The sequence below is a fragment of the Micromys minutus genome, assembly GCF_963924665.1.
Source record: "Micromys minutus genome assembly, chromosome: 2".
Classification (NCBI taxonomy): domain Eukaryota; kingdom Metazoa; phylum Chordata; class Mammalia; order Rodentia; family Muridae; genus Micromys; species Micromys minutus.
Window position 1 is genome coordinate 73,793,692 of NC_137971.1, and position 144,179 is coordinate 73,937,870.

Below are 144,179 nucleotides of genomic sequence, written 5' to 3' on the forward strand. Positions count from 1 at the left end.
TCTGTTTTTAAAACAAACTCTTTAAAACCTACGTGACTGGGACTGGAGACATGACTCAACAGCTAGGAGCACTGACTGTTCTTGCAGAGGACCTGGGTTCAATCCCCAACTCCCACATGGAGGTTCATAATTACATGTAACTCCAGTTTCAGGGGTTCCAACACTCTCTCCTAGCCTCCACAGGCACGGCACAAATACACAGGCAAAATACCCATGCACACAAAATTCTCTCACTGCCCTAAGTGCCACTTCCCGTGGCCTTCCTGCCTGTGGATTGGCTCCCCTATCCCAAGTAAGACATCCTGGGCTTGGGCAGGCCTGCAAGCTCAAGGTTGTCAGCCCTAGACAGTAAGCTGTAAATCATTCCTTGTAATCTGGCAAGCATTTTCTACCACATCCACCCCTGCCCCATCTTTTTGACAGGGTTAATTGCTCTGTAGACCAAGGTGGCCTCAATTCAGAGATTCCCCTGCCTCTGCCTCCACTGGGATTAAAGGCATGTACCATTATATGCTATGGTCAGCTTCTTCAAGGGGGGCCTGTGGGTTCTGGCAGAGACACTGTCCAAGAGACAGTGAATTGTGAGCATAGGTGGAGGGCAGTGGATACATCCAATGTTTTCCTCAGGCAGGGGTGTGTGCACCACACATAGACATAAGGAAATAAAAGCTAGGGACTGGAGAGATGGCTCAGGGGTTAAGAGCACTGACTGTTCTTCCAGAGGTCTTGAGTTCAATTCCTAGCACCCACATGGGGGCTCACAACCATCTGTAATGGGATCCGGTATCCTCTTCTAGTGTGTCTGAAGAGAGCAACAGTGTACTCATATACATAAAATAAATCTTTTAAAAAATGTAAATAAAAGCTTAACAACTATCTGTGGAACTAGGATCCCACCCAAGAACACAGCTGGAGGACTGGAGCCAGAAAGTGGCTCACACTCTTCTTCCTCTAACTGGAGAGAATATCAGCAAGACTTTGGTTCTGCAGCAAGCAGAGGTGAGAGGGACCTGCTGTGCTGAGTGGCCCTGTCTGAAGACAAGATAGGAAGGTCTGCCATGGAGGAAAGAGAGACTACAGGGGCACACGGCACTAGGCCCGAGTCACTGGAGGTCTGTCAGACTCGGGCCTGTGGGAAGGGACGACTGAGAACGAGGTATTGATGGTTGGGAGGGATTTGGAGACTCAACAGTGATAAGGAAGCAGCAGTTATAAAGAATAAGGCAAATATCAAAACCACTTAAAAATATTTTTTTAAATCAAACACTTTATTTCCACATAACAAGCGCAAAAAAACTCCCAAACACTTTTAACAATACAATTAACGAAGTCATGAAGTCAGTTATATACTACTCAAAGCCCCTAACGGTCACTCAGCTTAATGTTCCAAACATCTCCACACATGGTTTTTCAAAGCTACCTTTGGTTTTTGGAAAAACCAGTATGGACGTCAACACACACCGAACGCATTAAACATTTGTTTAGGTTACGGTGTCCAACATTAGCTTACACCTGGCAAGAGGAGCGTGATACAGGTTCTGTGCCCAGGGCTCCTGTGGTGAGGAGGGGCGAAGGGCACGGGGAAGAGAGGCCAGTCCAGGTGGTGGCATCCCCACTGTGTGAGGTATGAGAGGTTAACGCTAGGATGCTGTCAAGTCAGTAAGCTTCGTGTTCCGAATGGTCCCGCTGAGGCTTGAGATGGGCACAGATGGTGGGGAAGGTGAAGCCAGAGAAGAGCTTTGAGCAAAAAGCTCCCAAGGATGCTCAGGGGAGGAGGGAGCAAGCTACAGTTTCCACTGTTCTCACATTATCTCAGGGTGATTGTGGAGAAGTTCAGGTAAAACGTTCAAATATTTGCTTAGATTTTTAATCTGCTGCTCTATGAGAAGAACTCTCACATGCAGCAACTTTGTAACTTTCATTATAAAAGAGCCTACAAATAAATTCACAAAAAAAGAGACAATTAATGTTGAGCAGCCAAAAAGTCATGGTTTATTATCTGAAGATTTCATAATTCAAACACAACCAAAGTGTACATTTACAATCACATCCTATTTGTAAACAGTTAAAAGCCACTGACCTCTTTTGCGTCTTAGGACACAAACAGTTAGAATCAAGGCAATGAAATGACGGCATACTCTGTACTGTTAAAACTTTACCCTTGTTTAGTCTATCTGACTAAGCAAGCATTATAATACCATTTGTGGGCAGAACAACAGGGGCTAGGGAGGAAAGAAATTTTAAAATGGTGTAACTCGTTAGTTTGCAACAACATTTAAAATTTTTTATACAACAAACAACTCTGTAAGCCCAATGTCTTGGTTACAGTATGCATAGTTACTGATCTCGGCTTTAAGGTACAACAGTTAAACATGAACACAGTCACAAGAGAGCAGAGACATGAGAGCCACTGATGGGGTTACAAAAGTCACCTAGCGATTAGCAAACCATCATCACTCACTACTAAAGGACAGGATCTGAAGCAGACGGCAACTCCAGCTTGAAGCGCGTTTTTTTTCTTTTCTTTTCTTTTTTTTTTTTTTTTTTTGTTTTTTTCCTTTTTTTGGCAGAGAAAATCTTGAACAGAGCAATACGTAGTATCAGTGCTAAAAGTTGGGTTTTCATCTTTCCTATAAGAAACTACAAGATTTTTTTGACCGGGGAACTGGTTTCCTGAGAACCATGCTCTTTGATTTAGGACAGGAATAGAAAACAGAAGAACATGGCCAAATGCTGCTCTTTTTCCCAGAGATAGAAAGCGTCTTTTAAACCACCCTCCTTTTTTTTTTTTTTTTTGTCTTTTAATTTTTTTTTTAAATGATGGAAGAGTAAACATTTTTTTTTCTCAAAAAACAAACAAAAAATCTGTAAACAAGAAGGTTCACTGTGGGAACCTTCAAAACAACATGGAAAGCCTGTTCAAAGTGCAGGGCCCGTCCTGGGCAGCAGGCGGGCTGCAGGTCACAGCGGTGGCCACAGTTTCTCAAACTGTAGAGCGAAATTCTTTAGTTTTACAACATGAAAAAACTGGTGCAATACTTTCATTAAGAATTCTACGTCAGTATCTTAACTTGATCTTTTAAACTCCACGATACCACACTAAGGTAGGCAACATGAGGCATAGTAGAGAGCGCACGCCTTTAAGAACATCCTTGAGTAAACATTTACACTGGAACAGCTGCCCCCCCCATATTGCCGATTAGACGGAGAGAACATCACTCAGTGCAAAGGTAAAAGCTCATACATCAGCCCAAAAACGGTTTTGCAAAAAAATACAAATAAAAATAAAAGGTGGGGATGGGGATGGAAATGAAGGAAAGAAGGAATCCGAAGGCTAAACATGATGAATACACCAGTGAGCTCGTTCCACACGGTTAGCTGTATGGCGCTATTTGGGAGTGTAAATAGATAGATATCCTTTCACATTATAATATTGGCCTGCATGATTCAAGTATTCAAACTGATATGTTTTGGGAAAAACAAAGTGGAAAATGTGCAGAAAAAAGCTGTTCCCACAGGTGGCCCTGGCTGCAGGCGGCGAGCCCAACTTAGTGCTCCTTTCCTTCTCTTCTTGAGGTCACAGTTTACGTCTATACCTATGCAATTACATGGACTCTCCACCCCCACCCAGGTGGTCAACAGAAAGAAAAGCATTAATGGGGGATGGGCTGCTAATTCCCCGGGGGTCACTGCTGCTTGGGGGACCCCACAGGCTTGTGGAATAATGTGGGGTCCCCCAGAGGGAAGTGCCGTGAAGGTCTCCACAGTTAGTTCCCGACAGCCCAGCACCATTCCAGTGATTGAGATCAGTCCGGCTGGAGAATGAGTGGGAACAGTCGAGGGAGCCCAGCCGGCTCTGGCTGGACCCGAGAGACTGCCAGCCAGGAGAAGGGGTCAGAGACTGACTTTGTGCAAAGAAGCGACTGATCTCCTCTTCACTGGCAAACTCAGCGAGAATAGTAGTGTTCCCCAGCACACACCTAGAGGAGAGGGCACAACATGAGGTCTTCTAGCTACATGGCTTCACAAGCTCAACTAGCAGTGGGACCTACTCTGAGAGAAAACCAAGGAGGTGCAGAAGGAGCCTGACCTGCTCCATGCCCATGGTGAGTGTCCCAGAAGGGGTCATGGGGTATCTAGACTAGGTCTGCTTCCCACATGCAATGCAAGGGCTTCTCCAGGATCTAAGGTCTTGTTATATTTCCTGAAGTAGCCTTCAACTCCTAGGCTCAAGTGATCCCTCTGCCTAAGTCTCTCCAGGTCCACACTAACTCAGTCTGGTCTTAGGTTGGGCTTTTACTCACAGTTCCCCCAGTTCCTCCCCATCAGGGGTCTTGGTGCAACTTACATGTGCAGAGACTTTTGTGCCTTCACTACCTCTTCTTTTGAACTGTAACGGACCAGAGCATTTCCATGTGGGAGGTTCAGATGGAATGTAATCAGTGGGCCATGCTGCATGCACAGGGTGCGCAGAGTTGAGCCATCAATCTAGAGAGAGCAGGCTGCAGTTAGGGGTTCCATTATAAGAGCCACTGGAAGGTACATGGCAGGTTCAGTGCCCCTTCCTTATGTGCAGTGGGCGTAGAGTTAGGCAATGAGTCAATCACCCTAGGTCTGCCCCCGACCCCCGTCCCTTTCCTCATGACCCTCCCCCCAAGATGCTGCTCTCTAAGAGTGGTAGAGTAGCCCAGGGGCTAAGAAAATGCTCAGATGGAAAGAATAGGCCATGGAGCAATATAATCCCACAGAGACACCTGCATAGCCCAGCACTGAGTACTGGGTGAGACATAGGTGTTTGCATTATTGTGCTGCTGTAAATACAACAGCATGAGAACCACTGGAGTGGAGGCAGCTGAGTGCCACCCTCTGCCTAGCCTTGATGGCCAATGACAGACCAGTCTGGAACGATAAGCACTGCAGGCCCACTGTGTGGCCCTCCTTACCTGAGGTGTGAGGTTCTTCAGAACAAGCCAATTGGTTATTCTCCCTGAGCTGCTCTCACCCCAGCTGGAGCCTGAACAAAGAAAAGAGACTCAGCATTCTACAGTTCTGCATGAGTGACTGTTTAAGACAAATACAGCCCATCAAATGACAGTAAATTTTAGTCAGCAGGAATTTGGACTTCTTTCTCTTTTGCCTACTTTCCCCCCTTGTGTAACCAAAGACCTGTGATATCAGCTTGCTCCAGTTTAGACCAGGTGCTGACCCCTACCTTCAGGTGCCTCTGTTCCGTGTCGTCTTTTCATCTAGGGCAAACTATATCCAAATAGTGCCCCTAAGGGCAGGCTTCAGGTAAACCTCTCTGCATGTGTCCCTAAGACAAGAACCTTTAAGAACAGTTTGGCATCACCTAGACATCTTTTGTCTGGGTGAGTGAGTTCCCCATTGAGTCTTTCCTGCATGAAACCAAAGCAATCCCTTTCCTTCTAGTAAGTAACATTTAAACAAAATTAAGAACCACCTGTCATGACTCCTTTCAAGCATTTCACAGTATGTGACCATAGGCCTATGTCTGCTTGACCTTAAGGGTCAAAAGCACCCACTTCCACTCTCAAATGTCTGCTTAAATGTTAAGCCTCATGGTCTTCCTTTGGATAGGCCAAGTTATTATCCAAACAAGCCCAATCTCTATAAACCCTCTCCAGCTCAATGTTCTATATAACAGTCTTACTGTGCAAGCCAGCCATAAGTTAGGAAACCAACAGATCTTTTAAGATGCATTCCCTCAGGGCTGAGGGGGTGCACACTCTCAGCACTTGGGAGGTAGAGGCAGGTGGATCTCAGTGAGTTTCATACCAGCCTGGTCTACAGAGTGAGTTCTAAGACCCACCAGAGCTACACAGAGAAACCCTTTCTCCAAACCCAAACCAAACCCAAACAAGCAAACAACAAAAGAACAAAAACAGACAACAAAGAAAAAAGCAAGCATTCCCAAGGAGCTTTGGAGAAAAGATTGCCACCCCACTAGCACTGTTTTGGGTAAGCACTCTTTTTTTTTCTTTTATAATATTTGTTTATTTATTTTATACATGAGTGCACTGTAGCTATCTTCAGAAAGTCCAGAAGAGGGCATCAAATCTCATTACAGGTGGTTGTGAGCCACCATGTGGTTGCTGGGAATTGAACTCAGGACCACTGGAAGAACAGTCAGTGCTCTTAACTGATGAGCCATCTCTCCAGCCCCCTTGGGTAAGCATCCTTATTTATTTAGACAGGGTCTCCAGGGTCTTATGTACAGATGACACCACTGTACTCAGATTACTGTTTCTGCCCTCACTCTCTCTGCTAGGATTTCAGGCATGCACCACCACACAGGTTTGGTTAAACATTCTTAAGAAAATTAGTCAAGATTCCTAAAGAGAAGAAAATTGTAAATGGTAGTGATGAACTAGGAATTCTGTTCCTTTACAGAGTTGTGATGCTGTAGCTAACAGTGTTGGTCCATGTTAAACTGGAGAGCTGATACTAACCAGTATTCAACAAATAGCCCGTAATCAAGCAACACAGTCTCGGTGTCCTACCTGGGGTATATCTGGCGTCAGAATTTCCCCATCCTCCACCTACACGAAGGGGAGAATTATCCCACGTAGACAAGGGTGGCTTCTGACCAGTCAGCCCCGGAGGTGGGCGGGACGGAGCAGTGATGTTTTTAGGTGGCAAAGGGACTTTCCACAGCTCATGAGCCAGAGAGGTGTTTGTAACTGAACCAGGAGACCACGTCAATTTGGAATCACTATTTCTGGCTACTCAAAGGAGAAGGGGAAAATATAAAATAAAATAAATTGAAGATGGGATAATGTTAGAAAGAGAAAATTCACACAACAGCATTCACTTTCCCATAAAAAGTGAGTCAAATAAAACTATCAGAAGTCCTAAATCCAGTTAAAGACCTACAAGGAGAAAAACAAACTGCCCCAAACTGGCAATCCTCCCCCAGGACCTGGGCCTTAATCTGTTACTGTCCTGAGACTATGCAAGCAGAAAACTGCTCTGACTCCTGGCCAGTTGGTCCACTCAAGAGAGACAGGCGACAGATACATCTTAAGCACATCATTTACTTATAGGAGAAAGGCTGTAGCAGTTCCTCCAAGTTAGCAAGGTGTGATGGCAAATGCTCACTGGGAGAGAGACAACTATGTCAAACATAGTGCTAAGACAGGGAGAGAAAGAAGTGGGAAGCTCTTCAGCAACTCTTGAGCATTCAGACCTGAGTTATTACAAAGTACATGGCCGTTAAGCCAAGGCTCCTCCAAGTGTGGCTGTAGGAAGCCTGGCCACAGCAGTACTTGAGCTGCAGCAGATACACACTGAAAACCCAGGACTGCTGCCATCTAGCTCACTGCAGAGGCTTAACTTTCCAGGACACTCATTCTTACAGTACCTCCAAATTCCTACTTCCCATATTGTATATAATTATCAGTCTGTGAAGGATTAAAAATAAATAACAAATACAAATGGTTTTCAGAAGGCTTTGAATTAAATGATGCTTTATCACAGGGCTGAAGTGGCTTAGATGGCAGAGAGCCATGTGGTAGATGTAGACTGTTTTTCAAAGGGGAGAAACGATGTTTGCAACACTTAGATAGGATCATAAACCCTCCCGACAACCTGAGAAGACAGCAGAGAAAAGCCACAGGTAGGCAGTTTCTGAGAGGGCCTACCTGAAGTGCTTTGTGCTGTACTGCTGAGGGGAACATTGTAGTTGGAGGCACGAATGGATGACCAGGCACTAGTTGAAGGCAGCGTGGTGTTCAAGGATGAGGATGACCCTGCAGAAGAAAGTTCAATTATTAGAGCAGGTCATGGTGCCTGGGAAGGTGCAGGGTCACAGCATACCCCAAGATAGACATTGAGAGCCTTTGAATTAAAGATGGGGCCCAAGACAGCAGCTTCCTTCCTGTTGATTGTTTCTGCCTTGGCTTAGAGTAGGCATTTCCTTCTTGATTGCTGACAGTATGCAGTGGCTAGGTGAGCCAGGCTCTCCTCCCAGCATTGGGCACTGGAGAGGGACTCTTGCTGTTCCTAGCCTGTTCTTGACTCTGGACTGTAGTGACTTCGTACTGGCCAGCCAGGTCATCAAGGCAGCCCGTCACAGGCAAGTACCCAGGAGCCAGGCTTCCAGCCCTCTCCATATTTGGGCTCTGTAGTTAACATTCTCTTCCTTTAGCTCTGGCCTAGACCTGAGCATCACCTGGGCACCATCTCAGTCCCTCCATCCATTCTGCACCATATTTAGATACACTAACCTTGCCATGCAAAACTTTTAGTCGTACCTCTTTTTTTTTTAATAGTTAATCTTTTGATTTTCAGAACATGTTTCCCTCAAAGAAATAATTTCTATAAGCAACTAATTCTTCTATAATTCCCTTTAAGCCTGGCCTTGTGCTTTACTATTTTCTGACCTTTACACAGCTTTTTGGTAGATCCTGTCATTTCAGAATGACAGGATTCTTGACTTAGCCCTATGATACGATAAACAGTTGCTACCGTAATAAAAACTATGTATTAGTAAAGACTGTTAGCTCTTTTATATACTTTGTAAATTACTAAAAGGGATAGAAAGGAGAATATGTTTTACACCAAAAAAATTTAATTATTTTAATATTTCTGTAACTTTTCATTAATCTTTCTTCTAGGACAAAACAATGGATAGAATATTTACATATGCCTATGGTGAAAAGCAGCCCATGGTAGTCATAGGGTTATTTCACCCAACAACCCTTTAGAAAATACATGTAAGTTTCACTGTTAGAAGCCTTGTGTCCTGAGGAAAGCACACATCAACATTCAAGTATAAATGAACTATACAGCTGGCAGTGGCTGACGGCTCTATTGGAAAGTAAATGTTTGTATTTCCTTGGTGTTCACTGACTGAATCCACAAATCCAAATCATCTTAAAAGTAGCCAGTTAATGTGCTTTCATGTCACAGCTCTCGTGGGTGTAAGGGAAAGAATCCTGCCTAAGGACTCCTGAGAGACCCTGACCTGTTATCATCCTATGGTGCTGCACAACATCCCGACACCAACTCAAGCCCCTACATACCACTGTTCCTGTCCCTGAGGTGGTCAACTTCCCGCACAGTATTAATTGAAAGACTGTTTATGACACTGCCAGGAGTGACGTAAGGGTCAGTTTCAGGGTCAATGTTTGGATAACCTTTCCATGGCTCACCAGGGCGAAATTCTGCAAATACAAATTCAAAATTAGTATACAGCTTTAAAATCCAAATTAAATATCCAAACATTCATTACTAAATTCTGTGTGACAATACCCTAAAAGGCCAGACTGGTACCACACCCTAATATTACATACCCCTAATCCTAACTTGCTTATTTACACAACTGGAATAAGTTCTCTTGAGTTTCTATCTTTACAGCACTGCAACTCAAGCAGGCCAGAAGATCACCTCTAGTGATCTTCAGTGTCAAATGAGTCTTTTGACACAGTCAGAGAAGAACCACCAACTAGAAGTTCTCAAGAGACTCCTCCCACCAGTTGGTGGGTCCATCCACCATCACTGCTTGGAGCAGAACACTGGAGAATGCAGTCAATGACTCAAGTTCAGGCTTGCCTCTCGACTGCATTACAACCAGCAATTCTCATCACAGAACAAGGTTAAGCCACGAACAAGAACAGACATGGAGAGGCTGTAAGCATCTTACCTGGTGGCCAGTTAACACTGCTAGAGCCGTTAGGCGATTTGGCACGTGGCCAGCCATCTCCTATTGAACCTGGAGGACTGGCTGGTGAAGTACTGCTATTCATAAAGTCATAGGGAACAAATGGAGACTCTTCCAGCCTAAAACCACTTGAAATAGCACCTACAAAGAACAATACGATAGTGAAATGTGAGCAAGCTACACCATCACAGTCTACAGTAAAGCTTCTAATCGGGGAAATGGATGCCAAACTGTCCAGTGCTACATCTTTTTTTCTTTTTTTCTTTTTTTACTCAGAAACATGTTTTAATTATACAAAATTAAAATTATATAAAATTGTGTTTAGTGTGGTCTTGTATATTCTGGTTCCTTGGAAGAATTGTAGGGCTTTGAACTGGAAAGGGCTGGTCTGTGGGGTTGGCCCTGGATGTCCCTGCCAGTTAAAGGTGGGTTACTGGCATGGGGTACCAGCAAGGGAAGTATTATATGGTGTGGGAGAGCCTGGGGATGGGGGGGGGGTTAGCTTCGCCTGGAGCCTAGGATCACTCTGAGGGAAGATGCCTGGTGAGGGGGCCTCCGGTCTGCAATGGGAAGAGGTATAACTATCAGGCAGGTAGGCTGTTGAATAGTTGGGGGCTGGTAACCAAAGCCTGTGCTCCCTTGGGTAGTTGTGTATCCCGGCCCCACTGTGTGCCACCACATGCTGGGCCACCTCCTTCCTGGCTGAAGTGTACAGACCCGGTTCCCAGGTTTTTACTTTTACGCCAGGATTGGTAGTCGAGGAGGTGGCGGGCACAAAGGTGCTTAGCCTCCTCCACAAAGGATCGCTTCTCTTCATTGTTCAGCAGCTTCCACTGAGCTATGTGCTACATCTCAAGAGTACTTAATATACTACTGTACCATGGGTGTCCACATTTACCTCTGCTAACAAAAGAGCTTCTCTAGGGTACATGTGTGCAGAAACATTTATAACATTTGAAGACAAATAGGCAATAATCCAAGCTAAATATGATATTTTTTTAAAAAATAAAAATAGCTGCTGAAAAGATAATTATTAAATCTATGACTTGTGTGTGTGTGTGTGTGTGTGTGTGTGTGTGTGAGTGTGATGCCAGATACATTAATATCTACTTATAATCCCAGCACCCGGGAGGCCAAGGTAGGAAGATTGTGAGTTCAAAACCACCCTGGGCTACATAGTAAAATCAAACAGAAAATTGCTGTAAATTTAATGCCATACAACTAACAATCCAAGTTAAATTCAGAGAATGTTAAAAAATGAAATATAAGGACAATAAAAATCACTTGGTTACCTCCTAAACAACCTTCAAGAGTGGAATTAATGGTAGGTGCATACAGGACAGCAGGTCTAAAGAGCTAGCTAGACCTTGTGTGTACTGGGGGATGGAGACTTGAGACTATTATTCTGGAAATTAATACTGAAATAAATCGACTCCTAATGACATATACCCATAGATCAGTGTATCGTTCAGCCTTTTTGCAGTAGCTAGTGATTAACATAAGAGTCCATGACTGGTCAATGTGCCAAAAGGAAGACACACCTGAGTGCACATCCAGCCCTCTAGGATGTCTATATTGCATCCTTTACCTCAAGGCTCAGAATAAATGCAGAAGGGGTGGAAAGACTTTAAATGATATTTTCTAAATACAACAGGGCAGAGGCACATGAACTTACAGAGATCATGAAAGCCTGCACAAGACCTGTGTAAATTCAAGCCAGACAAATCTCAGCATTTGGAAAGGGACAGAAACACAAAGTCTCACTCCTAGATGAGGAGCTATTGACACTGACTGTGGCTGGGAGGGAAAAGTTAGTTTTCCTCAATGGAGTAACATTAAGGACAGGTCACAGGGCCAGAAGACAACATAAACTGGCTTCTATAGTTGTTGTAGATGATTTAAAAAAAAACACCCACAAATACACACACATGTTATATGACTATATATAGTCAATGAATAAATAAATACATTATTTAAAGAGAGAAAATGGGATGTTAAAAAAAATTAGTACATCCTCAGATTGCTCCTATGTCTCTCTCTGTAACACAGCATAATTGAAATCAATTTGTTTTCTACTTGGAAGTTTCTGGAAAAGCAGTAAGTGCTCTTAACTCCTGAGCCATCTCCTCAGTTCTTGTTTTGTTTTTCAAATTGCAGTGTGTGTACAGTGTATGTGAAAGTCAGAGGGCAAGTTGGGGAGGGAGCTCTGTCTTCATATCATGTGGGTCTTAAACATGTAACTCTGGTTGTCCAGCTTGGTAGCAGAAACTCCAGTTAAGCATACCCACCCGCATTTGTTCCCAGACAAGTTTAAGACTATAATTGATACCATGTTTGCTGGAGTTTTGATCCAAAGACGTGTTCACAGACATGCTGTCCACTGTTGTCCACTTCCTTAGTCGTGACTGTGGCTCTTTAATACTGTTCATATCCATATTTACATTCAAGTTTGAGTTCAAGCCTTGAAAACACAATTTAAATCTTACAAACCAGCATATTTTCCTTCCATTGCCAAACATCTCCCTACTGTTTTTAACCCTGCAATGTGCAGTGAGGTCACAGGTGCCTGGCTTGTAGCTACTCTAGTGTACCACGGTACTATTTATAAACCACAAAGGTAGTGAGTGCTGTCACAGGTGGAAAACTACTCTTTCACACGAGCTTGATCATTTAAAAACTTCCCAAAAGAGTAAAAAAAAAAAAAAAAAAAAAAAAAGTTTTACGGAAACCAAGTAAAATTTGTCACTTCACTCTGACTTTAACTATTTCCCCAGAACTCCATATATAATATATGATCACTCTCAATTGTAATTCCTTGATTGCAAACTGATGAATTTCCAGATGGCTTACTAGCCAAAGAATGCTAGTTAAAAGTACAGCTCCTAGTTCCAACAGTAACATCTGAGAAAAAGATTCAAGTATCTAAAGGTACAATTTTTTTAGAAATTCAGTGGTTTCAAATTCTGATATTAGACTTTTAGTATGAATTCTCTGAAGTCATTCCAAGTTCTATTTCTGCAGAAAGCAATCAAATTTGTGCTGGTTAGGGTTATGGGTTAGGGGTTAGGGGTATGGGTACTGTCTAGCACAGTTGTAACTGACATGGAAACTGTTTCTGCTAACCATCCCAAGGACTTAAGTCCTAGCTGAGAATCTATTATGCAATACCAAAAGAACCAAATAAGAAACCTCCCAATCAGAAAATCACCAGCAGAAGCATATACTCCAAACACTGTGTATAGCCCAAAATATGCTAGGAGAACTAATGGTCTTCAACAAAACTGGGGGAGTAATCAACTACTCATGAGTAACAACTCATTTAATAAAACTGTTGTTCAGGTGGGGGAGGGATAAAAGATGAAAGAGGTGTGGTTAACCAAGAATCAAAACATAATCAGGAACTTGAGAAAGAGAAATCACAAAAGCCTTAAATTGCCTCACTGAATAAAAAGCCTGGTTAAACAATGGAGAAAATGAAAGACAATTTCTTTTCATACCTGTTCTCCTAAGACAAGTGACAACATAATGGGACTATCTGTAGTATTTTCAGCAGAGCAGTGCCTGCATACCACCTTTCTTCCTAATAACACTGTCATGAGTCTTCCTGCCCCTGCACATCCTACAGTTGGAATCTGAAAATGAATGTGCCCTGTTCCTCCCAATAGGCAGAGCATTCTGAAATATTGTGATACCACCTCTGAAATATGAAGATGAGCTTAATCTAGAAGTATGTTACTCTCTAATAAGTGGCGTCTAAGCCCAGACTCTGCTGAAGGACAGAACTTCAAAGGCAGTGGAGTTACCTGTGTATTGTAGTCGGGTAGGAACTCACCTATAGGAAAGTTGCTGAAAGCATTTACTGGCGATGGCCCTTTCTGCAGCTCGGGTGTAGTGTGGGGCATGACATTGTCAAGGAAGGACTTCATGGCTGGCTGATGGAGCGGCTGCTGAGAAGGCGGAGTCTGCTGCTTCACCAGCAGGCTTGGATCAAGTTGACGAGACTGTTGCATCATCTGCTGCTGCACACTAAGAGGTCGACCCTTCAAACAACAACAATACGGGAAAATTGTGGGGGTGTATCTTTATAGGGACACACTCTTCACTTCTGAACTCACTTCCGTCTCAGGAGGAAGGTCACCAATTAAAGTTCTATAGCTACTATGACTTCTGAATAAAGAGCAGACTAAGAAGCACACTTGGTTTTATTTTAATAAAATTCCTTCAATAACAAGTGGAAAGGGTTGATCTACCTGCTGGTCTTGCTGCTGTCGGTTAGCAGAAGGCACGCTTCTCTGACTCTGTGCCCTCTGCTGCTGCGCTAACAATCGCTGAAAAAAAGAAAAAGGGCTGTCACCGTTCAGCTGTTACTACTAATTAGAACTTTTTAAAAACATATTTATTTATTTATTTATTTATTTATTTATTTATTTATTTATTTATTTATTTATTTATTTATTATATAAGTACACTGTCACTGTCTTCAGACACCCCAGGAGAGGGCATCAGATTCCATTACAGGTAGTTGTGAGCCACCATGTGGTTGCTGGGAATTGAACTCAGGACCTTTGGAAGAGCAGCCAGTGCTCTTAACCGATGAGCATCTCTCCAGCCCCTAACTAGAACATTTAAGGATGACTATGATACATACCCAAGCCCCATCTCACACAGTAACATCCTTCCATGGAATATCTCTACTAGATTTCAGAAATGAAAAAACAAACACAACAACACTTTTACAGTACTGTGAACAGAACCAAGGGCTTTACATATGTCAAACTACACCAATAAAGCACCCCTTCACCCCAGCTCACACTTTCACAGGATTGTTTTTTTATTCCTGTATCTCCTCTGAAAACATCTTGCACTTCATGTAGGTTCATGGTTCATCTTTTCTGACATATGGTCAGCTCTACGTGGGCTATGATTGTGCTACCTCTGTCTACTGCAGTGCCTGATACAGAACTCCCACTGCATACCAAGCAGACAGTAAGCACTCACCTGTAACTGGGAGATCTGAGAAAGCTGGTTTAGTTGGGATAGCTGGTTCAGCATGGCTACCTGTTGAGGGCCAAAGAGCGGATTCAGGCCACCGTTGTTTGGTGCATACTTCAGCAATGAAACTGGAACCTTGGGATCACAATGTTAAGTTAATAATGTTGCTGTAATACCCAGACTAACTAAATGTACTGTGCAACTTAATTATCAACAGGGCAGTTAAAGTAGTGGCCATTCCGTAAACGTTACAGTCATTCAAAGTGTGTTCTCACACATATTCTTTCTCATAGTTACTAAAAATGACAAGGTAACTCCTGACCTATTTGACCTTGCTGTTGCTTTCCCTGCAATGTTTTACAATGAAAATGGTACAATTTAAAATAACCATTACTTTTCCTTATCCTTTACTCACACTTTTTCAATAACAGCTAATCGGCACTTGCAGAACGCCAAAGACATCAAAAATTATTACGAGGCCCAGTGCTCATCTCAAACATAAACTTTTAAATTTAACTTATTTTTATGTGAATGGATGTTTTGCTTCCATGTATGCCAGTGAATGACATGCATTCCTGATACCCAAAGAGGCTAGGGGGCCTCAAGTACCCCAGGAGTAGAGCTGCAGACAGTTGGGAGCTGCCATGAGGATGGGAATCAAACTGGATCCTCTAGAAAAACAGTTAGGGCTCTTAATGCTGAGCCATCACTCTAGCCCCTAAACAATAACTCATTCAAAGATCTTCCCAGGAAATCGGAGGAGAGGACCAGAAGCTTGTTCACCTGAGGGGAGAGTAATGGAGGAGGCACTTGAGCACGAAGATTAGGCTGAGATGAACTAAGAGGTTGTGCTGGAGGCTGCTGCATGCCCCGGGGTTGTGCTGCTGTGTTTCCAACACCAAACATACTGGGATTGCCATTCTAGAAAATAAAGGACAAAACAACAAAGTGATTCTTCAGGAAAAGACATTCATTACCGTACGATACTACTGTTTAAACACAATAAACATACAAGAGAGACGTTACTACTAAGACAGTTCATTCAAGAGAAAGCCTATAATGCACATCTGGACTTACCTGTCTAACAGAATTCAAGTTTTGCGTACCCAGCCCTGCTATGGAGCCAAGGGCCTGGTTAGGTAGTGCATTATTTGAAGGGGGAAGCTTCATGCTTTGACTGGACATAAATTGCATGTTTTGGGATTCATCTGCTACAATGCCATCCTGATTGGACAGACAGAAAGATGTGTAACACCAGCCAAGCAAACAAGTAGAAGGGAGAAATCATTGCAGGAACAGAGGAGAGGTCACATGACATTCCAGCACCAACAGGAAACAGGTAGAAAACAGAAGAGATCAGATTAGTGTTAATTCTAGAGCACATAAAAAGAGCCAAACACATATTTCATGGGATTAAGAAGAAAATATAAACACAAGGTCTATGCTAAACTAAGATATAAATGAAACAATAAACTACAACTCCATTAATAAGACAGTTACCTGACTATACTTTTTATATTATATGCATTTTCCTTATATTTTATACTATTAAGGGTATAGTTTTTATTCTCAAATTTAAAAAGATAGATTGTACCTTATCAAAATAAGGATTGCGCTCCATGGAAGACTCTTTGGAAATCTGAGGCCGAGACCCAGGGCCTTTCCCGACCGTTCGATTGTAATCACCAATATTCAGGCTATGTTTATCAATCTCCATCCGCTTGTCTTGTAACATTCCTAATAAATGCAAAAGACTATCACCAGTAGGAAGAGGACCAATTTATTTCATTAAAAACAAAGTGCTCACTTTCTAAAATGAAACAATTCCTACTTTAACAGGAATGTGTAAGAACTGCATTTCCATTACGTAAGTTCTGCATTTCACAGGTAACATTCAGCTCTTAAGTCCGCACATTTTCTCAGCCCTAAAATCTAACCCATTTATTCATTGTAAATGTTCTGAGATGTCTATCATCATCAAAATACCAACAAAAAGGAAAAAAATCTATTTAAACAGAAACTTTTAAAAATGACATTAATTTCTTAAGATATATCAAGTATCTGAACCTTCTGGCACCTAAAAAGCCCTCCCCAGATCATCAATAATCTCCAACAACACCCCTCCTCAGTTCTTTCCTACAGAGACATGTGAGGAGCTGAGCAAGAGTTCTGTCCACCAGTGAGGCATTAGGAAGCGTGTTAGCCCTTCTGAAGCCATGCTCCACTCCCTCACTGTTTTAGGACCATCTTCTGTGCTGAGTGGCAAAATACTAGATATGTCTACATAGAACAGTCCAAAAAGGTGACTTTAGCATGAAGAGACAGTAAGTGGCTGGTCATTGCTAACAGTGCTATAATCATAGCAAGACAAGGAAAGAGTCCAAGGTATCTTTCTGCCTTGAGAGTAAGAGTTCCTGTGTGGATGTTGCTCAAAGTATTGGTTTTGGATTCTAGATGTTCAACTGGTGCTTTGTGCAAATTCAAAATTCAGCATTTGAAACGCTTCTGGTACTACCTAAAACCACCTACAGTGTATATCTCCTTTCGTCTAGATGTTAAATTTGCGTTCATTTGCATGGGTCAATCATTTGATCTTTCCCACGTTGCCTTATTCAAAAGTTAACTCTAATTTAGTCCTTAGGGAAGAAACTGGCTGAACTGGGGGTCATTTCCTAAGTGACACAATGGGGACTGCACTCCATCGTCCTCATAAAAAAGCAAGTTGCTGTGTCCTGAGTCAAGCGTGAGTATGGAGTCACTTCATCACTGCTCAATTTCAAGTGTGCACAGCAGAATGCCTATGGAAGGTGAGCTGTCAAAGGTTAGGGTATACCGTACTTTTTCTTTTGTTTTCCTCTCAGAGCAGAGGATCGAACCCAGCGATTTATGCTTGCTAGGAAAGTGTTCTACTACTGAGCAAAATCTCCAACCCCATAGGATACACAGTACTAATTACTATCTTATTGCATCTCAGAATCCACCCCTCACAATCGACATTTTGGGCAGGCACTTTGTTAGTTGGCAACAAAGCTGTGTGGGTAAAGAGTGCAAGAGAGACGCTGTGAGAAAGGCCCGGACTCCCAGTTCTGATATGCTTTCTTCTGTAGCCCTCAGGCTGCAGGGTTTACCTCATCAGAAGCCACAGCATACCTGTCTGGTACTGGGCCAGGATATCTCAATACATGGTACAGCTGCCCTTTCTGGACACTATCTCGGTCTCTCTGCTTTTTTTAAAATAGGCAATCCATTAATACTCTAATTTCTTGTTAGTAAATAATTTCTCATTTATGATCATCTCTCCTTTTCCATTCTGTTGTACTCTAGCTCCTGATTGCACTACTGTCTAATAAGCTATGAAGGGCAACCTGACTCACATATCATCATACGATCTTCTATGCCTTCTGTAGCCAACGTTTATAGTAGTAATAACGAACCAACTTCTTTTGAACATGACCCTACTCTCCACTGAATTAATAAAGTCATCTCATTTTCTGTTTTAGTTTGGAGTTTTGAAAATATCAACTAGTTATTGTAACAAGTCTCTGTCGCGCCCCCCCCCCCGCCTGCTGTATCATCTGGCCTATTCTCTGCTGTGTGCATGAGTATGTGCGTTGCGTTGAGTGTGTGCATGCATGTGAGTTTGTATGTGTGTGGAAAGGACCACCAGGGAGGGTTAAAAAAACAAAAAGGAAATGATATTTATTGAAAACACATCCATAACCCACCACCACCACAAAAACCCTTTAATCCCCGATTTCGGAATGACCAGCCCCCACCTAGTTATCGAGCACTGTCACTTGGGCCAGGCTGTACCACCTACTCCAGCCCTGCCCTCCTTCAACACTCTCAGACTTCTTGCCTCAGTCATGGACTGCTTGGCATTTCTGACTATGGTTTGAGACGTCTCTGTCATTTACCAAAGTCTTTATTATGCAGTCCTCTGACCCAGACGGCTACACCTTGCACTTTAATAACCCCCTCTTGATGGGGCTTTGAGACAAGAGACTGACACTAGCAATACCTGCGATGTGCACAGTGATGTGTCCCTTAAAGGACTGTCACAACTTACTTTACCTAACAGTGCTCACACAGTGCAGCATCAAGTAGTCTGTAGTTAAGAGCCAAGGCTGCTCTCTTGCACTGAGTGAGGGCTCTTTCAGACAGACCACAACACAAGTAAGACTTGATAAATACAGATCAGAATAACTGACTTTTCTCTCACCTCCAGAAAGATCCATTTTATTGCTCTGTACATTTTCTTCTGGTGAGTCTCTCTGAAGTAGGAAAAAAGTAATGTATTAGCAGACTTTACCAATCAAAACAAAAAGTGAAGAACGTTCCTTATTTCCTCATCTAAAATACATGCAGATCATGAAGTTTCTCTTTTTTAAATTTGTCTGTATTTATGTGTACTTGGCACAGATGTGCACGTGCACGCAGAGGCCAGAACAGACCTTCAAACACCCTGGAGCTAGAGTGAACATGGGTGTGAATCCCCTCCCAAGTACTGGGGACAGACCCTGCTCCTTTGAAGAGGAGCAAGTCCTCTCAACCATGGAACTGACTCTCCAGCCCTTTTTTAAAAAATTATTATATTTTAATGTATTTTTAAGATGGGCTCAAAATTTATAAAATTTAAGAATTAAGTCTTGTTGGCTAATTTTATTCTAATCAACTCATATTTTAAAAACTTAAAAATGAGAAATAATTTTTTAAAAGATGTATTATTTGTTTTATGTAAGCACACTGTAGCTCTCTTCAGACACACCAGAAGATGGCATCAGATCCCATTACAGATGGTTGTGAGCCACCATGTGGTTGCTGAGAATTGAACTCAGGACCTCTGGAAGAGCAGTCAGTGCTCTTAATCACTAAGCCATCTCTCCAGCCTGAGAAATAATTTTTAATAAAAATAAAATGGGGATATATTATGAACCACTACTGAAAAGAGAATTATTGGCTGCTAAAGAAAATATACTTACTGAAAAACTGATATTTGAAAACTGCTTAACAAATGGGTTTATCCACGCGTCCTCTTGCTTGTTTCCGCCTTTCATCATTCCCTTTGTGAATAAAAGAGTAGAGAAGATGCCATGGCCGTCTCTAATTATCTGGCTATTGTGATGGATTAGTAAAACTTCAAGACAATTCCCAACTCTCATTTTTAGCCAATATTTTTTTCCTTCAATTAACAGAGGTGTTAACAATAAATAAACTCATTTATTTTCAACTTCCTTTGCTCCAGGCCTCTGGTATAGCTGTAATGTACAGAGAGATCTCTAAAGGCAGGCAGTCAGAAGGAAAAGACAAAAGCAATGGAGGACCATGGGACATTCCCGCCTCACAGATGGACTGTGCTCCCTGACATGTATCATCATTTGGGTTTTTGGAATTCTCATACCAAAGTAAAAAATTAGTACGTAGATTCTAAGCTCAGTCCTAACAAACCAATTTAATCCATATTTTAATCATGATATAGAAGAACACTTGAATAAAAAATCCAGACACCCACTAAATATTTCCACATGATAGTGTCTTTAAAGGTTTCCATTTGTGTTGCTAAGAACACAGTAGCCTGAGCAGCAGCTGAGCTGCTGTGGTGGGCTGAGCAGTACAGATATTACACTGAGAACTGGCAGCAGTCACAGAGCGAGGCTGGAAGCCACACAGACCTAGGCCTCACACTGACGTGATGACCATAGGGCCATCTCAGTGTATTAATGTCCTTTCCCAATGCAATTACCTGTTCCTTCTGACTGTGAAATAGCACAGCTTAACTTCCCACAAAGGCAGATATCTAAAGCAAGCGCCTAACCCTCTTCAAAGATTCTGAAGGTGCCTCTGATTCTTGTTTCCCCTTTCTATTTCCTCCCATAGTCTGAACAACTGCCAGCCTCTGCCCCTTCTATTCTTAAATGCATTTCTGTTTTTCCTTTCCACTTGGAATGATGTATCAGCCTCCTGAGATCCCTACCTCTGGTTTTTCTCTACTCCAACTGGTATTTCACACCAACATTAGATAGCTCTTTGAACTTTTTAAAAAAGCTATCGAAGTTGCCTTCTTATAAATTTCACTGGCTCCATACTTTGTCAATAATAAAGTTCCTATTTATCCTTCCTCTAACTAAGAGCCAGCTTTCTTTGCCACTTTTTAGAAATCTTTCAGTTCTACCAGGCCACCCCAGGCATCTTCTCCATCCCATCACACTTGTGCTTGCCTGACACCCCACCAGAGACTAGGAGCCCCTGAAGGGGCTGCTCTTCAGTTTATTCGAACCCCAGCACCAAGCACAGTACCTGGCACACAGCAGAAGCTAAATAAGAGTTTGCAGTTGCTCTCTAAAGATTTTTACTAGTAGAATAACAAAGGAGAAAGAGTAAAAAGGCTACACACCCTTTCCCTTCTCCTTTTTTTGCCACTCAGACCCTGTAAGGAAAGACAAAGTCACAAAACAGCATGGTCCAGTGGGAAGAACAAGGTGTTGAATCGCAAGACCTAAGCTGAGTCCTTGCTCTGTCACTTACTATTTATACAACTTTGGGCCAGTCACCACCTTTTCCAGTCTCAACTTCTTCCTCAGTATCCTATCTCAGAAGGTTATGAGGCTCAAATGATTCATGTAAAACATGTACAAGCATGTCATAAAGCTACATGGCCAGGCATCAATAGGCAAATCCAGCCAAATGAACAAATTATAAAATGAAAATGGCAGGTCCTAGACTTTGAATCCCAGGATTAAAACGGACCAACCTTGGCCTTGAGCTAGGCCAGGGACCCACCAAATATATGACTTTTCAAGGTCCTCAAAAGGTAATCATTCTCAAATAGGGTGATAAGGACATTTTAGAATCACTTGTGAGACTGGGCACCTATTTTGAAAGATGTCCCCAGAAGAATCTACCTCCAGCCCCAGCCCCCAATACTACTACTTTCCAAGGACTTGGTGGTTCCTAAACCTGGCTCAACATCAGACATATTTGTCGAGCTGGTGCAATTTCCAAAACTTGAAAAAACCTCAGGGTATAGCAGACTATGTTTTGAACAAATGCAACCCAATTCTCATGTAAAGCCAGGTATGGAAGTCCTTCCTAGGGATTTTCATCACAGGACCTTGGGATGAGAAAGGTACAATGATGGTTAGTGAATAAACAGAATGATGACTCTGGGTAAGGGGAAAGCTGGGACTCTGGGTGAGGAGGTTAATGGAGATGGAGATGAACTGGCAATGGAATGGGGAGTCAACATGGATTTGCCCTTCTCTTCATCCTCACCACTGCTGGTACCACAGGGGCTTATTGCCCCAGGCAGTACTGGTGGAGCTGAGGAGGAGAGAAATCCTGAGCTGTAGCAGTGGGGAGAAAGGAAGTTCCCATGGTCTTATGTTTTTCTAGGTAGCTGCCCATTCAAGAGGCTACACCTAAGTTGGGGGCTGCCTGGACTGTACTGAATGCCATAAATGGGCAGATAGATTAATTTTTCTGTGGGTAAACTACCTTTGAAATTTAAAGTTTCAAGAGCAAAGCTCTTGAAATGTTTACCTTTGATGACATTTTCTTGGTATATGGTGGCCAATTTAAAGATGAGTTAAGCTCTTGAGATGAGTTACTGTTCCACATTCCAATCTCTACATCCTCCTCCTCTTCCCAGCCAGTGGGGCGACTTCCAGGCAATGGCATGTCATCACCACACCAGCCTTCTTGCATAGATTTGGGCCCTGATTTATAGATTTATGATACAAAGACAAACAGAATTTAAGAAAAAAATTCTCTAAGAACTTAAACCTGTTTCAAAGTACAGAAACAGGGGAGCTGAACCAAACATACCTTTATTTCTCAAATACATGTGATAGAAAAGATATATTTTGACTACATTGAAAGTCACTCAAAAGAAGTTATTTTTATTAAAATATCCAGTGAAACTTTTCCATATCTTCACAGATCTTAGGGTTTCTAATCATGAGCAATAGTGGTTTCTTATGCATACCTATTTGGTCTTTAAAATGATACAAAGAACAGAGGGCGAAAGAGATGGAAAAGACAATTGTCTATACTCTATTCTCTACAAGGCTGATCAAAAGTTACTGAAGCCCACAATAGAGCAAACACACAGCTCTTGGGGCTCTTACAACGTGTCCAGAGCCCAACACAGTAGAGGAACAATATTCAAGTGTATTCCAGGGTCCTTCCAATTCAGATTTGATGGTTTGGACATGTGTCTCACATTATACTATCTCATCTCTCAAGCTGAATGGCGTGAAAGCTGCTAAATTCAGTTTTAAATAATCAAACAAGAAAAAGAATTTAGATTTGGTGGAGGATATGTAAATCATTAGAACTGCTTTTGAGAAATATATGAATAGTGACAATTTAGGAGCACTAGCCCATTATTTAAATTATTCATTCATGAGTTTATTCAGCACTACAAATGGCTGCAAAAGATCACAGGTGACTTACCAGATTTGCTTAATGATTGTGGACCAACAGAGCTGGAGCCCCACGTGGATGAATTGGATGCTGCAGTAATGGGTTCTCCCCAGCTGGGACCACTGTCTATGGGCTTGCCCCAGGCTGAAGTACCATTATCCACAGTTGTGGCTGGAGTAGAAGGCTCTGCCCAAGGCTCACCCCAGCCTTTAGAAAGCATGGAAAAAGAAGTCATCAGCATAGATATTAGGAAGCACCTCAAATAAAGGGCAAGGAAGAGGACTTGGGAAACAAGATGAAGAATTTCATATTATATACTGAAAAATCATGCTGTGACAAGCAAGAGGCATAGTTTGTGAAGAACACAAATTATTCTGCATTAATATAACTGTATAATGTTCTAACCTTTTCTTTCAAAACTGCCTTCTGGTGTTAGGGCAGACTCTTTTGAATAATTTAATTATAGCAAATCATTTTCCTAAATTGTCAGGTTCTTCTGAACCAAAGCTTGAGAACTGAGGCAGGTGTGGTGTAAAGTTACACTAACTATACTTTACTGAAAGGACACTCTTCCAACAGCACTATGGTGGAGAACAACTGACTAGATGACTACCATCAGATAAGCAGCCAGCCTATCTTATACACACTGAAAGACAGTCTACACTCTCCCTAAAGAGTGAAACACAAATCAATAGATGAGGCTTATTATTTTAAAACAAAACAAAAAACCCACATAATTAGGCACCAAAAGAATTCATGAAAACATTACTGGCTCTCTAACCAATGGAGCATTACTCAAAAAAAAAAAAAAAAAAAAAAATCCCATTAACCAAGGCAATGTAGGCCTGTCACACTTGGAAAATGTTGCCCTATCAATTTACAGAGAAGACTTTGGTCAGTGCAGGAAAGGTTGAAGTATACTAGAAAGCAGTGCAATGCTTCAGATGCAAATACTGTATCCAGTTATCTGAGATGCTGACTTCATGCCTCATTTAGAAAATCCCCTAAGGTCAAATGTAATACCAAATATCCAAAGTACTGTACTCAGGCACTTGGCTTTATTGTACTTCAATAGCGAAACCCCATCATTAAAGCTTAACTAAGAATACCTTAATAAGTACATAACATTGCCACTTAATCCCTTCTACTACATCCCTAACAGAACAGAGCAACACTCAAGACAGCTGTTGCCTGGTCAACATCACCTCTAGGTCACAGCTAAAAAACCTCAATGTGCATATCCAAGAGCTGTGTTAACCAAATCTTATGACAGCATGTCAACACAAAGCTTGCTTCCACAATACCACTGTACTCCTCTCCTCATAGAAATGCTTACCAGAGCCACTGCTGGTCTCCTTGCTTGAGACGGCACTTGCAGCCGGCAATAGCCGGTGCATCTGTGCTTGCTGGTCTGAGCGGCTGCTGCCTTCCGGGATGTTTTTATTCCACATGTTCACATTTTTGTAGTTGTATTTGCTTGGATCTCCCCAAGCTGAAGTTCCATCATCAATCTCCATTTTTCGACGTATAGATTCTGGGGATGGTTCCTCCCAGCCTGTGGGTTCTTCCTCCTTCGTTGGAGCAGGGATAGGTCCCCCAAGCCAGCCTGTACCAGGAGGCTTGCTGGTGGCTGGTGGGATTCCCCATGACCCAACAATGTCTTGTTGCTTGTTCCAATCTGGAGAACTAACTGGTTTTGATGAATCTCCCCAACCTAGAGACTGATTACACTTTGGAGGGTCTCCCCATCCCTGGGAAGAATTAGGTTTAGAAGATTCATCCCATCCTGATGAGTTATTTGGATTTATATTATTTCCCCAAGTAAAAGAACTGGTTTTACCAAGTTCATTCCAACCAGAAATGGACCTGTCACTGTCACTGCCTCCTGAGCTGGATTTCTTATTAGCCTCACCCCAATGGTTACTCCTAGAAGATTCTCCCCAGTTATCACTGGCAGAAACGGACCAACCTTGGCTTGACTTTTGTCCATCACCCCAGCCTTGTTTGTTCTTTTGCGAATCATTCCATGCAGACTTGTCTTCTTTGCAATTCCCCCACTGATTGCTCTTGATCATTCCTGTAGCAGCAGAATCATCTTCCCACCCCCCCTGGCAGTTTGAGCCTTTGGAATCTCCCCACCTCAGAGTAGGTTTGGGATCACCCCACCCTGATACAGATGAGGTATCATTACTATTAGGGCTAGTCTTATCTGTACATGCCCCTGAGTTAAAAGTCTGTGTTGCAGAGCTTCCCCAGGCCTCTGTTCCATTGTCAGTCTTTCTTTCCCCTCTTGGTGATGTCTCTGTATCCCAGGCAGTATTCTGCTTAATAGGAGTCTGTCCCCACCCAGAGTTGGATAGGACACGTGGATCTAAGTCAGTTCTGTTTACAATGCTTTGGAGTAATGTGTGCTGATCAATTTTTCTTCTATCTCTACTCTGGCTTTCCCCGGTCACTTTTTCTTCAAGGCGTCCAGTGCTCTCTGCACTACCATCACTTTCTACTGTGCCTCCTGCTTTGGCCCACACATTGTTTTGCTCATTCGTCTGAGACGTGGCAGAACCCTGATCGTCTTCCTCAGTAGATTTCCATCCATTTGTAAGTTTCTTACCATTGCCATTTGCACTGTCATTGGAATGCTGGTTGCTAGGCAGTTTGTTCCACTCAACACTGGATAGACTAGTGCCAGTGTTCTGTGCAGGACTTCCCCATCCTCTTCGACTTCCTCCAGAATTTGCACCATTTCCACTTCCCCATGGTGAACTCTGGGAATTCACTGTCCCAGGCTCCCATACACCTCCCCCTTTATTTGTATTAACTTGAAAGTTAGTGCCCATAGGCCCATTTATGCCAGGCTGCATTAGAGTTGCATTCACAGTGTCACCATTGGCTTGGCCATTAGGGCCCGCACATTTGTCGCCAGAGTAATTAGAACCATAGGCACCCCATGTAGTACCGTAGGAGCCTCCAGTTTTTGACTCTCCATTACTAAGATGAGAAAGGGAAGTGCCATTCATAACTGACGGAGCCTGTATCTGAGGATGATTCATTGTGCTCACACGCCAGGCCCCTGGATTACTAGTAGGCAGTTCATTATTTTGTACTGAACCGGAGTTTGGTAAACTAGAGGTCATAAAGTTAGTAGTGTTATTTGGTCCAGTCGTTTCAGTGGTGATATTCTGAGGTTGACCACTGAATGAAACCTTCTGTGTACCACTTACTTCAGGCTCACAAGTTTCCTGAAGGCTACCCCAGGTACCATGGGTAGAAGAGCCACTGACTTTAGAGTTGATACTCTGATTGTTAGGCATCTGGCCTATGGTACTACACTGGATATTGATGCCAGAACTCCCACTCCCTACAGGCCCTTTTAGGGCAAGTCCATTGTTTTCTAATACTGGCCAGGCACCATGGTTGCTAGCTGAATTCAAAGTGCTTGGATTTAACCCTCCATTTGATGAAGAACTTACAGTGCCCCAAGCATTCATCCTATTGTTACTACTTTCTGGTTTGCTTTCAGGAGCATCCACAGAGACCTGACATGTGCTTATTATGGCTCCATGGGGAAAGCCCCATGGCCCAGTACTACTTCCATGGCCCACATTATTGCTGCTGCTACCAACCACAAATTTGCTTTGAGAACTGAGTCCAGTGCTGTTCCGAAGGCCATCTTTCTCACTACCTGTGTTCCCTGAAGCCATGACAGTGATGTTTCTCTCTGACTCAGAATTGGAGGCAGAATCAGCATCTATACATTCTGAAGTCAACTCAGGGTCACTGCCAGGGGCTGAGGGCCATGCTTCTTTTCCCGACAAGTCGTTCACAGCAGTCTTAGAGCTTGTGCTGCTGTCACTTGTAGAAGACACAGGTCCCCGCTGGCAATTTTCATAATGGGATCCTGAAGTATTATGATTTATATCTAGAATAAAGCAGAAGTATATCTATTTATAAGTGTTAACAATTTCCAAAATGATATTATGTAGGCTGAGTAAAATGATGATCCATTACAAATACACATAGCTCCTCAACATTAGCAAGATGCTCCACAGAATGGCTTTGAGGCACTAATTATCTTTCAGCCACCAATTCTCCATGTTCAGTAATTTCACAGGCAGAATTCTGCTGCTTTATTCAATACCCTACAGTACAGCATGGAACAGAAAGTCCCACAGCGATATCTGCTAAATATATGAATGAATAACATCAAACAAATACAAGAATTCTGGAACAAAGAAGACTGGGTAGTAATGATGAATTAGGATGATCCAGGCTTAGGACTTGACATGAGAGAAAACAGACTGGGATGCAGAAAGGTAAGTAAGTACAAGTAGCCCAAAATGATTCTGTTTCCTAAAATAACTTCCAACACAACTCCTTTGGGTTAAAACAATTCTGTAAGAATCCCAAAGCTTTTGCACTATATTTTTATTAGTATATACATTTAAATACCATGCTATATACAAGGAAGAACATTAACAGTAAACAATTTTCTAATTTACTTTCATAGCAATGCTTAGTAAGAGACTATCGGGAAAATTTGGTATGTTGAAAATCACCAAATCATGATCAGTAATTCAGCAGCTGATATTGAAGGCCGTAAGAGACCAATCATATGACCAAGTAAGTCTTAAGACTGCCATCTAACTACCATCTGCTTTTATTTATTTCTGTTCTTTCCCACAGACAGCATCACTAAGTATTTTTGTTAGTTTCTCAGTTTATCTCATTTAAGGGTTTAGTGGAGAGAAATTCATCTGCAACATTAGTTGCATTATGTTGTCTTGAAGGGTGGTTTACACTACAGTTCCCAGGATGAAAGTCTAAAAATAAATCAAAGTCACATTAGTGTGATTTGCTAGTATGGAAAAATGATGCTGCTTGTACCATTTTCTCTCAAGTACAAATGCTTTAAAAAACAAATGATGAAGAGCCGTAAGAATGGCAAGAAAAGCAACTAGAGATCGACCTGTAATGTGTCCAGTGAACATAATTTAAGTGCTGCAAAGTGCACCAACTACTGCTTCCTTTACAATTACTTCATCACAGTGTGAGAGTAGCTGGTTATGGTCACACCGTTAATCCAAGCCCTCAGGAGGCAGATCTGTGATTCAGAGGTAGGCAAAAACTAATTAGTAGAACCCTGTCCATCTGTCCATCCATCCCCACCAAAAGTAGTCAATGGTATTTGTCTTCTCTACTGCACATGTAGAATCCATATGATAAAAGGAACCAAAGTCAGTCTTCCTGGAAGAAATAGTTCTATACTACAACCCATGGGGGCAGTATCAACCCATGGCCAGCACTCACTGCCACACAGCAGCAGGTCTGCAAACTTTTGCACCAAGTGCCTGGGACAATTACAGAATACAAGTATTACTCTTACTTTGTATGTGAGAAACAAAGAAACAGTTAACTTGGAGAGCCTGACTGAGAGAAGCAAGATGTGCTGGACAGTTTTAAGTTAACTTCAAATGAGCTAAAGTCGCGAGAGGAGGGAACCTCAATTAAGAAATTGTCTCCAAGCTATACAAGAGACAGATCCCTGAGTTTGAGGCCAGTGTGGTCTATAGAACAAGTTCCAGGATAGCCAGGACTGCACAGAGAGACCCTGTAAAAAGCAAAACTAAACCCAAGCCAAAGCCAAAACAAAAACCAATCAAAACAAAACAAAAAACAAACCCAATCAGGCTGTTGGCAAGCCTATAGGGCATTTTCTTGATTAATGATTGATGGGGGAGTCCCAGCCCACTGTGGGTGGTGCCAACCCTGGGCAAGTGGTCCTGGGTTCTGTAAGAAAGCAGGCTGGGTAAGCATCACTCCTCCTGCTTCCAGGTTCCTGCCCTATTTAAGTTCCCACACTGACTTCCTTTGATGATAAACAGTGACATGGAACTAACTACAAGCCAAATAAACCCTTCCCTTCCACAGCTGTATTTTGGTCATGGTGTTTCATCACAGCAACAGGACACACAAGATACACAAGATAATTACAGTCTCCCATACACCAAAGTAGCTTTAAAAAAAAAGAAAAAAGGACTGACACACTAGCAACAGGCCTTAAGCTTGGGTCCTTCATAGATGCTAGAGGACAAGAACCTGTGAAATGAGGTCATTATTTTCATCTGGGGGGTCAGGAGTGCTAGGAACTGAACCCTTTACATGCTTGGCAAGTATTTTAACACTACACTCTATCCCTGGTCCTTTGATTTTTGAGATGGTGTCTCTCTGTAGCCCAGGCTGGGTTTTTTTGTGAACAATCTTTCGACATTAGTCACGGGAATGTTGAGATTATAATTACAACCATGTGCTACTATATCCAGCAAAAAAAGGGGCAGGAAGAACCTTTTAATAAACTTGGTTGTTCAACTAACATTAACTACCTAAGAAAAGCATTTAGTAACTGCTGTCAGTAGGTGAAAATTCCATGAGAGGTCAGGCATGAGGGAGCATGCCTTTAATCCCAATACTTGGGAAGCAGGAGCAGATAGATTTCTGTGGGTTCTAGACCAGCCTAGTCTACACACTGAGTTCTAGAACAGCCAAGGCCATGTAGAGAGACCCTGTCTCAAAACAAAAACAAACCAAGAGACATTTTATACCACTTACACAGTCTCTGAGACCAAAGGCAAGACCTTCTCTCTTTGCCTTAGTTTCCTTGTCTAGATAGCAGGGACTACTGTCATATGACTGCTACAGGAATTGAACTAATTAAAGGAGCTATATCTGATCCAGGTAAGACACCAATAAATGGCACGACCATCATCAACGAATGCACACCCATGATCATCATTCTACTCCATCTCCCAAATGTTTTCACTTTTCTCCTCACCCACATGAGGAACATCACAGCTAGTGTAACATAGCTGCTTTACTGTTGTAAACACAGTGCCAGCTACTCATACGCCTCCTAGAAAAGTGGGGTGAAGCATAAAACTTCTTCCTTAAAATTTTTCCATAAAAATGTTCCTTAACTCAGTATTTTTCCTATTTTTTAAAAAAAATTATTTTTATTTACACATATATCTTTATGTGTGCCTGTCCCATATGTCTGTATGTGTGTATTCCTGAAAGCCAGATAAGGTCACTGGATTCTCTATAGTTGGGGTCACAAGCACTTTCAAGCCATATGATGTGGACGTTGGGAAAGACACTTGGTCTTTTTAAAAAGCTTAAGACTTCTAGCCATGTTGTTTTCTAAGACCCAAGCCTTAGCCTTTATTCTTCCTGTATACAATAAAGCAAAAGCACCTCCTTCCCTCCATATCTGAGGGAGCCCAGTTTTCATTACCATTGCTCACCTTGGATTACTGCTTGTGTCTCTGCATGCATGTGTTGACAATTCCATAAGGCAGGGATAAAAAAAACCAAAACAAATCAAAAACAAAAACAAAAACAAAACCATTGGGCATCTACATCTACAACTAAACTATTCATATTGAAAATAATAAAGTATAACTATGAATAACACAAAGTACTCCCACTGCAACATGAAAAGGACAGGAATACATATCAATAAACCAACTCAATCCTGTGCTGAAAGGACTGACTGATAAATTATAACTCACAAATAAGAAAAATTACAAGGACACAAAATGATCAATATTAAAAAAAACAAAAAAATATATGGTTACTTATACAGTTTAGCCAGTGGAGTGCTTGTTTGCCTAACATACACAAAAACCTGAATTCAGTCCCCAGAACTGCAGAAACTGGGTATGGTAATATGTCTAAGATCCTAGTGGTTAACGAAGGAGGTAGAGAGAGGAGGACCAAGGTCATACTCAGCTACATATGAGCTAGAGGCCAGACTGACTATACAACATGCAGGCAGAACACTATGTATATAATAAATAAGTGAATCTTTAAAAAAAAAAAAAAAAAGCTAGAGAAGAGATGATCCCTAGTCTCAGAGCATTAAACATTAAGTGCCATGAGGTTCAACACCTCACTTTCAAATGGCTTAACTATAATGACTGTGTGCACATATGTGTATGCATGTGTGGTAGGAATAAAAAACCAGTGAATCAACTAAGAATGCTTTAGGCCTTGGGCTGGAAAGGTAGGACATTCACCATTCTAGTCTTTAAGTGTACTTCATAGACTGTGTCACGTGGATAAAGAAGAGACGAGAGCATTTTGGCCATGACAGTACTCTGTCAGGGCTGAGTATAATTACCTCCACCAGAGTCTCCTAACTCAGGCTATTTAAGCAAGAGCAGGATCTATCCTGGCTTTAGAGTCAAGTACAAAGAATCAGTCTGAAACTCTGTGTGTTTACTATTTCTACTATATACTCTCACTCTCTCTCTCTCTCTCTCTCTCTCTCTCTCTCTCTCTCTCTCTCTCTCTCTCTCTCTCTGTGTGTGTGTGTGTGTGTGTGTGTGTGTGTGTGTGTGTGTGTGTACTTGAGTGCCAGAAATCAGACAACTCTGTTGTCTCAGTTTTTGAGACTGAACTCAGGCCATTAGGCTTGCACACATGGTACACACATGTATACACTTACACACATACACAGTCATGCAAGATCACAAGTACACATATTTTTAAAAAGTTTAAAAAATAAAGATATAAAGACCAAACTTGCTCCTCAGAGTGTTTCAGTTTCATAGACTACATTCCTAATGGCTCTGGGATTTATTGTCTCCCAAACAGGCAGAAGGATCTTCTTCCTCACTTTCTTGGGAGACTTTTGCCTATGTTCATACCTGAGAACTTCTCATCGGAAGGCACATCTATAAAACTTCCTTCTTCGCCACCAGAAACAATGACTTAACCAAATTCTTAAGAAAATGGCTGCATCTAGAGAATATCATCCTGAGTGAGATAACCCAGTCACAAAAGAACAGACATAATATGCAGTCACTGATAGTGGGATGCTAACCCCAGAGGCTTGCACTCCCCCAGAAACAACTCACAGACTGTATGAAGTCCAAGAAATAAAGAAAACAAAAAAAATATATATACATATATTTACAAACAAGAAGACTTTGACTGTTTCCATGTTTTGTTTTGTTTTGCATGTACTTTACGCTTATTGTAACTATTGGGTTTTCAATGCGTACTGTTGGGCCCTTGAAAAAAATCAAGTACTGACTAAAAAAAAAATATATTCACATGGTTTTATGTGAAAAATTATTTTAATGTCTGAAAAAACAGTACTGACAAAAAAGTATAATTTCAAGCAAAAAATGTTTAAAATCTGTACATTTATCTTTGTTTTGTAAAATAAAGTCGTTTAAAAAAAATAAATAAAAAAAATAAACAGTATCTTCTAGTTAAAAAAAAAAAAAAAAACTTCCTTCTTCTGACCCACATTTATTCTGTGTATGTGTACATAATTGTTCATGTATGTGAAGGACAGAGGCTGATGCTGGGTGTCTTCATTCTTGGTTTTTTGGTTTTGTTTTTTTCCATAGACTGGCTTGCGAACAAGTCCCAAGGATCCTCCCTTAGCTTATCTTCCCAGTGCTAAGATTACAAATAAACATCACTGTCTTTGACCATTTTTTTAAAATGGGGGTGCTGAACGTCTGAACTTGGCCCTCATGCTTACATAGTAGGCAATTTACTGAGCGAGCCATCTCTCCTGTCCCATACTTATTTTTGAGATACATAACTCTTATAACACTACTGTTGTTTCCATTTGAAAAATGGCTTTGTTCACTCCTTTCCCAAATGGAAGAGATAAATAAAATTTCATAAATAAATATACCATCGGGCCTGGATCACCATAGGTATTCATGCATTTGATGGATAATACTCTCCTAAGACTTTACTAAAAAATTGCTTATGATGCTAAGCAATATTGTCTTCCAACCTGGCTTCCCAAATGAAATTCAACTTCTTAATTACCTATATCCTGGCCTATGTACAATGTTAAACTCATTTTGAAAAATGTAGGTCTTTGTGTAAATGTTAGTGTGTGTTGGCTAGTCTCATGTCAACTTGACACAACTAAGTTATCCGACAGGAGGAAACCTTAATTGAGAAAATGGTTCTATAAGATCCAGCTAAAGGGCATTTTCTTAAATAGTGATTGATGGGAGAGGGCCATCCCTAGGCAAGTGGTCCTGGGTTCCATAAGAAAGCAGGCTAAGCAAGCCATAAGGAGCAAGTCAGTAAGCAGCACCCCTCCATGGCCTCAGCATCAGCTTCTGCCTCCAGGTTCCTGCCCTGACTTCCTTTGATGATGCAGCAATATGGAAGTATAAGCACCCTCCCTCAAACCCCCCAAAACAACAACAACAACAAGCCAAACCCTTCACCCTTCCTCCAACTTGCTTTTTGGTATTTCATTGCCACAATAGCAAACCTAACTAACAGGTTAGGGATAAGAAAGTTTATTCACCATTTAAACATCAGGCACTGAGCTGACTGTTGTAATGTCTCATACAATTTAAACTTCAAAGCACCCTTATAAGGTTGGACCCTGGTATCTATATTATAAATTAAGAAAGAAGGTCACTGATAGGTATGGAGGCATACAATTTTTAATCCCAGCACTTGAGGCAAATTGATTTCTCAGAGTTCAAGGCCACCTAGATTTCCTAGGTGAGATTCTTAAAACAGTCACAAGCCAAAAGAAAGGTCTCATGAATTAATTTCTTGATCAATCTCACACAAGTATTAAGTGATTTAGGAGCACAGGAAGTACATCTATGTCCTTCTAATAATATGCTGCTCTAGAGACCAAGCTTAGAAATGTCTTCCTGTCCCTTTCCTATCACATCCAATGTACTGCCAGAGAGCACCATGGTGTTTATGAGCAGGGCTCTAGAGTCAGATTTGTGGACTCAAATCAAAAATGTGCTATTTACTAGCTGTGAAACATCATACTATATCTTAAGACAGACAGTAGTACCTGGTAAACATAAAAAAGCATTTAGGCAGCAAGTGACTAGTTACCAGGGATGGTCAGGAATAAAGAAGATAGCTACCCTTGTGTAGGGTGGCTGAGGCTTGATTTTAACTACAAACTTCTTAAAGTATGGGACCTGAAAGAAGACAAAAGCAATCACCATATCCATTTTTAAAGTAAGACAGGTATGTACCTGACAGTAAGGGATTCTCCATGCAAGCTCCCTATTCAGGATTCTAAAATCAAAGCTCAACTCTTGCTACATGAAACATATCACCGAAAACTATAGATTATAACATTCCTATACTGCCAATGATTTCTATAAGAAATGTCCTCACTCACCTGACTGGCTTTTGCTGTTCTGCACCTCTCCGTTATTTTGTGGCTGTTGATTTGTTACAGCACTGCTTTCTGATTGGCTGCTTAACACCTTAACTGCAGATCCCAAGTTTGCTGCTATGACAGGAAAATGCTGACCCCTCTTTAGAAGCTGTTTGTGTTCCTGGTGGCGAAATCGTGGAGGTACTTCACGAGGATATCGAGGCAAGGCTTGTGGCTGCTGCTGCTCTTGCTGCTGCTGCTGTTGCTGCTGCTGCTGCTGCTGCTGCTGCGGCGGCGGCGGCGGCTGCTGATTGCTGGCTGTAGCTCGCTTGGCATTATTATTAGTGCTGGTTGCTGTGGAAGTGCCGTTATCAGAGTTGGCAGGCTGAGGCTGGCTTACACTGGGCTTTATCTGTTCTGGCACTAATCCAACAAAAGAAAAGAGTTGAAAAAAGATTAGCCAGTGAAGTATACTTTACCTTCAAACTCAAAGGCACTAAAAAAACAACCTTTATAGAAGCTTTAGGCTTCAGAACACCCTCATTCAGAGGTGCAAGTTTCTGAAGAGATACCACTACCTAAAGTCAAACTTCCCAAACAAGCTATTCAAGTGTCCACAATGGTGGCCATTCTTGACCAGGATGATGCTCATGGTCATCTCTCTTTACCATATTACACTTGGCCAGAGAGCAAATTATTTGTTACTTAAAATATACAACAAAAGAAAAAATGAGGTAATTGACTGATGGCCTAAAGGGGTTCTCACCTGTGGGCTGCCTATCATATATGGACATTATGATTAATAACAGTAGCAAAATTACAGTTATGAAGTAGCAACAAAATAATTTTATGGTTGGGGGTCACCACAACATGAGGAACTGTATTAAAGGGTCAGAGCATCAGGAAGGTTAAAAATCACTATCCTAAAGGAACCTTTAATCCTCCACTAACTGCTCTGTTCCACCTTATTTTTATATTCTTAATTTTAAAAAAAGGTAAGAATTTGTATGGGTGTTCTGCCTCCAAATGTATCCTCTGTATACTACATGTATACAGTGCCAGTAGAACCCAGAGGCATTTGATCACCTGGGGCTAGAGTTACAGAGGGCTATGAGCCACCACCAGGGTGCTGGGAATCTAACCCAGGTCTCCAGATGAATCAGTTGCTTTGTTTTCTATTTTATCATCTGAGACATGATGTCACTGTGTAACCTGGGTTGCTCCAATAATCCATTATGTAACTCAGGTTGCCTCAAACATGTAATCCTTCTCCCTCATCTCCCTAAATACAAAACTTTTTAATGGATACAGCCTTGTTGGGCTTAATCCCTATTCTAAGTTTTTAGAAAATACAGGTGAAAAACCCTTCGTTTTCACATAAAAGGCAGTGTTAACAGTTTTCTACTGGTAAATGTAATGTCTAAGCAAAGAACAGCTTAAAATAGCAAACAAATAAATACAAGTGACAGGCTAGAACCAGTGCGCCTGCCAAGAAAGAGGAATTACCTGGACATCACCTTAGACAAATCTAAGAAACTACCTATCTGGTGTATGTGTAACTGGAAAGCGACAGGTGAAAATGACTGTGGACATCTGTAAATAACCCAATGAAAGTATCTTACAGCACCAAGAATAGACCTCATCTCTGAAACAACTGGCATGCTGCCTGAGAACTGGCTCCAACTCCAGCCCAATCCTGCTGTCTCTTCTGTTAAGACTCCTAGTGTCAAAGAACTTAGTTCTTACTGAGCACAGAGCATGTGCCTGTTTAAGTGCTGGCAGCTCTTATCTGCAACAGGCCAATAGCCCAACAGTTCACTACAGAGCAAAACAGAACTCTGGTACTAAAGAGAATAATACTTGAGAGCATCACTCAGCACACTGCAACCACAATAAGTATATGCTATTGTTGTAACAAGAGAGCTATTTATCAGGTGCTATAAGATGCTGCGACTAAGGCTTTGGACACTGTGTTTTTAGAGTACTCAACCCAGCTTCCTCCTACATGGTCAGCTCCAGGCTGCCTGTCACTCAGCAATGAAAACCAATCTTCCTTCTATATACATTTTCTGAGTTATCTCTCACATTAGTATTTCCTATATAAAATCCTGGTTTTTACTCCAGTGTGATTTCATTTCTTTTTAACAGTACTCAGCAAACTGTAGTCAAGAGAACTTACAGTGAAAACATTCTCTCATCTTTTATTGTTACTGTATCTATTTTCTGCGTGTGTTGATTAATTTTATATCAACTTGACACAAGCTAGAATCAAAACAGAGAAAGCCTTGAGAAAATATGAAACTGGGCTGTGGGCTGATGGGAGAAGGTCCAGGCCATTGTGGGTGGGGCCATTCCTGATCTAGATGTCCTGGGTTTTCTAAAAAATTAAGCTGGGCAAGCCATGGGAATCAAGCCAGGAAGCAGCCCTTTTTCATGGCACCTCTGATTCAGCTCCCACCTCCAGGTTCCTGGCCCACTTAAGTTCCTACCCTTACTACTTTTGATGATAATAAACTGTGAGTAAAATAAACCCTTTCCTTCTCAAGTTGCCTTTGGTCTCGGTGTTTCATTAGAGCAACAACAACTCTAAGACAGTGTGCTTGTATGTAGGAGCGCCTGTTGGGCCAGAGGACAACTTTCAGAGTCAGATCCAGGTGACTGTGGGTCTTGAGGACCAACCAACCCTATTAGCCTGTCAGGTTTGGCCAGAAGCCATCTCACTGACCCCATTACTTTCATCCTTTAAAAAATGTTTTTTTTTTGTTTTATATGTTTAAGTGTTTATCAGCATGCATATATGAGTGTTTGAGTTAGACTCCCTGAAACTTGAATTACAGATGGTTGTGAGCTGCTTTCTGAGTGCTGCAAACTAAACCAGGTTTCGGTCCCTCAGTAAAAGTGCTCTTAACTATGGAGCCATTTCTCTAGGCCCATCCTTTTCTTTTAGTAATAATTTGGGCTAAGCTTTTTGTCTCTTAATATAATGCTCCCAATAGGCAACAACAACGTATATTTCTTTGTGAATCTCACATAATAATAAGGAAAGGCTGTGATTTGAAATGCATTTTATGAATATCCAGGGTGAAAGACACTTCATATTAATACAAGAAAATTTATGCAAAACTAAAATTTTTCATAAGCTGAACATCACAGTATCAAAACATATACAAAATGAAAAAAGCAAAAAATAACATTGAAAATAGATGATAGGCAGTAGAGCTTTAAGGTGCAGAATGGTGCTGTAAAATCCTGTCCTCTGGACATGGCATGGCTACCACAACCATGAACTCACAGCAATTGTCACTACCACACAAAACCTTCATTTAAAAAAAAAAAGAAAAACATTGCATCATATAGGAACTAGATGATAGAGCTCCAGGTCCCAGCCCTAACTGAGGAAGAACTGGACTTAGTTATAAAAACAAGAAGACATGATGTTCAGATGTATGTTGGGGGTCAACATAGGGGGAGTTATAGGGAAAGGGGGTTAGTTGATATATTCACATTTTATTATATACATGTATAAAATAAACAGAAAATTTTTTTAAATCTTAAAATGCAATTGTTCAATGAGGCCTAATTTAAGAGAATATTGGCCATAAGCACATGTTTGATTCTGTGTTTCCCTCTGAGCATATATTTCTCTTTTCTGGGTATGTGTACCCATGGGGCCTGGTGCTCCTAATCCCAACCTGTGGAATGACTTCAAACATGGCTTAGTTCTTGATACAGAGTATCAAAACTTATCAGACTACAAATCTTTATAGTGTAGGAATTACAACAAATACCAACTAGACAACAATAAGCATATACAGCTAGCTCATTTGAATTACTAACAAAAACTCAAAGCAAACAAGAATGGGCAGATCCTCAATAACCAGCTCAGTAAGTATTAGTAAAAATGAGAAATCTCCAATTTTAACCTACCAATCTTAAAACATTTAGTCTTTTACTTTGTGTTTGTATGTATGTGATGCATGGCCCCAAAGGCCAGTAGAGGATATCAGATCGGGAAGCTGGAGTTGCAGGCAGTATGGGTACTGGAAAATGAATTCCAGACCTCTGCAAGAGCAGTCAGCATTCTTATCCTTGATAGCCAGCCACCTTGATACTCCCATCCAAGTTTCAAAGATGATACACTTATATCTTAAGGTAGACACAATGTACTGTTATTTCCCCTTTACTACATTGGTTTCTATTTTAATGGAAGGATAAAGCAAATCACTACCTGGAAGAGGAGACCCTGAAGCTCTGTAGAAACTCCTAGCATGGCCAGGATATTGAAAAAACCAGAGTGGTAGAAATGTAAACATAAATATCATGTTTCAACTGGATGCCAGGCAATGTGCATGCTATCTTTATTTCATAATTCTATACCACTGACGTATCACCATTTTACAGATAAAGTGACAGAGACACAGAAGAAAGTTGGCTCACACAGAGCATCTAGTAAACAGCAGACCTAGAAGGTAAAATCAGTGCGATCTCAAAACAAATGTCCTTCACAGTGTAAATATGAAATTAAGAGTAAAAACCTCTCTAACAGTAGGGGAATGGTTAATAATGATGAAAAACTTTAAAAAGTATTTATGCCTGTTAGAGTAAGATACGAATGAATGAAAAAATGAAAGAAAATAAACCAAGCTCTGTGTTCACTTCTGACAGGAACAGGTATAGCTGTAGATTTTTGTCCTAAGTTCTCGTTCTCTCTCTCTCTCTCTCTCTCTCTCTCTCTCTCTCTGTGAAAACTCAAATTTTCTACCCACATACTTCAGTACACAATACCTACCCAACATTCTGCCTGCAAGCCCCAGAGCTTCCAATCCATTACCTTTTTCATTCTACAACAGAAACATGGGCTGGATTATCTCCCCTCTGAGTACTGGTTTGGATGCTGGAAAATAAATTCCAGTTAAGAAACTTGCCCCAAACCACAGAAATAAAGACTGAAAGGATGACAGTCCAGCCCAGTTACCATCTTGAGCAGGGACTAAAAGCCTCTGACCGTCCTCCAGCATTTTCCTTAGGACACAGCAGAACAAAGGCTCTGAGACCTGGGTAGTATTTTGATCAGAATTAAAGGACTAAAAAAGTGTACTGTATTAAATACAGGTGAAACGTTTTAGTGGGTACCATCTTTTTGGAGAACGTCTTTTTGTAAATGATGTTATCTGATACTCTTAATAATTCATCTAACTCTTTTCTAAAGCTTAAAAGAGAAGGTTCCCGTATTGTTCATTTTCAAACCGAAGCCCTGATTATTGCCTTTGTAAATTCTCAGACTCGCAGCTCAGAACACATAACTCTGGATGCTCCCATAGAGATCCCAAAACTATCTGTTCTTAACTCTGAATATAGTTATTGATTACACTGCTAAACTGCTTTTCTACTTCTTCCTGTTTCCTTTTCAGAAGCACTACATACATTGAAACACAAAATCTTTCATTTTCATCAATTTAAACAATTTACTGGTGGGTGTGTTCCTAAATACATTAATCTAATCATATGCATGCAAATCCTCTCCCCTCTTTAATAATAGGAAAGAAAAATGGTGACTCTATTAACTAAACAAAATTGTTTTCTTAACTATTTTCCATGAAAGCAGGCTGCTATTTTCCCATCTTGTTAACAGAAAACTATAAATCTTATTTGTCACACAATTGAAAGATAGCTCTCACAGAAAGAAAGGAATCTGGCATTAAAATGTTTTTTTTTTTAAGATTTATTTATTTTATGTATGAGTATATTGCCACTGTCTTCAGACACACTAGAAGAGGACATCAGATCCTATTACAGATGGTTGTGCGCTAGTGGTTGAGAATTGAACTCTTAACCATTGAACCATCTCTCCAGCCCCAGTTAAGAGGTTCTTAATCATCTGTTCAGTTGCAAACATCAGCACATGCTGGCCTCCAAACCAGCTCACAACACAGAACCATGGTGGCACACTGAATAAGCCAGACTAACCTCAACACCACCCTAACTCTCCTGGTGACTAATCTACCAGTGTGACAGAATGAGTTATGGGCATACACCACAGAACATAGGTACTAGATTCTCTGGGGTGCCATTATCAGCTGTGAACAGCCTCTTAAGTATACCCAACAATCTCAATCATCTATGCCACACTACATGTGTAAAGCCACAGCTTTCTTACAGCTCAGTCTTCTACTCTGAAGCTCTATGAAGCTACTTAAGTTCTTGAACTTTGTTCAATAGGTTTGACCATTGAGAAATGGAAGCTATCAATGCCTCAGAAATGAGAACTGTCTCATGTGACCTAGCTCACCTCCTCAGGTACATACCCCAAAGGGAAGAATGCAATGCTGTTAAGTACCTGTGGGATGGTACAGACTCCAAGTATATTGCAGAATTATTTCCAATAGCAAAGACGTGCCAAAGCCTGAATGTCCCAGAAGACAAAGAAACGATGGCATAGACCCGTGAATGAGCACACACATCGATGATGGAGACATCTTGGGGACACACAGACAGACAGACAGACTGACTGACTCCGGAATGTTCCTCAGTATCAAAAAAGGGTGTCTTGACACTGGGAATGACAAATAACCCTGAAGACTATGCTAAGTGAAATAAACCAAGATACTGCATATTCTCACAAAATGTAGAATTTAAAAATAATAGAGACTTTTGCTTTGGCCAGGTGATAAAGTACTTACTTAGCATATGTAAGGCCCTTGGCACAATCCCCAATGCTGTCAAAACAAATGAAACCCCAAATTTCTCAGTATTGATTAGTTATCACTAGAAACAGAGAGAAGTGGGAATGGATTAAAGAGCACAAAGCTACAGTTATTCAAGTTGAGTGTGTCTTGAGACTTACTATACTTTAGGACCTATTAATACTGGATTGCCCACTAAAACAGAATGGAAGGTGGATTCAGGTTCTGTTACTACCAATGTCAGAGCAAAGCAAAACAAGATAAACCACCTAGCATAACGGATGTTTCACTGCACAATATGAAGTGTGCATCAGAACACATCGACAGGGGACAAAGCTGGGTGCCCAATGCTCTAATTTGTCATTTCTACCTACTATAGACCTCAAATCATAAACATAAAAGACACATACCCAGCATATAAATGAAATACATGTTTATAAATAAAATAATTAGGAGCAATTGTGAAGTGCCAGTAAATGAAGGATGACATGAAACAGAAGGAAACAGCGCACTGCATCTCAAGTGACTTCCTAAGTCAGTTGAACATTCTCAGACTGTGAGGATCTAAACAATGAGGAGGTAGTATCAGCAAGTGAGTAAAATGATAAATGAGATCTGGAAAAGATATTAAACAGTAGGTACTCAAAGATTATACTGAAAAGGAAATCCTATTTGTGGGTCAATCAATGATCTAAGACAGAATATAATCAAGTGTCCAAAATTACAAATGCAATAAAGTTCTGAAAAACTAAAAAGGGTAAAGATTAAGAATGTCTAGAGCAACCTACTGGAAGTAAGGCTGAAAGGCTCCATGACAGCCATACTCAAGAACCTGGCCCAAAAAACAGGAAAGAGCAGGAAAAACAAGTAGTGTCAAGTGTAAAATCATGGGATGGCTGGAACATAAGCGGTCAGATCGAATGGACCCCAGGAGAGCAAAAGAGAAAACCAAAACAAACAAAACTTAACCAAAACCCAAACCAAACCAAAGAGCAACAACCTGGTGGGGAAATGGGGTGCGGGCTAGGGGCATTCTTCTAAAGCTGGTGGAGTAAGTGCAGATATAGTTTTAAAATGCTGCGTATACTCTACATCACGGTAATCCTGATTCAGTTATAATTTCACTTTCAACTCCTCTTCTGATCACAGGATCTAATGTAGCCCTGGCTGGCCTCAAACTCACTTTTTAGACTAAAAGCTGGCCTTATCTCAGAGGTCTTCTGTAAACAGTCCTGGAGCTGTTCATATTTTAATGTTAATTCCGCTTCCCCAAGAAGGGTTGCCTAGTCAAATACTCATGAAGGTGGCTTCATCTGAATCTTCCCATTTTAATTAGTAAAATAAAGGTGAGAGCCGATGATTGGGCAGGGAAAGGAGGTGGAGAGAGGGTCAGAGGTCAGATGTCAGGGGAGAACCGAGAGAGAAGCTCCAAGATGGACATCAGGAAGGCTGAATTAGACCCAGGTCGACTTAATTGGTGTTAGGTAGCTATAAACATTTTAAAGATCTTATAGGTCTTTTATCTCATATAGAAGGGCAGTTCTTTTTTTTGTCCTTTTGATGTAATCTTCTGTAGAGGGTGGATGGATTGAGAATTGAATATATAAACCTGTATGATAAGTTATCTGGCCTTAGAGTTATGTTTGTGTTGGCATTTGGGGTAAAGAAAGATCCTGAGACGGGAGGCAATAGGGTAGGCAGAGTAAAACTGCCAGGGAAGGGAACAGAGACCGTGGGGGCAGCTTGGACCTGGTGTAATAGAAGTGGTGCCTGCAGAGTGAGACCTCGGGGCTGATAAAGATAATCTTTTCCATTTTTTAATATTCATTGCAACAGCCGTCCTGTCTCTGTCTCTGAGATTAAAGTTGTGTGCCAACAAACACATGGCCGTCCAGCAGCTACCAGTTGTGTCTACTGTACTGGCATCTCGTGTCTTTACCCTGTATGTATTCTTTCTCTTCCCTCCCTGGTCTTCCTTCTCTGGGGTCACTAAGTCTCTAGGCCTTTATATAGTCAACCATACCCATATGAAGAAACAAATGTTCCATTCTGACTACCTGTTCTATCTACCTGCCTCCTTTGTCCTGAAATTATCTGTTTTAAATCTCCACCCATGTTCCAGTCAGTTTTCAATGAACAGAGATTAACAGGTATAAAGCATGAAAAAAGCTGGATATGGTAGCACACGCCTACAATCAGAGCTTCTAGTTCCATCCTATTCTGGGATACAGAGGCAAGCCTGTCTCCAAACAAACCATGCCACTCCTTTGCATAAGCTCTCTTCATTAGTGGCTCCTAGCTGCAGGTAAAAATCCAAACTACTTAGTATGATCATATATGAACATGTAACATTTACATAAATACATAAAGCTCCCTTGGACCTGACTCTCACCTGTTTCTTTAGCCTCAACTCTCTCTACTCGACTCTGTTTAAGGCTTCATTCCTGTCAGGTGAAACAGCACTCCTCTTAAGTGCTTAAGGACAACTTAATGACTCAGTTAAACTACGCTGTATTATATTCTGCTTAAGTGTGCCTCCAGTTTCCATTATATAAGGGGAGTCTTTATGAATTAGTTTCTTTTTTAAGCATGCAACCAGTAAGCCCGTCTGCAGGGGTGTGTGTGTGTGTGTGTGTGTGTGTGTGTGTGTGTGTGTGTGTGTGTGTGTGTGTGTGTAAAACCCAGAAAAAAATCACTGTGTGAGCCTGTCTGAGGGTGTGTGTGTATATGGGTGTATAACTCAGAAAAATCACTTTTCGTGGCATCTTCAGGAATGCCACCCATCTCCTTCCAGAGATAGTCTCACACTGGCCTGGAGCTCACAAATTTGGCATGCCTGGCTGGCTATCAAGCTCCAGGTAGCCTTGTGCTCATCCATCTCCCCAGTACTGGGACTGTAATAGCATGCTGCCATGCTCAATACTTTCCCATGGGTACTTGTGGTTAAATTCAGATATGACTTACCTCCCCAAACTAGGGATCATAATTTCTCCAGAAAAATACCAAGTGAGTAAGAACGGGCTACTCATAGGAGCCCTGAAGCTGAGCAGATGACTCTCTTTTCCAGATGGTTTGTAACCTGTAGTCACAGCTTAAACTCTATTTGCATAGTTCTTGCTGTCTGCTGAATCTTTCCAATAAATTATAACACTGGTATGGGTAAAGTAGAGACTGAGAATTTCTCTCCAGCTCTGGTCAAAATGTAAATAAATCCATTTACCTTCTCAAATTCCTAACTCTCAGTTTTTCCTTAGGTTCATGTAAAACCTTTCTTCAGTAAAGTACAGGTTATATACTCTATTCAAGAACATCTAACAGATTTTGCCTTAACCAGTATGAATCACATAACCACAGTGCTGTGAATACAAACACTAATGAGACACCGAGAGCACACTTCTGATGCAGCCAAAACCCCAACTTGGTATGCTGGAGTCGAGTAACCTCAGTCTCCAAGCTATACAACTTTCATTACTAAATAGTCAGGTGGAAGCTGAAGGACTCTTGACTCAGGATTTGAGAGGGATTAAGCTTCAGTTCAGGGTGCTTAGGTAACCTGGCTCAGTGACCCCAGAGTTAGCAATATATTATTTAAGAAATACAGAAATACCACTCTGGAAATCAGTCTGGCGGTTCCTCAGAAAATTGGACATAGTCCTACCTGAAGACCCAGTTATTCCACTTCTGGGCAAATACCCCAAAGATGCTCCAACATACAATAAAGACTCATGCTCCACCATGTTCATAGCAGCCTTATTTATAATAGCCAGAAGCTGGAAAGAACCCAGATGTCCTTCAGTAGATGGATGGATACAAAAATTGTGGTATATTTATGCAATTGGGTACTACTCTGCTATTAGAAACATGAAATTCCCAGGAAAATGGATGCATCTAGAGAATATCATCCTGAGTGAGGTAACCCAATCACAAAAGAACAGACATAATATGCAGTCACTGATAGTGGAATACTAACCCCAGAAAGCTCTGAATACCCCAGAAACAACTCACAGATCATATAAAGCTCAAAAAAAAAAAGAAAGACCAAAAAGTGGAAGCCTCAGTTCTTCTTGGGGAGGAAGCAACAACAAGTGTATAGCACCCACTCAGAGTGGGGTATACCTAGACCTTAAATCATTAGTAACTCAAGAGCTACGATAGCCTTGTGGCAATTTTTGGTATTTAAAAATCATTATGTTCAATCTATACACACCAAGAAAACTTTTGACTATTTTCATGTTACATTTAGTTTTACATGCACTTTATGCTTATGGTAACTAGTAAGATTTCAATGTATACTATCAAACCTATAAAAGAATCAAGTACTGACAAAAATATATTTATATAGTTTTATTCCAGAATGCTCTTAAAAACCTGTACATGTGGCTCTCTTTTTTAAAAATAAAGTTGTAAGGAAAAAAAAAGAAATACAGAAATAGGAGTAATACAGAAACAGGAGTCACTACTATGCTTTTATAAGCACAGAGAACAAGGAGTAAAGCAGGCAGAAACGGACACCATCCTGTGTAAGAGTTTAGAATGGAAGACTGAAGTGAAGGCATGTGCCCAAGACTCACATTGAACAGCATTAGAAAGTGGGATCTACTCAAGACAGCCTTAGGACAGTATCTTCTCCATGTGGTGATATACACCATAAAAAAGCTCAAAGGAAGACATCAATGTGACTTCACTGAAACAGCCTGTTTCCACCCCAGTTTCCTTAACACATTTCTCTCCCATCCTGAAGGTGAATAAAAATGCACATAAACAACTTGATTTTAAAGGAAAAAAAAAAAGAAGAAATAGCTTTAAACAACGTACCTTTGATTTTTTGTTCAGTGGCCTAAAATGAGAACAAACAAACAAAAAACAATGTAAATATGAAACTGAAAGAAATGAATTTTTATGATAAAATGTTTATATATCACTATTATATAAGATATACATTTTTATTAAAGAAATTATCATTTAGATGAACTATACAGGAAAAGACATGTAAGCATTCTTTTCCCACAGATGTGCCCCATTGTTCTTGATTGATATGTTTACTAATAAAATTTTCTGTATTAATTCTTTAGACATAAAGCATAGAAAACATTTTATGGTGGCTTATAATTTTCTAAATAGGAAGGAATATAACATGTTTCTCATGTTACATTTTAAATGATTTTATAATTATCACCTTTGCATAATTTTGTAACAAATTTTGCATGTTTGAACGGCTTTAAATGATCAACAAGAATTACACTTTCTATAAGAAAAGTTATACATAATCACTTTGGCCAAATTTGTAATAAATTTAATTTCTGGAGATCAAGTTGATATTTTAACTAACATAGTCAACTTTTCAGTATCTACTATGTGGAAAACTTCAAACTAACTTGTTTCTGACACGTAACAAAAATGAGTATTGGGCAGCAAGCTGAGCTGATAAACCTGCTTTCCAAGGCCTGGGTTTACTAGCTCTCTGGTTTACTAGCTCTCTGACAGTAAACCTGAGGAGTAAGCTGGAGGGCAGTGGGGTTGACTTAGGTGAGCAGCTCAAACTGCAAGGGCCCCCACAAGAACTATTTAAAAAAAAAAAAAAAAAACAGTGAGAGTACCCCAAGCAAAATCACCTTCTCATCAGAATCATGGTATGGAAACCTGAATGTAAAAGATTCAGTAACATTCAGGCTGACCGGAAAAGGCGGAATAATAATAACTTAGTAAGAATTATTTCTAAGTTAAGACAAGGTAAATTCAGGGCAAGGCAATTCATTTTGCTTAGTTAAAAAAAATTAAGATATCAAAAATTCCATTCTAAGTTATATCATTATAAGCATATACAACTATTTATGTTTTAAAGCCACACCAGTGTTCAGCTTTCACTATGATGCTTTGTCCAGTTTTAGAGCATTAGAGATACACAAAATAATGGAGGCCCATCTTGCATTTTATGATCAAAATTAAAAGAGAAGCAGTGATGGAAGAGTAATGCTAAAAGACCTATCAACTAGCTAGACAATAGTTATTTATTTTAGGGAAAAGATTGTGTTTTCTTTCTTTCAAGACAGGGTTTCTGTGCACAGGCCTGGCTATCCTGGAACTAACTCTTTAAACCAGATTGGCCTTGAACTCAGAGACCAGCCTGCCTCTGCCTCCCCCAAGTGTTGGCCTTAAAGATATTAGATAGATAACCCACCACCTGGCTTTAATTTTGAAAATCAGATTATAGGAAAAAAAAATTCGTAGAACTTAGAACTCTGTGAAGTGTTAGAAGTACCTTGTTATATATGTTAAATTTTTTCATGAAGCCAAAGACTCAGAATACAAATTACTTTATAAGGCCCCCAAAAAACTCTATAAATGGCTTTCAAAGAAAAACTGCAAGACACAGAAATTAGGACATTATTAAAACCAAAAGCAAAAGCATAGGCTTTAAAAAACTGTTGGGTATGGGACAGCAGTTTTATGATGTTCTGGAACAGTGGTTTTTAACCTCCCTAATATTGTGACCTTTATGTTGTGGTAATTCCCCAACTATAAATTATTTTCATTGCTATTTCATAACTCTAATTTTGCTAGTTATGAATCATTATCTAAGTCTGTGTATTCCAATGGCCACAGATGACCCCATTGAAAGGGTCATTTGACCCCTAAAAGGGTTTGAGACCAACTGTTCTAGAACAATGGCCAGTCTCATCCTGTATTCTGTCACCAACAGAGAACGGCCCCAGGAGGTAACCCTGAGAACACTGACTGACAGGGTGAAGAAATGAATGATAGAAATCCAGCCTCATTACAATTGATGAAGAGGAAATGGAAGTGGTAAAATTTTGCTTCTTACAGCAGGTTTCTGTACGCTGCTCTAAGAACGCAGTATAAATAAGTAACTATGAGAATTTCCAACTGGATCTAGTATTTTAATAGTAATTGCCTCAACTGACCCAAATTGTAGCCAGTAGTAACACGTATAATTACTGATCACCCAAATGAGGCCAGTTTAAATGGAGATCTGCAAAATATATACCAAATTTCTAATACTGAGTATTTTTCAAAGTATAAGAACAACTTCATTTTGTATAGATTGTGTGTTAAAACAGAAATATTTGGGGCTAGAGAGATGGCTCATCAGTTAAGGTCCTAAGTTCAATTCCTAACAACCACATGGTGGCTCACAACTGTCTATAATGGCATCTGATGCCCTTTTCTGGTGTGTCTGAAGAGAGCTATAGTATACTCGCGTACATAAAATAAATTATTTTTTTAAAGCAGTATTTGGGCTCTACTGAATTACATAAATATTAAAAATTGTCCTTAATGTTTTCTTTTGTTGTTTTTGAAGCAGGATCTCACTGTGTAGGCTGGCTGGTCTTGAACTAATTGAGATGAAACTATCCTGCTTGTATTTCAGAGCTATTGTAAGCTCTTATTATAATAAGAGCTATGGTATTATGGTATTTAAATAATAAAGCGTGACAAATTTGGGTATGAGGAAATTATATACTATTAAGAGTAAGGTGTCCTACACAAGACAATAGAGTTCTGACAAATCAAACATAGAAGTTTATAAACAGTTGGTATTTTAAATATTTTAATATTTAACATTTTTTCACCTTCAAGCAATCTTTAAAACAATTCTACAAATGGAGACATGAGATAATAGCAAACAAGACAAAGGGAGTTTCATTCGGAACAGTTCTACAGCACCTGTCCCATCTACCTCTCTAAATGTCTAAGCAATTTTTTGGAGCTCAAATTCTGAGCTTTATTTGTGACAATGTGTGACTTTTGTCAAATTAGTTAACTTTTCTAAATTAGGTAACTTCCTTCTTCATCTGCAAATGTGGTCAAATAGTCCTCTTAGCATTGTCAGGAGGCTCAGGACTCCAGGTTGTCTCAGAAGAAAGCCCAGAACAGCAGGGAGCGGTTATCAGGTTATGTGTTCTGACTGCTCTCAGTTCTAACTCTCACATGTGGAAATGAGCTGACACTCGTTCCTAGCTCTGTCTTTCTCCTATCTGATAACCAACAACACCTTCCAGATATAATAAATCACGGTGGTTTAAATGACCCCTACAGACTCTAATGTTCAAATATTTGGTCCCCAGCTGGTTGAATGGGAAGAATTAGGGGAATGAACTTTAAGGTTTCAAAAGCACACACCATTCCCAGTTAGCTCTCTGTGCCTCATGCTTAATCAAAATGTAAGCTCTCAGCTACTGCCCCAATGCCATGCCTGACTAGATACTACAATGCTTCCCACCATGGTGGTCATCTGGAACTCCAATAAACCCTTCTCTAAGTTGCCTTTGTCAGTGACTCTTCACATAGAAAAGTAACTAATACATAAAGGAATAAAGAATTAATCAAGTTCAACTCACTTTTTAAAACTGAGATAACAATTACTCAAAAGTCTTTCCTATGAGTTAGCAAAAGGTACCTAGTCTAGAATCCTAGTCTGGTGAATACTAAGGGAAGAGTAAGGTGTGTGGAAGGACAGAGCTATAAGAAGAGCATCTCACTGCCCTCAGTAAGCACCTCCTCAGTCTGGTCATGTTACCACCAATGTTTCAGAGAAATGCTCTGATGAGACTCAGATCTAAGGAAAGGAAGAAGTCAGACATTATATTATTATAGCCCAAGTCTCTCTTAGGTTTTAATAACTTATATCCACAAAATCCCTTCAATTTGAACAGTAACAGCAATACCTAAAATAGTATGACTGTTGACATCTATCTTATCAGAAATTCCAGTCTGTATCACTGCTGTCCCAACGCTTCACTACCAGTTAAGTGAAGGACAGGGTCTATATTATCCCTCATAATTAACCTATTTCTCAATCTCCCTGGTCTTCACTCCAACTCCCTTAAGATACCTCTTGAAAGTTTTCTTATAAAACTGGAACCTGAGGGAAAATTCATGTTAATCATCCCTTTCCCCTTTTTAAGGTTGAAGCTACATGACTGTGATCCATCAAACTGTATTTTAGATCTAAGAACCAGGAGATTCTTCATCATATAAAAAGTATAGTACATACATGGCCAACTTATTAGGATAAGGTTTTTAGAACAGAAAAATGTTTAATATTAAGTTATTATTAACTCACTGAGTATCATGATCATTTTCTAGGGTAGAAAATACCACTTTTTTTTAAAGTACCTATGTTTTATATAGAATTTCTTAGAGAAAGACTAAATTTTGAATATATGCTGAAATAGCAAAATAAAAAGACCTGTTATTGTTAAAATACTGCAGTGAGTTTTGATGATGCCTAATAAGTTATCTAGAGCAAGAGGAACAGGAATCTGGTTCAGTATAGAGCTAGCTTATTAGCATACTCAATGCTCTGTGTATAATATCTAGCACTTAAAGAAACATTGTTATTTGATTTATTTGAAGCAGAAAATAGCTCATGGCATAGTTAGATTTCTTTTTTTTTTTTTTTACAAACATGTTTATTTATTCCTTTTTATGTTATGAGTACACTGTAGCTGTCTTCAGACACACCAGAAGAAGGCATTATATCCCATTACAGATGGTTGTGAGCCACCATATGGTTGCTGGGAATTGAACTCAGGACCTTTAGAAGAACAGTCAATGTTCTTAACCTGTTGAGCCATTTCTCCAGCCCCATAGTTAGATTTCAAAAGCACACATGCTGTTAGGAAGTTAAGTGTACATGTTTTCTGTATTCATAGCATGAGAACTTATACTTTATTTCGCATTATAAAATGTTCCTTTTATATGATTGCTCAGTTTAAAAGTTCCCCTGTATATGGTGAGATGTAAAGCAGAAGTGTGAGATACTACTCTACCTAGAACACAGTGCTGAGGTAGAGCTGTGAGAACAGATACCCAATAAGAGAGAGAATCAAATTTCAACTTGTGCATCTGTTAGCATGATGAAACCAACATCAGCCACTGAAGTCACTTGATACTGAACACAAACAGATTAAAACAGATAGCTGCTAGTGTCTTCTGCAGAAGTTAAAGTGCAAGGTTCATAACCAGGTGAGTTGTGATGAATTAATGTTCAAACACATGTGTATATGGTCCTGTCCACCTGACTCATGTTGGTTTATACTAGGATACACTTGCTGGCTTCTACAGGGGGAAAAAAAAAGCTCCACAAACCCTGTCTTAACAGTTTGTGACTCATAGTCTTTCATATGGGCCAATCTGGGAGTTTTCTTTTTTTAAGGAGCTATTTGGTAGCAGTGTGTGGAAATACCAGCTGTCCTTATTTTGCCAACAGGTTGCATTCAAATTCAGTCATACGCTGGTTTTCTGCAAATTGGAGAAGCTGTATTTATAGTAGCAGTCTGGACAATGAAATTTAACAATTATTGAGGGTTTTTAACTTCCTTTAGACTGTTTAGTGGATTGACAGGATGCATAGCAATATGTGGAAGATCTGGTAAAGCAAGCCGTGGGTGGTTCTTGTAGGATATGATGAGAGATAGGCTAGATCCACTAACTGAGGCAGGGAAGAAGTGGGAAAAATGAAAAGTTGTCCCTGCAGACCCGACGGTGACAAATAACTAACAGGCAAACACCATTCGTGAGCTCCACGTAAATGTATGCACACATAAGGAGGCATCTTAGTGACCTGGTGATTTAAAAGTTGATTGTAAAGGAAGGTAAAGATGAACTTTCACAACTGAGCCATTAATTTCTATATGCTAACTTAAAATTATTTTACTAAGCATCTTCCTTTTCCTTTTGTTGAATCACCTCAAATTCCAAACACATATTCCTAAATATTACCTGAGGTTCTTTCCCAAACATGCTGCACTGTAACTTACTAGCTACATCTTGAATTCCTTAGGACCAACAAAGCCTAAGGCAACAACACTTAGATGTTAGCCAAATCAGATTCTACATTAAGCATACCAACTAGCCTCCTCACCAATCTCTAGTTTACCTCAAGAGTTCTTTTATGGGCAAATGGTACCATGGCCCAAGAGTGCAGTAAGTTTTCCCCAACCTTAGACTTGAGGACACATCTCTTTCATTAATAACAAATAAAGATGGGCCAAACTGCAAAGACATCAGAAAACCTCTGGTGGGGGACTCAAGGCATCAGCCAATACAAGACTCTATACTAGACCCTATCCAAACACCTATAATGCACACCTATGTATTTCTTCCAACTTTCCCTGAGTACGACAAGACTGGACTGATTAGTGCCACCTACTATCTCTCCTCACACTCAGTTCTCCAAAAGGCTCTGTACTCTATTACTTTTCCCAGTGGTGTAGCGAGTTTAGCACACCCAGAACTAATTAACTGATCACTTCTTTTTCTGTACTCTCTAAGCAGAGTAATGGTTTCCAAATATATTTCATCACTCAATGGAATCTAACAGTCAGGCTAGGATGCTCTATCTTCACAGCTACTAAGCAAATTCTGTGGTTTATGTCAATAGTCCCTTAAATCAGTACTTCAATTGCCTCCAATCTAATCCAACATTTTCCTGAGGGAAAATACAAACACTCAAAGTCTTAAGAAGAGACTACCTATCACTAACTTTCAGAACCATCTCCTGACACTACTTCCATTACCCCCCCCCAAGCCTCCATATTTTAATACATACAAGCTACAAATTCCTGGTTCTGAGTGCCTGGGGTACTTTTCTGCTCCTTAAATCAGCTGACTCATTTCTAGTCTGAGGAAATGTCCTGTCCCTCTGCTCCAACTCAGGCTAAGGTATCTTCTTGCTCTGTGCTTCAGCAGCTTCCCATAAAGACATGCTGCATGCACTGCACCTTGTGTCTGCGCTGAGTGGTGGTAAGGTCCTAGCACAATGCCTCACCTAAGACACGCGTTTAAAAAGCACAGCAGTACTTTTCCACTAAAATGAATACATAGTTTATTGGGTCTTTTAGAACATTTTAAGGTCCTTGAGAATTTGACAGGGAAGACTGAGTGGCAGGTATGCTGGCAGTGGCCTTTGCATACTTGCCCTGGCTCCAGCTTCTTATTCTGTATTGTATAGAGTTCTTTTTTAACAAACACCTTAGGGCTTGCTTTAAAGTGTCTTCATTTAAAGTGAAAATTTAGAAACTCAGCACAGGAATTAAATTAAAAGGGACTTTTATTCTTTATCAATTAAAACTTGTTTAAATATGATTTGCTTAAATATAGTTTACTTTATTTCCTACTTTGCACATGTATTGTATCACCTAATTTAACATAACACTTGTTTTATAAAATGTAAAGAAACTGATGGCCAAGGAGGCTAAATAAAATTGATGGTCATATCACTCCAAGGTTGTATAAACAAGTAAGGCATCAAAACCCTTTGCATCTTCATGGCCACTAAGCTTCTGTGTTCTCCCAATTATAAAATTATAATGAAATACATAGGAATCACTCATTGAGAGATAAACCCCATGAAATGTACTTACCTTTGAAAAACTCAGTATGGGCAAGATTATGCATTAAATTACGTATTCAACAAACATATATGCACATTCAAAGACATTAAATATTAAAATGAATCTTGAATGAAGTTAACAAACTTAATCAGATGCTTTAACAAAGTCATTAGTCATTTCCTTTTATTCTATGTTCAAACTGCTTAACAAAGTTTATCATATACTACCTTCTTTTGAGCAGCTTCCTTCTTTTTCTTGTCGTCTTTTTTCTTTTTCTTTTCTTCCATCAACTGTTCTTCTTCTTGCACTAAATCCCTGAACCACACAGTTGCAATTAACTTTCCCAAAATGGATTTAGAAATAAAAATAAAGCTGCATACAGATTCATTTTCACTTATAGAAAAGAGCACACACACCTTGCGCCCAGCCACACAACTATCATGTACTGCAGCTTACTTTAACTAACAGAGCTCCCTTTGCTAGTACAAGAGCTGTCATCTCATGTCACATCAAGTAAGGCAAATGAAAAACTGACAGTGCTAGACTAAGTGTAAATCCTGGGTAAGCTGTACTTATCTTGTGAAGGGTCCCAATTATCATACAGCACTAAATGCTGATAGACTGAGATCTGAAGCTAGACCAAACCCAGAGCTCTACACTTTAGGCAAAAAAATTCATCACTGAACTACATACCCCACCGGAAATTATTTCTTGAGTACAAATTACTCATAAATAGGTAATATGTATTTCAGAATTATAATAATCTCAAACTATCCCTTCTTTGGAATGTTATAAGCTATCATGTGTGCTTACTTAAATTTTTGGAATCTAAGAGTTGCCAACAGAAAGAACCCACAAACTACTTCCTCCTCTTCTCCCTCCACTTCCTGAAATTCAGGGAGAAAGCAACTATTCAAAACTAATTAGTGAACGACAACAAAAGAAATCATATCTGGTAATAAACATACAAGTCTTAGGTACGTTTACCTACCACCCTTCAAGCAGATCAGAAAGAAGGGGGTAGGGTGCAAAAGGAATAGAAAAGCAAGATCCGGGCTGAAGAGATGGCTCAGTGGTTAGGAGCACTGATTGTTCTTCCGAAGTCCTGAGTTCAATTACCAACACCCACATGGTGGCTCACAACCATCTGTAATGGGATCCAATGCCTTCTTCTGGTGTGTCGAAAGACAGCTACAGTGTGCTTATATATAAGAAATAAATCTTTAAAAAAAAAAAAAAAAGCCAGATCCACTCTAATCCCTGAGCCCTTCCTGCCTACATGGTTACAGAAAGCATTTGCTCTAAAAAACAAATCAAAACCAAAACAATGCTTTCTAAGAAAACTAAAACTTCCAAAGGAGGCTTACAGGTCTCTTCCCTGAGTGCACAGTTCTCCATCAATCACTCAGTTGAGGCCTGTCCATTCCCATGGTGCTCTGGATTACTCCTGTCATTCAAGCAGTCTATGAGAAACTCTACGAACATATGGAGGAAATTCTGGGTACCCACATTAGCCTAGAGTCTAAGTTGCATGATACCAATAAGTAACTGTTCAACATACTGAAAAAGACCATCAAACATAAAAATAATGTATAACCCTGCCCTAAATAATCTTTCTGGAGGACACACTACAAACAACAGACACAAAGGGAGGGCCAATGGGGAGCATAACCATTTGTTAAGGCTGAATGGCAATGAGGAGGTATCAAGATAAAATCAGAACGATAGGCACGTATGTAGGAAACAGGAAGAGGCTATATTCTATAATGTACTGTAGAGAATTCAAACCTGGCCCTTCTGGTGGAAAAAAATGAGGGGCATTAAGTAGACTAAATAAATACAAATGAGTGGCATTATGCCCAATTGAAATAATTCATGCCAAATGTGTTGATTATATTCTCTTCTGAGTAAGGTCCAGCCTATCAGTCCAAGGCCAAGGCAACCACAGTGTACAAGAGTAGCAGAGGAAATGGTATACAAAGGCAATAAAGGTATGTCCCTCTTAAAATAGGGAAAACAAAAGGGCAAAAGCTCTAATTCTTTGACTTTCTTCAGCTTCTGTGTCACCATGCTAGAACTGAGATATAGCCAGGTGTGGCAAATACCAGCATGCACAGGCAAAAAGATCACAAGTTTGACACTAGGGTTTGCTATATAGTAAGCTCCTCTATCATAAGGAAACATATTTACTTCACAGTATTTCCCAAGGCTGAGATAGGGAGTGGTGATTTAATACAATGGTCCTCAGTGGCATCCAAAAATACTGTCTACCCTGCGTATGTCAAGATACCAATCCTATTAGCATTTGTTCTTCATGGTCTCCTGTCAACTACAGGTTTGTTCTTTTCTGATCTTTCTCCTTTCTCTAAAACTTTATTTTAGTGCTAGCTTTGTAAAGTTAGCAAGTACCCTTAGTACTTAAGACACATGCTATATATTTCAAAATGTAACAGGGGCTGACATTCAAAGGACAAAGTTGTTCTTCAACACTGTCAACAACACAGACTCACTCAACCTATTCATCCACTCATCCATCTTTTTTCTAGGTTTTTACACGAACCAAAATTTTAGCTATTTTTCCCTTCACTGTCAGTGGCAAGATATTTCAAAGCTATAGTTCTATAAATCTACAAGCCGTTCAAAAGGAACTAGGGTCCCCTTCTGGGACTCTCAAATGAGAACTTAGTATTTTTACTTATAGCTTGTACCACTTAAAGCCTTTGAGTGCCCAGAGAGAATTTTGTAGGAAATAGAAATGCTCTGGAATAATTGTATATATTTGTTACATCTATTTACCTATACTCAAAATGTAAATGTTGTTGTATATAAACTGAATTTTCCATGTGACTTTTTAAAAATATTTATTTTATGTGTATGCTGCTAAGCAGCAATGAGGATCTTAGACTTTCAGAGGACAGCAAGATGAGTCAGTGTGTAAGTTGCCTGCCACCATCCTTGACAACATGAATTCCAGCCTCAGGACCCACACAGTGAAGAGTGGGTCTCTGACCCTGTGGAGACCCTTGAGCTTACTGCACCTTTTTACTCATTCCACCCCCACTCCCAGCAGACACTTAAAAAAAAACTGATGTCACTTTTTGGGGGGGAGGGGCTGGAGTAGTGGCACAAGCCCTTAATCCCAGCAGAAAAGGTGGATATTGAGTTTGAGGCCAGTCTGATCTATAGAGTGAGTTCCAAGGCAGCCAGGGCTACATGGAGGAGAGTGAGAGAGGAAGAGAGGAAGAGAAGAAGAGAGGAAGAGAGGGAAAGAAGGAGAGAGGGAGAGAAGGAGAGAGAGGGAGGGAGGGAGAGAGGGAAGGGGAGGGGAAAGAGGGAGAAATTTATTTTATGTTTTTCTCCTGTGAATGTTTATGGAATGATAAGGAAAAAACTAGACCATAGCTAATAAATATTTGTCTTAGATAAGTTTCCATTGCTGTAAAAAGACACCATGACCAAGGCAACTCTCATAAAGGAAAACATTAAATTGGGCTGGCTTATTGGTTCTGAGATTCAGTCCATTATCATTCTGGCAGAGAGCATGGCAGTGTCCAGGCAGGCGTGGTGCTGGAAGACCTAAGAGTGAACATCTTGTTCTGAAGGCAAACAGGGCTAGAAGGGTTTCAAAGCCCACCTCCACAGTAACACACTTCCTCCAACAAGGTCACACCTCCTAATAGTGCCACTCCCTGGGCCAAGCATATTCAAACCACCAAAATACTGTAAAGTGTAAACCTGAACAGTTGGATAGTTTTAAAAAACTAAGAGACAAGCTAGTGGGATGGTTCCTCAGATAAAGGTGCTTACCACCAAAGCTGACTGACAACTTGATTTTGACAAACAGAGTTTACATGATGAAAGGAAAGAAGTGTGTACTGATTTCTGTGTATATTGTGACATACACATGCACATACAATAAACACAGTAACACACATACAAAACACAAAAGCATAAAACCTGTTGGAAAGTATAACAATGAAATATCAAGTCATAATATAGACAGACGGACAGATGAATATTCTATCCTGCCACACCATCCTTGAGAATGTGTCTTACTGCAGTAAAGCACTAAACCATAAGGCATATGTATATGAAAATGCACTGCAAGTCTCTCTCAAGGGAACTGAATGCAAACACTGGAGGGCCATCAATAAAGAATGGCTGCTGCATACAAAGCATAATGAAAAGGAGCTGATCTGCTTACACAGTGGAAGGAATGTCCCTAACACAAGCAAAGGAAAAGCACAAGCTGTACATTCATAAACAGTACTAGTCCCAGCCTGGCCTCAAACTCACTGAGATCCACCTGCTTTTCTGCCTCCCAGTGTGGTGGCCAACACCTGTTGTTCTAGCACTTAGAGTGAGAGCAGCAGGATGCGGAGTGCAAAGCCGTCAGCTACAATACAGTCCCAGGTTAGCCGAGCTACATATAAGACCCTATCTTTAAGAGAAAGAATGTTAACAATATTTCTAATTTGAGGTGTTATGGGAAGCATTAATTTAGTACAAAAGAACTTTTCCAATACTAGATCTGATTCCACTTTTCCATACCTACCACAGCACCACGGACAAAAGAAAAACTGACATGTACAAAACTGACAAGATGAGGGCCAACCTTTGAAAATGGGCAATGAGTAAGTGCAGACTACTCACCATGTTCTATTTTCATCGACTCTTCAATCTTTCCATAGTAACAACCTAAAAACTCCATGCTCTATACCACTGGCTAATGGTAACAGGATGCACAGAAGATTAGAATGATATGAATGCAACCCAAAGTACTGGAGCCAGCAGTGCACACCTCAGAGCTGGAGGCGCCTCCTACTCTTACACTTTCTAAGGTTGAGGGTCAGTTCTTCTAACATCTCTTTCCAAGGGAAATACTGTTCACTGTTATTATGAATATGGACTAAGAGCTAAGATCTGCAAGCATCTATTCACCATGAATGAGCAAATGTTACTTTCAGGTGATCCATTATTTTGCAAGCCTCTGGAAAGAGAATAGGTAGATACTCAAAAATAATAGCAGCAGGACAATCTCTACATGAAAACATTAAACCATAGCCAAGGCACACCAGACATGTAGGAGTAGGCTTGCATGGTATGCTGAAAGAGTTAACAAAATCAACACAGCAAGTGTCAACTACAGGATGATCTTTGGCCTGTGTCATTCCCTAATTGATGAGAGTAGGTACCTAGCACCTCAACTTCACAAACATTACAATTCAACTTAACACCTTTTCTTAAAGTATGATACAGGACCGACCAGACTCCAACAGAAACCTTGGACAATAATTTTCTTTAAAAAAAAATTATGTTTTGCTTGTATGTTTGCAAAACATGTGTGTGCCCAATGCCCGAGAAGTCAGAAGAGGGCTTCAGATCCTCTGGAACTTGAGTTATGTGTGATTTTGAGCCACCATAGAGGTGCCAGGAATCAACCTTAAGTCCTCCACAAGAACAAGTGCTCTCAACTCCTGAGCTATCTCTCCAGCCCAAGGATAACAAATTTCTAACAAACCCTGCTCTGGCAAATCTCTTAATGTTTCCCTTTGATGCAGGGAAGATTCTGCATGTCTTCTGCACAGGGTGTGATTATGGAAGCTGACACCTAGTTTCTTCCACTATTTACCCTATTAGCCTTTTTCCTTTGTTAACTGTTCTTTCAACTTCCTTTCATTTTGAGGGACATGAAGTTAGACGTACTGCCTGATATACACAGAAAGACAGAGAGGGCCATCCACAACTAAGTAATGAAGATGAACTTCCAAGATGGCTAACCAGACTTTAAAGTCCAAGCTTTAACATGTGACTCGGCTGTCTAGGAAACAAATGAGACAAGGACAGATGGTTCTAGTTGCTTTAAGAAAGGAAAGGAAACGGAAGGCAACTTTTCTGATGGCCCAAGTAGCCATCAGTGGCAGGTCACCCTCACAGTCAACCGCATGTTTAAGCTGGTTATGAAACCCACATCACATCTGTCAGAAGATCATCTGCCCTCCTTCTTCACAAATCCCACCTACTGCACTACCTATTGGCTTTACTGTTTTCCTCAGTCTTGATTTCTGTTCATCAATAAGCTAGTCAGTACTGCATAGTAAGTCACTGATAACCTAACTAGTATCAGCAGACAGCAGGACAGAAACCCAATTACAGCAAAAATTTGTAAGAGAATGAGTCTGTTGGGGTCAGTTTTTCCAATAACTTCTGCAGGAAAACGAACAGAACGCAATAGAATAAAATTTGTGATTTTTTTTGAAACAGAAAACTAATATGGAAAAAAATGAATAAAGCAGTGAAAATAATTATGAACAAGGGAATGTAACAGGCTATTTCCAATCACAACAGATTCACTAGTACAGAGGACTTTAATGTAAAATGATACAGAAAAAAGGACTATATATTGAAGCTGAAAGAGGACTAGAAAGAAAGAAAAACAGAATGGGAAGACAATGATGAAGAAGGATGGATGAAGATCACTTGGTTAACATTCGAGACAATGAGATAAAGTGACTTCATGCACTTTTACCAAAGAAAAGCACCTCAGTCCTAGCCTGCTCCTGCCCCAAACACAGCTCCAGACCTAAAGAGAGAAACAGAGAGGCAACCTACAAAACAGCCTTCACTCTTTACACACCAGAAAAATGCAATACAAAGACTGCCAACCAGTTCCAGAGTACAGGCATCTAAACCAAATACAAATTGTGACCTTGCATTGACTTCGACCAGAAAAAAACAAAAGAAAACCTGTTCTTTTTGCCTTGCTGTGACAAACAGTGCTGAGACAACACAGAAAATTTTAGTAAAATCTTTGCATTAGCAATCATGAATGTCAGTGTTGTCCCCAATTATGAGAATGACACTGTAATTACCAAGAAAATGCCTCTGAATTTAGAATACAGACATAACAAGTTTTTAGGGATAGAAGGGCATCTTGTTTGCAAGTTGCAACAATATTATACATATAACAGGGGGAAATAATAAAAGTTCGGGCTGAGGAAGTTAGTCAAAACAGATATCCCACCATCAGGAAAGCAGCACTTGACAGTATATAGTGTTGGAAATATTTATTTTGGACCTACAACCCAGAAATATAGCAGTAGTATCATTCCCCATCACTGTGAAAAGACACTCTTCCATGGCTTGCCAGGTACAAGGCTGTCTGTCCTAAAGCTCACTCAGACTCTGAGCTGCTTACTTAAATCTCTAAGCTTAGCTCAATTACTACTTCCTTCACATTTCTTTCCATTCAATACAGACCTCACCCTTGACCTCCAATTAAACAATATACATGGTCTAATTATTTTAGATGTTAATCTCGCTGTTCCAGAAAGAACTAATTACTGGTGCAGGGAAAAAAACCAGTTCTCCTTGAACTGTACTCCCTGGCACAGAGGGTCTTAATTAGACAACAATCCCTGCTTCCTTCCCTTACTAAGAGGCTATAACTGTACTTTCGCTTTTGCCACCCACACACTATTTCTTCAAAGACCAGATCAAAGGAGCCTTTCCTAAGCACAGTTTGTAGTGCAAAGTTTGGGGGCCCATGTCAAGAAAAGGAGAACTTAAATTTCAGAACCAGCAGCAGCACCTGTGGCCTTACAAACATATTTAACATCTCATAAGCCTCTATTCTGTACAAGTCCAAATGTACATCCCTGAAAAAGTTGTGAAGATTAGATTAGGTTAAACGGATAAAGTGCTAACTGAAGGCACGGAGTAAGTGTTCACTAATCATTAGCTACAGGAAACTCACTGCAAGACACTGAGTGACAGGTAGGATAGAAAGAAGGCCAAGCAGGAATATAGAGAAAATGTTACTGGATACAAAAAAAAAAAAAAAAAAAAAAAACAAACAAACAAAAAAAAACTCTTGAAGCACAATACAGCATCTGATACATCTGATACACCCCAAAGCAACAGCTAACACCCCTAGATCCCAAGTCAAATACCACATACCAAAAACACGGAACACTACTACAGGAAGAATATAGATTTATTACCATTAGAAATACAAACACACTGGGTGTGGTGGCACACAACTTTAATCCCTATCACTCTGGTCTCTTGGAAGCCAGTCTGATCTGCAGAGCAAGTGCCAGGACAGTCTGGACTACACAGAGAAGCCCTGTCTTAGAAAAAAAACATAAAAAAAGACAGACAGAAATTTCCAATCAAAGGATTCATCTCAAGAATGAAAGGTTGGTTTAACATAAAAAAAAAAAAAAAAAAAAAAAAAAATCCGTGTAATACGGTGTTAAAAGAGGGAACACAGTTATTGATAGCATCAATAGACAAGAGCAGCAGTCACAAAAATTCAAAACACTATCACTAAGAAAAGCAACCAGGGCTGGAGAGATGGCCCAGTGCTTATGAGCACTGACTGCTCTTCCAGAGGTCCTGAATTCAATTCCCAGCAACCATGTGGTGGCTCACAACCATCTGTAATGGGATCCAATGCACTCTTCTAGTGTGTCTGAAGACAGCCACAGTGTACTCAAATATATTAAATAAATAATATTAAAGGGGGAGGGGAAAGAAAAGCAATCAAACTGGATGTAAAAGAAAACTATTAAATAGATATAGGGTAGTTATAAAAAAAAGTCCACAGCTTCTATTAGTGGTAACATAACCAGTCTTGACATTCTTTTTCAATACTATATGAAACAGACAAACAAAAAAAAAAAAAAAAAAAAAAAAAAAACAGGGGCTAGAGATATGGCACACTGGTTAAGAGAAGCAGCTGTTCTTTTAGAGGACTCATGTTTGGTGGCAGCTCACAACTACCAGTTCCAGGGGATCCAATACCTTTTTCTGGCTTCGTGGGCAGACATACATACAGGCATAACAGCCACAGCCACAGCCACAGCCACAGACACACACACACACACACACACACACACACACACACACACACACAAAATTAAATAATTAAGTAACAACAACAATATCTTAAGTGAAACAAAAGAACTCAGTTAATAGGGCAAACACAGCAAGATCAGAAAGGAAGATGTAAATCTATCTGTATTTACTGATGGCAGGGACTTTGGGTATAGTTGGGATGAAGTACATGCTTAAGTACCAACTACTGAAGTAGACAATTCCCTTTCTAATAGCATCAAAACCACAAAATACTCAGGAATAAAATTTTTTAAGTTCAAATTGTATACTTAAAACAGTACATCTTTGAAAAAATTAAAGGCCTAAATAACTAGAAAGTCTATATATATGAATAGATATAAAGAATGCCATTAAGCTGGTCTACAAACTGTTCTTATCCAAAGCTCAGCTTTTCATTAAAACAGAAAAACTGATGCTAAAATCCACATAGAAACACCAGGGAACCACTAACACAGCCTTGAAAATGAGAACTGGGACCCTGGTACTGGTTTCAAGCCTAACTACAAAGCTACAGCAATGAAGACTGGATGGCCAACAGACCAAATGACACAGACTCCAGAAGAGCATAAATGAGCAACTGACCTTCAAGTATACCAGAGAAACCATCTTTCAACAAATGGGGCCAAACAACTGAAAAATTGTAAGAATGAGATTGATGCCCTCATATCATATACAAAAATAACTCAATATGTGACGACAGACCTAAATGTAAAATCCATAAAACTGTTAGGAACCAAATGAATTTTTGCAACCTTGGAAGAAAAAAAATTCTGCAACCTTGGAATTAATATCAAAAGCACAAACAACAGAACTATCATAGGTAAAACTATCTGTGCTTCAAGGGACCAACAAGAAGGTGAAAAAGGCATAGAGAATAGGAAAAAATACTTGTAAATCACACATAAAGAACTTATTTCTAATCTACATTAAGAACTCTTGGGCTGGAGAGATGGCTCAGTGGTTAAGAGCACTGACTGCTCTTCCAGAGGTCCTGAGTTCAACTCCCAGCAACTACATGGTGGCTCACAACCATCTGTAATAGGGTCTGATGACCTCTTCTGGTGTGTCTGAAAACAGCTACAGTATACTTAAATAAAATAAATAAATAAATAAATCTAAAAAAAAAAAAAAAAAAAAAAACTCAACAATACAAAATAAAACCCCCCAAAATGATGTGGTGGCACACAGCATGTGGAGAAAAGCACGGGGATCAAGGAGTTCAAAGTCAATCCTCAACTACAAACCAAGTTTGAGATTAGCCTATACTAATGAAACCTTTGAAACAAAAAACAAAAACCAATCCATTTAATTTAAAAACATGCCAGGCATGGGGGTGAAGAACTTTAATACCAGCACTTAGGAGGCAGAACAGGTGAATCTGTTTGTTCTAGGCCAGACTGGCCTACACAGAAAGTTTTAGGCCAGCCAGAGTAGCACTGAGACCCTGTCTCAAAAAGAAACAGAAACAAAAATCAAAGCTGGAATTTAAAAACAGACATAAGACTATAAACAGACATCGTTCCAAATCAAATATCCAATAAAGGCCATGAAAAGATGTTCAGCTTCATTAGCCATTAGAGAAATGCAAATCAAAACCACAATGAGATGTCTTCATCCACAAAGATGCCTACCGTCCAATTAAAAAGGACAAGTATCAGCAAGGACGTATGTGGAGAAGAGCATCTGCTGGTGAAGTAAAGAATGGTAAGACTGCATTGTACACAGCCTGACAGCTCCTCAAAAAGTTAGAGCTTTTATATAGAACCGGCAATTTCATTACTAGGGAGATATTTAACAGAATAAAACACATCCGTATAAACTAGTACACAAATGTGAATGGCAGCATTATGCAATCCTTCAGTGAAAACAACTGAAATGCCTACTGAATGACTCAGAGATGAATAAAAGTAGCACAGTGCTAAAAGTGTGGCTTAGTAGTACAGGACACATTTGGCATTTGAAGCCCTGGGTTCAATTCCTGACAATTCAAACAAAACAAACAAACAACCACCAAAACTCCACATATTTATGGAAATACAAGATGGCAAATCCTCGAAGTATCTTTAAAGAATGGGGTATCTTTACCCATTAAAAGGAATGAAGTGCTGACAATGAGTCAATACAAGTAAAGCTTGAAAAAACACTAAGACACTAATACTAAAGAATTTTATCATAGGGTTCCATATTTATGAAATGCCCGGAACAGAAAATCCATCAGTGAATGACAGGAGCTGGAATGCAGGCTAAATGAGGAGCGACTGCTAAAAATTTGGTGTTTGGAGCAGGGAACATAAGTGTAAACTTGCTCTGAAATCACAGAGGTGATGAATGTACAGGCCACACACTTCACGTGCATGGAAATTTGATCTTAATAGAGACATCACTTAAAAAGCTGAATCTGTGCTCTTAGCCTCAGCAGTCAGGCAGGGACAGTTAGTTCAAGGCCAGTCAGTAGAAACTTCATGATGGGGGGAGGATCTTCCAAGGAATTTGAGGATAGACTAAAAGCAGGACAGTACTAAACAGGAGTTTAAGCTCTGGTTTCATAGCCACTGAAGAGCCACAAGTTTCCAGAAGTTTCCTTACAACTGTGGCCTGAATGCTAACCTACACAGGAATGCAAAGACTATTCATATGTCCCTTTCCATTTTTATACTTTGTTTGTGAGAAGGTCTCATCAAGCAGGTGGCCTTGAACCTGCTATGTAGCTAAAGATAACCTTGAATTTGGGTCCCTATTTCCTCTCCCCCAGAAGAGCTGGTGCGCCCCACTGGACATGGAACCCAAAAGAGCCACATAAGTAAGTAACCTACCACATTCCCACTAAGTCTCAAGTACGTGCATGCCTCACACCTGCTTGAGGATTCAGAGAGAATGCATTTCTCTTGTACCTTTGCAGCAGTTAATAGGTAAAACAACACTAGAATTCTCTTAAGATCGGTGTGTATTTAGGCACCAGGCAGCACCAGCTTTCCTTCTGTTAGCTCACAAATGTGTTTCTTGGGGGACAGACACAGGAGAAAGGGGTTAAAGTCAACAAAGCACAGATGGCATCAATATAAAAAACATCTAGCATCACTGCAGCACACTACCCAGTAAATGCTATCAGACTACAGTTCACTAGGAAGAACAGCAAAACAAGTGAGCTGGCTCAGTCTTGTTTGTTATTATAAAAATCCAATCAATTGCTGTTTGCAGAAAATATCTTTTAAGGTTCAAAGTATAAAATTCTTCAACTAGGTTTCAATCTGTTTTGAACATTCCTTTAAAATGGGAAGCTGAGTCACTGTGACCTAACACTAGTGCCTTACTGCAAAAATGCAAATGCTTCTCCCTGGTTACAAGAGAGGAAATGCTAGGATTTCTGCTGCCTAGACAACTCAACAGAAGATGCAAAAGATGCTTAAAGTATGAAGTCTTAAATAGGACTGTTAACTAGATGTTCATGGACCTCATTTTAAGACTAAAAGAAAGCCTGCCTCCATTACATTTTACTCTCTTCAATCTCAGTTTAACTCTTCTGACAGTCACTCTAACGCACACTAAATCTTTGGAAGTTTGATAAATACTTTATCCTGTTAGATCCTGGGTTGTTTGTTTGTTTTCTTTTACCTTGTTTTGTTCAAACACATTTAGTTTTTCAAGGTAGTTCTTTACACCAGTGGTTGCTTGAGCACTCAGCATAACGCCTTATCTAGGGCCACAATGCCAAACTAGCTAAAATACCAGGCAAGCTGGGAAGTACAAGGCAAGAGAAGCCCAAACTTTAGGTCAAGCTGAGCTTCCTGGTAAGCAAAACAAACAAAACCAGAATACTCATTACAAACATAATCAATGTTTTATTTTCATACCAAACTTATTTAAGCATCACTAATCAAAGTTGAAAACAACTTTTATATCCACCAATAAGGAAACTATCTTCAAAATAACTCTTTAAAAGGTAGCAATCACAGCCTTCAAATTTAAAGTAGACATGCAATTTTTGTAAATTGAACACTTTGAGTTTCAGTTTAAACCATGTAGCATTTCCTAATATGAAGGAAAAATAACTAGGCCAGCATCAAGGTGCAAGTGCAGAATAATCACTCGGAGAACTGACTTTCTCTCAAGTCCAGGTCAAGGAGAGAACCTGCCGGGATTTGCTCAGAACACACACTACTGGTGGGACACCTTAGCCACAAAGATTTAACCTCAATCTGGTCATTCAGAAGTAACCAGAGAAACCCAAACTGAATTCTGCAAAACAACTAGTCAAAACTGTTGTTCATTACACTGTCATGAAAGAGGCAGCAAGGAAGCTTCGGAGACAAGACAGCTAATGCAACCTTAGATCAAGGAATGGTAGAAAGAAAACCCACCAGGACAACTGAAAATAAGCAAATATGGACCAAACCTTGGGGTGAAGCTAAACATTCTATGTTTGGTCATTGACTATTATGCACAACAGGTTCTTTACTGTATGGATATGTATTTGAGGTTTGGGGTGTAAATGAGAAAACAAACATGACAAAATAATCTTGAGAAGCAGTGCTACACTAGCTTTGGTGTTTTGTTTAGAACTAGAAGTGGCTTCTTCTTAAGATTAACAAACATTATTTTTAATTGTTAAAAATTATGTTTGTATGTGCATGTGTGAGTAAAAACACCCATGGAGTCTGGAAGAGTATATCAGATCCCCTAAAACTGGTTGGGAGCCAGCCAATGTGGGTGCTAAGAACTGAACTTGAATAGAATTTGGGTCCTCTGCAGGAGCAACAAGAGCTCTTAACTGCCTACTCATCTCTCCAGATCTTACATGAAAGATAGAAGATGGACTATACTTGGAGTGAGATTAGTTCAGACTGAATAGACTATATGTAACATACCCCATTTTAGTATTTCCAATCATGAGCAATATTCCTGGGATTGTCATAAAATGAAACTATAAAAGACTTTGTCTTTCAAATTATACTTTCAGATCTATTTGGTATGCCAAAATTTAACACATTATAAACTATTTTTATGATGTTTATATTCAAAATTTCCAGAATATTCTCAGTTTTAAATTAAGTTCACAGTCTGCATTTATTTAGTCTAGCAACTAATTTGTCACATAATCTCTGAATTAGCCTGGCCTACAAGCCACATCAGAGAAAGCAACAGAAAAGCCTAACAAGGACTAGAGAGATGGCTCAGTGGTTAAGAGCACTAACTGCTCTTCCATAGGTCCTGAGTTCAATTCCCAGCACCGCACGATGGCTCACAACCATCTATAACAGGATTCTATGCCCTCTTCTGGTGTGTTTGAAGACAGCTGAAGTGTACTCACATAAATAAAAATAAATAAATCTTAAAGAAAGAAAGAAAGAAAGAAAGAAAGAAAGAAAGAAAGAAAGAAAGAAAGCCCTAACAAAATTGGGATGATGGCAAGAACAGACAACCTTATCTAGAGATGTACACCCTGGCCACTCCTGTTGTCCTGGGTTTCCTGTGACATTACCTCTGTTCCAGACATTCATAGTTCAAACAAAAGTTTCCCACGTTAGATGCTATATGGTTTACTGCATCTTTAATATTTGTTGTACAATGGCATTTAACGGTTGGTATGGGAGCTGGGATCAGTATCTCAAGTTATGTTAACTTCTGGGCTGACGAGATGGCTCAGTGGTTAAAAGCATTGACTGCTCTTCCAGAGGTCCTGAGTTCAAATCCCAGCAACCACATGGTGGCTCACAACCATCTGTAATGAGATCTGATGCCCTCTTCTGGTGTGTCTGAAGACAGCTACAGTGTACTTATAATAAATAAATAAATATTTCTAAAAATTATGTTAACTTCTACTTACACAATACACCTAAATTATAGGAATCACTAGAATGCACATAAAATAACTTACATCATTGTTTTTGGAAAGAAAGCAGAAACATGTTATATCTTATCTAATGGGTAGTGAAAACACTAGAACTAGAGAAGACCTGTTGGAATCCCAGGTCTTTCATTTAAAGACTCTCCCATTCAGAACTATCTCACTTGAAAAAAATGATACCAGCTGATATCTACCTTAAGGTATTCAGTAATTCTGTAACTTTTGACTCCAAAAATACTTTTAAAAAATTACAACAGTTGGGAACTGGGGGAAAAACCCCATAGTTAAGAGCACCAGCTGCTTTTCTGAAGGACCCCAGTTCAAATTCCAACACATGGCAGTTTAAACAACCTGAAACACCACCTCCAGAGGATCTGATACCCTCTTGTGCCTTCCAATGAGTACTAGGAACCAATGTGTGCACAGATATCCATGCAGTCAAAACACCCATACACACAAAATTTTATTTTTTTAAAACTGTTTTGTATCAACTAAATTGTACTAGTTAATGGAAGGTTTCTGTTTCCCCCTCTAAACTGGTCATTTTAACTAATATTGTTTTCTCTTCATATATATTTTGCTCCTAGGCTGGGTCAATTTCTCCTTTATCCTAAATGAAGAACCCTAGCTATGTGAACTCCTCCCACAACTAACCTGCTTTGAAATCCCAGGATCCACTCATACTTTTCTCTTACACCACTTTCATGCAAATCCTCATCAGCTTTCACCTAGAGAATTACTGCCGGTAATTACTCCTGGTCATAACTTCTAGCCTTAACGAGTTTCCTATCATAATGATATCCTACCAGAAGTGGTAAGATATCCGTGACTCCTCAGACCATCTAAAGATCGTGAATAAGTTTTCAGCCTTACAGGAAAAGATCTCCACAGCCCATGTCTTAAGACAGTCTAAATAACTGCTTGCTATTTCTGCTACACAAATTCCTGTGTGCTTACTAGGTTGAGTCTTGTCTTCCTAGTCCCACTCCAGTGGTAGTCACCCTCATCTAGACCTCACAGCTCCCTCTTTTGAATGTTCATGGTACTAACAGAGTGAGCCCCTTCTAAAGGCTAACAATTAGTTTTAAAAGCTAAATTCATCCCTAGTGCCATTTTGCTTGACACTTGGCACTGTCAAGCACTGAAGTTGACACTTGGTAAGGATTTCCCACTTACTACAGGAAAGAAGAATGTCAACCCAACTCTAGCCCACACAGAACAAAGTTTCTAAGCTAGAGACACACTAGTGTTTGCTGGGCTTCCATAACACAAAAAGATACTTATATGAATTAGTTATTTACATATTTAGGACTTTTCATGTTCAAACCTGAACCAAGATCTACAACGATGTCCCCCATCCCTACCTACCATCCCCCATGGACCTTTACCAGACTCTGAAAACATTCTGATCATTGTAAACACTGGGGAGGGAGTACTCCTGGTGACACCAAACATCTTGCACTACAAAGGACAGTCCTCAAATAATTAAGTAGCTGGTCCAAAACGTGTCCATGTGAGAAACTCCAAGGTAAACATACTACACGCAGTTGTAGGTTCTACTTTCTAAACGAAATTTTGCAGTTTTTTAAAGTGCAGCACCTTCCCTTCAGTAAAGAGTTTAAACACAGCATAGAGGTTGATGGTTCCTGAAATTACTAGCGGTAGGTCCTCCTGTAGTTACTTTAACCTCAGGATAGACCTCAAACCTCTTACATGTAAAGCGGAAGAACTAAGAACACCTAACTCACCCACACACTCAGGGTAAGGAGGTATACAAAGTCTTTAGATGAGCACACCAGGCAGATGATAAAAAGCTGTTGATATGCCAACATTCTTCCCCTTACTGGTTCCCAGAAGATGCTCAGAGTTGACTAGGGTGACTACTACCAACCATGACTCCCTGAGCAGTAAAGAGTGACACTTTTACTCGGGGAAAAAAGCATGCACCCATTTAATCTCATCTAACCACCTTTCTCCCTACTTAAAGCACCTTAACCTTAAACAAATAGAACTGGTCCCATCTTACTGGAAGCTCTGCCTTAAAATGTTGACATTTTTCTTTTTCATATCTAATGATCTTATGAATCGCCTCAAGCCACAAGACTGGAATGTCATCTCCTTCTGACCTTATCACCTACCTTGTGTCACCATTATTTAAGCACACACTACAGCTTCCCCACCTGACTGAACATGCCCTCTGTGGACACTGACAGTGTTTGATCTTTTTATGTAACCCAAGGGGCTCTAACAGAAATTAGTAACTAAGATGGCCCAAGCCTCTCGTTTTCATAGATTGGACAGAGGCTAAATGACCTGCCAAGAGTCAAGGTCATTTTAAGTAGCAGAGCTGGAATTCAAACAAGGCCAAGAGAAGAGATTCCAAGTTCTGACCAATCATAAAGAAGTGGAAAATCATGCTTGTGTTACAATGTTTACCTAAATTCTAGGTATCCTCACAGAAACAAGACCTGTGCAGCTGCCTGACTTAAAAAAAAAAAAAAAAAAAAAAAAAGGAGAAACACATTCAAAACCTGCACCATGATTCTTTCCTGCTTTTCACAACATAACTTGTTTAAACATCCAACTGACATTTAGCGACATCAGTTGTTAAGGGCCCTTTAAATGATTCCATAATTATTTAGAGTTCCAGAAAACCCCTTACGGTGTAAGCCAATACTGTTTCTTTGCCAAGAGAACAGATTCTTTAACAGTCACCCCAACAAATTAACATTTATAAAATCAAAGAGCCAGAAATTTGGAACAATTCTACATGGAGAAAAATACTTGTGCAATTACAAGTGTGCTAATAACCCCAACATAAGCCTAGAACTTCCAATAAACCAATGTAAGCCATATTAAGATCTAAAACAAACGAAGCTGTTTATACTGTATTAATCTCAAAGTTTCTGAGTGTCCAAATATGATACAAAAGAGAAAGGTAAATAGTAAAGTCCGGGTTTAAACGTGGATCTTAAAATGGGTTAAGTATAGTGCAATTCGCTGATATTGGAGTAATTACAGCGCAATGAAACTAAACGTCTTCCAGAAATTCATTACTTGGAGGTAGAGGACAAACAAACAAACAAAAAAAAAAAAAAAAAAAAAAAAAAAAACCCCACTTCTCTTTTGAGGTAGTATTTGATGATTAAGTTACCAGTGCAAAAGCACTCAAGCCCAACAGAAGTGATAATCACCTACTGGGAACAATTTTTAACTACTTTCCCAGCTGATAAAAAGAGCACACACTGAACACTAAAATGTAGTTTCAAAGGAAAACAAAACGCAGTTTATGTTTCATGAAGTTCAAGGACAAAACTGTTTCCAATGCAACAGAATCCGCCTGACTACAATGTGCAGAGACAGAGAGGGAAAAAATGCGAACACATAGTATCTTTTTATAAAGGCAACAATTTAGCTACAAAGTAATAACGGGGAAGCCAAAACAGTTTGACAGCCCGCCATAAGGGCCGCCTCAATCATGAGTCACACAATGCCTGCAACCATTTACAATAGTAATTAATGCACAAGTCCCCTAATTAAATTCTAAAAGGGTGAGAATGCTTTAACTAAGTTTACAAGAACTGCCTTTTGCTTTTCTTTTTAAGAACGAACACACTCGTAATTACGCGTCTCCCTGCAATGCCCCCCCCCCCCCCGGTTGCAATATTCCCTGAGGCCGTTTCTCCCGAAAGTCTGTTCCCTGAGTGAGAAAGCAAATGACACGGGGTTGGGGGTTGGGGGTGGGGATGGGGGTGGAGGTGGGGGGGGGGGATGTCCGTAAACCCAGGAAGAGCGAAGCAGAGTGGAAACACAGGATTATAAAGGGGCGGGAGACTGAAGGCTCGCCCATCTTACCTGCTAAGATTTCTCTCTACGTCTTTGGTAGCTTTAGCTTCCAATTCTCTGAAATAGCAAACAAAAACAAACAAAAAAAAAAAAAAAAACGGGGGGAGGGGATGCGCGTGAAAACGGAGCTGCTGCGGCAGAGCGCCCGCGCGGTGGGGGAGGGGCGGGGCTGCGGGCTGCAGCGCTGCGGTCCGCCGAGCCCAGGGTGGCGGAGCCCAGAGCCGTAGCCCGCGCGGGACCGAAGCTTCCCGGACCGCCCGTGACTCCCGCCCAGGCCCGGGCCCCCGGGGACTGCCCCGCGCCGCCGCCCATCAGCCCAAGGGGTCCTGCGGCAGCGCTGTAGTAGGCTGGCTCCTGGCCCCGAGCGAGCCTCCCCTCCGGTCCTCTCACCTCATGTGTGTAAAGTGCACTAGCGCGTAGGGCGCGGGGAACGAGGCTCACGAGCCTCAAGCCCTCCGCAGCGCCGCGGGGACAGGCCCGAGCCGCTGCACCAGCGCCATTTTCTACACCGTCCCGCTGCCGCCGCCGCCGCCGCCACCGCTGCCGCCGCAGGCCCCAGACCGGAAGTGAATGCCCCACTCGCAACCCCTTCCGGGGGCGCGGTGGCCCCGGGGGCCCCCAAGATGGAGGCCCTAGCAACTAGGCCTGCTGGACGAGGCAGACACTTGGCAACTGTCTGACGCAGCCGGGACCTCGCCGGAGCTGTCGGGGAACTCTGAGGTTCCCCACGAGCGGCTTTGGGGCCTGGCAAGAGCGGAGCGCAGCCTTCTTTTTGCTGGCTCGGGCTTGACTCCGACCGTCCCCTCCTCCTTCTTTACTGCGACACAAGTTTCCTTCCCCTCTGCCCGGCCCCTCCCTTACAGAAACACGCCTTTAAAAAAAAAAAAAAAAAAAAATCCAGCAAACCGCAAATTCCACCCCTGCCGCTGCCAGACCAGCCCGCGCCGTTTTTAAATTCACCCACATCTAATTACTTTTGACCTTCAGCCAGATTATTTAACCTCTCTATTTGTGCCTCTTCTCCGGTGAAGAATACATAGAAGAGGTTTCAATACGATTTTGCGCCTCAAAATTTTACACACCCTTGCTTGACTCAGCAATTCCACTTGCCCGAATTTCTGCTCAAGAAATAACCATTTTGGGTATCACTTTTAAGTACTTCGCAACCAAGATGTTAACTCAGAGCACTGAAAAGATTGAAGAACTAACTGTAAGCGGCTACGAAGCCCAACGTTTTGAGGTGGCATTCAACGCAGCTACTTGCAGTGCCTGGGGTCTTGGTTACAATAAAAAGGATGAAAACGCAGATGCCATACTAGGTCTCAGAAAGACATGTGAACACCCAAAGATATTTATATTTGTGGACACTGTAAGACTACTTTCTCAGAAAACTTGCTCTGCAGACTACTTCTTTTGCTCTTTTCTAAGTTCTTTAACTGGCTTAGACCTGCTCCAGTCTCTCCCATGAAACAAGCTCTGTGATTGTCTGGTTCCACTGTGAGAGAAATGTGTGTTGTAGTAAATAAGCTAATGAATGGACGAACGCCCAGAAAGAAACCAACGTGTTAACTTCTGTTTCGCATTTTTCTTCTCTTAGTGTTCTTAATTTTATGAACCTATAAACATCTTTTTTGGGGGAAAAAATTACAAATTGTAAAATGAAGAATACTAAATAAGTGCTAGTAATTTTAATTTTGGGGGGATGAGATCTTACTCTATAGTTGTGCCCAGCCTAGAACCCTCTATGTAGTCCAGATTGGACTCAAATACTGAAATCTGTCTGCCTCTGTCTCCTGAGTGCTAGTGGTCTACAATATATCTCCTGTCTGTCTGTCTGTCTGTCTGTCTGTCTGTCTATCCAAACACACACACACACACACACACACACACACAAAGCTTCAAATTTAAGTAGGGCCAATCCTGGTTAGGTTCTTTGTTAAATTGGTACAAGCTGAAGTCATCTGGAAAAAGGAACCCCAGTAGAAAAAAATGTCCCCATTGAATCACCTGTACAAAACACTATAGGCATTTTCTTGATTAATAACTGATATGGAAGGGCCAGCTCATTTGGGGTACTAACAGCCCTGAGCGGGCTATCCCAGGTTGTATGAGAAAGCATGCTAAAAGTCATGGGGAGCAAGCCAGTAAGTAGCACACTCCTCTATGTCTCTGTTTTAGTTTCTGCCTCTAGGTTCTTGCCTTGAATTCCCGCTCTGATTCCCTTAAATCATAAACTGTGAGCTGATAAGCCCTCTCTTCCCCAAGTTGCTTGTCAATATGGTGCTCATCACAGTAAAAGAAGGCAAACGAAGATAGGACCTTTCCTCTAATTTTTTGCCTGTTTCTGCCCAGTTCCTGTGATTACCTCACCACCCATCTTCTCCACTCTCTCTCTCCTTTGCCTTACGAAGAATGTTAAATGACTAGACTAATTTACAAATTATAATTTTGGAAGGTAAGGATGAATTTTTCCTCTTTATCAAAAACTACAATTGGGGCTGTAAGAAAAAGAGCTCAGTAGTTATAAGAGCACTGGCTGGTCTTCCAGAGAACCCGAGTTCAGTTCCCAACACCCACATGGTGGTTTACGACTGTCTAAAACTCCAGTCCCAGGATATCTGATGTCTTCTGGCCTGCTCAGGCACCAGACACGTATGTGGTTCTTGTACATACACACTGGCAAAACACTCAAACACATAAATATTTTTGCAATGCTGAATATAGCAAAAATGTATGCTGAGTAGCACTATACCACTGAGCTATATCCCCAACCTTTATTTTTACATTTTAGAATATCTCCACATTAATAAATAGAAAGAAATTGGACACATGAACATGTAGACTCTTTCCTGAAAGGAGTGTATCTACTTCATTTAATTGGAATGTCTTTGGTACTTAATGCATGTTATCCCAAACTGTTCTAAGTACTTTATACAAATATTCATTAGACATTAATTGTCTTCATACCTCCCACAGAGGAAGGAGTATTACACACCCCCTATGCCAACAGGTGTGATTAATTTTCCCAAAAAGCATGTAAGTAATAAGTGATTATAATTAGGGCTGGAGAGATGGCTCAACCGTTAAAAGCTAGGCTCACAACCAAAAATATAAGATTATATATGTGTGTTTGTGCATACATTTGTGTATCTATACAATCTCTTGCCATTCCAAAATAGTGATCACTGGTAATCTACTCCACTATATATACATACATATATATATATATATATATATATATATATAAAATCAATCTACCAAATATAATCATGTCAGATATATATATATATGTATACACACACACACATAAAGGAGAAAGTAACAGTGTATAAATGCTCAGAAGACTACATGTAGGAGTCTGTGTCCCACACAGAGACTGGCATACCAGGGTCAAGTTAGTTACACCTCAAAAACTAATTACATTGCACACATCATTGCTCTAGAATAGAGAACAATTCTAAGTTCTGAGCAAACAAAAAATAAATTCACTCATTGTATTAGTCAGGGTTCTCTAGAGTCACTGAACTTATTTTATGCAATGGTTCTATGTATTAAGGGAATTTATTGTAATGGCTTAAAGTTTGTAGTCTGAATAACCCAATAATGGGCAGCTGTGAATGGGAAGTCCAAAAGTCTAGTAGGCTACAAGTCTAGTAAGCTGTTCAGTCCATGCGGCTAGTAGTTTTACCTGGTCTTCTGTATAAGCTGGAATCCTGAATAGCTTCCAACAGATGTGCTGGCAAGTAAGTGAAAGTGGGCAAAGAGAACCTTTCATCTTCAATTGTCCTTATGTAGGCCTCCAGCAGAAGGTATGACCCAGATTAAAAGTGCATACCACTACACCTAGATCTAGAACTTGCTTTATCTTTTGTTCTTTGTCAAGAACAGGCTGATCTTGAACTCAGAGATCTGCTTACCTCAGTCTCCTGGAATTAAAGGCCTGTACTACCTTTCCTGGGCCTAAGATTTTTACGGCCATTATACCTCAAGAGCTCCAGGTCAAGACCTGGGTCAGAAACCTGTGTTTTCCAGCTTCAAGGTCTGGATCACAGGCGAGCCCTCCATTTTTAGATTGTACTTCATTCCAGAGGTAGTCAAGCTGACAACCAGAAATAGCTCTCACATTCATACAGCTTAGGTTTTGCTTTTGTTTTTTAGAAAGGGTCTCACCATGTATATGAACTCTCTATGCAGAAGGGACTGACCTCCAACTCACTGAGATCCTCCTGCCTCTGCTTCCTAAGTACTGAGATAAATGACTAAAAGTCTGTGGACATCCAGCACAGATGCAATGTTGTCCTAAATGTTGTCTGTGTGTAGCTGGTTGAAGATGAAGACATGGTTCCCAGCTATATGCTTCACTAAGGAACATTTCTATGCTAACCAAAGAGAGCCAAGGAGTACCCCCCAAAGAAGTCTGATAAAATTGTCAAGATTGGATGGGGAAGCAGGAAAAATATGTTGTAATGGAGCCAAATGATAGGTCACTAGTAACAGGACCGGTCCCTAATCTGTTCCAACTGGAGACCTAAAGATTAGTTTTAACTTTTCCTCCAGTATTTCAGTGTGACACGGCATTTTATTTTGGAAATATTTTAGGGTTTTCTTCCTTTCTTTTCACACCGATGCTCCCTAACATACTTTGAAAACCCTGGGATCCCTTCCCCCAGCTCCCCTTCTCTCTCTCTCTCTCTCTCTCTCTCTCTCTCTCTCTCTCTCTCTCTCTCTCTCTCTCTAAGAGTTATTTATTTATTATATATAAGGACACTGTAGCTGTCTTCAGACACACCAGAAGAGGGATCAGATCTCATTACAGATGGTTGAGAGCCACCATGTGTTTGTCGGAATTTGAACTCAGGACCTCTGCAAGAGCTGTCAGTGCTCTTAACCACTGAGCCATCTCTCTAGCCCTTTCTTCTTCCTTATGGTGCTATACTTTACACAAAACATGATTCACCCATCTATAGTGAAAAATCTCATGCATTATGATAATTATATTCATGTGGCCACAACTATAATCAAAAAAAAAAAAAGTTCTATCACTTAAGAAAACTCCCTTGTGCCACTTCTCAGTCCCTTTCCACAGTCTTCTCCCATATGCTCGCTGGACACCAAAAATCTAGTTATATTGTTTTATATCACCACAAATCAGTACACTCATTGAAGCTTATCTAAATGGAATCTTTTTCTGCCTGGCATCTCTACCTGAACAAGTCTAAGATTCATTTTATATTGTTGCAGGTACCAAAATTGTTTCTTTTATAGCTTATATTTTATTAAATAGATACACCACAATTTGTTTGCCAAACTTCGAATTGATCGGTTATTGTTTTTAGCTGGGGGAGGGGCTATTATTATTATTTGGTGGACAATTGTGGGGCAGTTTCCTCAGACTGAAACATTCCCTTCTGGAGATGAGAGGAAGCACTATATAAGCTTGGGGAAAGCTGAAGCATCTGACTCAAAGTGTTATTCCCCAAGGGTTATTCCCTCTAGGCAAAGGGGCTGGTTGCATGTGGTCATTCTGAGAGCTTCCAGGCAGGTGCAGCTTTCCTGAGTAGTCCAGGCTGTGGTGAGCTTTCTAGTGACTCAGCTACCTTTGTGTTACCCCTGTTCCCATAACTCTTCACCCATATTGCCGTAAGTAAGCTCCTTGGTTGTTAGTTGGCCTACGGTGGCACCATCATTTTGCCCTGCCGTAGATGCTCCATTTAGGAGTAGAAGTTCACCTGCAACTCCCGAGGAAAAACATAACAATAGGCACATCTTTTCCCTTTCTCTTATACCTAGTGCTCTAGTTTGGGTTATGAATGTCCTCTAAAGGTCATCTGGTGAAGACTCCCCCCCCCAGAGGTGTTACTGGGAGGTGGTGGTGTCTTTAGGTGGTAGGGCCTAGTGAGATCATCTCAGGTCTTTGAGGCTGTGCCCTTGACAAGGACTGGGAACCTCTGCTCTCTTTTCTTGGCTGCCTTACACTTCTACAGTTGTGTACCCTGAACCCCAAGTTCATAAGCCATGGGGTCAACTGATCACCAGCTGAACCATCCAGAATAGTGAACTAGGAAAAAAAAAAACCAAAAAAACAAAAAACAACCCTTTTCTCACTCTAAGTAGATTCTCTCAGGAGCTGGTTCCGGTAAGGAGGAAGCTGACTGGCGTACCTCGAGAATAAAATTACTGCCTCCCAGAATACATGTGTGTTTAATGATACGAGAAACAAGAGAATGTTACTAAAATAATCTGTACCCACTTGCATTCCCAAGTGGGTAAAAGGTCATGGGTTCTCTCTTTCTAGCAGTGCGCATGCTCTCTATTTACTGTGTATTGGGACAATTTCCACACAGCAGCCTGGATGCTTACTTTAAATAAAAACATCACCACCACCCCGATCGCCATCTTACTGTCCATCTTAAAACAAGGCGGAGGCATCAAGAGCTCTTTATCAACCCTCTCTCCCTTCTTTCTTCCCTCCAGTGTTACCTGGAGTCCTGACCTTACATCACCTCCTGGCTCACCTTGCCTCAGGCACCCAGTCTTCATTTCCTAAAGCGTTCCTGTCTTCCTGATCAGGAAAAACTGAGCTTCTCCTTATCTCTTCTCGTTCCTTCCCTGGCTTTGATGCTCCCAGTCACATACTCTGAAGCCATTCTGGACTTCCCATAGCATTCATCACATTTACAACGACATGTTCCTGCCACCTATTTATTTTCTGAGTCTCCTGGATCTTTGGAAAGTTGGGAGAGCAAGGCACCTGTCCGCCCTACTCCTCCATCTCCACATGTAGCCGAGTGCCTGGTAATGCTCGTTAGTGAACGAATTCTTCTCCTACCTCTGCTTATCTTCTCCATCTAAACATACACATGGACGCCAAAGAGTTTTTTTCTAGCAAGTAAATCTGATGAGCTCCCGCTGCTGCCAAATGCTCTCGAATGGCTTGAAGGCTAAAAAGTCTTGAGTAGTTGCATTCCGTAGAGCATCACCTGAAACCCCTCACATAGTATAAAAGGCCTATGGGAGTCTACCCTCACCCGTTTCTCAGAATCCCTATTTTATGACCCTGGGACATTGAACTACAGCCAGTTGTGTCTTGCAGTAGTGCTGTGACTTGAACGTGCTGTTCCGTGTGAATAAAAAAACCTTTCCTCCCCATTGTCTATTTGCAAACCTTCCCTGAGACTCTCTGATTCTCATCAGACTACAGATGAGTCAAGTCCAGATAGTCATTTATCATCATTCCAGTTCCCTGTTACTGATGTGAGCATGAAGAAGTCCTGGAGCATTCATGGCTGGAGTCTCACATGATGTCATGAGTCAATTTATGTTATCTAGCCACTGCTGACATGTTCAGTCCTAGAGAGCAGAGCGTCCATTTCCCCTTGTGTTTCCTATATCACCAGTACCTAGCTGAGTGCTTGGGAGGCCCAAACACTGGACTGAAGGTGTCTGTAAAACAAAGAGCAAATGCCATGCCCTCTTCTCTAGCATTTCCTTAAGATGTGCTAAGGAGCATCATCCTTCTGCCAGGCAGCTGTCTGTCATCATCAGGACCACTAGTAGAAACAGGATTCCTCTAGACTCCCCTCAGTCTCTTCCACTGCCGATTTGCTTTCTGTTACAAATGCCAACAGCATTCTTTCAAAAATGGCCCAGCTTGCCACCAGACCCACCAGGCCTCTTTGTGGCTTTAGTGAGGATCAAACGGGTACCCCCTCTTTTGCCTAGGTCCCTCAGATAATTAACAGCCAAAGGGATCAGTTATGGCTCCCTCCTTTCTCCAGTAACTCCTCTTGTCTTGTCATCCAGACTATTTTCCTGTTCCCAGTCTACAGGTTTCAGCCAAGAAATGCCCGAGTTAAGGGTTTTATACTAAAGATGCTTATGCCTCCTGACCAAGTTGAAGGTAATTTGAACATTAAAATGCATTATGCTTGTAAGGGATTATAATGGGAAATTACATGTCTATAAATAGATAAATATAATCATAAAATCTATTCATTCATTGAAAGTTGGATGATTCCCATCAAGATGGATTAACTAGAATATTTGCCTTCTCTTCCAAAGCAAGTTTAAAAAAACAAAACAAAACAAAACAAAACAGGGCTGGAGAGATGGCTCAATGGTTAAGAGCTCTGACTGCTCTTCCAGAGGTCCTGAGTTCAATTCCCAGCAACTACATGGTGGCTCACAACCATCTGTAACAGGATCCGATGTCCTCTTCTGGTGTGTCTGAAGACAACTACAGTGTACTCACATAAAGTAAATAAATAAATCCTTAAAATAAAATTTAAAAATTTAAGAAAACAAGCAAAATGATTAGATAACAGTTTAAAAAACAGAGGACCTCAAGCCACGGGGGCAGCAATCTGTGGGAGGTTGGAAACAAATGATGCAAATTCTACAACCACCTCAGAGTAGCACCAGAGGACCAACCACATTCTCAGTCAGAAAGGCCTCAGTCCAGAGTCCAGGTTAGAGCAGTGGCCTAAAGTCTCGACCCTTTAAACACAGTTCCTCATGTTGTGATGATGCATTAAACCAACCATCAAATCATTTTTGTTGCTACTTCATAATGGTAAAATTGCTACTGTTAGGAATCATAATGTAAATCTCTTTCCCAATGGTTTTAGGGACCCTGTGAAAGGGTTGTTTGACGCCCCTCAAGGTTGTGGCCCACAGGCTGAGAACTACTGGGCTAGAGTATTACATAAAAGAGAGTTAGACAGACACCTCACAGACCCTGTAAAGGTCATGTTGAGAGCCAAGTAACACATGCATGTCATGAAACTAAAACAAAGAATAACATGGGTTCACAGAGAGTGTGGAATAGTTAGGGAAGAATATACTCATTGGCCTAGGGAAAATGATAATGTAGAAAAAACAAGATGGCTTAGCAGATAAATGTGCTTGTTTCTAAGTTTGATGACCTGAGCTCAATGTCCCAGCCCCAGGTGATTATCCTCTGACCTCCACACGAACGCTGAGACATGTGTGTTCCCCCTCCCCAAACAAATAAATAGATTAATGGGCTGGCCAGCTGTGATGGTTGGCACATGCTTGGCCCAGGAAGTGGCACTATTAGAAGGTGTGGCCTTGTTGGAGGAAGTGTGTCGCTCTGGGGGTGGGCTTGGAGTCTTCCCTCCTAGCTGCCTGTGGTGGCTCAGTCTGTTTCTGGCTTCTTTCAGATGAAGATGTAGAACTCTCAACTCCTCCTGCACCATGCCTGCCTGGAGGCTTCTATGCTCTCTTCTTGATGATAATGGGCTGAACCTCTGAACCTGTAAGCCAGACCCAATTAAATGTTGTCTTTATGAATTATCTTGGTCACAGTGTCTGCTCACAGAAGTGAAACCCTAACTAAGACACCAGCAGACTAAGTTTGGTGCCCCAGGTTTGATCTCTGGAACCCTCAGAGTACAAGGCAAGGACTGTGAGATGAAAGTTATCTTATATGTACTACGGCTCTTGTTGGGTAGGGATGGAGCACACAGTCACACTCATAATGCATAAGTAAATAAATGGGTAAGTGTAACAAGAAATTTAAAATATGCCATAGAGAAGATCCCGGGTATACTATGGAAGACCTTCACATGCGTGGTTTGGAGGAGACTCAAGGGCAAATAAATAGATGAAAATTTTGAAGACACAATGCAATTCACCCCCCCCCCCATTTGAGAAAACTGTAGCTGTGATTCCTGCTATCCAGACTTCTCTGCAAACGGATGGTAACCTGGAATTGTTCTGTTTTTACTTAACAAGTAAAGATGAAAAATGTTCCAATGGCTTCCTGGTTCCAGGATATAGCAACAAGATGGCCTTTGGGGAAGCAAGGAACAAGTCTCACCAGACATTCAGTCACTTTGATGTTGCACTTGCCAAGCTCCAAAACTACAAGAAATAAAATTATGCCTTCTGCAAAGTAAATAATAATAATAATAATGAATCACCAATCAAGTAAACCCAACCAAGGTATAGAAAATGTGATTTCTACATATCGAAGAACGGTATGCATCAGCAAAGAGGTGGGCTGTTGACAGGCACAAGATGGAAGGGTCTCAGGGATAGCATGCTGATAGAAAGAGGCCATGGCAGGGGACGAGGAGATGACAGAGACTGGGTGATTCAGTGTATAAAGCTCAAGAAAATACAAACTATTCCTTAATGATAGTAAAGCTGTCAATAGATGACTGAAGACAGGAAGAGCAGGGAAAATTCAAGAAGGAAGGATGACAAGAAAGGGGGAAATGTTGAGAGACGACAGATACATTTGCTGTCTTGATCATAGCGATGGATTCACAGCTGTAGGCAGATGTCAAAACTCATCAAATCACGCACTTCAAATATGTGAATCAATAAAGCTGTTTCAAAAGACTCTGATGAGAAACATGGTGTTTACATAATTTCTAAATACCTCCCACAAATTGCTTATAATCTAAAGGCAGGGGAGGGAGGGATTCCATCTCAATGAACTGATCAAACTTAGCATCACAGGGACCACATCCCGGGGAGGATGCAAGGAGAAAAACATAGCATCACTCCAGCGTCTTTCTGCCCAAGATGTACAATCTGAATCTGATCATGAAGAACCCACACAAATGAAACTTTCCAAGAGTAAGCTGGTGGCTTTTCGGGTGCCAAGACTTTAAGTAGTAAGAGAAAATGAAGGAACCATTGCTGGCTGAAGGAGGCCGAAGCCAGGGCTAGTAAAGCAGGCCTGAAGTCCTAACTACCTATGACTAAAAGGAGGAAAAAACGTTCAAGGTCAGCATGGCCAACTTAGGGAAGGTTTTGTTTTTTGTTTTTTGTTTTTGTTTTATAAAGGTTGGAGATGTCGCCCAATGATAGAGCTTTTGTCTAACGTAAGAATCTTGGTTTCTATCCCTGGTACCAGGGATTAGGGGAATGAGAGGAGAAAGGATACGTGACATTAAAAAGCAATGTTGGATGTAAACTGGGTCCTCTGTATGACTGTAATCATGCGGCTAAGAGGGCTGTGAGGATTCAGTAGTTTCCATGTTAATTGCTTGAATTCAGTGGTTGTACTGCGACTAAATCTTCCCAGTATTCAGGAAATAAGGTGAGCCTTTCTCTCAAAGAGATGAGGCATGCATTCAGATATATTTCTAAATGGCCGGCAATTTATTTTCCACAGATTCGGGGAGATAAGGACCCTTCAGAGTATTTCAAACTTTTCTGCTAGTTTGTAATTATTCTTAAATTTCTTTCACTTAAACATTCGTTGATGTATTTGAAACACTGGTGGCAGAGACTCATAGAAATAGAACAGTTGGGTGGAACATAATGAACATTATCAATTTTTCGAGGGAGAGGTTGTAACAGCTCAGATTAATGAGTGTCATCCGTTTGTCATCTCCTCACCTGCCACCAGAGACACATCCTCTTTCCCGCTGTGGGGAGCACTTTGTCAGTTCATTCCCTGTCTTTAATTAGCTTGGCTGTCAGTCTTTCCTCCCAGATTTTCTTCCTTCCTTCCCTTCCCTCTCTCTGTGTGTGTGTGTGTTTGTGTGTGTGTGTGTGTGTGTGTGTGTGCAGGTTGATATTAGGATGTCCTCCTCAGCTGCTTTTCCACTTCATTTTTTTGAGGCAGGGTCTCTCACTAAACCTGACACTTGCTGTTTGGGATAGACTGGTAGGAAGTGCCCCTTGTGATCTCTCTTTCTCTATGCTCCATTTTGCTCTACCATTGCCAGATTATTCAGGGGTGCTGGCGATCCAAAGTCAGGTGTCCATACCTTCACAGGAAGCCATTTCCTTACCCCTCAACTTACACTGTGTGTGTGTGTGTGTGTGTGTGTGTGTGTGTTTTAAAACTATCTAAATTTCTTTAGGAACAGTTCCTATTTATTCTTTACAATTATGAAAGATCTTTGTGTATTAAAGCAGTTGGTCTGTCTATGGCATGGATAGTAAAGCACTTTTATTTTTTAAGTAATCTTTAAAAAAAATTCAATGTTTTAAATGACTACGCTGTGGATTGAACCCTAGCTTTTAGGCATGGTTAGGCAAATACTCTACTACCAAGTTTCACGTGTGCAATGGTTCTAACCACTGTCTTATCTGTCTTGTAACTTGGTCTAAGATACTTTAATATTCTGTAGCTATGTTAAATTTACACATTCATTTTTGCTACTTTTTAGTGTACAAGTTTCAGAATCTCATTTCTAAAGTTTTCCCCCAATTCAAGACCACAGGGAAGGCCGCCCTTCAGGTTTCTTTCCATTCTCATCGGGGTCACGTGTTTTTTACCTTAGTTTCTGTCAGTCCTGTGGTTCAGATCTTTAGTGTCCCCTTAAGGATCATTCTCCAGGTTGGTACCCTGAGCTGTGGAAACCTTCTCTAAACACATAAACCCACAGACCTTAGTTTAAATTTTATGTCTGTATGTGCTATGCATGGGTGTGTGCATGTGGGTGTAAGTGTTCACAGAGGCACAGGAGTGCATCGGATCCCTTCGGGCTGGACTTTCAGGTGGTTATCAGCTATGCATGTGGGTGCCTGGACTCTGCCTCCTGCAGCAGCATGGTACACTCTTTACGGCTGAGCCATTTTTCCAGGCCTGAATGTTAGACACTTTTAAAAGTGGGGCTTCTGGGGAGGTCTGCTGGTCACTGGGGTGTGTCCTCAAAAGAGATTGTGGGGTCCTTGTCCTTCACTCTTTCTCTTACATTTTTTTCTGTATGCATGTATGAGTACCTGCGCATGTACATGTGTGTATGTGTGGGCATACATAAATATGTACGTGGATGTATGTTGTTCAGATGTAAAACTCCACACATTTTTTTAACTCAGTTCCATCTGTATTGGAATCACAGTGGGGTTCTCTGTAAAACTTCGCAAGTTGATCTGAAATTGATGAAGATATTCAATGGAGCCAGAAATGACAAAATAATCTTACTAAAAAACAAAGTTAGTGCTCAGGGCATAGCTCCATAGTAGAGAACATGATTAGTGTGACAAGGCCCAGAGTCCTATCTTCAGGGTGTGTCCTACCCCTCCCTCTCCCCTCCCTCCTCCTTCCTCCTCAGTCTCTCTCCTTCCTCCTTCCCCCTCAGTCCCTCTCCCTCCTCCTCCCTCCTCAGTGCCTCTCTTCCTCTCTTTCCCCTCTCCCTCTGCCCCTCCTTCCCTCTCCCTGCCTTCCCCTCTTCCCCCTCCCTTCCTTCCTCATTCTCTCTCTCTCTCTCCCTTTTCCATACACACACTAACAAAGTTGGAGGATTTGTACTGCTGGTAACCAAGAGGACACATTAATTCAGCAGTTTGAGACTGCTATAAAAATGACCACACAGATCAAAGCAATGGAGGTGATGATCCCAAAATCAATCTCACACTTAGAGACAATTTAACTAAAATAAGAAAGTCAAAACAATTCAAAGGAGAAGGAGGCTTTTTGTTGTTTGGGGTTTTTTTTTTGGTCTTCTAAGACAGGGTTTCTCTGTGTAGCTCTGGCCATCCTGGAACTCTCTCTGTAGTCCAGCCCAACCTCAGAGATCTGTTTGTTTCTGCCTCCCGAGTGCTGGAATTAAAGGCATGTATCACCACCCTGAAGCTAGAAAAGTTTTATTTAAACAAGAGACGCTGGAGCAAACAATATCCGAATGCAGAGGAATGAAGGTAGTCCCCACATCCCCACGACAAACTATGTTTTTCGTTTCCTTTGTGTTGTTCCTCCCATATATTATGTATACACATTAATTCAAGCTGGATCAAAGATGAACAGTAATAACTACAAAATGCCTAGAAGAAAACATAGATTTTACAGTCTTAGGCTCATAAATCTTTATGACGCCGGGCTTGGCGACAATTCCTCAGCTTAGGACACTAAAAAGTGCAAGCAGCAACAATGAAAAGGGAAATGGGACAACATCCTAAGTAGACAGTGGATACACCAAAGGAAATGCTGATGAAGTGAAAGCCGTTCATTATGAGAAAAGTATTTGCACATCATATTTTTATCAAGGGACTACATTTGGAAAGCAAATGAGGAGCTCGTACAACATAACAGACAGATGCATGGCTCCTAAGCTTCACAGGTGCAAGGAAGATGGCCAATAGGCCACTGAACATCAAAAGATGCCCAGGATCTTGAGCTAAGATGCGAGGCATAAGGGTCATCGTGAAAATACAGACCAAAGCAACAGTGGGATTTCATTTTACACCACTAGGAAGGCTGTCACCAAAAAAAAAAAAAACAGTAAATAGCAAGTGATGATAGGAATGTAGGTAAACTGAGTCCTCCCGCCCCATCCCCAGGAATGGCAAGGCTGCAAAAAGCCACTCTCATTGGATCTACCAAAGCTAGGTGTCTCCTAAGAGAGAGAAAAATGTGCACCCAAACACTTATACATAAATGTGTGTTGCACATTTCTTTCTAGCAGTCAGAAGTACAGAGGATCTAGATGTCTATCAACTGAAGAATGCAAAGAGATGAACATGGAACTTGCACATTCTGCAAATACTGAAGGTTATTTGTGATAGAACACTAGTGGACAGCTGGTCCATGCCATCATGAGGATGCAACTTTGGAATAGTTTGCTAAGTGAAAGAAGCTGGAAGGGAAAGAGCACATGCTATTACCTGATTTCATTTACATGGACCGTTCTGAACAGAGAAATCTGGAAACAGATGAATGGTCACCCAAGACTGGGGCAGGAGATTGGAAGATTACAGAGTAGTAGTCGTGACAACGTTCTCAAATTGCGTTTATGGTTCTGTGAATCTCCCCAAAATGTATTGCATCGAACATTTTTTAATGTGAAAGTTTTTAGGGTCTGTGGACTGGGTTGTAGTTCAATAAAGCTATTGCCAGAAACGGCAATCAAACATCGCGCTATTGTTTAGTGGAATGTTGGACGACTCTGCTGTGATCGGAAGTATTTAGCAGAGCTACGTAGGAGAGAAAGCAGGAAGTTTGCTGCAATGGAGACAGGCATTGTGGCTCACTCGGGTAGTCTCTGCATCCAAGAGCCAAGGGCAGGAGGATTTCAAGTTTCAGGCCAGCCCTGTGAGACCCATCTCAAAAGAAACAAACCAAACTAAACCAAACCAAACCACGTGCACATACTGTTACCAGACCATAGGAAACTGGGTAAGCAGAGGGCTGAGAGTGGGTCTGTTTGCTGAAGGACAGGAAAGATGTGAGCTTCTTACATGGTTTCTACAGGTTCTTTTATTTTATATGTATGTGTGTGAGTTACACACATGCCACAGTGCATGCCTAGAGATCAGAGGACATTCTTAGAGAGATGGGTTCTCTCTTTTTACCATGTGAGTTTCCCAGCCTCAAATTCTGGTCAAGGACTAGCAGCAAGCACCCCACGACTCCCCACTAACCCTCATCAGCTCAGGATTTGTGCTTCTTTGTAGAAGGAGCAGAAAGAACTTGCAGAAGGGCAGAGGTTGGATGGTGATGATGCAGGTAGAAACCAGGACATCTTCTGTAAACCCAGACAGATGGACAGATAAACAGAAGGATCTGTTCAGATACCGATACTCTGTATCTTGTTTCTTCTTCTTTGTCTCAATAAGGAAAGAAAGTAGCAAATGAAAGAGCAGACAGCAGGGCCCTGGGTTTGAAAGAGGAAAGTCAGGAGAGTTGGGCAGGGTTGAGAGAGAGCCTCAGCTGCACAAATGCATTGTAAAGAAGCCCGTGAACAAGAGCAGTTCCTGTGCTATCTTTTTCTGAGTCATCCGAGGCAGGCCAGACAGCCCCAAATGCTTTCAGAGTTACTCACTCCCCTTGGCCTTGAGCCTTTCACTCTCTGGACACCCTCCTCTAGACTGACTGCCTTTTGGCATCCTTTCTCTCAGAACTGAATGTTCTTCTCTAGGGAGGGCCGACACAAATCCACCTCCCTAGTTCTATTCCATATGCATTCCTTAATTCAACCTGGGGTGCCTGCAGCACATCTCATGATTTCCTTGCATTAGGACAGTGAAAGATCAGCAAAACAAAACACCAGAGAAATCTGTTAGCCCCAGGATGGTAGGGGACCCACAAGTTTGTTAAGGAGTTATACTGAGAAGTTTACCATGGTAGCTGGATAGCCCAAGGAAGAATAAGGTCAGGGATTTGGGATGAACATGCTTAGATGGGATATTTTCTGGCTTCTTATTGGTTTAAGCCAGCCAGCTAGGCAAGGGGAGCAACCATACATCCTGGACCTATTTACTGAGCATAGCCACAGTAGCCTCGCTATGATGATCCAGGCCAATTGGAGCTCAGAACAGCAAGGGAAAGAGGCGAATGCAAAGAAACTCTCAGGGCTATGGCTGCCACCCAACACTGGCATTGTTGCTGGGCCAAGTATCTAGGCACAGAGAGCACGGGGCTCCTGGCAGCAAGGGGTGGGATGACATTCGGAAGGAACAACACAGCGTTTGCCTCAGATCTAGACTTAGAACATGCTCCAGCTGTGAACTTCCTGGGGCACATGAGCATCTGCTAAGCCTCTCTGAGCTTCAGTTTCCTCATCTGCAAAATGCAAGAGGATCCTAAAGCCCACCCCTGGGAGCTGGCTGTAAGAAATGGACTCCAGCCTGGCAGGGTGGCTCACACCTTTAATCCCATTACTTGGGAGGCAAAAGCATGTGGATCTGAGTTAGAGGCTGCATTGGTCTACAGAGTGAGTTCCAAGACACCCCAGGCTACACACAGAAATCCTGGTCTTGGAAAAAAGAAAGAAAGAAAGAAAGAAAGAAAGAAAGAAAGAAAGGGGGGGAAAGGAAAGGAAAGAGAGAGGAGGGAGGGAGAGAGGGGGAGGGGGAAGGAAAAGGAAAGGGGAAGAGAGAGCTTTTTAGGACTCTTCTCCCCATTTTCAAACTTCTGTATTTGTTAGCCCTCCCTCTCAAGCCCCTAGAGAGTCACACTGAGTAAAATGGATGTCTCCTGGCTACCCTTCTGGTCTTTTCTAGAATCTTTCTTCTTGGAAGCATTAGTCTGTGCCCCATGGACTTTCTGTACTGTACATACTTCCTCCAAGGACACATTCATCACATATAGATCCTACACCTGCCTCCCGCCAGCTGCCTCCCCCCCCCCCACTCCTTGTCTGTGAATTCCCCCTCCACACGCCTTGTCTGTGAAGGCAGAAGGAAGCCCTTGCTCATGTATTCCCCAGTTCACAGCACATTCCCTCCATGTACTCAGCAAATACATACTGATGGGATGATGTTTTAAAGGGGGGGATGTTTAACCCTCGATCCCCAAGCCTTGCTGACTTGAAGGTGGAACAAACACGAATTCTTGTCTGGCCCATACTCTCTTAGCTACTCTTAAACTGCCCCCAGAGACCGAGGTGAGCTCAAGGAAGGCAGCACAGACTCTGCAGAGACTGTATGGCTTCTAGTATTGGCTCTGTAGCTTATCAGCTCTGAAACTTGCCCTTTCTGTGCCTTGGCTTACTCATCTATGGAATGAGTCATACAGTTGCCATAGAGATCAAATAGGCGGCTGGCACAGCGCTTCTAACGGCACCTGGAACATAGTAAATGCTGTATAGGAACTCACTCTCCTCACACTGCTCTTCCTGGCTGCCCCACTGGTGCCTTTTCTTCTACAGCAGGCTATGGTGAGCTAACCCAATTTTATTCCTTATTGTTTCCATTGCTGCAACAAAATATGGGACACAAGCAACTCAAAGGAGGAAGGGTTTATTTTGCTCCCATTTCAGGGACACCAGTCCATGATGTGGGGGGAGGGGAAGCAAGGGATTACAGAAGCTGGGGCAGCTTTAACAGCGTGGGGTGGAGGGAAGCTTGGAACTAGTCACTCTGCCCTGGCAGAGAGAAAGCAGAGAGCTCAGGCCAGACTAGACTTTAACCTTTAAAGGCCTGTCTCCAAAGCTTCCATGGCCTCTCCAGAAAGCACCACCAGGGCTGAACAAGTGTTCAAATACACAAGCCTGGCCACATTTCAGACTCAAACCATTGCAGCTGATGATGTCACAAATGTCACCCAAGCTAATCTGGGGAAGTCCAGACATTGTATCAGTTAAGTGGCCTTCAGCCACAGTTTACAACCAATAAATTATGGATCTCCATGTTTAAAATAATAACACTAATAATAATAATAGTTATTGATGATGATGATTTTTTAGATGGGGTTTCTCTGTATAGCCTTGGTTGTCTTGGAATGAGCTCTATTCTTGAGTCAAGGTCTCCCAGTGGGACCTGAGAATTTCTAATTTGGCTACTGTGGCTGGCCAGACTGCCTCCAAGGGACCCTCACACACACACACACACACACACACACACACACACACACACACACACAGAGTGCTGAGATGACAGGTACACCAGGAGGGTTTTTTTGTTTGTTTGTTTGTTTATTTTTTATTAGATACTCTGTATTTACATTCGAGATATTATCTCTTTACCCCGCCCTGCTCCCCTCCCCTCTCCCCCTCCATTTGCCTTCACAAAGGTGCACTCCCTTCTGATCCCCCTCTCCACCCCATTGCCTTGGCATTCCCCTACATTGGGAAAACATGCCCTCTCTGGAACAAAAGTCTCTTCTCACATTGATGCCAGACACTGCTATCTTCAGCAACCGGATCAATAGGTCTCTCAAAGTGCGCACAAAGGTTGGTGTTTTACTCCATGGGAGTTGTGGAGGGTTTGGTTGGTTGATAATGTTGTTCTTCCTATGAGGTTGCAACACCTTTCAGCTTCTTCAGTCCACTCTTTAGCAACCTCATTGGGGTCCCCAAGTTCAGTCCAATGGTTAGCTGCAAGCATGCTCAGCTGTATCTATAAGACTCTAGCACAGTCCCCGAGGAGACATCTCTGTCTGGTTCCTGCCAGTAAGTACTTTTTGGGATCAGCTATAGTGCTTGGATTAGGTGACTGCATATGTGGTGGATCCCTACACCAGAAGTTTTTACATGGGTGCTGGAATCCAAACTCAGGTCCCCATGCTTGAGCAGCAAGCACTGTTACATGCTGAGCTGCCTTCTGAACCTCCTTCCCTTTTCACCTAGATAAAGGGGCATTGAGGAGCTCTGGGTTCTGTTTGAGATCTGGGACAGGCTTAAAGCTTCATCTCAGGCAAGGTCTCAGGTGCTGCTGTTGCTGGTCTGCGGACCATGCTTTCCTTATGAGACCCTAAGAATGAGGATTTTTCTTTCTCACCAATCTGTATAGTGAGGCAACGAGAGAAACAAGTTTATCAATAAAGGTATCAAAGAAGATCAGGAGAAGAAATGTAAGGCTTGCAGGATGGTTTCCAGGGATAACACGCTTGCCACCCAAGCCTGATGACCTGAGTTGTAGCCATGGGAAAAATGTTAGAAGGAGAAAACTGACTCCCCAAACCTGTCCTCTGACGTCTACACACATACAGTGGCACGCACACACTCACATTTACACACAAATATCTTATGTGAACTCACATATAGAACAATAAATTCTAAAACATCTTCTAAAAAGATACGTAAAGTCTCCCGGACATAAATAGTTCTCTCCCATTGTCTCAATACTTTAAGTGATCCGGACTGAGGTGTCAGAGGCTCTCATGGCCTCGAAATGAGTGCTCAGGTTCCAGCCATCAAGCTCATGACTAGGGCAAAAGGAAAAGATAGGTAGAGGCAAGAACAGGTTCTGAGTGGGACCCATTTAATACAACAGTGCACACTAAGCCTGGATATCTGAAACAAAGCCTGTTCACATCCCAGTACTCAAAGAAGTACGAGAGAATGTTTTACTTGGCTCAGTTTGCCCCAAACACCACGACAAAGAATGAGAGAAACAGACGTTAGGCAAGTAACTAAAATCAGGCACAACCTGTGCTCATTTCTAAAATCATGAACACACCACCTGTCACCCTCGAGATCACAGGGTCACTATTACAGCATCTCCCTGCCTCTAATGTTCAGACTTGCATTCCGGGACACCGGGATGGTAGCAGATTATTTGTAGTTATTGGAGAATGAACCCTCATCTCTGGCTTCTCATCTTTGAGCTAAATAAACACCTTTATCACAAATTATTCTGAAGGAAGCTTTTCAAACCCTGGTTCGGGAGACTACTACGGGTCTTCCCTCCCCACCCATCAGCTGCTACTCTGCCTGGGAAGGGACTCCATTCTCTTGTTGGCTGGTGCTGCTAAAAACTTGGACTAAACTGCTTAACTCAAAGGTCAAGGGGTGGAGCCTATGACAGAGCCTGAGCCAGCCAGGGCACTCTTTTTCCCTAGCAACCAGTGGTTGGCTCAGGTTTATGACAAGACCAAATGAACCTTCAGCTCAGCCATCGGAGGCTGAGACAGACAGATCTCTAAGTTCCTGGCCAGACTGGGAACACAGGAGATTCCATTTAAGAGAGAGAGAGAGAGAGAGAGAGAGAGAGAGAGAGAGAGAGAGAGAGAGGGAGAGAGGGAGAGAGGAAGAGAGAGAGAGAAGGAGGAGGAGGAGGAGGAGGCAGGGAGGGAGGAAGGAAGGAAGGAAGGAAGCTTGCTCAACCAAGTGCTTTTTCTTGAGACACTAGGAAACAATTACATATCCCCAAGGATATCAGCTTCTGGAAGCCTTCTTGAATAACGCAAACACCAGAATGGAGAAACATAATGAAAAGTTGCCCACGCTGTGTAACCTGAGCTCATGCCATCGAGTTTGGTGCTCAGATTTCTACAATTCGATGCATCTAGTTACAATGTGCTTCTGTGATTTGCAGCCCCAACTTCAGGGGTGAGGACCCTTGGTGTGGGACCCATCCTCAAACCCATGCCTTTTATCGCTGAGCTTACTTCCAAGAGCCTCAGTTTCTTTATCCATGAAAGTGGAAACCAGTTGCCCACAGGATGGGATTGAACAAGGTATCTGTGAAGGCCCCGGCACAGGATCCAGTGCAGTCAAGGGCAAGGAGTGTTGTGTGTGTTGGGGACGGGTTGAGAGGAGGGTGTTGACTGTGTCCCCTCAGCCATCAGTGAATGAGCTAAATGTCCTTGGGATGGCCACAGCTGAAGGCCTGGGAGGGCGCTCAGTCTTATGTTTGATCACTACATTTCAGATCACTATTTGGATCTGTATTTTGTTGGTATTTGGAAGATAAGTGGCTTGATTGCTGCTGTTGTGCCCACCTGGGCAAGAAGCCAAGGCAAAGCTGGGAGCCTCAGGTCCCAATCCAAACACCCAATGTGACATCATTTGTCTGTGAAGCTACCCACTTCCCAGCAAGTTATGAAAGGTGGGATGGCTCTTTGTTCTCCCTTGACCTGCCTGTTTCTAACCCCAGAGTTTTTCTTCCCCCTCTTCCCTCCCCCAGAGAGGCTAGCCCTTCCTGTACTCAGAGAAGGATCAACCTATGGCCCGCCATAAATAATGTTTTGAGCACAAAGCTGGAAATGAAGATTCAAGCTTTCTCCACCCTCCCCTTCTTCCTCTCCCCACTCCCTCCCTTCCTCTTTTGAGGAAAGTGTCTCAGTGAGTAGCCCTGTTTAGGCCGGAACTTGTTTGCTGCCCAGGCTGGATTTGAACTTCCGGTGAACCTCCTGCCTTTGCCTCTGCCTCCCAGGTGCTGAGGTTGCAGGTGGGTGACCCCATATTTGGCCGTTACTCATTTCCACTCACTGCCCTGCCAACAAAACCTCTTCTGGTGAGAATATGCGGAGCGTGGCTTTACTTCCAGGGTGCAGGGAGGAATGAATCCAGCAGGAACTCAGAATTAACATCTCAAGAAATGATGGTGCCAGGTGGTGACTGTCTCTATGATTATCTTTTCAGATCATCATTATTTTATGCAAGCTGCAGTTGGCATTGCTGCCAGTTTGCCGCAGGGCAAGTAAAGATTTGGCTCACATCTGAGACCAGAAAATTAAGATTTCTGACGAATCGTTTAATGCAATGTCTGCCATTACTACGGTAAATCTTAGTTTTTCTCCTGGGTTCTCCCTCCAACCCAGCTCCTAGTAAGGTGTGAAATATCTTCTGATATTCTGACTGCTTCTGAAAGAAAGTTTTAATTTCAGTATCATCGGATAACATTTATGTTTTCTTAAGGTGCGTCAGGTGCGTTGACTATAGTACAACATAGATCCTGAAGAAAAGGGAAATATGTAGGAAATTACATGAAAGGACACAAACAAAATCCACTGACCTGGGCCAAGAAGAGAAGGCCAGGGATGATGGTGGTAATTAAAAGAGACTTTAGTCTGAGCATGGTGACATATATCTTTAATCCCAGTACATGGGAGGCAAGCACAGGTAGATTTCTATAAATTTAATGCCAGCCTGGTCTATATATCGAGTTTCCTTACAGTCAGGGCTACACAGAGAGATTCTGCCTCAAAACAAAACCAACAAACAAACAATCAAAACCCAAAAGACCAAAACAAAACAAAACACTTTAGCCTGTTATGTCTTAGGTTTTAAGCTTTTAAATAAGAATACACACACACACACACACACACACACACACATTACATACACAATTAAAATAAGTTTTTATTTTCATTTTTTCACATTTATTTATTTATTTGTGTGTATGTGTTCATATGTGTACCAACCCTAAAATACTTAAAATTTTATCTTATTTAGCATTTTTAAAATAAACTATCGTGTAACTTAAAAAAAAAAAATATGGCTGGGGGAAAGAATGAGTCTGTCTGCCTTTAGGGAGATGGGAAGGCAGTGGGGGGATGGAAGCCTGTCCTCAGGCATGCATGGCATTCTTCAGTCTTCTTTATTTATGACTATTGGGACTCGACCATGGGTTTCCATAGCTACATGGTTTCTTTTGCATGGGAAAGAGCCAGGACGTCCATGTTCTTCAATCTGGTTTATTAATAGCTTAAAGTAGCTCAAATATTCTCTTTTTTTTCTAAGTCTATTCTAGGTGTGCTACTTAGGTTCTGTTTTGTTTTGTCAACTTGGTGCAAGTGCCGGATGATGGTGTCATCTGGGAAGAGAGAGCCTTAGATTGGCCACTAGGCAAATCTGTACAGTCACTTTCTTAATCAGTGAGTGATATAGAAAGGTTTGGTCTGCTGTGGGCAGTGCCATCCTGGGCAAGTGGTCCAGGGATATATAACAAAATGGGCTGAGTAAGCTATATCGAGCAAGCCAGTGAGCAGCATTCTTCCATGGTTTCTGCTTCCGATCCTGCCTTGGGGTCCTCACCCTGACTTCCCTTCATGATTGACTTTTTCTCCCCAAGTAGGTTTGCCTTGGTTTGGTATTTGGTTTTTTGTTTTGGTTTGTTTTGGTTTGGTCAGTTTTATCACAGCAGTAGGAAACCAAACTAAAACACCAGGACTTCAACAAACTTCAGGTAATCCTTTCTTAGAGACTTTAACTTTGGAATAAACAAACAAACAAAAAACAAACTGGGAGCTAAAGTAGGCCAGCGAGTGGGTGCTACCCAGGAAGAAGGGCAAGAAGACAAGCTGGGTCTTGTAAAAAGGCTTGACCCTCTTCACCCTCCTAAGTTTTTTTTCTCTCTTTTCTCATAATAGAAAGATGTCACTCACCTAATCAAACATAGCCTTCAAGGAAACGCACTTGGTTTGGGGCTTTGTACAGTCCAAACAAAGCAAGGAGGTTGTTGACGTAGCTTAACTGGTAAAATGCTGTCCTAGCATAAACAAAGGCCTGGGCTTGATCTCCAGCACCGTACAAAAACCAGTGTGCTGACCCACACATTGCTCACCCCAGACATGCTCCTGTCTCCACCTCCTATCTTACAGAAGTGCTGGTATAGAACTTTGCTAGCTTGTCTGGATTTATAGGGGTTCTGAGGATCCGGACCCAGGCCCTTACACATATGCAGCAAAGCAAATATTTTACCCACAGAACTATCTTCTACCCCCTAGCTTACTTATTAAGAGGAGGTCTTGCTTCGGTGGTCAAGTTAGTCTTGAACTCCTCAGCTCTAGTGATCCTTCTGCTTCAGATGCACCCCACCTTGCTGGTCAGAGCAATGTGCACATTTTGTCTTCCAGCTTTGGATCCCCCTCCCATCATCGGCCCTGATGACATCTACAGCACATATCCACTCACTGTGTGGTCCTGCCTTTCCTCCTGAAGCCTTTCCATCAGAGAGCTTTGTGAAGCATTGTGTCCCATCCTGTCACTTAGAAAAAACATTTGCTATCTCCCCGCCATCCCTCCCCTTAAGATTTATTTATTTGTTTCATGTATGAGTACATTGTAGCTATTTTCAGACACACCATTACATTGGATGTAATTACAGATGTAATCGGATCCCATTACAGATGGTTGTGAGCCATACAGTTGCTGGGAATTGAACTCAGGACCTTGGGAAGACCAGTCAGTGCTCTTAACCACTGAGCCATCTCTCCAGACCCCTTGCCATCTCTTAAAATGTGCTCAGATGCCTGTTTCCTATTCAGGCTCTACTCCCATGTTACATGTTCATACCACTTAAGATGTTCCCGGGCATTTTAAAGGCCAGAAAACATGCTTCCAGCTGGATTAGGTGCCATAGGAATCCTGACCTGTACAAGTTGGTAACATGTCTCATTTGTCCAGTGGCTCAGCTCTCCGTAGATGGTTTTCTGAAGTTCAAAGAGAGAAAGCAGCCATAGTAGAATGCTGGCCTCATGCCTTTATCAACATTATCCAAGGACATGGGACTAAAGTTTCTTCTTTCCATACTGAGGATAAAATACTAGGCAAATGTCCTACCACTGAGCTACATCCCTATTCCTCAAGGCCAACAAATCTTAAAGCTCTCTTCAAGGAGTACCAGAAGTCCTTATCTGGCTCCCTTCTGGACCTTGTTGGGCTGAGTTTACTCACTGCACATCTGTATTTGTTACTTGGGTAAGTTGAAAGCACTCAAAATTTCAAGACAACACACCATGGTGGTGAAGCCATGGAGACAGGTGCTTGAGGCCATGGGTCATGTTGTATTCAAAGTGGGTAGCAGGAGGAGATGCTGGTGTTCAGCTTGTACTCTCCTTTTCATTCAGTCTGGACCTGAATGAACATGAATGGGATGGTGCCGTGCAAGGGACAGCTCTTCCCATCTCTGCCAGCCCCTCATAGACATCTCCACAGGTGCGTCTCTTAGATGACTAGTTGAAAGTGATAATCCAATCTCTATCACAATACCCTAACCTTCCTTTATCTCAAGAAGTGGACACTATTGAAGAATGATTGTCTAAGGTCTAGATCTCTCTTCTCTTTTCTTCTTTCCTCTCTTCTCCTCTCCTTTCCTCTCCTCCCCTCCTCTACCCTCCCCTCCCCTCTCCTCTTCTCTTCTCCTCTCCTCCCCTCTCCTCTTTTCTCTTCTTCTCCCCCTCCCCCTCCCCTCCCCTCTCCTCTTCTCTCCTCTCTCTTCTCCTCTTTCCTTCTTCCTCCCTTCCTTTCTTCCTTCCTTCCTGTTTTTGTTTTTGTTTTTGTCTTTCTTTTGTTTTGTTTTCCAGACATGGTTTCTCTATGTAGCCCTGGATGTTCTGGAACTTGCTTTGTAAACCAAGCTGACTCAGAGATCTACCTGCCTCTGCCTCTCAAGTGCTGGGATTAAAGGCGTGCATGGCTTTAGTCTGGATTTCTTAATTGGTTACTGACACAGACAATGAACTATTATAGGGTCTGTGTCAGGCTCCAAGGTGTCCCTGCTTCCCTGAAGCTGGGGACCAATGATGAAAAGAAGGTAGAAAAGGTATTGAAGAAACAGCAGCACTTCCCCCCTCAAATTGTTATTAGAATAGCGTTATTGTGATTACATGTAAGTGAATGTATGAAAAAGGTTCTACCAGATAGGGGAGAAGAAAGATCTACTCAAGAAAGCTCAGAGTCTCTAGCAGCATGGCGTCTTAGTGTACTGTAACTGGAGCCTTAGGTGATAGGCTAGTGAGTCTTTCCTGAATTTACTAAAAAGGTCACAGTCAAATGGTAAAAGAACCAGTTTGACTGCCCTATCCTGTTTTTGTTTTTATGACAGGATCTCACACTATAACTTTGGCTGGGCTGGGACTCATTACCTATGCAGACCAGCATGACATCAAACTCTCAGTAATCCTCTTGCCTCAGCCTCCGAAATGTTGAGATAACAACCATAATCTTGGAGGTAGAGATAAGATGGTAAATTGAGGCACAAGTTGTTGGGATTCTGTAAACCCCACCCCTCAGTTACCTAGCAACAGCCAGGTATACCCCACCCCTCAATTACCCAGCAGTGGCCAGGTATGTTCCGCCCCAGTGACCTGACACTATAAAAGGAGCTGCTTGACCCCTCCTCTCTCTCTTGGCCTCTCTTGCTCTTGCATCCTTGCTCTCCCACTCCTACCCCTCCACTTCCCTTTCCCTTCCCCCTCTCTCCCACGTGCTCATGGCCGGCCTCTACTCCTCTACTTCTCTCTCTCTCTCTCTCTCTCTCTCTCTCTCTCTCTCTCTCTCTCTCTTCTCTGCCTCTACCACCCTCTTAACTCTCCCATGACCTGAATAAACTCTGTTCCGTACTATACTGTTGTGTGGCTGGTCCCTCAGGGAAGGGATTCCCAACATGGACCCCCCAGAGGCATCTCCCTTGCCCTCAGGCCTCGCCGCACCTCCATGGGCCATATGCCCCCCACTCTCTTCATCCTTCCCCTAACATTGGTACCGTGACTCGACCGTCATCCTTTCACAACACATGTGACCTCTTACATCAAGCAAGACAGTACAGGCATTAAACAGATAATCAGGATTGGGGTACATCTCAGTGATAAAGAGCTGGCTTAGCACGCACAGGACTCAAGCCAGATCTCTATCAAAATGAAACACAGCACAACCCCCTCCTCAGCAGCAGTAACCAGAAACCCCCAGGGGACTGGGAGGGTGGCTCACATGGTAATGTGTTTGCTATGGAAGCATTCGGACCTGAGTTTGATTCCCAGAAGCCATAAAAAAAAAAAATGCTGGCTGGGGTGACCCACAGCTGTAATCTCAGACTGGGGAGGTAGAAACAGGCAGATTCCAATCTGACCTAATTTGTGAGCTCCAGACTAAAAAGACTCTCAAAGAAGGTAGATGGGGTTCTTGAAGATGACTCCCCAAAGTCTCCACACATACATACATGTGTGAACACAAAAGAAGGCAACCTCCGGCAGACAGGGTAAGCAGCTTGCTACAAGACACATAGCTGGTCCATGAAAAGCTAAGAACTGAGCCTACTCCTGGCAAAATGAAGACCCTTGGTCACTGTGCTGTCTGCTACCCCCCTCATTAGAATCCCATTACCGTCCCCATTTTATAGATGAGAAGAGGCTCAGAGCAGAATCTGTTTAAGGTTACTGAGTCTAGGCGTCAAATCAGAATGTAGGTAGATCTAAGGGATGATTTTACTGTTCACTACAATCCCACACCACCTCTGCAGGGGCCTGGGTCAAGGCCTCAGCTTCTGCAGTGTCTAGCCATTTCTACGTATCTCCAGCCACTAAGGATACAAGCTGCTTAAGCGAAAAGTGCAGGCTATTCGGCTGTTTCTCTGGCCCTACAACAGTTTTGGCGTTTAATCCACTATGCAAATGTTTGCTGAATGAACTAAATAACCAATAACTGGAGGAATGAATGCTAGGGAAGTTTCCAGACCCAGGATATAGCCTGGGAGATTGTGCCTGAGCCTGTCCTCAGCTTCAGTAACAAAGCCCTCCAAAAGGAAGAAAGAAAGAAAGAAAATGGGGCGTAGCAAGGATTCCAGACTGGATTCCATGACGTCACCCGAAGTTGGATGTCTGCACTCATAAACAAAGGCTCTTGTGACATGGCCCCTGGCCAGGCTAGCCACTCAGCTCATGTGGGGGAGGTGGTTGAAGAGAGCAGCCCCCATGTTGGCCTCTACCCTGTATTCAGCCTCTGGATTTAGCAGGTAACTCCTCCAAGGGAAAACCAGGACAGGAAATCATGTTGCCATGGAGACCAAAGAGGCCTTTCCAGACAGAGGGGAAAATAAACACACTGTGCTTGGACTTAACCCCCACCAAGCCACAGTGGCTTCATCTCTTAGCCAGCGAGGCCCCGGATTTCTCTGGAATCTTCTGGTGGCCTCTCCTCCAAGTACCCTCGACATCAAGGGTTGAGTGAATGGGTTACTCGACCTAAGCTGTGTCCCTGGGGGCAACCTGAGCCTGGGGAGGAGAAAGAAGAAGCCATTTTGTAGTTCACCTTCAGGCCTCCTCCTCAGACTCTTCAGAGCTGGCAACTGAATTCGGACAATGACTAAACATTTATGTTGCGTCTGTTGTATGCCAGGTTCTAGCTACTTTAGGTTTATTAAACTCATTCACAGCAGTCATTATTTTGATAGTTTTACCAGTGAGGAAGCAGACACCCAGAGACTGACCTGCTCTCCTTAGGTCCTACGACAGTTGCTAGTTAGAGTACTTTGCAGTGTTCGAACTACAGAGTCATTGCATAGTGTGAGCCCTATTGTTTGATGAGTCACTACCTGGAATGATTGCTATAGGGTTAAAGTCAGTGTGCAATTATTGAGCACCTACTGTGTAATAGGCACTATATTGAGCATAGGAAGAATAGCAATAAAGAGACAGAGATGATACTGGGACACATAGCTTCCAGTAGTGAAAGAAGGGATCTTTCCTTTAAGTCCCAAGGTGGGAACAAGTTGGCTCCTTGGGAGAAGTGAAGAGAAGCCAGAGGAGCTGAGGAAGCAAAGGCTTGGTCACATAGAGAACAAAGGAGACTAATTTCTAATTGAGGGCTAAGAGATGGCTCAGTGGTTAGAGCACTTACTGCTCTTCCAGAGGTCCTGAGTTCAATTCCCAGCAACCACATGGTGGCTCACAACCACCTGTAATGGGATCTGACACCCTCTTCTGGTGTGTCTGAGGACAGCCACAGTGTACTCACATAAATAAAATAAATAAATAAATCTTTTTAAAAATTCTAATTGAAGGGATGGAGTTTGCTCCCATATCTGACGGAAGAAAAAACCTGCAGTATGTCAGGAGGCCAGCCGTGGACCAGGGCCAAGGCCTTTCAGGCTGAATGCCAAAAGGTGCCCACCAGGGTATCTGTCTTCATAAAATGACTAGTTTTTAGGTTCACATACAAAGCGACAGGTTTCCTTGTGGCATCTTCATCTGTACATGCTGTTCTCTGTTCTCATTGGTTCCCAACCCCCACCCTCTCCTGTGCTCCCTCCCTGCCACCCACCACTGTCTTTCTTCTTTGGAGAACTGTCTCAGTTAAACCCCTATTACATGCTTTCCTATTACACACACAGTTTAGTTTGCTTCCTACTGCCATGGTGGAACACTCCAACCAAAAGGAACTTGGGGAGGAAAGGGTTTACTTGCTCCACACCTCCTGATTCCAGTCCTTCTTGGAAGGTAGCCAAGGCAGGAACCTGGAGGCAGAAAATAAAGCAGAGGCCATAAAGGGATGTTGCTTACTAGCTTGCTCCGCAAGGTTTGCTCAGCCTGCTCAGGACCATTTGCCCAGGGGTGGCCAGTGCTGCCTGTGGTGAGCTGGGGCCCTCCTCCATCACTCATTAATCAAGAAAATGTACCACAGACACACCCATAGCCTAATCTGAAGGGAGCACATTCTCAATAGAAATTTCCTCTCCCTAGATGACTCTAGCTTGTGTCAAGCTGACAAAAACAAACCAGCACGATGTATCCCACCTAAAGCTCTCTTCCTACAAAACCAAACAGACGTATATAATTTCAAATCTAAGATCCACATACAAGAGGAGATGTGGTTCTTCTGTAATGGGAATCCAATGCCCTCTTCTGGTGTGTCTGTGGATGGCTATAGTGTAGCTCAGGCTAGGTGCAGAGCCTGCTTTCTAGAGTGCTGCAGTCCATGAGGGGCTGGGTGGGCCTCCAGAGACTCAGCTCTCAGCACTATACCCTTCTCTCAAGGTGAGGGTACATCCCAGAGGTTAGAGAGGTAAAGAAGTGATTCGCACACTGAACGTTACCTAAGCTGCTGCCTTGCTTGGCATAAAGGCTGCAGGTGGGGCCAGGAAATGCCACTGCTTTGTCCTGTTTGCGCTGGACACATGGGCTCCCTGACCTCTGCTATGCAACAGTTTCCTCTGTGATTAAAACTTCCATCTAAGGAGGAAGCTCTCTCTAAGACAGGGAATGTTGTTCGAAGGAGGTGGAACAACAGGATGCTGTAAGGAGGTGGTTCTCACAACCTTCCTAATACTACAACTAGTACAGTTTGGCATGTTGTGGTGATTCCCAACCATAAAAGTATTTTCATTGCTACTCCATAACTGTAATCACGTATGGAAGCAAAAAACAATTTTGCTAATGTTACAAATCATAATGTAAGTATCTGATATGCAGGATATCTGAAATGTGACCCTGTGAACGGGCTATTTGACCTCCAAAGGGGTCAAGACCCACAGGTTGAGAACTACTGCCCTAAGGGGCTGTGGGACATTCCTTTCTACAGGGAAGCTTTTAAAGATCTGGAGCAAACAACTCAAAATCGCTTCAGGAAGTCCCTGAAACTGATAGGATTCCCAAGCTTACATAAACTGTAAGAACTGTAGAGACGCACTCTAAGAGCAACCGAACTTTCTGGAAGAGGCTCAAGAGTAACTAAGCTACAAGGATGTCCCCCATAAGCTCACAGACTTGAATGCTTGGTCACCAGGGAGTGGCACAACTTGAAGGGGATTAGGAGGTGTGGCCATGTTGGAGAAAGTGTGTCATTGGGGTTGGGGTTTCAAAATCCTAAGCCAGTCCCTTCCTGCTGCCTGTGAATCCAGATGTAGAACTCCCAGCTACTTTTTCAGCACCATGTCTGCCTGTATGCCACCATGCTCCTTGACCCAATATGGACTAAACCTCTGAAACTGTACGCAAGCCCCAGTTAAATGCTTTCTTTTATAAGAGCTGTCTTGGTCATGGTGTCTCTTCACAGCAGAAGAACAGTGACGATGACATTCTCCAACCTGTTGAACTGCCTGCAGGTTGTGTGGTTTCTAGCTTTTATAAGCTGTTACCTATGTTGCAGTGTGCCTTGGTGGTGAGGTTGTTATTTATGCTCTTTTAAGTAATCCCTCACCTATATTCCTGTAAATAATGCCAACAAAACTCATCAGTCACCAAGTTTTTGGTAGTAATGATATTTTGGCCTGTCATATGTTTCCTGCCTGTCTCCCCAAAACAGTGGATATTATAAGTCCTATGTCTTAGGAATCTGAGAGGTCTGTGTGAAGGGCTATGTAGCTTCCTGTTGGTTTTGATGAATAGTAACCCTGGAGGACAGGACAAGGAGAGTAGGTTTGACATATAGTCTACGCCCTCATAAATGTGGGTACTACCTCCTTTTAAGATGCTTCTGCTACCTACATGGCCTTCCATACCTTAGTCTGTACCTCAGTCTGCTAGATTGGCCACCACTTCTCTTAGCTTCTCCAACCCCATCTGGCTACAGGAGCCCACTGTTCTTAGCCTCGGGTCCTCCTGGGTTTCTTTCACTTCATCCTCTCTTTGGAAAATTTCCTTCCAGTGCAGTGCTCCTTATGTGACAAATTAAAGCCTGCCTCCTCTGTTCTGCCAGGGTCTCACTGAAGTACTTCCCACTGAAATTCATTAGCCAAGCACATCTGGGAGACTCCATGGATTCTTCCCAGCTCCCCCAAACTAGAGCTCCCCAGTTCCTTCCCACAGCATCTGTAGTTGAATGTGCCATCCAAACATGTCACTATTCTGTTCTCTAGAGACAGACAGAGGGCCTTTCACATTTCGGCGGATAAAAGCACAGTATAGCACAGGTTAAACACACAAGGATTTGGCAATGTATTTCAAAAGCTGGGTCCCTTTGACCCAGTAACTTAACCTTTAGAACTTGTCTCAAGAATAATAACCCTGTTGGTTGGCACTGGGATGGCAGTATGTATCTGACAGTGGTTGGCTAGTTAAAATAATTCAACCATGGACCTGGAGAGATGGATCAGTGCTTAAGGGCACTTGTTGCTCTTGAAGAGGACCCCAAATCAGTCCCAGTTCAGAACCCAAGGTGTATAGCCATCTGTTACTCCCGTTTCACCCTTTTTTGTCCACCAAATATTCATATGGTACATATACATACATACAAGCAAAACAGTTGTACACCCATAAAATAAAGAGAATAAATCTAATCAAAATTTAATTGAACCATTTTAAGAGCTGTGTGGGGAGGGGTTGGCATTCAAAAGTCTTAACCCTGACTAGGCAAATGCCCTACCACTAAGTAACATCATAGTATGTATATATGTATGTATGTATGTATGTACATGTGTATATACATATGTATGTAGTATGTTTGTATGTATGTCTATGTATGTATATGTACATACATGGTAGGTGTATAGAGGCTGGAGAATAACCTTTAGAAGCCTGTTATCTCCTTCTACCTTGTGTGCCCTAAGGATAGAACTTAAATCCTTAGGCTTGGCAGCATGTACCTTTATCCACTAAGCCATCTCTCCTGCACCACAATTTGAGTGTTCAGTAACTTGTAAGCTTTTTAAGCTCCAAAGATAAAGCTGTACACAAGTCTAATATAGGCTCTTTCTCACCCAGGTTCCGTCTAACAGCTGGATTACTGAAAACAACTGGATTACTGAAAACAACTGGATTACTGAAAACAACTGGATTACTGAAAACAGCTGGATTACTGAAAACAGCTGGATTACTGAAAACAGCTGGATTACTGATAGATGAAAAGATAAGTGCAAGCCTTAAAATCCCACATGTATTGGGCTAGACAGGAGAATTGTAAGTTTGAGGTCATCCTTGGCTATAAAGAGTTCCAGGCTAGTCTGAACTACTTAGTGAGATTCTTTCCTGAGACAAGGAAGTTAGGGGTTGGGGGGGGGGGATAAATGAAGTATTTACATGTTCATACCATAGAAGATGTCCTATTTCATTAATAGAAGAAAACTGTAGATTCCAGGACAGGAAGTTAAAAAGTCCACTTATCTTCCCTAGGCTCTGGGGATCAAAGCTTACCTTCACTAAGTACACAAATGCATGAGCTTAGGGAGTATAATGTGTGTGAAGCTCCTTAACACTGAACACAAAACAAACTCCATTGTCCTGAAGACCTTTTAATAGTAGTGGTGTCTTCTAAGTGTCTTCCAGTATTTCATTGTGTGCATGAGCCACAGTTTGCCATGGAGTATCAGAAGGCTTAGCTTTTACAACAATAAACTGTATCTTATATTATAGTATACTATACACAATTGCTATACAATAATCCATTGCTACATAACAAGTTACTCAGAATTCAATAGCTTAAGACATCAAACATGTATCATTCCACCTTCTCCCCAGGTTGCGGCCTGGTGTGGGTCAGGCCTATGGTCTCACCTCCTAGCTTGGGTCAGGGGGATTTTCCTCCCACCTAACTCACAATCTTTGGCAAACCTCCTTTCAGGTTGCCAGTTGCAGGTTTTTCCTCTGTTCCTTGACACGTGGGTTACAGAGGAACAGAGGAGTTGCCTCAAAGAGCCAGGATGAAAGCAAAGTCTTATCGACACCGAATAGGGACACGGAATCTCACCCTTTGGGCAGACTCTGTTAATGAGAGGTGGCTCACTCCCGCTTCCATTCAGAGAGCAGAGGCTTTATAAAGTGCACGAATAACAGAAAGACATCAGTACACATGCCTGGGGCGGTGGTGCACACTTTAATTCCAATACTTAGGAGGCAGGCAGGTCTCTATGAGTTCTAGGCCAGTCTGATCTACATAATGAGTTCCGGGTCAGCCAAGGTTACAGAGTGAGGCTCTGACTCAAAAAATAAACAAACAATAAAACCAGGTGTAGTGGAGCACGCCTTAAATTAGAGCACTCAGGAGGCAGAAGCAAGTAGATCTCTCTGAGTTGGAGGCCATTCTGGTATACAAAGCGACTTCCAGCCAGCCAGTTTATTTAGACCTGCTTCAGGAAAAAAAGAAAAAAAAAAAAAAAAAAAAAAAAAAAAAAACAACTAGTCAAGGGCACTGCCATCTATACAAAGCTAAGCACAAAGTGCAGAAAGTGGGTCTGAACAGTGAGTGTGACAGGGACAGTGGAAGAGGTGCCATCAGTTCCGTTCAGGAGCCAGAGACAAGGTATCTATTAATTCAGCAAATACGTGTGGAGCACCTGCTCGCCACCCTGGCATCATGTTTCTATATTAGCAATAAAATGGTAAATAGAACAGAAAAGTCTCAAGTCCCCTTGAAGTCAGCAGTATAGCATAGATGAGCCGAGGCCATGAAAGAACTAAAAGCACAAAAAGAGCAAAGTGGTGGTCTCACAGTTCACAGGTGATTTACAGGTAGACTCCTCACAGCCTGTGACCGACTGGACATGGGTGAGTTAGGGCAAGGGAACACTTGAGAGTCAAACTCCCAAGCTCACAGTTGGGCAGCTGGCGGATTTCGCTGCTTCTCTTGTCAGGAAGGAAGTTGGAAGATTAGATCTAGCGAAGGTTAATAAACCTGTGTTGACTTTAAGGAATCCACATGGGCACAGGCCCACCATCCTAGCTACTTAAGAGGCAATGGAAAAGGATCAGAAGTGTAAAGACCTCCCTGACCTACAGAGAGAGTCTAAAACCAGCCTGGACAACTTAGTAAGACCCTAACTCTAAAAAGAACCGAACAAACAAACAAAGAAGAAGAAAAACAAACCTGAAAAGCAGCACAACAAAGGAAACCCGGGGCACAGCATCACACACCTTTAATCCTTGCAACTCAGAAGGCAGAGACAGGATTTTGTTGAGTTCAAGTCCAGCCAGATCTACATAGGAGTTCTAAGCCATTCAGGCTATGTGATAAGACCTTGTCTCAATAAACAAACAAACAAAACATGAACAAACCATTTGTTTAAAGGTCTGGAGTTTTGCTCAGTGGTAGAACGCTTGCATGTGCAAGGTACTAGGTTAAGTTCTCAGGAGGGAAATAACAAGAATAATAAAAAAAAAAAACAACGGGCTACCAGGTGATAATCAGTTCAGTGGATAGCAATGAAGAACCTCGGAACTGATGTCACCTCACAGTAAGAAGTCAGTGATGCGGTAGTCATGTTTAAAGCCATCCTGGCGAATGCAGAAAGAGAAGAAGGGCTTACAGAATGCAGAAACTAGGGCTCTGGAAGGGATGGGAGAGAGGAAAGAGACGAGAAAGAAAGAAGACCAAGGAGGATGCAGAGTCTGGAAGGGTGTCTTGGATTCCGTGAAGAGACCTAGTAGAGAAAATAATGACTGAGAAAAATGGGGGGGGGGAGGCCCTCAGGAACCCGGTGTGTCTCCACTGGTACAAAAAAGAGGTCACTGCCTGCTGAGAGAAGCTGTAGAGAGGGAGGTGGGAAGATGAAAGTAGAACCATTGAGAGCCAAGGATGGAGAGAGGGAGCGCAGACCACTGTTGAGTGTTTACATCCTGTGGACACATGCCCAGGCTGGGAGGCATTATCTAAATGAAATGTTCTTCCGGGAAGCATCTAGTGTCTGAAAGGCTGCCAGCCTTTCCTCTTTGATTGGCTCCTAATGCACAGTTCCATTAGACCAGGTGATCAGGCTAGAAAAGTTGAGGGTGGTCTGTCCTCCTGGGCTCTGGAACAGGAAGTAGCATAATGTCCAGCGGACGGGGAAGCAGAGACTCCCAGAGCACGGACAGCAGATGGTTCAAGTTCCCAGACTTAATGTTCAGAATCTGAAAGGCCCTCCCGTCCTCCCTCCTCCTCTCCCTCCTTTGTGTATGTGAAAAGCAGAGGCCGGATCCACCTTGTTTCCTTAGTAATTTTAAATTTTTAATAAAATGTAATTCTACCCTGGGCCTCTTTTCTCCCTCCAATCTCTCCCCCACCCCCTTACTTTCTCTCAAACTTGTGTCCTCTTTTTCTTTATTATTGCTACACGTGCGCGAATATGTGACTCAACCTGCTGAATCTGTTTAGTATTGCGTCTCTGTATATGATTTCAGGGCCGACCACATGATATTGGATGACCAGTTAAGGGGTTTGTCCCTGAGGAGGACCAGTTCCCCTCTCAGTCATTGGCTCCTGAGCCTCCTGAGGCTTCCCCTCTACTTCAGCATGTCTAATATTGTTCTTGATGCTCAGGTCTTGCTTGGGCAGCCACATGCATGTCTGAGTGTGTCCCCATGTATGTCCATGTGTGTCTGCCTGCAGATTTGCTGTCTCTTCGATTCCTTTTTCCTCTTGGAGTTTCAGAAAACTACATGGAGTCGGTAGTGTCAGTGAAGAAATTGGGCTGTGTTAGCTTCGCTTCTGTTACCATTCTTGTGACCCTGCGTGCAGAAACTGTGTCCACATGCTTGTAGAGATTTAAGAGCACAGTGGTCGTATGCATGCAGGATGGGGTGGGTATTTTAAGAGAATAAGTAACGTTTGCAAGGGTTGGTTTATGAAATCTCATATTCATTGCAATTGATCCTTTGGAGACTTTGTCTGCGTTTCTGTGGGATTCTGTTGCAGTAGTGGGGGAAGGGTACCCTACTTCCATCTGAAATCCATGCTCTGTCACTCTCTAAGCCCCCCTTTAAATATTTATTTTATGTATACGAACATGCTGACAATGAGACAAGAAGAGGGCATTAGATCCCATTATAGATGGTTGTTGAGACACCATGTAGTTGCTGGGAATTGAGCTCAGGATCTCTGGAAGAGCAGCTTACGCTCCTAACTGCTGAGCCATCTCTCCAGCCCTCAAAGTCACTTTCTAAGGAACTCTAAAGTTACTAGTATCATTTAATACTACATTTATTTATTTTATTCTTCAGTGCTAAGCAATTAAGCCCAGGGCCTTAGGCTCTCTAAGCACGTGCTCTGTAGACAAGCATCACTGTGCTCAGCTCTACTAATGGAAGTTTGAATCTAAAGTTGAAAATAAAAGGTAGACATTTACAAACATCAGAAATGAAAGGGTCTTCCATTGGAAAGTGAGCATGTATAAAAGCCCTGATATCAGGCTTTGGGAGCTTTGAATGAATTTGCTGTTTGCCCCTACCCCATCTCCCCTTTTGTTCTGGCTACAACCTGAGGCTCCTCTCAGCACAGAGCAGGCACCCCTGGGTGAGCACCGATCTCTCTGTAGAAGAGCTTTGAAGCCAGTTGACTGAGGTGTGAGTTCATTCTGAAACACCAGCTGTGTGACCTTGAGCTTTGGAATGCCACTAAACCTGTCTTTTCTAGCTTTTTTTTCTCTCTTTTTAGGAACATTTCCATCTATGCAGAAAGCTGAGAGAAAAATGCCGTGACAGCCTAAATGATACAGTATTGATAACCTGATGATGAACTCACCATTATTTTTATTATTTGTGCATGTGTCTGTGTGTGCGTGAGACAGTGCTGTGGGGTTAGTTTTCTCTTTTACTTTTACATGAGTTAGAGGAACTGAAGGAAGTCAGCAGGTTGAGCAACACTGAGTCTGACTGGCTCCAAATCCAAGCTTTTGATATTGAAATAGAGTATTATCTGGGACACAGGCTAGTTCTTCTGGGATTCATGGTCCTAGGCCCTCCACCATGGTCCATCCTTTCAACCTTCCTAGATCCAGCCATTGTCAATATTTTGCTCTACTTGTTATACAAGATGTATGTGCCTGCATTGGTCTGTAACACACCATCATATGTGCCAGTAATTTAAAGGCTTTGTATATCTCCCCTAGATATTCTGACCTGTATCACCTAGAAATAATATTCTCCTACATAAGCCCAATACCAGAATCATACTCAAAGAGAGTTCCCAATGACTTCCTGATGCTACCTCGCTGTGGAGTTCTCCTGAAACTTCACCAAGTAACCCTTGTTTCTTTAAAGGCTATTTCAGACCTTTTAGTAAGGCTCCAATCTGGTACCGTAAACCTACTTTAATTCTCTTAACATTTTCTTTTCCTTCCTGCATTTTGTGTACCCACTAGTAAATAACACTAGATTTGGAAGACTCTAGGGGAATCTCTTGTACAGCGCGTTGTTTCTAGGGTTTATCTGATTCCTTACTAGGGAGGGAGAGCTAACTTTTCCCGGCCTTGTTTCCCTTCTGGAAAATGGACAGAGTAGCTCCATGCGGCTTCTACATGCGCAGTCAGTGTGAGGATTCTACGCCATAATGCTTGTAAAGTGCTCGGTACAGTTCCGGGAACACAGCTTCCGTAAACGTAGCTGCTGTCGCCATAACAACCAGCTTTCTTTGGCTGTGATTGCCACCGCCATCTTTAGTCCCTTAAACTCCAAGGCATGGTGACACGCGGACTTTTTGATTACTTCCTCGACCTTCTTGGATCTCTTACACTTGATCTTGCCCCTCCCCCGAAACCTAACTGGTGATTCTCAGCCAGATAACTCTCTTAACCCCTGCTGTTAAGACTTTTAGCCTTCCCCATCCTCCTAAGGGTAGCTTCCTTTTCCAGAACCATAAAGTTATAACTTCCAAACGACTTGAGACAACATCGAATCATCACCGTGCCCACCCAGGGAGGAAGGGGATGCTTCGTCATTGCTGGCGCTGCGGTGACCTTGGTGCTGGGGCTGTTTGCACACAGCTGCTGCAGTGCTGTTGAAGGGATGCTGGGGAAAGGAGATTGGCTGGCAAGAAAAGTGAGGAATGTGCTGCCAGAACTCTGGGCTCCCAGCCAGATGCTAATTATGATGGCCTGGGGGTGCCATTGGCCCCTGTCAGACCATGGAAGGAAGTGTGGGGGCTGGTGGGAGTGGGAGAGGTGAGGGAAACAGGAAAGGTGACAGGGTCTGACAGGTTGGAGAAATACACTTGTTCCCTCAGGGTCCACCCTCCCTGCAGACCCAAGCTGTCTGGGAGAAATTGTAGCTGTCACCATGGCAACAGCAGCAGCTGATGTGTGATGCCGGTGTCTTTATTAGAGAACCCTGCTCAAACCTGTACCAGCACTTTCCCATCTGAATCTTGTTTCTTCAGATGACGCTGGTGGGGCTGGGGGCTGGTGTTTGGAGATGGAGCAGAGGGTTGTTCTCTGCTGTTTTATTAAATTTCCGGGGAATGCAGATAGACGGGGCCGAGAAGCAGATTTTTATGCAGCTGAAACATTTACATATTCAAGCTGCCTCAGAATCCCCTTCAGGTACACACAGACTGCTGAAGCAGCAGGAGACCCATGTGGGAGGGACAGTCCAGGATACTGTGGACCTGGCAGCGGAGGCAAACCTTAAATGTCCCAGCCCTGCAGGCCTCCACCTGGACAGTGCTGGCTTTCTCCCTCCCTCACTAAGCCTCAACACCTCATCTGTAGACACTAGAAGACATTAGCTGCCTCAGAGTCATGGAGAGAACTGAATGCACTCAGGGATAAGAGTGCTGTGAAACCTCACACTGAGCCTCCATTAGGTGCTCAGTATCCTCAGTGCTCCTCTGACTGGGACTGCTACTATTATCCCACAAGGACAACCACACCCGCCACCTCCTTTGCTGCCACTGTGGAGAATGACACTCTCTGGCAAAGCGTGACTATGAGTCACTGGTAACCAGTCCTTCCCCACAGAGGACAGCAGAGTTAGCAGAACCTAACGGCACTTCAGTGAGAAGCTGGGGTCCCAGACAGGGGAGAAATGGATATTAAGCTCTCCCTGTGGCAGACAGTGTCCGACTCATCAAACTGCTGGGGAATCTAATGGGAGGGAGGTAACTGTTTACTGGTTATTTACTCCTGCCTCGCTCTCCCAAGTGCTGGTTTACAGGCAGGAGGCGCCAAGCCCAGCACCAAGCTCAAGTCTACTATTGTTTCTGAGACAGGGTCTGAGGCAGGCCTCTGGCCTTGAACTCAATATGTAGCCAACCTTGGATTTCTGATCCTCCTGTCTCCACTTCCTAAGTGCTGGGATTGCAGACACAGGCTACCTCGCCTGGCTTATGTGGTGCTGGGGACTGGACCCAGGGTTTTGTGCATCTCACTCAAACACTGAAGAAAACGTATAGTACCATGAAAAATGTGAAGCTAGTATCAGGGCCCTGAGGGAAAACATGGAAACAAAAACAATGGGAAAAAAAAAAAAACCTACAGGATCATTGATGTCTGGCTGATACTCTCCTCATAGAGAAATTTTAGAGACTCTGCTATAAATGGAAGCTGGCAAGTCATAAAAAAAGGTGTGAAAACAAACTGTAAATTTCTCCACTAATCAGGGCTGAGATGTGTGGAGAGGGAGTGGGGCTTACCAAGGCATTTAGTGCTGCCTCATCTCCAGGGGTGTCTCTACCCAAAGTCACAGATGACCTGAAGGAAGAGCAAAGGATGACCTCTCCTCAGGGGGTCGAGAAGCAAGACCCAGAGCCACTGCACCTCAGTGCATCTGACTAAGGCTCACAGAGACAGATGCGGGAGGGGTCCAAGGGAAAGGCACAGAATAAAGGCCTCCTAAGGCTCTCCTCAGGCCATTCCACCCACGGTGGTGTCAGAGGACCCAGAGAGGAAGATGAGTCACAGAGGCCTTATTAGCTGCACAGAGCAAATGCGACTTCCTTTCCCAAGTCAATCTCGGAAACACAGATTGTAGCTGAGCCCGAGGACAAAGACTAAAAGAACAGGTGCAGAAAAAAAAAAAAGTAAATCAAACAAACAAACAAAAAAAAAAAACCCTTCTCCTTTACAGCCCAGAACTTGTTGATTCGGGGAGGGAGAGTGCAAGATATCGATAGTGGTATTGATAATGAGTCCGGTTCCAAGGGCAAAATGCTCATTTAAGAGCAAAAGAAGAAATACATACTCAAGTAGAAGGACCACTCTGGTGGTTTGAATAAAAATGGCTCCCGTGGGCTCCTAGGGAATGTTGCTATTAGGAGGTGCAGCCGTGGAGGAAGTGTGTCACTAATGGGTGGGCTTTGAGGTCTTAGAAGCTCAAGGCCGGCCAGTGTGTCGCTGTCTCTTTCTGCTGCCTGATGATCCAGATGTAGAACTCTCAGCTCCTTCTCCAGCATCATGTCTGCCTGCATGCCGCCATGCTTCCTGCCATGATAATAACGAACTAAACCCAAGTTTAGTGGACTAAACTGTAAGCCAGCCCCAATTAAATGTTTTCCTTGATAAGAGTTGTTGAGGTCACGGTGCCTTTTCACAGCAATAAAACCATGACTAAGACAAACCCATAGAAGAGCAGCCCTCATGTCAGAAGCAGAACCACTGAATCGTCACAGTTCTGTTGTCTCTATTCTACAGACAAAGCCACTGACGACTGCAGAGGTCCCAGGAGCTTGCTCATATGTGGGTGGGAGAGTGACCAGAGTTCTCCATTTCTGGTCACATGGCTGTCATTCTGCAAAGTGACAGCAGCTCCTCTCACTGAAAGGGGAATCATTTTCTCTCCTACTAGCCTGGTTGTGTACATGGGCTGGGAATAAAGGGAGGAGATGGTGGGCTGGTTCCAAGCCTGGGCTGTAAGAAACCATACACACTTTCATCTACTTTTGGGGACCTGACCACTGCCCCATATCCAAGGCCAGGTTAGCTTCTCAGGAGGAAATGCCTGTTAGAGTGAAATACGAATCCAGCTGAGGCCGAGGCATCAACAGAGCCCAATCTAAATCAGCTGAGGTGCTGTCTCCAGCCTACAGTTGACCATAGATACAAGAGGAAGTTTAGCCCAGCCCAGAGAAACCACCTTGCTAGCCTACAGACTCCCAAGCAATTAGGAGTAGTGCAGTTTTTAAGCCATTAAGTTTTGGACTGGCTTTGGTTCAATAAAAGTGAATTGAAAGATCAAGGTATGTCAATGAGTCGATGCTGAAGTTGGGGTTCATTCCAGGTGTACTCCTCCCTCCACACTTTTCTTTTAACACTACATTTCTTGGGAACACAAAGATTCCAATTAGTTAGGGATTTACCATGTCTTCAGAACAACCACAATCATGTTCCATCCAAAGTGAGTTGAATGAAATAATGTTTTAAAGCATATGTTGGGGGGCTAGGGAGATGGCAGAGTATACGTTAAAAATAAACATGGCATTGTATGTTTCTAATTCCAGCACTGACATGGTAGACAGAGGTAGATTCCTGGAGCTCATTGGCCAGCCTGCTTAGCCTAATCAACAAGCTCCAGGTCCCAGTGAGAGAGAGACACTGTCTCAGAAAACAAAGTTGGTATAGCTGAGGAGCAGTATTTGAAGTTTCCTTCTGGTGTTTATGTATGTGTGTACATCCAAATAGATGAACACATGCATATGTGTGTGTGTGTGTGTGTGTGTGTGTGTATGCACTCCATATACAGAAACATATAGACATACTGTGGTAGTTTAAATGTAACTGGCCCCTATAAGCCCACAGGGCATGGCACTATTAGGAGGCATGGCCTTGATGGAGGAAGTGAGTCACTGCGGAGGCAGGCTTTGAGGTCTTATAAATATGCTCACGTTCCTCCCAGTGTGGAACTCAGTCCCCTTCTGCATATGGAGATGTAGAACTCTTGGCTCCTCCAGCACCATGTCTGCCTGCACTCTGCCATGCTTCACACCATGATGATAATGGAGTGTACCTCTAAAACTGTAAGCCAGCCCCAACTACATATTTTCCTTGATGTCTCTTAACAGCAATAAAACCCTAAGACACCTACATATACACATGTGCACACACCCATATATATATATATATATATATGTATATATATGTATATGTGTATATATATGTATATATATGTGTGTGTGTATATATATATGTGTGTATATATATTACAGAAACACATATATTATGTTGGCTTCTCATTCCCATTAGAATGCCCTCTCCACTTCCATGTCTTGTCCTGTAATAGTACAGCATCTGGTGTGTGCCTTCTCCCCTTGGCTTCTTGGTACTTGTGTTTACCACCCTTACCCTAGTCAAACAGTTTTTTTCTCTGATGCAAGACTGTCTGCTCACAGGTCTCAGTAAGACCCTGGTGAATAAACTCCTTTCCGGAATTCTCACAGCTTATTTTTCTGGGAGGGATGTTGGCCGGGCACCCTGCCCACATGTCTTCTGATAACAGCTCCCTGCTTGCATTTTTATTCCCTTGGAGAAAGTGGGAACTCAGCCAGCCTGAGACGGCTAATCCCTCAACAGTTCAAAGGAAGCACTTCTCCTTGGTCTGTTTCTAGAAGGTAACCTCTTAGCCCTTGGAATATCTTAAACATCTTAATCAGCTGTGTGTGTGTGGGGGTATGTCTAGTAACTCGTGTTGTCTGGTTTAGGATGGAGCCCTCAGGCCATGCTGTATCAGATTTGCCCCTGATGCAGAGACTAGAGACTGGATAACTGATCCTGACCAGAAGCCATGGGTGCTGAGGCTTGGCTTAGCTGTCCTGGCCACATTAGGCATTCAGGGTCACTAGTCATCAACACTGGGGGATGAGGTGCAGCTGCCTACACCTGGTGCATCTCTGTCCCACCCTTGCTTTTAACAATGCATCCTTCATTGTCACAAGCCATCACTCTGATGGCAATAGTTTTCCTGAACCCCATGAGTTCTCACAGCTAATCATCAAGATTGACTGAGCCTCTCCCTCCCTCCCACATCTTCTCGATTTCTCTGATGGACTAAATAAAACTGTCTTCTGCTTGTCTCTGGCCAAATGGTTCTGACCAGACTGGGATTATTTGCCACCTCATGCTCTCTTCTACATGGTTCATTGGCAAGTTTCTTTCATGAGAATTCAGTGCTGTTTGGGGACAATGCAACGCTGGAGATAATGATTATTTGCTCCTGCATAGTTTGTACCTTTGTGAACTCAACTACGTGAACATGCTGGTATGAGAGCAGCCTACCTATGTTCCGCTATATGCAAATAAGGGGAAGTTTCCTTAACCAACCACTGGCCGCTCTCAATTCTTGGCTACTTAGATCACTTGCCCTTGTTCCTATAAAGCACTGACCATAATTTCTGTGGGGGAGTCATTAGGTACTTCTGCCATCATTATCTTAAGACAAATTTCTACACATGAATTTCTCAATTAAAGAGAAATTGGATCCCCAGATGTTAATGCAGCTGAGGAGGTGGTGGAGACATGAGGAGACCTAGCCAAAGGAGGTCACTAGAAGGCAAGCCTCCTGGATTCTAGTCTTGTGCAGGCTCCAGGATGGCTGCCTCCTCGCTGCCGACTGGATGAAACCAGACTTCTCATCTGCAAGCGATTGTAGCCATTGAGCCTTTGCCTCCATGATGGACTGTTTCCCCTCAAACTGTGAGCCCCTCGGGTATTGCCTTCAGCTATGTTGTCATGGTGATAGGAAAAGCAACGAATACAGAAGGCAAAGAGTGACCACTCCGGAAATACTAACAGCATCCTGAAAACTGGAGAGATGCAAGTGAGGAGAGGAGCCAGAGGGTGGGGAGACCCTTGCTCATATCTAGACCCAAGAGAGAGGCGAAAGGCACCTGGGTCTGGCATGGTTTAGTTAAGAGGGTGCTTGCTTTACCATTGTCTTCCACAAAAGAGAGCAGACAGAAGATAACCCAAGGAAAACCAGATGTGGCATGTCTGTCAGGCAGAGACTGCCGGCTGTCTACTTCCTCACCATACCTAGTAAGCAGAAGGAAGGTGGAGTCATTCCATATGTAAGGGAAGGGAAAACCCAGGGCCAAGCCTACCAGGAACGTGGGTTGATTCAACTTCAGAAGCAGAGCCTAGGACCTCTTCACCTCTTTCTCTGGGCTGCTTCTCCACCTGTCTCTGGTGTAAAGATAAAGGAACTGCAGTGTACCAGCAAGCACAGTCAGGGTTCTCTTTTTGTGGGTGAATGGATATGTTCAGAAATCGGCAATTCTGGAAACCAAACTAAATTTTCTAAAAGGATTAAGAGCCATCTAAAAGCAAAGATTAAAATGGCAGACAAAAATTCACAGTGCAGCAGAGCAAACAGCACTTGTATCAGATTACAGGATGTGTCAAAGAGTATACGATGAGCAAGCAAATTGTGGCAAATCATACCTGAAATCATCATCAATGAAATTGGAATTTAAAGATTTAAGGAATCAATTTAAAGAGAAAAAAAATTAGATTGGCTCAAGAGAGTTAAAACCTGAGCTTGTGGGCCTAGAGAGGAGGTGCGGGAGCAAAGAGCATGTCTCCTTCTCACAGATGACCCGAGTTCAGTTTCCATCAAGCACCAGGAGCCTCACATCTGCCTGTAGCTCCAGCTTTAGGAGATTTGCTTTTACTTCCAATATCACCTGCACATATCTGCATGTGCACACGCACGCACATGCACATGTATACACACGCACTAAAATAAAAATTTTAAACAAACAACCATCAACAATAACAGGGCTGGAGAGATGGCTCAGCAGTTAGGAGCACTGACTGCTCTTCCAGAGGTCCTGAGTTCAAATCCCAGTGACCACATGGTGGCTCACAACCATCTGTAATGGGATCTGATGCCCTCTTCCAGTGTGTCTGAAGACAGCAACGGTGTACTCATACAAATAAAATAAATAAAAAAATAACAACAAAATCCAGGTATCAGGGATAGAGGAATGGCTCAGTGATTAAGAGTGGTTTTTGGGGGGCTGGAGAGATGCTTAGCAGTTAAGAGTACTAACTGCTCTTTTGAAGGTCCTGAGTTCAAATCCCAGCAACCACATGTTGGCTCACAACCATCTATATAATGAGATCTGATGCCCTCTTCTGGTGTGTCTGAAGACAGCTGCAGTGTATTTATATATAATAAATAGATATTTTTTAAAAAGAGTGTTTTCTGTTCTTTTGCAGAGGACCTGAGTTTGATTTCTAGCACCCAAATGATAACTGACAATCATCTATAACTTCAGTTCCAGGCAACCTGACATCCTCCTTTGGCCTCCATGGGTACCAGGCACCCACACGGTGCACAGACTATATATAGGCAAAACACCCATACACAATTGAAAAAAATAGTTGGAAGAGCAATTCATGAAAAGCAAAGAGACAATAGAAGCTAGTGGGCTGACCAGATGAAGGCTCCTGACGCCAAGCTTGACAATTTGAGTTCAGACTCTGAGACTGGACCCACATGGCAGAAGGTAAGAACTGAGTCCCACAACTTGTTCTCTACACATTTGTGAATACACACACACACACACACACACACACACACACACACCTGAAATAAGCAAATACAAATACAATAATTTTAAAATTAAAACTTTAGATTTTGCTTGGAAACAAAAGAATGTGCCAAAGCTTTGTTTTGTTTTGTTTTGTTTTGTTTTTGGTGAGACTGGGATTAAATGTCTGGAGGAGGATTCAGCAGAACAACGGTAACTGGGAGCTACTAGGTTCCTGATCTCAGTGTCAGGTGGAGTTGGATCCAGGACTAATGAAGGCAGCCAAGACAAAGAGGACCGAACTCCAGTGAAACTGAAAGCAAGAATACACTGTCCAACAGACTCCAAGGTCCAACTCTCAGCCAGAAGTCAGTAAGAAAGTTACAAAAAAAGGTTTGGAGGATCCAGAGGTTGGTCTGCCAGTCAGTCAGTCTGTCTGTCTGTCCTACTTAATTACTTTGTAGCAGGGTCTTGTATAGTCCAGGCTATCTTCAAATGGGCTACATAGTCAAAACAGCCAAGGGTGACTTTGAACTTTTTTTTTTTCCCAAGACAGGGTTTGCTAGCCTTGAACTCACAGAGATCCCCCTGTCTCTGCTTCATAAATGCTGGGATCACCACCACCACCACCACTGGTGCCTGACAGACCTTGATCCCTCCCCTCCACCTCTCAAGCACTGAAATGACAGGCAGGTACCGCCATACCCAGTTTATGTGCTACTGAGGATGGGTCCAGGACTTCCAGCTTTATATGTGCTAGGCAAGTCCTCAATGGGCTGAGACACATTCCCACTATGGATTGTATCCATTCTGAATGTAGATATCTTGAAAGGTCAACTTTGCAGTTTTGTGTCAAGTGCTATAACATCAAATAGCGAACTCATCTTTTATAGTCCTGAAGAATTTTCATAGTAATGAAGGATATGAACAGCCTGCAAAGAAAATCTTAAAGAGATTCCCCGAGGCAGAAATGGTAATTCATTTTCTAGGCATGATTTAAGAAAGAAAGAAGTAATGAAACAAAAAGAGAAGGGGACCTGGAGACTCAGGGATCAGGGGTCAAGAACACTTGCTTCTCTCACAGAAGGTCCATGTTCTTACATACATACAGACACATTATTAAAAATACAAATGAATCTGAAGAAAACTCAATCTTGAGTTGAATAAACAGAAAAAGGAGGCAGCTCAAAAACATATCACTAGGAATACAAAAATAGGAAGACAATGTTTTGTGAAACTTTTCACAGTTAAATTAGTATATATTTCTAGAAAACCCACAGATAATTACCAGAATAAACACATTCTGATTTTTATTTGAGCATTGTGTTTTTAAATGTGTGTTTGAGTGTTTTGCCTGCGTACATGCATGCAGTACCCGTGAAGTCCAGAAGAGGGCATTAAGTTCCCTGGAACTGGAATAGCAGGCTGTTGTGAGCCACCATGTGAGTACAAGGAACTGAACCTGGGTCCTCTGCAAGAGCAGCTCCTGCTCTTACCCACTGGGCCATTTTCTCTTTGAAGTGTAAGGGAGCAGCATTTATTGAGAAGCAAAGAAATAACTTGCTGTAGGCAAGTGTTTTGAGGGGGCTCAAAAATGAGTGGACCTAAAATGTTACCTCTACACTATAACTACTACTACAGATACATTTTTATAAAACTACATTGATGATGGTGAACGGCCTTGCATGTGCTAGATAAGTGCTCCACCTAAAACCCACCAGTCCTACACGATTTCTTTTTAAGACTTTTTTTTTTTTTTTTTTTTTTTTTTTAATTTTATGTGAGCACACTGTAGCTGTTTTCAGACACACCAGAAGAGGGCATCAGATCCCATTAAAGATGGCTGTGAGCCACCATGTGGTTGCTGGGAGTTGAACTTGGGACCTTTGGAAGAGCAGTTGGTGCTCTTAACCTCGGAGCCATCTCTCCAGCCCCCTACACGATTTCTTGAGGAAGTACTTTCCAGTAGCCTGAAACAAGCCATTCAACATGCTTCTCAACTGCATCAGGGCACAGAGAAGCAAAAGACATTCATTTTCTGAGAAAGTCACATAAAAACTAAAATAAGCAAAGAAATAAATAATTACATAACATTATAAAAACCATCAACACTCTGTTGTCACTAGAAATGACACAGAATAAATGTGGCATAAATTTTCGAGGGAACCTAGCATGGTCTAGGAACATAGGCAGTACTCCAAATTAGGGAGTGTGTCAACATCTTTAGCTGTATATTTTGACCTTCTATGTATGTAGTATGCATGTGTGCTCAAGTGTCTATGGGTGGGTGCATGGGCATGTGTGTGCATATTCGTGTGCAGGCCCAAGGCTGACGTTTGGTATCCATGTTATATGTTGAAGCAGAGTCTCTCGCTGAGCCCAGAGCTCGCCCTTCAGCCAGTCTGCTAGTTAGCTGGCTTCAGAGTTTCCGAGGCTGTGAGGGGGTTACAGGTGGATCACCACAGATCACCACAGTTGCCTGGTTTTAGGTAAATTCTGAGGATCCAAAATCTTGTCCCATGCTTGCTCAGCAAGTACTACGCCTGCTGAGCCATCTCCTTTTAAGTCCCTATTTTGGCTTAAGAAAAAGAAAATCTTAAAAATTTAATTAGCAGAATAAAAACAAACTATTCCTCACTAACCACCTATGTTTCTGCCTAAAGACCTATTTATTTCGAAATGTTATCATTTTGTCGATTCTATTTCCTTCGATAACTCTCTCTAGAGTTTTATTCTATTGACTTTATCAAAGGCTCAGATTAAATGATTGTACTTAATGTCGTCCCCCCCCCCCGCCCCCACTGCGTCGTTCAGTTCGGTGAGATGCCCGTAGAAATCGCAGGTCTTTCTGTTTACCTGCCCCCTACAGCCCCTTGACTCTTTTTCCTGCAAACTTTTCTTTTTCCTTGTGTTTTTGCGTTCGGGATCCATGCATGCTTACATGTATGCTACAATACAATACATGTGGGTGTGGGTGGATGGTTTGCGTCACATCCCTGTGGAAGCTACAGGTACTGGGGTCCTTTCCAGCGGAGAAACCTGCCTCCAGGCCAGCCACGCCCACCTTGCATTTAGGTGTTTATATCGGTCCTGGAGATTCTAAGTTCAACGCTCACGATTGCGTGCTAAGAGCTCCACCCACAGAGATGCCCTTTGCTCCTCTGTCAGAACTGTCTCCATTCTCTCGTGATAAAAATATCTAAGATTACGATTTTACCTCTGGTTACAGAGCTCTCTACACTTTCTCCGTTTTGAAAGGTCTGTGCTTTCATTTTCGTTTTCTATAGAAACTGCAGCTCTTGTTTCCTCAAGGAGTGGACCATTCTTCTCCCTCTCCCTCTTCCCCTCCCCCTTCCTATTAACTCTGGATTCAGACTGGCCTTGAACCTAAGATCCTCATGACTCGTCCTCTGAGAGCTACAATTACAGGTGGCATCACTGCGCCTGGCCTTGGATGATCCCCACCCCCACCCTCAAGACTTGTGAGTATTTTGATTTCTTAAAAAGTAAGTAAATAAAAACCCGTGGGCCAGCAAGATGGCTTGGAGGTTAAGGTGCCCACACACAGGCCTGAAGACCTAAATTTCACCTCTAGTCCCACAAGGTGGCAGGAGAGAACCGACTCCTGAGAGCTGTCTTCTGACCACCACAGTGCCTCTGTGGCATGTTACCTGCCCAAGCATGCTCTCTGCACACATGCATACACGCACACACGAGCACATACAAGCGTGCACGTGTACACAAATCAAGAATTAACTTGATGTAATCTGTTATTTGCTGCTATCCAATGCCTGACTCTATAGCTTCTGCCTTGGGAACCACGTGGCTTCCATTTGTGCGCAGGCATTTCCATGTTTGTGTGTGTTCTGTGTTTCAGGAGTATGTGCACTCTTATGTGCACTTACCATTTAGGATTTGTTAATTCCATTATTTAAATCTTGACATTGTACTATTTTGTCCTCTCTGGCTGAGAACAGTTATCTCTTGCTTGGTTTTAGATTTTTCAGCATTGTTAACTTTCTGTTGGAGAACACTAAGTTCTTTGTCTCAGCTTTACTTGAAAGGCAATGAACTCAATGGGCCTCTAACAAAACACTCTAAGGTACAGGCTGTGGGACCCAATGACTTTTATACTACAAAACATGGGCTTTTATCTAAAGGGTTTTAGGCTGTTAAGTACTTGCTTTTAGTTTTTATTATTGTGTATTATGATGATATGTGTGCCTATAGGTGTGTGTGGCACTGTGTGTTGGTAGAGTTCAGAAGATTGCAGGAGTTGGCTCTCTCCCTCTACCAAGTGGGTTCTAGGGTTGGAATTGATCATCCATCTTTTAGATAAGTGCTTTCATCTGCTGAGCTCACTCATAAATTCTAACTGGATTTTAAAAAATTATTTATCTATTTATTATATATAAGTGTACTGCAGCTGTCTTCAGACACACCAGAAGAGGGCATCAGATCCCATTACAGATGGTTGTGAGCCACCATGTGATTGCTGGAATTAGAACTCAGGACCTCTGGAAGAGCAGTCAGTGCTTTTAACTGCTGAGCCATTTCTCCTGACCCCTAACTGGATTTCTAAAACATTATAAGCACTCTAAAAAACATGTTAGATGCTACTTAACAGAAAATTAAACTATGCCTGTACTTTTACACATTCCTGTCTTTTCTTTTTGTCTAAGTCTGAGAATGGCAAGAACTCTTAGCTTCAGCCAGAGGTTGGTTTCAGTGGTGCCAAAATCAAAATAATAAACGCCTGATCCACTGGTCAAGTTTGTCAGGGGAATCACTCGTTCGTTTGCTTTAAGGTGCAAGGGATCAAACCATCTGCAAATGTCAGGCAAGCATTTTGCTGTGGAGTGTCATGCCAGTCCTGCCAGAGGGTTGTCATGGAAAATGGTGCTGGCCTCTTTGATGTCTCAAGCTACACTTGGCATTGGAGTGGCTCCTTCTTGCTAATCTATATAATGGACTCAGCCAGTGTATGGATGTTGTACATGCTCCTGGACCCAAGAACTGATTCAATGAAAGGAACCGTGTAAGACACATATATTCAAGTTTCTGTGTATGTGTGTCTATGTTTATGGGTCCCCATGTAGGTATTCATGTGCCTGCATGTGGAGACCAGTGGGGAAAACTGGATCAGTGAGCCAAGGGATCTATTTTCTCCACCTGTCCAGTGCTAGGATTTTCTTTTTTCCTTTCTTCTTAGTTTCTTTCTTTCTTCCTTATTTTTTATTTCAGTTTTATATACTGTATGGGTGTCTGCATAAAGGTCAATGTAGTATATATTTGATACCCGTGGAGGCCAGAGTCGGAGGGTTTCTGACTACCTGATACTGGACTTACAGATGGTCATGAGCCACCATGTGGGTGCAGGAAACAGAACCCAGGTCCTCTGCAAGAGCCACCAGTGCTGTTAATGACTGGCTGAGACATCTCTCTAACTCACCTGCAGTTTTTTTTTTTTTTTTTTTTTTTTTTTAATGTGAGTTCTGGGACTCAAACTCAGGTTGTGGAACTGTTGACTAAGCCATCTTCCTACCCCTTCATGTTCAATCTTTAATTACAATCAAATGAAGCAATTTTTTAAAAAGCCACCATTTCGAATCATCTTTGCCAAACATCCCATTCGATTGCTTTATTACCAATGGTCTGGTCTCCATTGTGTATCAGGTGTCTTATCACACTCTAGAGTGAGGAGAACATTTTTTCAGTCTTTTGAAAGCTCAGTGACTGATAGTGAAGAGGAGCAACTCACAGGAATGCTCCTGTGGCAGAAATGGGTGTTGGTTATGGCAACGATGTTTAAAAACAGAACTACACTTCCCTAAACAATATCTATTCTAAAGATAATTTTATTTATTTATTCTGTGTATTCCTGTGTGTCTGTATGTGGGTTTATATGCCATGGCACATGGGTGGAGGTCAGAGAACAGCTTGTGGGAATTGGTTCTCTCCTTCCTTCTTCTGGGTGCCACGGACCAAACTCAGGTTGTCAGGCTTGGCAGCAAACACCTTTACTCAGTGTGCCATTTTGTCAGCCCGATATCTATTGCTTTTTCACTAACAGACACACACACACACACACACACACACACACACACACACACACACTTTGTGTTATTCTCCACAGTGAAACAATACTCTGTCTAGAATGCTATGTGTTCACATCCTCTTCCCTCCACTGCTAAGGTTGCTGTTCTGTTTCTTTTACTTTGTTTTCTGGTTACTTTAGGCATCCTTTGTCTCTTCTCTGTGCACTTCTGGTTCGTTTTGCATTAGGCAGGCCCGGAAGTGCGACACAGCTTTGAAAGAACCTGGTCTGCAGGGCTTTGTCTGTGCTGTTCCACTGGGTGGCCCGGAATTTCGTCCTTCCTGAGGTCAACAGCCTCTGCCTGCCATTTGCAGCATGAATCACACTGTCCTTGTGCTGACAATGTTCTACTTTTAGTAACCTGTCTACTTGTGCCTTACTCTCAGACACACACCTTGGGCTCAGTGCCCCCAATCCTGACTGAAGATGTGCGTTTTCAACTCAGCAAACACTTCCGAGAAGCTCTGAGTTCGGGGTGCTTTTCAATGCCATTCTCTGGACTTTTCTAATTTAATTATCGTCCCTGACTAATTTATTTATTCAGTGTCTGGAAGGGTTAGGGTAATTCTGGGTTTGAACTAAGAATTAGATGCATCCATGCATGTCCTATATGTTTTATTAACCATTTCCCCGCCTCTATACCCACCCCAGAGAAAGGCTAATGCTGCTTGGGCATTGTTACTCAATTACCACATATCCACACATACATTTAAGCAATGAGAAAAGAGAAGGCTGAAGGAAGAAGAGGAACAGGTTGTCTGAGTCTGTAAGAAGAACTAGGAACAAGGAACAACCGCTGTGCAGGCTGGGAAATGTGGAGGAGATCTGGGTGCCGGTGGTCCTGTGGCTGGGAGCTTCTAAAGCAACAGCAGCTTGGGATGTGTTCCCTGGCCAGTAGCCAAGCACTAGAGGCAAAAAGCTTTGTAAATTAGTTTTGATCACTGCCTGGCCTTTCCCATTTTCAGCTTATAGCGAGGCCACCATGTAATTTGTGTATCTTCTCTTTGAAGAATTACTTTTGACATTCGCATTAAATATTGTGCCATGTGATAACTTATTTAGCCACCGTATAATGTGTGCTGCAATTAATTCCATTTAATTGGGTTCTTTGTTCATCTTTCTGCTTCTGTCATGACTTCCCCTTCCTTAAGTTCTTTCGTCTTCTAAGTTAATTTTAATTATGTGAGTAATACTTGAAGGCTTAACTTCATATCAAACCCAGGTTGATCTGGGTTGTCTTCCTCCAAGGAAGTAAAGAGGTAGCCACTCCTTTGTGTGCATCTGTGCACCTGTGTGTGTGCACATGTGCATGTGTGTGCCTGTACGTGTGTGTGCATCAAGTGTTTGGGTCACTGTACACACCATGCATGTATCAAGTACAGAGACCAGAGGTTGACTCCCCTAGTTTGTTTTTTTATTGCTGTGAGAAAGATCATGACCAAAAGCAAATTGAAAATGAAAGGGTTTATTCAGCTTAGATATCCCCACGGCAGTACATTATTTGATGGAAACCTAACTTAGGCAGTAACCTAGAGGCAAGACCTGAAGCAGAGACTATGAAAGAACCCTTCTCACTGGTTTGGTCCTCATGGCTGCTCAGCCTGCTCCCTTACACCACTCAAGGCTACCTCTGGGCCTTCCCCCATCAATCACTAATCCAGAAGATGCTCCACTGAGTTAGCTCGAGCCCAGTCTGATAGAAATGTTTTCTCATTTTCTCCTTCTCAGATTACTGTAGCTATGTTAAGTAGTCGAAAACTAGCTAGCTAACTAACTAATGAGAATATTGACATCAGATGTCTTCCATGCTCAACTACACGCCACTTAATTTTTTTAGACAGGATCCTTCACTGAATCCAGAGCTCATAAATTCAGGGTGGCAACCTGGCCGGCAAATCTTGCCTGCTAAGACTACAATCATTCACAGCACACATGGCTTTTTAAGTGGGTGCTGAGGACCAAACTTCTGAGCTTACATCTATAGCATCCAGGTATCGTGACTGCTTCCTGTTTATATATGTGTCTACTACCTATTAATGAATTATCATTTGCTTTTTTAAAGGCTTATTTTTATTTTATATGTGTTTTGCCTACAATGTACATCCATGCACCTTCTGTATGCAGTGCCCAGGAAGGCCAGAAGAGGGCGTCAGTTCCTCTTGAACTAGAGTTATGGCTGTAAGCCATCATGTGCCTGCTGGGAATGCAACCCAGGTACTCTGGAAGAGCAGCCACCGGCTCTAAACCACCAACCCATTTCTCCAGATCCCATCTAGCCTTCACTTAAAAAGTATAATATTTAAAAAGTTGTTACAGGGTACAACTTGATTTCCCTCCATCCCCCTAGTACTACATCTCTCATCTAGCTGTGTGTCCATTTTTAAATCTGGCCTAAAGTTCTTTAGAATAGATACATGGCAGACTTGGTTGTTGTTTGATTGCTTTGACATAGTCGGGGTGAGGTGAAGGATACATGGATCGCTCTGGCCAGTCGCTGCTGTCAAGGATGTTGCAGGATCTCCCTCCCACCAACCTCTGGTCACATACTCAGACAGCGGTCTTTTAGGGGAGGACAGTAGACTGGTCCTTGCATTGTTATCTCAGGGGACCAGAGCCTCCCTGGCTAAAAGCAGCTACACATGGCTCCTCAACACTTCAAATGTGGCTACTGTGAATATGAAACTGTAACTTTAGCTTTATTTAATTTTTAAAATCTCAAGTGCTGAGACTGAGGGGAGGAACCCTTAGATTTTGCTTGTGGGGATGAAAATCCAGCCTCTCCGGCCATCCCCACAGAGACAAGCAGACAATGTTTAAAAGCCCAACAGATGGTTTTCTGTAGAATAAAAGAATGTATCAGAGATAAAGTCATTAAAAAGGTGAGAAATCAGTACATTTTAAGTGAACCGTGTCACTAAGATGTTGCTAGATTCTGTCGAATCTAGTTCGACAGAATCTAGGATCACCTGGGAGATGGGCCTCTGGTCACCTCTTTGTGGGGATCACTTTGACTACTGATATGGGAAACCCATCTTAACTTGGGTGGGGCTACTCCCTGGGCAAGGGATCCTTTGCTGAAGAAAGGAGCGCCCTATGCTTTGATCACTAGTGTGGCTTTCATCACACTCTTCGGACTGGAGACATAGCTGACCAGCTGCTTTAAGTTGTACTGGCCTTGACTGCCACCCCAACAGTGGTGACTGTGAACTGTGAGCTGAAAGGCTGAAAGCAGTCCTTTCTCCCTTAACTGGCTTTTTTTTCTCACCTGAGTTTTGTTTCCTTTTGTTTTGCTTTGTTTTAAAATCACAGCAACAGAAAAGAAACCAAGACACTGCCCAGCTAAAGTTGGTTATATTCACTCTAAACGCCTTCCAAATTTATCAAGAGACACCGCCAATTCACAATCGTGGAGGGGATTGTTGTAATCTTTTACATTTGGCATTGACACGTTTTCGGTTAGCTATGTGAATTTTATTCCTGCCGTGCCAGATGGTGCTCCAGAAATGCAGATTCATCGGGATCTCCAAACAGGAGGAAAACTAATGTTTCCTTCTATTGCTTCATCCCACCGTATGATATAGACTCAAAATATCTGCGAGGCTTTCAGGAGAAGACTGGAAAGTGTCGTGGACACAGTTGCTAAAAGTGTTCAGTGTGTGTGTACAGTGGCATGAATCACCAGCAGTGTATAGAGCCTGTGAGAAGATACAAGGCTGTGAACATGGGGAGGCTGGGACCATGCCAATGTTTGTTGCCTAAATTGTGCATGATTTCACAAAGACTCACAGGACCCGATTCAAGATTTTCTGGAAACAAAACGACATGCTTTGCCAGGAACTTTGCAGTTAAAGACAGGAAAATGACAGTGGTTTCCATTTTGTTTTTTCGTCATTACATCAGTACAGTGTATATAAAGATAAGCCGGAAGTTCACAGGCAAAGAAACATGATTCTGCCCTACCTGGGAAGGGATTGGAATTTATATAAAAATCTAACTTTTCATGACGCAAACCTGTAACTACGATTTTGTGCACTTTCAAACACAAATCCAGGGCTGGAGAAACGGCTGGGTGGTTAAGAGCGCCGGTTATTCTTCTGGACCACCCAGACTCCCAGAACCCACAAGGCAGTAACAGGTCTGGGGATCCCACACCCTCTTCTCTCCTCTACAATCACTGCACACACAGGTGGTGCACAGACAGACATGAGGACAGAATACCGTATCCATAAAATAAAAAAACACACCAATAAACCGTGTTAAAAACGAAGCCATGTACAAAACATTTTCAGTGGTAATTGCCAACACCATGTTAATTCCCACAAAAGCTATAAGAAAACCTTGGAAAACATATTGCTGGTAGTTACATACTTTGAATTCCTTTTTCAGAGAGTATAACCTCCTTTGCACCCCACACTCACAATTCAGAGAAAGCGGCTTGAGAGGGTTTGGACAAAAGCAGTTTTAAAGTCACTGGAATGGACAAGTTTCTGCTTCAATGTCAAACAATTGTGACAAATATCGATGCGGTGGAAATGCACATTAGGGGGTAAGAGTTCTGGGCTATGGGAAGACTCCTAACAGCAGGAGCAGGGCTGACGCTGACTCTGGTGCCTGCCTTTGGGACCCTTCGCTCCTGCTGGGTTGCCTTCTCTATCCTAGTGTTACTGCAACTTGTTAGGCCAGGGCTGGTTGATATCCATGGGAAGCCTGCCCTTTACCCAAGAGAAATGGAGGAGTGGGTGTGGGGGAGGGGAAAGTGGAGGTGGAGAGGGAGGAACTGGGAGGAGAAGAGGGGGAAACTGGGGTCTGGATGTACAATAAGTAAATAATAAATTTTTTCCTTACAACTTTATTATTTTTTTAAAAAGAGATACATATAAAGATTTTTAAAAGCATTTTGGCATAAAACCATATGAATATATATTTTTGTCAGTACTTGATTTTTTTTTTAAGGTTTGATAGTATGCATTGAAATCTTACTAGTTACCATAAGCGTAAAGTACGTGTAAAACAAAACGTAACATGGAAATAGTCAAAGTTTTTTTGGTGTGTATAGATTGAACATAATGATTTTTGAGTACCAAAAATTGCCACGAGGCTATCTTCTTAGCTCTTGAGTTATTAATGATTTAAGGTCTAGGTGTACCCCACTCTGAGTGGGATAAATTTTTTTTAAAGAAAGTAAAAGTTTACTGGGTATTTTAATTACCAATGGGAAGATGTAACCATACATCTGGAATAACGTGGGTATGTGATTCTTTTTCAACTGAGAATATAAATGTAGATAATTCTACATCTAAGGCGGGAGCAGAGCACATCTATGTTATATAATACATGATTCGTCTAATGGAAGTTGAGCATCAGAATTGAACTATGCTTTCAGAGCTAAAAACAAAACAACACCAACAGCAGCAAAGACCCTGGGTTTCAAAGGTTTAAAAAGAACATACCGCCGAATGGTGTTCACGTCAGTCACATGTTGACATGGTATTTTAGAAGTGCTGGATTCAGTACAATGTTAAATTAGTTTCATGTGTTCCTATCTTTAAATGAAGACACAGCTACCAAAACACTTGAAAATTCCATGTGCAGGGCTGAGATTTAGTGTTACAGCATTTACCTAGCATGCTGAAGGCACTGGGCTTGGTCCCTGTCACTGTTACATACATACATACGTGCACACACACATACATGCATACATACATACATACTTAGGACAGACAGACATAAAATGGCTTGTGTTTTTATTTTACTCCACAATGTAAATCTAGAATCACTTCCTTTATTTTGAACACCTTTTCTCCTGGGAGAATCATCTCCTGAGAATAGGTCTAACAAGAGCACACTGTAAGGTACCTGACTTCTGTCCCCAAACTGAAGGATCTGTCTAGAGCCAAGCATCTGGCCACAGAACTGAGCCATTGGATACTGACTTCTGGGACTTTGACTCTGCCGTATGCAGAGCCAAGACAGTGCTATCCGGAATCTAACTGAACAGCGTTGCCACAGATGGGGGGTGGATAGTGGAGAGTGTGACTAAGAAGACGTGCCAAGCCCCAAAGCTCAGAGAGATAGAAAAGCCTCCACAGGGAACAGAATAATAAAGGCTGTAAGGCAGGGCACATGGAAAAGGGAAAGACAGGCTTGCAGAGGATGAATTTCTGGGACAGGGAAGCTACAATTGTGAATGACAGTGGGTGGGTAGCTGGGATCCCCAAGGTGGGCAGATAGAGATGCAGGCACAGAATAGGGCTGTATGCCTGCCCTGATCATCAGTGCCGGAGAAAACATCCCCTCGAGTTTGAGAGTGGGACCTGGGTTAATTAATGAAAAAGACTCCCAGGACTACTGTTGTCATGGCAACCCTGAAAGGACTAGTGGGGATTTGTACAGACAAAAGGAGCAACAAGTGTTATCTCCTTTTCCCTCCTGCCCGATGCATAGAGATGGGGCTTCCTCATCCTACCTCCTCTGTAGCCCAGGCCAAACAGCAGTGTGGATGGGGAAATCTGTCCTTATTCCTGAGGGACTTAGAGGTTTGTGTGCTTAGCCTCTGGCAATATATTTAGGTTTGAATAAGAATTTAAGCTTATGGCTGGCCTCTTGTAACCCTGTCTTTTGCCCTAGTTTCAAGGTCATTTCCCCCTCTTTTCTCTACCTGAACCCTTGTTCTAACATTTTGTATGGAATAGAACATTCAGTTCCCAGGAGCTGGAAGCGAGTTGAGGACCAGTGACTAATGACTGATTAGCCCAGTGCCTGACAATCACCCTGAGGACAGATGCCCTTAGACTCCCTTGGGGTATAACCGCACACCTGTAACAAAATACCTTGATCCCTTGGTGCCTGACTACTTGCTTAAGGTGTTCCTTTGTACACGCTGTTCTGCCAGCCTTACCCCAGGGTGCCTTTGCTACAGTGTATGCCGAGGGTGTCTGCTTAATCAGGAAAGCCAGCTCAGGCAGGTCCTCTGAGGAGTTCACTAAGCCGGGAAGAATCTCAAGCAAACCTAGTCAAACTCAATCTACAAATATAGTTCTTTCGAAGCTTTTACCTTAATCAATAGTATTGAACTAAATCATTTTCTCCTAAGCTTTCTCTCCCTTTAAGCTTTCCCAAGTGACTGGCTTATTTGGCAACCTCATTCTGACCGAATTCCAGATGTTCGCATAGTTCTTACTTGATGTATTTCAGCTGCTTGGCACATGCTGTGTTCTCAACTAACAACCACTGAATGGATAGAAACAAAAAGGTGATTCTTCCTCTTAAGAGATACGACTACATATTATCAATGACTGGTATCAGGGCTTACACTTAACACTCGGGCTCTATCTGACTTATAATAACCCATGTGGGTTTTGCTCGCCAATACTTGGCTTAAGAAACGCCTTCATAGAAATGGGTGGAAAATATGAAACCAGAGCCCTCTTCCCTTCCGCTTTGTTGGGCTTTGCTTCCTGTCTGCCTCCCAACGTTAGCAGCTGTTAAGCAGCACAGACCTCTACAGACCCCTCCAGCCAACTTTTTGTCTCCTGGATCCAGTTTCCCCCTGGATCTCCAGAGGAACCTCCTGACTGGTCTCCCTTATTCCCTCCCCCTCTCAGCTCCCCAAGCAGTCACTGCATCACATCGTTGAAAGCCTGGGTAGCAGCATGGCCAAGCTGTTTGGAGACAGACATATGCTAGGCCAGAGAAAAACCAACCTCAGAAGGACATGTCTGCTGTGAGGGTATTGGGTCTTATAGGCTGAATTTCAAATCTTTGGTTTCAACCCTATTTAACACGTCAGGCTTGTGGAGTGGCTGCTTCCTCTGTTGACTCATATCAGACACCTCAGGCTGCAAGGACGGATCCATACCCCCCACTTTGAGACAGATTACCTGTTCCATTCCTCAGGCAGTGGGGTATCTTGAGATCCAGGACACCTGGCTTCTAGGCCGGGCTCTGCCACTAGTTGCATGACTTGAGGCAAATCACATCACCTCTCTGGGCCTCAGTGTCCACACCTGAGAAACGAAGGGATTACAGATTAGTCACCTGCCTCCGAATACCCATCCCCCACCTCAACACAGCCCAAGTGTGTCTCCATATGAAATGCAGGCAGGGTAAGCAACTCCTGGTGCAACCTCTGCCAGTATCGCTTTCCTTCAAGAAAGTTTATTATAACAAAGGGAAGAAGGTGAATGCCCTGGTGGTTTGCATATGCTTGGCCCAGAGGGTGGCGCTATTGGGAGGTGTGACCTTGTTGGAGGAAGTGTGTCACTGTGGGGATGGGCTTTGAGACTCTCCTCCTAGCTACCTGGAATCCAGTCTTCCGTTTCTAGCACCATGCTTCCTGCCTTGATGATGATTATGGACTGAACCTCTGAACTGTAAGCCAACCCCAACTAAATGCTGTCCTTTATAAGAGTTGCCTTGGTCATGGGTGTCTTCTTCACAGCATTGAAACCCCTAGAAAAATGCTTTCATTAATACTTAAAAAATAGCCCATCTTTGGTCTGGGGATCTTGCTAGAAAAATGCTTTCATTAATACTTAAAAAATAGCCCATCTTTGGTCTGGGGATCTTGCTACGGGTAAGAGCACACAAATAGAAAAAGAAAATCAACTCAAACTTAGTGTTTTAGCTCCAATAGAATTAGTTAAATTGAGTAAGTGTACACTTACTGAGATGAGAACTTAGGGGAAACAGGACAGGGGAAGCACATGTTGGGGAGGAAGGAAGCTTTGGGAGTTGCTGGTCTGCAGATCATGACATCTGGTCTTGAGGATTCTAGAGTAGGCAGCGGGGTGCAGTAAATAAAAGCTCAGCCTTTGGAGTCAGACTACCCAGTCTATGATCTCAGCTGCCAGGTGAGTGATAATTTATTACTAAGGTTAAAGACAATTTTTATGCAAGGCCCTGTCTTAGTTTCCTTTCCCACTGCCATGATGAAATCCTTGACCACTGGGATGGAGTCACAGAAGCCTGAGGGAGCTGGTCAGGCCGAATCCATAATTAAGCAGAGAAAGGGCCCCGTGTGGGGACACACACCTCAAACCCCAGCGCTGTGGAGGTGGAAGCAGGTGGATCTCTGTGAGTTCAAGGCCAGCTTGGTCTACATAATGAATTCCAGGCCGGCCAAGGTTATACAGTAAGACCTTGTCTCAAACAAAACAAAAGGAACAAAGAGAAAAATACAACAAAAAGGTACCCTATCCAGTACAGCTCCAAAATGCAAACAAGTGATTGCAGCTTCCGGGTAGTGAAGAAATGCACATCTGTACCCAGGATGCAGGAAATGAGACAGTCTCACATCTCCGGGGCCAGCATCATGGCTGATTTGGGTTCCTTCGTGACTCTACTGCAGAGCCCGGCTTGTTTGGTTCATAGGTTTCCTGAGTCATCATATGCAATTAACCTTTTGTGAACAACGCTGACAGCTGCAGAACACCATAATTTCTAAGGTCCTGCCTAGCATCCAGCTGATGAGACATTGCTTATGTTACCCTACCTGGTTCTCTTTTCTATGTCATTGTCTAAGAGGAATGCCACTTAAATGTCCATAAATTAAGGCATCAGAATTTATATCTTTTAGCTATTATCTCCTGGAGGAAAGAATATCACTTTAAAAAAATCAATTAAGGTGCTGAAGATATGACTCAGCAGTTAAAAGCAGATGTGGGGGAGAGGGCAGGTGTGTATGTGTGTGTGTGTGTGTGTGTGTGTGTGTGTGTGTGTATGTGTAGGGCAGTTGTGTGTGTGTGTGTGTGTGTGTGTGTGTGTGTGTGTGTGGTGGGAGAACTGGCAGAAAGGTAGAAAAGGGAAGTTGGAGTCAGAATACATTGTATGACAGAAGAATAAAAGAAAACATTTACTGGCAGATTTAATTCCCAGCACCCATAGTAGGCTCACACGGCAATCTGCAATTCCAGCTCTAGACAATCTAATCCCTGCTTCATGGTGCACAGATAGTATGCAGGCAAAATGCTCATATTAAAAGATCCCTCCTTCCTGCCTTTTAAAAAAGATTTATTTATTATATATAAGTACACTGTCAGTGTTTTCCAACACACCAGAAGAGGGCATCAGATCTTATTACAGATGGTTGTGAGCCACCATGTGGTTGCTGGGATTTGAACTCAGGCCCTCTGGAAGAACAATCAGTGCTCTTAACCACTGAGCCATCTCTCCAGCCTTCTGTCTTTCTTTTGGGATATTTTCAAGACAGGGTTTCTCTGCATGGCTCTGGATGTCCTGGAACCCCCTCTGTAGACCAGAGAACTCAGAGATTCCCCCTGCCTCTGCCTCCTAAGTGCTGGGATCAAAGGCGTGTGCTGCTGCGGTTCCTCCTCTGCAGCTGCCAACAGGTTCACCTTATAAAACTTAAAACAAACACAAAAGTGACCAGTGTTCACGTGGGGCACATGGCTGGAACTGCTGCACTTTCGAATCTGAGGCAGGGGGATCATGTTCTGGGCTAGACTGTGCTAACTTACATCAAAACAGCCAACAGCAAAACCAATTAACACAGAAATGCAGAGGCTGGCATAACAGGAACTCACAGGAATGATTAAAGAATTGAATGAACCTAGTCTGGCTCACTGATTCTCTTGGAGCAGGAAAATTCCTATCTTTCTCATCTCACATGATAAATGCTCCCACAAACGCTGAAAACAAAGGACCAGGGATCCAGCTAGTTGATAAAGTGTTTATAGGCCATACATGAAGTCCTTGGTTCAGTCCCTAGCACTGAATAAACTGGGTGTGCTGGCCCACACTTGTAACCCTGGGAGGAGGCAGGAGGATCAGAAGTTCAAGGTCATCCTTAACTACATAGTGAGTTCAAGGCCAGCCTTGGCTAGATGAGACATCAACCCAAGAAATAAAAACACTAAAAAGCTAAAACAGATCTAAAAATTTGAAGTGGAAATATTGAACACATGTGTCATTATTCTCTTTATTTTATTGCAGCAGGAGACAGGGCAGCAACTTCTTCCGTCTATACAAGGCTGTCCTGCCGAGCTGCACACTGGGCCAACATTCCGATTGCAGATCCTCACAGCTCCTTTCCTTTCAGACCACTGCAGTCTGGCATCTGCTGCCTCCAATCCCATGATGTGGCTTCCAGTAACACCATCAAGATCCTGCAGTTGCCAAATTTGGCAGCCAGTTTCTGTCCTCATTTTACTTGATGTCTCGATGCTAATCCTAAAACCATTTGAATGTCTGCGGGGTGAGTTATCATCCTTGTACAAGCAAATAGACCAAGGATTCTTTAAAACATGGGAATAATGCCCAAAATAGCCAATGCTTCAGTTTTTCAAATGGCCATCTCAAAAGAGACCAAATCCAACATGACATTTGAGATTACAGAGACACAGCCAGGCATCACCCCAGCACTTGAGTGGTTCAGGCAGGAGGATCACCAGTGTGAGGTCGCCTGAGCTACATAACAAGACCTTGACTTAAGGGCAGAAGGGGCAGCATGTAGCTCAGAGTGCCTGCCCCACACAAGCAAGGTCTTGTGTTCCATTCCCTGCACCACAAGGGAAGAAGAGATGGGGGTAGGGATGACTGACCTCAGACATTCATTTGTTTTGACATCTTAAAGAAAGGTTTGTTTTTATTTTATGTGTCTGGCTGTGTATGCTATGTGTGGCCCTAGAGGCCAAAAGAGGAACTGGAGCTATGAGCGGTTGTGAACCTCCTGAGGTGGGTGCTGGGAGCCAAGTGCAGGTCCTCTGGAAAAGCAGCAAGTATGCCTGGCACATTGTAGGTTGTGTGTGTGTGTGTGTGTGTGTGTGTGTGTGTGTGTGTGTGTGTGTGTGTGAGAACAGGTGAATGATTAAACAAATTTGTCTCTGGTATGGTGAGATGGCTCAGTGGTGAGGCATACTTGGTATAACCAGCCTAACTTAAGACCTATCCCATGGGCAAGCACCAATCCCCGACACTATTAATGATACTCTGTTATGCTTGCAGACAGGAGCATGTTGTCCTCTGAGAGACTCCACCCAGTAGCTGACTCAGATGGATACAGACATCCACAGCCAAATAAATGGGTGGAGCTTGGGGACTCTTATGGAAGGATTCTGGAACCCAAAGGGGATAAGAACTTCACAGGAAGACCAACAGAGTCAACTAACCTAAACCCTTAGGGCTCTCAGAGTCTGAACCACCAACCAAAGAACATACAAGGCTGGACCGAGGTTTCTCCACACATATGTAACAGATGTGCAGCTTCACCTGGAGCAGGGGCTTCCCAAAAGCTGTGACATGTATGTGAGACATGTCCTTAAGCTGGGCTGCCTTGTCTGGCCTCAATGGGAGAGGAAGCACCTAGCCTGGAGGAGACTTGAAATGCCAGGGTGGGAGGGATACCCAGGGGGGCCCTGCTCAGAGAAGAAGGGGAGGGGGATTGGGGAAAAGATTGTGGGGGGGGGGTGACCAGGAGGAGGCAGTAAATGGAATGTAAAGCGAATAAGTAAAAATAAAATAAAAAGATAATGCTTCCCCGTCATATACTTTGGTTGTAAGACATAAAGAACTCCATCTGGAACTGACTGCTTTCAGTGTGGAGGAAGGTGCTCTGTATCCCACCTCGGGGGGGAAAAAAACACATACATGCCTTGCCCAGCTCTGGGCCCTGTGTGCTGTAATACCAACCTTCCAGGAAGTATGTGTGCGCCAGTACAGTGTGACCCGGAGGTAATGGGGGTAACCAACCATCTTCTCGTTGGCTTTGAGGTCTGCTCCACAGAAGGGAATTCATGGCTGTTCCTGTAAACATACTCAAAGCTCATGGCTGGGAGGTCATAGTGCTTTAATGGGGCAAACTGTACACAGATGCGGAATAGTGAGAGCTTTTATTTTTAATTTTGCTGCGCTAGGTTGCAAGACAGCGGCTCTGTGTGTTCAATGGCTGTTCTACCACTGAGGAAAAACCCAGCTCTTTAATATAATTCTTTTTAAAGAAAGGAGCTGTGAGGGAGGGGGAAGGAGAGAGATGGGAAGATGATTTAATCAGTAAAGTGCTTGCCAGATCTCCACCACCCATCTTAAAGCCAGGCAGAAGAGAAAGGCAGATGCCTAGTGTTTGCTGCTTAGTCTGTCTAGCTGAAGTGATGAGCCGCGGGGTCACTGAGAGTTGTCTCAATAAACAATACGGAGAGCAACAGAGACCCAGTACCAACCTCTGTGTTCCACACATATGCACACACACACATGTATAAAGCACATGATTTCCAAACAAATCATAAAGTAGTTGTGAACTATAAAGAAAATTGACCTGGTTATGGTGATAAGACACAAAGGAGCAGGAGGTGGATTGAGGACCTCTTCAGAGAGGTGATACTTGAACCTACCTCTAAAATGCATGAAGAAACAAAATACAGATAAGCAATAGTTCAGACATAGGGGGAAAAAGCAGATCAGGAGAGCTTTGAGGCCACAACAAGCTTGCAACATTGAAGATTGAAGGGTCAGCTAGGATCATGTAGATAGAGCTCAGTAGTAGAACTCCCTCATCTAGCGTGCAGAAGGCACTACATACAATTCCCCAGCGCTGAAAATAAAATCTAGTCAGGGAGCCACTGTTGCTGGAACCTCCAGGGAGACATAGAACGTTAATGAGCCCAGCAGGGGTTAAGTCTTACCAGGGCTTGTAGACCACACCCAAGGGTCTGTATTTCATTTTCAACGTGAAGTCAATGGAAGATTTTTAAGCAGAGTGCTCATGTGATTTGATTTATGGTTCTAAGTGACTGTGGAGCTGCTGTGAGGAGGAGGATGATGGGTGGAAGCAACAAGGGAGACACAAATAGGACAAGTGACCACCTTAGAAGATGACAACACCACGGAGATCAGCGGATGGCTAGGAGACAGGCCTGACTTTGGTTTTGAGACGGAGTCTCAGTACAGCGTAGATCACAAGCTCTCAGCCCTCCTACCATAGCCTCCCCAGTATTGAGATTGCGTGGTTTTCCTGCTTTAGAAATTTCTAGGAAAGCTTAGGAGATAGAGGATAGTGGGGGAAAGTAGGTCACTGGAAGGTGGGGGCAATACATTTTGTTTCTCTGTCTTTTCTGTCTTGGTCTCTCTCTGTTTCTGGTCCGCCACCAGGTAAACGCTACTGTGCAATATTAGTCCTGTTACCTTGATGTCCCACTCAAGCACATGGGGAGTAGGAACCTTGGCCAGAACCCCCCTAAAACTATGCCAAACGTTCCTATCCTCCTCTCAGTTGCTCTTTGAGTCATTGTTGAGTCACGTGACACAGGCATACAAAACAGCGTCTGAGGTGATGGAGATCCAGAACTTGCTGAGGTGTGAGCAAAGCGCCTAGGCAGGGGGTGAAATTTTTTGAGTTGGGAAAGACAACATGAATGGAAGCATGGGGGAAGGAAATGTTTGTTGGGGACAGATCAAGAACTCTCGGCTGGATCTGTGAACTGGGGGATGCCTATTAAACAGGCAGGCAGAGATCAATGCTCCAAGCCTGGGGCTGGGGTGACGAGACAGAAACCTTCCACACAAAGAAACTGAAGTCTGAGGATGGCCAGAGGATGTTTGATATTTATGGTAAGTGGAGAGAAGAGTGGAAACAGAAGGACTGAGAAGAAATAGGAGGCAAACCCAGAGTGGGAGGGGCCTGAGAGGCTCTAGTTGGGTCAAATGCTGATGATGGCATCTAAGACTCAGCCTCTAGACAAATGAAGGGAAGGCACTTGGCCACCTTTGCTGGGAGAGATTGGTGTGAGCAGCAGAGTGGGCCCTAAGACACAGGTATAATTGTCTCCATGTGTCTAAGTACCAGTGCTACCAAGGAAGCAAGTGGCTGTTGTCCTTCTACTCTGACAAATAAGCAATGTTCACATATATTTAGGAGACAAGGACCTCACCAGAATGGACCAAAACAGCAAAGGCTGGTCCCCGAAGGACCTCACCAGAATGGACCAAAACAGCAAAGGCTGGTCCCCGACTGGACTGTCCCTTCCTGTTTTTCTTTCTTTCTCTCATTTCATTTAAAATGTATCTACATGCACTTCTCCAAGTACCAGCTCAGCAAACAGACATCTTTTAGGTCTGGCAACACACCATAGCCATTAGGTATGGGGAATGAATATTGTTCCACAGGCTCCGAGAGACTTGGAACCATTTAGAACAACAGTGGCTCTCAACCTTCCTAATGCTGTGACTCTTTAATACAGCTCCTCATGTTGTGGCGACCCCCTCACCATAAAATTACCTTATTGTTACTTCATAACTGTGATTTTGCTACTGTTATGAATGGTAATATAAAGATCTGCTATGCAAGACATCCATTATGCAGCCCCTGTGGACAGGTCACATGACCCCTTAAGGGATTGTGACCCTCAAGTTGAGAAATGCTAACCTTGACAGAAAATTCAGAATTCTAGCCACCCTAAGTGAGATCTGAGGATGCCTTTGTATGTTAACACAGAGTGCCCCTTGCCTCATGAGGAAGAATATGGCTGGAGAGGAAGACATCCTCTGGCATCCTCAGGCAGCTAGGAGGACGAGCTCTTCTTAAATGGGTGGAGCCTGAGCATAAGAGGAGACCTTAAAAGTCCACCCCCCACTTCCTCCAACAAGGCCACACCTCCTGACAGTACCACTCCCTGTGGGCCAAGCATATTCAAACCACCTTAGGAAGGAGGAAGCTTCTTAGGACAGTATTAGAGAGGGTTAAAGAATAAGAGGACAGGTGGGAAAAAGGTGGAGGGAGCAAGTGGGGGCAGCTCTCTGGAGGAATGTATCCTGTCACTGGCTAGCAGCAGGAGGGAGAGGAGATCCAGGGGATGCTTTGGTTTGAATTTTTTGTTGTTTCTTTGTTCTGCTTTTTGTTTATCTCTTTTGAGACTTCACACTTGCTGTATAGAGGAGGATGGATTTGAACTCTTCACTCTCTCACCTCAGCCTTTCAAGTGACGGGACTACAGGCATGAGTCACCACAGCAGGACAGGTCTGTTTGGTTTGGGGTTTCTTGTTCAGTTGTTTGTTTAGACAAGGTTTCTCTGTCTAGCCCTGGCTGACCTGTAATTAGTCCAGGCTGGCCTCAAATTCAGAGATCTACCTGCCTCTGGTTCCCACATGCTGTAATTAAAGGTGTGTGTATTTCTTTAAATTTATTTATTCATTTTTATGTATATGCGTACACTGTAGCTAGCTATCTTTAGACACACCAGAAGAGGGCATCAGATCCCTTTATAGATGGTGGTGAGCCACCATGTGGTTGCTGGGAGTTGAACTCAGGACCTCTGGAAAGGCAGCCAGCTCTGAACCACCGATCCATCTCTCCATCCCAGATGTGTGTATTTTTAAATGTTGATGGAAATTATCTTATAGAGGGAACAGCTGACGAAGAGAGAAGACTAGGACGATATTAGGAGCAACATGCTTGAATAAGTGGAAAGAGGCTAAAGTAAAGAAATTGACCTATTGAGGTCCATGGTCAATTCTACTTAAGAAGAGGGAAGGCAGATGTTATGGCCCAAATATAGGTTGCTAAGACAGTGGGGAGTGAAAAGAAAAAAGAAAATCAAATAAATAAACAAACAAAAAAACCCACCACAATTCTGTTTTATGTCAACTTGATACAACCTAGAGTCATTTTGGAAGAGGTAATCTCAGTTGAGAAAAATGGCCCACTAGATTGGTCTGTGGATAAGCCTGTGGCTCATTTTCTTGATTGACAATTAATATAGAGGGCCTAGCCCATTTTTGTGGGCAGTCCTACCCCTGGACTGATGGTACTGGGTGCTAGAAGAAATTAAACTGAGCAAGCTATAAGGAACAATCCAGTAAGCAAAACTCAATGGCCTCTACTTCAGTTCCTACCTTGAGTTCCTGTCCTGTCCCAGCTTCTCTGGAAGATGGACTAATGAACTGTAAGCTGAAATAAACTCTTCCTGTGGTGGTTTGAATATGCTTGGCCCATAGGAGTGGTACTGTTAGGAGGTGTGGCCTTGTTGGAAGAAGTGTGGGGTGGGGATTTTAAGGTCTCCTTTTATTCTCAGACTTCACCCATTTAGGAAGAGCTCGTCCTCTTAGCTGCCTGAGGATGCCAGTCTTTACCTAGCTGCCTTTGGATAAAGTTGTAAAACTACTGGCTCTTGTAGCATCATGCCTTTGTAAACACTGCCATGCTTCCTGCCTTGATGATAAAATGTTTGCCTTTGTATGAGTTGTCTTGGTCATGGCATCGGTTCATAGCCATGGAACCTCAGGACACTCCCTGAGTTACTTCTGGTCATGTTTTATCCCAGCAATAGAAACTTTTATGAAGACTGTTTCTAACATGCACAATTAGATGGTTAAGTGAGAAGTGGGCCAAGATAAAAAGATAACTGGTTAGAATGCTTTGGAGACATATCACAGTTAAGGTTAAGTATTTTATATGACATGTATCTTATCACAATTAAAAATAATACTTTTGAGCCAGTGAGATGACTTTGTGGGTCAAGACACTGCCACCAAACCTGAGGAGCTGAGTTTGAGACCCAGAGACACATGGAAGATGGAAGGAGAGAACCAGCTCTCTGACCTCCACATGCAGGAGCAGTGGGTACAAGGGGAGAAGGCTCCCTCTTGCAGCTGTTAGCTGACTGATTCCAGGGAGGTGAAGGGAGCAGGGATTGGATAAGAGAGTGACTGATAGGTTTGTGGTTCAGTACGGTGGCATATACTTGTAATCTATGGAAGGCTATTACAGGGAAAGTCATAAGCTTGGGACTAGCCTGGGATATCTACCAAGTTCAGGCCAACCTGGACTATATAGCAAGACCCTGTTTCAAGAAAACAAAGACATACATATTTTTGATTTTATTAAAAGTATTTTAGGAGAATTTGATTGATTTAGAGTGAAACTGAATGTTTTAAAACTTCCAAGTCAGTAACTATAGACTCTTTAAGATTGCTAATTGTGCTAAGCACTTAGCAGCAGCTGTTATTGTAAGTTGGCTTTGTCAACTATCTGAAACACTTAAGAGTCTTAAATTTATAATTGTATTTAAAATGCCAAGGCCAGGGAGATATTTACTTACTAGGCTTGTAAATGATTTTAACATTTAGGAGAAATTTACAAGCTAAGTCAAGTTTGCAAGCCAAGTCAGCTACTCAAGAAAACAAATAAAAAGCCATCAGCTTTAGAAGAGACGGATCAAATTTACTCATGCAACAATAGAATCCGAGTATTATATAAAAGGTCTAGGAGGGTTGGGGTTTCAGATCCATAATTTTAATAAGTTGAGCCCTGGTTAGAATATGAGTAACTGTGAGCTTATTTGTCTGCAGCCCGAGGCTCAATGTCACGTATGAAGGGCTGTCTGCCGTCTGCAAGACTCGCATGACAGTCTCACACTTTCATGTTCTGTGTTTTGGTGGACACTCCTCACAATCCGCTCAGATTTCACCAAAATAACAAATAACAGTATACTCATGTCTATATATACTTTAGCATATAAGTCCATGACTGCCCCCCAAAGAAGACAGAGAATGGTGAGTGGGCCAGAGATTCCCAAAGTCCACAGGGGAAAGTGTGGTGCTGAATGGTTCTGGCTCCTCTTCCCAAGGTCTCTGTGAAAGCCGAGGTGAGATGCACAGCCATATGGGAGTGAGATCTTTCTCCCTGGGCCTCTGCTAAGCTAATGAATTAGAGTCACATGGGTCCTGGCTGGGTCAGACACCGACCTTCTGCCTTCTCAAATCAGGAGAATTAAGCATGCCATGGATAAGTTTTGACCAAAGAAATATCTAACTTTCTTAGGGAATAGCTCTGAACTTGCGGACTGGCCAGGACTGGGAAGTAGTTTTTTTACTGTCCATTTGCGTGTGTGTGTGTGTGTGTGTGTGTGTGTGTGTGTAAACACCATGACACATATATGGAGGTCAAAGGACAACAGCGGGAGTAATTTTTCTCCTGGATTCTGGAAATCTACTTCATGTCTTCAGGCTTGATGATAAGTGCCCTTATTGAAGAGCCATCTCACCAGAAGAGTCTTTTTCTCCTCTTCCTCCTTCCTCCTCCTTCCTTCCTCCTCCTCTGTTCCTCATCTCCTCCTCTTGTTTCCTCTTCCCCCTTCCTTCTTCACGTTGTCATTATTATTATTATTATTAATTATTATTATTATTTAGAGTCAGGGTCTCTCACTGAAACTAGAACTTACTAATTCAATAAGATTAGCTGGCTAACAAGCCTCAAGTACACTGTTCCCACCTCCCCAGGGATAAGATTACAGGCTAATGTGGCTGTGCCCACCTTTTCCTGTGGGTGTCAGAGATCCAAACTCAGGTCCTCTTTTTCCAAACAAGCCCTCTCCCCAGACCTCCAGATCTCCTTTGTACATAGGGCTTCTGAAATAATGGAGACTGACATTAGAGCAATACTTGTCCCAGATCTCAGCTCCACGCTTCTTCCTAAGACAGGAGTAGCCATGGAGCTACAAAAGGCCACCAGTGCTGGACTAACACTGAACTATAAGAAGAACACTGAGCCTTTCCTCTGAAATATAGGCTACTTGGTCTGGTGACACATTTACCTCTATCCTTTACCATCCCATGAGTTGGCTCCTGAAGGAAGGATCCTCGTTTGGATTAATGGTCCAACTACTAAAATCATAAAATCCAGAGAAAGGAAGCTATAGACATATAAGCCAGTGGTAAGGGCATGAAAAGATGGCTCATTGGAGAAGAGCACTTGCTGCTCTTACAGAAGATCTGTGTTCTGTACCCAACATCAACATGGTGGTTCATAACTTTCTTTAATTCCACTTGCAAGGTTCTAACATTCTTCTCTGGCCTCTGGAGACACTGTGCACAGACAATATGCAGACAATATACTCATACACCAAAAACTAAATCTTTAAAAAAAACTGGAAAAAATAAAACCCACCACAACCCACTCCCAAACCAGTAAATGAACAAAGTTGATGACAAGAAACACCAACTACAATAACTGTAACTGGGTTAAATCTCCCCATTGAAAGAACTCGGGTGACATTGCTGAGGTTCAAGTTTCATTTTTTAGGTCCCTTAACTCAGCACTGTCTCTGAGACTTTTCTATGGTTTCCAGATTTTCACGGTAACAGTGTTCCTGCAACCTCTTAAGTTCATTTTAAGGGGGAAAGAATCCTCGAATGTTTCTCTAGCCTCTGTAGGCAACTTTACTCATGCACAAACCCACACCTAATACACATCTACATATAATTTAA

The 144,179-nt window shown here is 42.4% G+C and overlaps 1 protein-coding gene across 2 annotated transcripts; it reads right to left on the reverse strand.

The window, feature by feature from the left end:
* Positions 1 to 1,967: 1,967 nt before the first annotated feature.
* Positions 1,968 to 72,451, reverse strand: TNRC6A (trinucleotide repeat containing adaptor 6A). Of its 2 annotated transcripts, XM_080912207.1 has the most exons (25): positions 72,302 to 72,451; positions 71,921 to 71,968; positions 53,547 to 53,634; positions 45,776 to 45,797; positions 34,299 to 34,700; positions 24,435 to 27,017; positions 23,129 to 23,305; positions 22,214 to 22,389; positions 21,069 to 21,101; positions 19,657 to 19,737; positions 18,897 to 18,948; positions 16,269 to 16,411; positions 15,752 to 15,898; positions 15,458 to 15,595; positions 14,681 to 14,809; positions 13,933 to 14,010; positions 13,515 to 13,722; positions 12,012 to 12,143; positions 9,665 to 9,823; positions 9,045 to 9,185; positions 7,662 to 7,769; positions 6,522 to 6,743; positions 4,944 to 5,014; positions 4,349 to 4,488; positions 1,968 to 3,980 (listed from the first exon to the last, which is right to left on the reverse strand). In XM_080912207.1, the coding sequence occupies exons 1-25, from the start codon at positions 72,304 to 72,306 to the stop codon at positions 3,605 to 3,607; spliced, it is 5,859 nt and encodes a 1,952-aa protein (XP_080768333.1). In that variant the 5' UTR covers positions 72,307 to 72,451; the 3' UTR covers positions 1,968 to 3,604. The 2 variants fall into 2 exon arrangements, with proteins under 2 accessions (XP_080768333.1, XP_080768334.1); XM_080912208.1 differs by lacking the exon at positions 15,752 to 15,898.
* Between the last annotated feature and the right edge of the window lie 71,728 nt (positions 72,452 to 144,179).

Bases quoted from the DNA above. Each gene is read 5' to 3' on its own strand.
- TNRC6A (XM_080912207.1), bottom strand. The intron at 22,390-23,128 runs GTAAGTCACCTG...TCTATAAATCAG, and splicing joins ACAATCATTAAGCAAATCTG to GGCCCAAATCTATGCAAGAA. The intron at 19,738-21,068 runs GTGTGTAGCCTT...TTATTCACAAAG, and splicing joins AAAAAAGGAGAAGGGAAAGG to GGAATGATGAAAGGCGGAAA.